Source organism: Festucalex cinctus, chromosome 18, assembly GCF_051991245.1.
Source record: "Festucalex cinctus isolate MCC-2025b chromosome 18, RoL_Fcin_1.0, whole genome shotgun sequence".
NCBI lineage: Eukaryota > Metazoa > Chordata > Actinopteri > Syngnathiformes > Syngnathidae > Festucalex > Festucalex cinctus.
In genome coordinates this window covers 4639965-4759084 of record NC_135428.1, presented here as the reverse complement: position 1 = coordinate 4759084, position 119120 = coordinate 4639965, and the positions used below count along the sequence as shown (strand labels likewise).

Sequence of the window (119120 nt, the reverse complement as noted above, 5' to 3'; positions counted from 1 at the left end):
GTAGGCAAAAAAAAACATTTGCAATTACATTTAAACCTGATCAATATACTTTTGATGTTTAGTCTACTTATTTATGTATTTATTTATCTCGTTATTCACTACTTCTTATTTATTTACTGATGTAAAATGCATTTACTTGTAAAAAAATAAAATAAAAAAAATAAAATAAAATTCGCCCTTGCATCCTTCTATTTTTCATTACGTGGCCCTCGGAGGACAAAATTTGAACACCCCTGATGTAGGATTCTGTCGGGAATTTGGGCTATTCAAATACAAAAAGTAGAGACAGCAAACGAAGAAAAACAACACTGTAGATCTATGTTAATACCGTGTGTACCATGGATACCACAAGTGCAAGCCTATAAATGCTTGCCTTCTAGCCCCGCCTCCAAAGGGATGCTCTGATGAGTTGCGTCAGGGCAAAGAATAAAAAAATAAAAAAATAAAATCTTGGTCCACCGTTTGGCTTGAATAACTCTTGAGATTTACTTTACTAGGTCCCTCACTTTGTGCCCCGGGTGCCCCTGTCAGCGGCCCGCACAATTTAGCTCCTCCAATCATTGGGACTCGCAACCGCTCCACTATGATAAGGTGACGGCTCAACGTGCAGCGGCCAAGATTTATTGTTGCCTGATTTATAAAAAAAAAAAAAAAAAAAAAAAATACTTCAGCTCATTTCCGTTTCCATTTTGGACTTTGCAGTACCCTGAGGTCCCAACCCAGCAGATACGGAGCTGCGGGCTAGAATATAAAGGATTACAAGGCTTTAAATATACACTGTCTTAAAAACCAGTAAAGTGAGGCTTAATGTGGTCAAAATGAGATCTGAACTTCTTTTCTTTTTTTTTTTGAGTTTGTTAAAAGTGCACTCGCTGGCTGTGTAATTGCAGAAGTTGATTGGGAGTTAAAGTGGTCTTAACAAAAGGAGATGAAAGCAAGGATACAAACTGCTCAGAAAGGGATAATGAAATGGGAAGAGAAAGACTGAGGCACCTTCTTCACATGATCATTAAAACGAAAAAGAGATTGCTATGGTGTCCTGGTGGGTTAGCCCATTTATCTACTGTGCAAGCACAGCTCAGGGCGAAAGTCCCACTTCTTCTATACTTGTCATTTTAGATACAAATATACGATTTGATGAGATTCTTCCCAATATTCTTAGATTAAAGTTGAAATACAGTCTGCCCATATTTGCAGGCAATACACACTACTGAGTCACATTATGAGTTATCTTGAGGAAATCTACATCAGTTAGATCAGTCTGTGAGCTAATGTTTCCTATTTGCGGTCCAAAATGATTTTCCATTGATCACTGTTTACATGATTTTGTTCTCAAGTAATTATTCAAAAACAATACAGCTTTCCAGTATAATTTAATACAGTGGTGTCTAGGGATCTAACGATATCCAATACTTGGCACAACATGAACCTAACAATGCAATATTTATGAACAACAGCAGCTGCTGACGATTTGAGATATGAATATTTGAAGATCGAGCATGGCTATGGAACAAGTTGAACTTGTATCTCAAGGCATCACGAGGGATATGTAACTTGAACGGCAATATTGCAATATTCCATTTGTGCCGTTCCAGCACCCTCTGGTGGTTAGTTTATTAGTGCAGTTTAATTTTAATGAGGCATGTTTTGGCCACCTATGTTTAAGATGGGGCGGCACGGTGGTTGACTGGTTAGCGCGTTATCTTGATTGATTGAATTTTTATTTTATTTTTCTTCTTCTTCTTCTTCTTCTTCTTCTTCTTCTTCTTCTTCTTCTTCTTCTTCTTCTTCTTCTTCTTATTATTATTATTATTATTATTATTATTATTATTATTAATTCAATCTATGGTGTAATAACCTTATTTATTGATTGATTTTTTTAAATTATTATTATTATTATTATTATTATTATTATTAATTCAATCTCTGGTTTAATAACCTTATTTGATTGATTGAATTATTTTTTATTGCTAACCAGTCAACCACCGTGCCGCCCCATCTTAAACATAGGTGGCCAAAACATGCCTAATTAAAATTAAACTGCACTAATAAACTAACCACCGGAGGGTGCTGGAACTGCACAAATGAAATATTGCAATGTTGCCGTTAATGTTACATATACCTCGTGATGTCTTGAGATACAAGTTGAACTTGTTCCATAACCATGCTCGAGCTTTAAATATTCATATCGCAAATCATCTTCTTTCTCCATTGAAATAAATCGGAGTACAATGAATGTTTCCTAGTCACCCCCCAAAAAAAACAAGCAAAAATATTTTTAAACATGCTTTTTATAAGAAAAAATATGCATTCACCTGTTTTGTACTGCATATAACGGTCACATTTTATTGTCAATGCATCATCATAACCCGCAAGGTTAGCGCACTTGTAATTGAAAGTCACCTCATCTTGTAAAGCTCCGCCTAAGAAACAAGACAACATTTCTATTGAGTGCAAATAATGATCCAAATCTATTATGGGCACTTGTGCAAGTGGCCGTGTCAGAGTAAAGATTTAACTTGCGTCCAGTCTGACAGAAGTGGAGGCTGACCTTGCCTGCGGGAAGGAAGTCATTCTTTTTGTGTAACTGCATATGGACATCACGCAGATGACTCGGGCTCATTTACTCATCTTGCATTCTGCCAGGCTGTGGCTAAGTGCACCCAGACCAAGGTATAACTTCGTCATAAAATCATAGAACAAATTTAAAATAGCAAATGGTTCACTGATATAGGAGGTTTCAGCTTTATGTTAAATTCTTAGGAAGATAACCGACTTTCTGTCAACATAAATAGTGCAAAAGGTTGTCAAGGGCATGTCCTAAAAACACAGGCACCTACTATTATTTGAAAGGAAAACAGAAAGTTTACTTGCATATAATTAAGGCAGAAATCTTAAAGAGGAGGCCAACACATTTTTTTTTTTTTTACAATATATATTATGATATATTATATATGATATTCTGTTAGTGGATGAGTTAAGCAACAAAATCCAGCCCATTTTATCCATCTCATGGGACGGCCATTTTGCCACCTGTTGTCGATTAAAGATGACATCAATGTTGCTCAGGGCTCAGGCAACGACCAATCACAGCTCACTAGTTATCTGAAGCTGAGCTGTGATTGGTTATTGCTGGATTTTGCTTTCATGACTCTTATTCAACAAATGTAATATTACCGTAGTTTCCGCACTATAAGGCGCACCTTCAATGAATGACATATTTTACAAATTTTTCCATATATAAGGCGCTACAGTAGAGGCTGGGGTTACATTATGTATCCATTAGATGGTGCTGCGCTAAAGGGAACGTCAACAAAACAGTCAGATAGGTCAGTCAAACTTTATTAATAGATTACAAACCAGCTTTCTGACAACCCCATTCACTCCCAAAATGAAGTATGAGGTGAAGTATTTGTATTAGCTAGCGATCCAAGATGGCGAGATCTTCTGCGCATGCGCGTCACCGATCGTGCAGGGTCATCGAATAGCGTCTTGACAGCGAGACCTGTTGCGGCTCAATGTTGATCCATATATAAGGCGCACTGGATTATAAGGCGCATGGTCAACTTTTCAAAAAATTGAAGGCTTTTAGGTGCGCCTTATAGTGCGGAAAATACGTAAATAAATAAAAGATGAACTGACACGTGCATATCACACGAGATGGCGAGTCTTCTATGTTGTTGTGGAACTTTCGATTGCAAGCCCAATCACAACTGAATCATGAGCATCACGAGGACACTTCCGCATTGTGACACCTTTAGGCCAAACCGTGTTAGTCACCTCCCTCCTCTTGCAATCATTTCCAAGCAATACTGATCATTAGTATTGGATGTCTTCCAGCATCATGTCTGCCTTTCTCACCTTGACATCACAGCTCCATGCAAGGCAGATCCAATTTAGACCAAAGCTGCTTGCTCTCCACATTCTGGGCCCAGAGCCAAAAGGCAATTATTTTGTCCAATCCGAAATGTTATTTAAAATAGGGTCCTGCAGGGTGATCATGTAGTCACCTCATTATCGAAATACTCATTTGCGGTATGTGTAAGGACAGGCAGTCTATTTTTATTAAATGCCAGGCCATGTGGACGGCATCAGCTGTGAAAACATGACAATGTTGCCTTCAAGTGATTCCAGTCGGCTTTGTTGCTTGCAATATGTGATAATAGATCTCCGTGTTGTGAAACACGAAAAAAAAAATCAATTTTCATTTCAACAAATTAAATGGATTCTGAAGAAAAGGCCACCGTTGGTATCAAAAATAAACGGAACCCCTCTGGTGTTTTGCTTTAAAACGCACACTTTATTATAAAATACATCAAACAAATAAGTAGACAATGTATCAACACGAAATCCTGAAAATATGACAGCATATTAGGGCCACGTCTAAATATTGATTTATTTATTTTTAGAGAAGGGGGTAATATTTTTAGAAAAAATCAAAAAAAATTTACAAGACAAAAACTTGAATATTTGCGACAATTTAAATCGGCAAATTTGCAAGTAAAAACTCGCAAATCTTCGAGAAAAAAAATCAAATATTTGCAATATAAAAATGTGGCAAATTTGCGAGAAAAAAGTCACACTTACTAGAAAAAAACTTGATTGAATATTTGCGACATTATAAAGTGAGAAATTTACGAGAAAAACGAGTAATTGCGACATTATAAAATGGCAAATTTGCAAGGAAAAAACGAAATATTTGCAACATAAAGTGGCAAATTTGTGAGGAAAAAAAACTTGAATATTTGCGACATTATAAAGTGGCAAGTTTGCGAAACAACCCCCACAAATTTATTAGAAAAAAACTTGAATATTTGCGACATTATAAAATGGCAAATTTGCAAGAAAAAAAACTCGAATATTTGCAACAAATTATAAAGTGACAAATTTGTGAGGAAAAAAAACTCGAATATTTGTGACATTATAAAGTGGCAAGTTTGCAAAGAAAAACTTGCAAATCTCAAATATAAAAAACAACTCAAATATTTGCAAAAATAAAAAATAAATGAATTGCGACATTACAAAATGACAAATTTGCAATAAAAAAAAACTCAAATATTTGCGACATTATAAAGTGGCAAATTTGTGAGAAAAAACACACAATTTTACTTACTTAAAAAAATTGAATATTTGCAACATTAGAAAATAGCAAATTTGCAAGAAAAACGAAAATATTTGCCACGTAAAGTGACAATTTTGCGAGAAAAAAATCAAATATTTGCGACATTATAAAGTGGCAAGTTTGTGAGAAAACACTCACAAATTTACTAGAAACAGAACTTGAATATTTGCAAAATTATAAAATGGCAAATTTATGAGGAAAAAAAAAAAAAAAAAAACTCGGAAACTTGCCAGAAATACAAGTAGCCTACTCGGATGTTTGTGCCAAGTTAGGTATGTTTTCGAATTAGGAGTAATTTCTTTAGCAGAGACTAATCATCATATTACGCATTCGCCAATGACGGCATAGGCAGTCGTATCATCATCTCGCAAATTTGCCATTTTCTAATGTTGCAAATATTCTGGTTCACCATCCGGCGTCTCAGGAGAGGAAAGCAAATATTCAAGTTTTTTCTTGAGAAATTTTAGTTTTTTCTAACCCTCTGTCTAAATATATATATATGTTCATATGTGTCCCTTATACGCCGTCGTATGAAAAATGATGTTTTATCCTTCAATCCATTTTCTACCGCGCTCGTCACCATTACAATCACGGATGAGTTCAAGTGCATCCGAGCTGACGTTACGTGGGCGGCGGGGTGCACCTCGGACTGGCAGCCAGAGAACTGCGGGGCACATAATCGCTGATGGATGACCACGTTTTTAGCGAGTGCCCACATTTGGGGAAATGCAAATGCTTTATGATGCAAAGCCTCAAAAAATGACTGAGCGCCGACTGAAGCAGGTTTTCATCCTTTGGTGAACTCCATGCCCAAAACAGTTAAATTGCTGTAAAATAATGGTGGCCACACTTTGGGAAATTTCACTTAGGGGTGTACTCGCTTTTGTTGCCAGGGGTTAATTATAATAATATCTGTTGATGTTAAAATTCAGAGAATAGCATGCAGCGAGACTACTTATTTTGACCACCAGCTGAGGCTTTCTTGGAAGCCTCGCTATGACCTCAACTGCACATAATCATTTGCCCAACAATCTTTTGCTTATTCTGACGTGTTGACGGCACTAAAATAACAACAACCTTTTTATGTATGCTGGAGCTGTACTGACGTACTTTGACTTTTGACATTTAAAAGTGGGCTTGAAGTCACGCATACTCCTAAATTCTGATTATTTGCTCTGACAGCAGGAACACTTTCGTCTCTCCGCAAAGGACTTTGGGTCACATTGGTACATTGATCATGCATTCAACCCGAGAGCTGACAAGATAATTGCTCTGAAGCTTTTTATTATCATACTGTACATCCTCTGCTGATCATAAAACGTCACGAGCCCTCTTGTCACCCTCTTTCTTCCATCATGCCTGTTCATTTCATATTCCATTCATAGTGTAAAAAAAAAAAAAAGAGATGTGAGCAATAATTTGCAGCGATTAAATGTCCACTAGTGATTTGTGCTAATCTTAAAGGCGCAGTCAAATGCAATTTTTAAATACAGGATTTAAACAAACTTCTCAATTTACAGAGCTGGGCTTTTCATAACGTGTGGTGGTGATTTTGTCCTAAACCCCCACACCCCCAGCCTGTATTTTGCCATTTTGTGTTTGTTTTGTAAACAGCGGGACGTTTCTGTGGAAAGACAGTGTTTGCACCCCTCCAGCCAATCGCAGAGCGGGGGTGTGGCGTGTCGCAAACGGGGCCGGGCGAACGTGTCGGCTGCGTGACGTCACTTCCGCAGCAATTTGAAAGCACGCATGGATTTTTTTTTCCTTCACTCACTCATTCACACATGTAAGCTTCTGTGAGTGAGTGAGTGAGTGAGTGAGTGAGTGAGTGAGTGAGTGAGTGAGTGAGTGAGTGAGTGAGTGAGTGAGTGAGTGAGTGAGTGAGTGAAAAAATAATAATAATAAACACAAAATGACAAAATACAGGCGGTATTGGGGGGATTTAGGACAAAATCACCACCTAAGATTAACATAAACCCAGATGTGTAGACTGAGAGAAAGTTAAAGTGTGTACATCCTGTATTTAAAAAGTGCATTTTCCTGAGTGAAACCGGCATACTGGGCCTTTAATGGACGGTGTGATTGTGATTGAAATAGCTTATACATTCCGTAAATAGGTCGAAATTTGAAGAAGCTCAACCTGCCCCTATATCATAAATTACCACGAGCAGCTTTCCCGGTGAGATTAATGGTCAGACTTTGCGCCCCAGATACAAAGAAAGTTTTTTTCTCTTCTATCACAGCCAGACATGTTCTTTTCTTTTCTTCATCTTCTTTTCAAGATTCTACCTTTTGCTGTTCTATGCAACCCTGCTCACATTTTTCAAGCTATAAGTGGCTGGGCCCGAGCTCAAAGCTGAGTATTTCCTCTGTTTACGCGTTTTGCCTCCATATGGCTGATCTAAAGCGTTCGACACCTTCCCGCGGCACCGTAAGCCCCCCCCCAGAGTAAACACAAAGCTGAATGTGGGGCCTTTCTGTAAAAAGGCGGCCGTTTGTTTTCTTTGGCAAGAGAGCCGGTCGCTTTCTCTCGCGCTCGCATTTCCCCGTAGGCGTACTGAGGCTGACCTAACTTGTGCCTACTCAATAATTCTTATTTCCTTTCCACCTAAATGCCATAATGATGAATGGTTGTCTCTCATCACGCATCTATTATTCATATCTGTTGGCTTACTCTGAGTTACTACTTCAATGTACTGCGGCAAACGGTTTGCTTTTGCTACTGCCAAATGGCATCTCAAGAGAGGGTCTTCAAGAATGTACTGTAGCGATAAGACTTCGAGGATTTTTCTTCATACGGTGTGCATTCTTTTCCTCGTCAATTTCTCAAGCAAATGTTGAAAAGATGGCCAGTTGGCCACATTTACATGAAAAGATGATTTTTTTTTAAATTATGTATTTATTTATTTATTTATTTATAATTATTTATTTATTTAAAATTTTAATATATATATATATTTATTATGAAGTTTTTAATATCTTTAACCTTATCTTACCTTGCATGCATATCAATGTTTTGTCTTTCCATCTATCAAAAAATTGCCCTGGCATTTTGTCTTACACCTTCAGATGATGAGTCTGAAAAGCGAGGAAATTCATTTGCTAGGTTTTGTTTCATTGTTTAAAAATGGATTTTCAAGTTGTTGGAACTTCAGTCTGCCAACATGTCAGGGGTGTCCAAATTTTTTCCTCTGAGGGCCACATACAGAAAAATAGAAAGCTGCAAGGGCCACTTTGATTTTTTATTTTATTTTTTTAAGTTATTTATTAACACATTCATTGCCAGACCAGCAAAAAATGCATCATTTGACGTCTTTTTCCGTCAATGGCAGTGAATGAGTTAAACATGGTAAAAATCAATGAAGCAATTATAAATTGTTGATATAATGTGCAGTTACTTCTTGAAAACTGCTAACAGTCACAAGGCAAATAGTGACCCCTGTGTGCCACAATAATAGATACGCCTCTCCACTGAGCAGCAGCTGATCCCAACTTGACATTCTGAACCACAACAAGAAAAATCCGTCGTCAACTGACCACACTTAAGAACCATTAATCTAATGTGATGTTTTCACAAATTGGACCTTGACACTAAGCAACAAGTGGATGAAACTATTTTTATTTCTGAAACTGAATTATTAGCGGCAAATTTGTGTCTTTGGGTAGCTAGAAATGTTTAATCCACCCTCTTTTTTTTTTTTTTTTTTTTTTTAAACAGCATTGAGAAATTATTTTTAGTATTTGCCGCGGGCCGCCAAAAAATGTATGGCGGGCCGCAAATGGCCCCCGGGCCGTAGTTTGGACTCAGCTGATCTATTGTGTCCATATCATTATGTAAATCACTGGATATTGGCAAAACTAATCTTACTGATAACAGCCCCTTTCATGATCTATATGAGTGCTGTAGGGGAAAATAAATCTCGTGAGGATTTATGATTTTGGGCAGTTTTCCATCCCCCGCCACATAAATGCTGAGAATATAGTTCCTTCTTCTTAAAATCCACATCACAACCGCTACCGCTTTGAAGACTCCACACTGAGCTAGCCGGCGGGCAGGCAGGCGGGGTTCCTCAATGCTATTGATGCTACATGTATCTCAAAGCTGCAGGATCCGTCGGAGGATGAACATCTAAGAAATTGATACTAGGCGTCCTTTTTTCCTTCATGAAAAATCAAATGTTATGATAAAGAATAATGTGAATGAAACGTGGTAGAGATGCATTCACAGTTGCCTCACAGCAAGATGTTCTGTGTAGTTTTGCATGTTTGGTGCACAGCGTCTAAAAATCAAGCAAGCCTCTAAATTGCATATACCGTAGTTCTGAATGGGAGTTTTTATTTTATTTTTTTTATTTTTTTCTTTCTTTTCTAAACAAGTCATTCAAGTGTATAATGTACTACTGATGTAACGATACGGGCAATATCGTGATATTAAAACTGCCGCAATATCATCGTCGTCATGTTCACAATATTTAAAAGGAACACATCAGTTTAAAAAGTCAGGTTGATTTCCATTTATGCCGTTCTAGCACCCTCTGGTGGCTAGTTTATTAGAGCAATTTAATTTTCATTAGGGATGTTTTGGCCTTCTATGTTTAAAATCTATGCTAATGGTCAGACGAAGGTGAACGTAACCTGCTTGTGAACCGAGTCAATATGTGGAGGAACTCAATATGTGCGTGCATTAGCAAGTAAGTGCCTCAATATTAAGTCTTATTAGAGATTGCTTATGTGCATTGCTGTAATTTACAATTACAAAAAAAAAAATTTTTATTTTTTTTTACAATATTGTGACCTTTATTAGTATCGCCAACAACCCCACAATATTGTTATAATTATCGTATCGTGACCTTTATATCGTGATAATATCGTATCATTACATCCTACAAAGTACATAACATCAAGTAGCACCTGACCACTTATACTTGCAATATAATATGTAATAAATAGAAAGAATTAGATACATTGATGCTTCTATTTGTATATTTTATATAACTTGAAAAACATGTAAAAAAAATTAAAATAAATTTTATAAATATATTATATTATTAATATAATTAATAATAAATATTATAGATAAACTTTTGTATTTTATAGTTCTTTCTACACTTTAATTAGAATAGAATAGATGTGATTAGACCTAGGGAGGGGCGAGTACCCATACAAGGTATCAGTAGGAAATGAGAAGAATAGAAAATTGTCACTGGTTTCATGAAATTGTAAGGAAAAAAAAAAGATAATTTGGAGATATATATATATATATATATATATATATATATATATGTGTATATATGTCTTTTTTTTTTTAAGTATTTGTCAGTAATTATTTATTTATTATTTATATTATGGATCAAAAGTAGTAGTGGTATCAGTACTTGGTATCAGTGACTATTCAAGAGTGGAGTCAAATACTGTACGTAGCAACACATTTCTGGGACAGGCAGTAGCCATCTATTCTCCAGAGGATGGCTGTATAATTTTATTACGCGACAAGTGGGGAGGCTTTTAGCTAAAATATGTTATTGGCCTTCATTTCAGCCATCTAAGGGAAGACTGATTAAAGAGGGTGACACTAACAGGATGGACGAGCTACTATTAACAAGGTGATGAGATGGAAACGTGTTGAGAGTCCTTGCAAAAAAATAAAAAATAAAAAAATAAAAGAAGCCAATGGCCGTGACCATCTGAGTGCGTGTCTGTTATCAGAGGAGGCTCGAGACTATTTCAAGCCGCTGCCGTCTCTCTCAAGGTTCCTCATTAGTGTACATAAAATCATGTGGTCAGCATGGTCATGCTGCGTATCATCATCACCTCTAAAAATTATGTTTCGTTTAACTACGACGCGTTTCTCGTATGTAGCATTCAATCTCCCGGGATTTACAGGTCATCATATCTGGAACATCTGCAAATTTGTAAATCTGCTCAGCACTACATCTGGACATCTATTTTAGCATAAAAGACACCAATGTTATTGTGCAAGGACTTGTTAACAACCATCAATATTTTTCAAAAGCAATTAGCATCAAGCGTCATGAAATTAATGTACCAATAACCTAAAACAGTTGGGGATGAATTAAGATTACAACGCCCCCCTCTTGAAGTGGCTGCAGTTCTCTCAAGATTGCAAAAGTCTCGACTCACCGTTCTTCTAGTTGGAATACGGAGTGAATAAGGGGCACAGTGAAAAGAAAAGAAAAAAAAACACTGACAAACGACATGGAAGAAAAGTCACACTGTTACAAGAATAAAATCGAAATGGTACAATAGTAAAGTTGTAATGCTACGAGAATAGAATAAAAAAAAAAATAGGGCTGGGCAAGTACCAATACAGCAGATCAGATGACGTGATCTGAATCACGTTTTGTTGAAGTAAATAACCTCAATTACCATTAGGGATGCGCGAGCACCGATACCAGGTATCGGTATCGGGCCGATACCAGCCTTTTTTCAAGTACTCGAGTACTCGTGACGCAGACGAGTACAAGCGTCCGATGGCAGAGGGGAAAGACGTTAAGTGAGTCCTCCTTGCCTGTAAGTGGCGCTAGCTAGCTTGTAGCAGTTTTTCACCAAAGCTTCACCGGTTTGGAAATACTTCAAAATTGTGAATCTTAAAATAAAAGAGCATTTTTGTGTTTTACTTTGAGCGTTAAGACTATTGAAGAGTGACTGTGCTGTTTTTTTTGTTTTTTTTTGGTCAAAATTAACTCATTTACTCCCAAAAACGTATAAATACGTCCTATTTTAAATATTACCATGCTCCCAAAGATGTAATTATACGTTTTGGCTTTGATGCAACCTCTGAACTGAAGAGAATGCTTGAAGCAATGGTAGTTATTACAAAAACGGCCAGCAGATGGCAGCAGAGTATAAGAGATCAAAAACACTTTTCCCCACTATTTTAAACAGATTTGTGAATAATGATGAAACTTAGCCATGTTCTAATGCTAATTGATGAAATACACTTTTTTTTCCTGATGAAAGAAGAGACTTTAATCTTTCTTTTGGTAGGTTCCATGTTTTTTATAGCAATAGGACACAATATGCTATGGGCCTTGCAAAATCGGTCACAATCCAGTAAAACAGCGAAAATGTCCTGGGAGTGAGTTAAAGGAAATATATTTGTTTAAAAATATCTTTTAGTGACTTTTTTTATTTGTCAAAATGTACTACTGGTCTGAGTATCGGTATCGGTCTGAAAAAAAGTGGTATCGAACATCCCTAATTACAATCAACCAATGTGTTGAATGCAGTTTTGCCTACCTTGCACTGGTTGCAAAAGCCTCGTCTCTCATTCATCCCATAACGATCATGACATTATTGACGTAATTAATTGTTCATTCAACAGCGACTTAGCAGCTACTTAGCGTACCCTAATCATAGCATGTTGGGGGCGGGCTTTGCACTGGGCAGTTATCCTGTGATTGATCTCATCTGACAACCTCTTGGCCATCTGCACGTACAGGTGGCAAATTAAAAGGGAAAAGGCATCAGTGGAACAATTGCACCTTGACATGTCCCTGGCAGCGAGGGTCATTCCCTTATATGGTGTTGGAAGCAGCTTATCAGCAAGTTTAATTAGCTCAATTGCCGTTTGAGTCTTGGTCACGTGAAGGCCAACGCCTTCATACCATCTTTTTGTAATTTTCCATACTTCCTTTTTCATACACTTTTAGAAATTTCTGACATTGTTGACAATTTTATGGACAAATGGTAATTCTCTGCCTCTCTGCTTTTTTATTGTACATTTTATGGCTTTTTTTTTGTTTGTTTGTTTTTTTTTACTTTTTTTTCTGCTGTATTTGCTAACAAATACTGACGAGATCTATATTCAAAGCTTTTACACCGAGACATTTAAGTTAACTAATGCACAGCCCAATTTGAACTCAGTTGCTAACCAAAACAGCAGCACCTACTCATGTACACACACTATTCTCGTGTCCTGACATGTTTGGCAATTTTGTTGACATTTTACGGTAATTGTTGGGAATTCTTCTTTTGTTTTTGGACATTTTATAGTCACTTTTTGAACATTTTCTTTTCTTTTCTTTTTTTCTCTGACATTTTTTTTTTACAATTTCATGGGCATTTTATTGTAATTTTCTGCTTTTCTGCTTCCTTTTTGGACATTTTATGGTCACTTTTTGGCCACACTAAATGAACACTTCCTTAACTCATTCACTCCCAGCTGTTTTCACATTTCGCAATCCCGTTCGCTCCCGGCTGTTTTACTGGATTTTGACTGATTTTGCAAGGCCCACAGAATATTGTGTTCAATTGCTATAAAAGCATGGAACCTACCAAAATAAAGATTAAAGTCTCTTCTTTCATCAGGAAAAAAAAGTACGTTTCTATCTGTTTCCGTTTTGCAGCAATTAGCATTAGAAGAGAGCTAAGTTTCATCAATTTTCACAAATCTATTTAAAATTGGAAGTAATTTAACTTTTTTTCTACATGGCCCTGGTTGATCTCCTTTGCTCTGCTTCCACCTGCTGGCCGTTTGTGTAATAATTACCATTTCTGCAACCGTTCTTTGCAGTTGAGAGGCTGCATCAAAGCCTTCTGTATGCTCTACCATAAAAAAAAAAAAACACAACATAAAAAAAAACGTATTTACACGTTATTGGGGGCAAATGAGTTAAGGAGAACACAAGAACACAGCGCCTTCTGAATTCAAGCTGAAGAGAGCCAGATTCGATGAAAAGGCTACTCTCCCTGTTCAACTTGTTCACCAGTAAACCTTATACCTTCAATTTGAAAAAAATAAAATACATTTATATTTTATGATTCAATAAAGAAGGGTTCAGTGAATGCGCACAGGGAACTGGCGGGGCTCTATATCTCCAACAAGGTTAAGAACCACCGTCTTAATCTAATAGAATTTCCATGGCGTTTCCCTTTGTTCCCTTTATGGGTCTTAGGTTGGGGGTTCCATTTCAGTACAATGTTTCACCGAAATCCTTTGAGACGCTGAAAGTAATTAGCGGTTGTAATAAATTAGCTATGAGCTACGGTTCACAAGTAGAATGGGCCGAGCCTAATGGTTCAGCTGGGGAGATTTTAAGCAGGCTTTGATTGTTTGCTTGAAGGTAAAATTCCCGAAAGCAAGAGCAAGGTGTCCAGTGGCTGCCAACATCAATTGCCACCTGCTCCGCAAACACAAAATATGATGAATCGTTTTCTGCTTTCAAGTGTAAGCCACTCCGAGGACCTGTGTATGGCTGAAAGCAGTAACGTTTTTTTTTGTTTTTTTTTTTACATCCATTTCATGTGACGGCAATGGTAAACTGAATCAAGCATAATGTTCCATTTTCATGCTTTTCAACAGTTAGCAAGCGCCCTACAGTTAGCTTCCTTTCATTAATTCCTTAAGCCGACGTAATCATGTCCTCCAGCTAACAATTATACTGTAAGCTCTTGGAAAACTGACACTGAGATACGTGCAAGTCTCGGCTGCTGTTGCTAATTACTCCCTGCTTGTGGACAAGAAGTGCATGACTGAATGTTCGTCAAAATTTGGCGACATTGAACCCTGTGGAACACCGTACATGTGAATTCGTATCGCACAGATTCGACCGCTTTCTTTTCTTTTTTTTGCTCGACACAGTATGACAGGATTACAAAAAAATTAAGAAATTACACAATGTACCATCACAACAGTCACAAGTCGATTACTGGGCGCACCAAATTCCCTGTGACCTCCGCCAAACCCCTGAGACTCACTCACCAAACACCGATCTTACGAACCACTGGATTAAGCACTATAAAGTTAAGTCGAAGTACAGATACTTGGTAAAGTTTTTTTTTTTTTTTTTTTTTTTTCAGATTTTGTGATATACTTAAATATGCAGGTTTGAGAAAAAAAATAAAAACTGTTATGTTGTCAGTTGGTTTTTATGGAGGTAAATATGGCGCAAAAGTAACTTATAAAAAAAAATATTGTGCCTGTAGGAGAAAAAAGAAGTATAAATTTGGATCTGTAAAAGTCATGATTTGTACCTGTAAAAAAAAATTGTACGTGAAAAAAATTCCCTGTAAAAAAAATTGTACCTGTAAAAAAAGAAAAGGTGTACTAAAAAAAAATGTACGTTAAAAAAATGTACCTGTTAAAAAAAAAAAAAAAGTACTTCTAGAAAGAAGTGTAAATTTGTATCTGTAAAAGTCATGATTTGTACCTGTAGAAATGACAACTTGTAGTCCAAGAAGTCGCCACTAGAAGTCACAAGTGGTTTTTCTGCTGCTGTCCTGTCATGTGACTTTTGCACCAAATTTCGCACTACAGATGGGGCCGAATGATTCGTACTCGTAGAGGTTTCTCAAAGGTAATTCCAGTGAACGTATTTGCATATTTATTTCCATACATTTTGATAACCTGAATTTATGAAATTAAAGAAACATACAGCTCTCTACACACAGTACTGTACTTTCCCTTTTTTCCCACTTTTTCATCGCACTCAAACTGAAACGAAAGACATCCTGCTAGTGCTGGCTCAGACTTTGATGCGATCAAAACAACATGTTCCCAAAGCTTTGCTAATGATTTGAGATGACTAACAAACAAATGTTAAATTGAAAATTAGCATTTTCACAGAACTCTGGTTTTGTTTTTGTTTTTTTGTTTTTTTCAGCTGGCACAAGATACAACACATTTGCAACAAAGCTTTCCTATTGGCAACATCAAATAATTCCCTTGAAACTTCATCTCGGGAAACGTTTTTTTTTTTTTTTTTTTTTTTTTTTATGGCATAGTATTACTGTACTGAAATGTTTAGGCTAATATGACATGAAATGTGAATATAAACTAAATGGTTTTCTTTAAGTTGTTCTTAGGAACATCTTAGCTTTAGACATCTAATAAGATTGATGTGAATCATAATAATAATAATAATAATAATAATAATGGATCAGATTTCTATAGCACTTTTTTGGACACGTGTACACTGAGCTAACAGCTACTGCCATTTTACTATAGACAATTTTTGCTAATCTGAGCTATGATACTGCAAGTTAAAAACATCCCTGAAGGTCAGGCAGCAATAATTGCTTATTTATAAGTCATGAATTTAAATTAGAGCATTTTTTTTTTATTATTGTTATTGTTTAAGAGGCAAGTTCTCCCTTAAATTTAAAGTAGACTGGGGAATCTTTACTCAAAATATAGTTGAGTACTTCAAGTAAAAAAAGAAAAAAAAATGTTTCAAATAAGATAAATGTCATTTCAGAATTAAATATTTGAGCCGTTTGCAAATGTGTGGAGGTGAAAGTTTGAAAAAGGTACCAGTTGTATTTTGTTGCTGGGTTTTAGTGCACAGAAAAGAAAGTAAAGTAAAAGTAAAAAAAACAAAAAAAACTAAAGTATATGGCAGCTTTAGCACCAGCAATGTTCGGTTTAAATGTATAGTTAAAAAAAAATTAGTTGAACATATTTTGGTATACTGTAGCTCTTAAAGGGAATTAATGACACGAGCTGCTTCGATTGGTAGCAAATCCAGGCTAGCTCGCCTCCATGCAGATTAAGACCACATCTCACATTGGACTTGCGCTGGGCATAAAAACGTGTTTTATGCTAAGGCTAACAAATGTTGCCATGCTCATATTTACTTTTCACGTAATTGACCCTTTAAAAAATGCACGTTGAACATATTTTAATCACCTCCGTATTATTTTCTCTAAAAATGTTTGAGACAGGAGATAACCCTCTAAAGGTGCAGGGAGCAAGTAAATGGGCCTGGTCATGTGACCATTCACGCTAGTTACATAATATGAATATAATTCATAGGGGATAAGACATTCTTTCATTTTAAAACTTTAATTAGTTATCCAAGGTCAAACCAACACTGTTCCAGGAGTGAAATAAAGAAGTGTAGCCTGGGGGGATTAAACGGATATTGCAGTATTCTTGTTTGTCCAATTTAAATAACATAAATCTGTAATATAAATGCAATCGTGGCTTCCTAAGTTCCTCAGTATGAGCAGTTGTTCTCTGCTTCTTCTTTTTTATGATTTTGAGTGGATTGTGCACAGTGGAAAAAAATAGCCTACGGATTTAAATAAAATATATAAATAAGTCTTGACAAATTTAGAATGCTGAACGGAAAAATGCATGTGTAGACATTTAATTTAGCGTGGATGGAGTTGGCCTGTTGCTGCAATACATCAACATGTCCGCCAGCGGCCATGCTGGATGTGGACAAGATGTCTGTGAACTATCCATCCATCCATCCATCCATCCATCCATCCATTTTCTGAACCGCTTGCTCCTCACAAGGGTCGCGCGGGGGTTGCTGGAGCCTATCTCAGCTGGCTATGGGCAGTCGGTAATGCAAGTAAATAGACTGAACTTCATCAAGTGAGAACCAAACATGTTGAGGGGCATTCATATTTATTTTATGAACATTTCTTGGGTCTGTTAGAGTGGTTGTTTTATGTTTCATTTCGGTGGGGTTGGGATTTTGTTTCGTTTTTGGCTGTTTATGTTGTCCGGTTTTGTCTCCCTTAGTCTCGTTATCGTTAACCTGGTCCACCTGCGTGTGTCTTCCCTCCCCGTTTTTTTTGTTGTTGTTGACCTAATTAGTGTCTTCTGCCTGCTGTGTCTCTCAGGTGTGTCCTGTTAGTGCATCTCATTAGTGTTGGTATAAGGGAGTGGTTTTCTCTCACGTCGGTATTGCAGCATTGTTGTGGCGTCTTTGCGTGTCCTGTCCAAGTGTGCTGCAAGTTTCTCTTGGTTTGTTCCAGTTTCCTTATGTCTAGTTAAGTTTATTTACGTTTGGTCAAGTTTTGGTTACGTCTAGTTTTGCTATGTCTGGTTAAGTTTATTTACGTCTGGTCAAGTTTCACTACGTCACAGTTCTGTTTAGTTTTCTTCACGCTATGCCAAGTCTGTCTACCTTCAGTCCAGTCATCATGCCAAGTCTTCTCACGGTTTGTCCAGTCCTTTTATTCAGCAAATAAAGCTCCATATATTGTCCTTCCTGTTTGCCTTTGTCCACCTTTGGGTCCCTCCACATCGTAACAGGTTGCACATCTTTGTTGGTTTTCTTTTTAATGAGCGATAGTAGCAAAAAGAAGCTAGATGGGGATACAGGAGAGCGACAGACAAAAAGTTATTATGACTGTTTCCCTCAAAGAGTGAGAGCAAACTCTTCTGTTCACCCTAATTCAAGTGCACTTGCCAATTCATCATATTACCTTCTTATTTGATTCACTCAACTGTGCTCGACATCTGTATGGAAATTATAATTACATATCATAGATTTAATGTATATTGATTATATTATAACTTCAAGTGGAAATTATGAGGGGGGGCAGTTCGACAATACTCGCAACTAGTTTTGTTGTATTGAATGCCAGTATGTGAGCTTCAATCCTTACAAATGAGCTACATCAATCCGTTTTCTTGACCGCTTATTCCTCACAAGGGTCGCGGGGGGTGCTGGAGCCTATTTCAGCTGGCTATGGGCAGTAGGCAGGGTACGCCCTGGACTGGTTGCCAGCCAATCGCAGGGCACACATCGACCAAGTACTCACAAGCACACCTAGGGACAATTCGGAGTGCCCAATTAACTCATTTTCTCCCAATAACGTGTAAATAAGTTTTTTTTTTTTTAAATGTAAGTGTCCCAAAGACGTATTTATACGTTTTTTTTTAATGCTAGAGCATACAGAAGGTTTTGATGCAGCCTCTCAACTGCAAAGAACGGTTGCAGAAATGGTAGTTATTACACAAACGGCCAGCAGGTGGCAGCAGAACAAAGATCAACCAGGGCCATCTAGAAAAAAAGCTCAATTACTTAGAATTTTAAATAGATTTGTGAAAACTGATGAAACTTAGCTCTCTTCTAATGCTAATTGCTGCAAAACGGAAACAGATAGAAACATTTTATTTTTTTCCTGATGAAAGAAGAGACTTTAATCTTTCTTTTGATAGGTTCCATGCCTTTATAGCAATTGAACACAATATTCTGTGAGCCTTGCAAAATCAGTCAAAACCCAGTAAAACAGCCGGGAGCGAACGGCATTGCTTCTGTGAAAATGGCTGGGAGTCAATGAGTTAACCTGCCATGCATGTCTTTTTGGAATGTGGGAGGAGACCGGAGTACCCGGAGAAGACCCACGCAGGCACGGGGAGAACATGCAAACTCCACCCAGGAAGGCCGGAGCCCTGTCTCGTTTATTTATTCATTTTTCTGTTGTGAAATATTTTCTGTACAAATGCTGCTTGGGTGTCTTAATTTGTGATCTGATATAATCTAACCTTGACCTCCTCATCTATACAGCATGCAGCACAAAAAAAATCCGGTCAGTGAGTCATAGTGTGCACGTAGTAGGACTTGGCATAGTCTCATAATGTTTGCTACAAGAACAGACATAAGATACATGGCACCCTTCAGTCCAGCCTGGAATGAAGATGAATCTCATTCTCCTTTTTTTTTTTTTCTTTCTTCACAGCTCGTCTCTCTGATTAGACCAAAAACATTCCCCAAGGTCACACATGGGAGTAATCTTCTTCCATCCCCCCCCTGCACCGACTCAAATGAGATTTCTAAATGACTTTCAGCTGGGCATCTTTGTCATAACTGGACCTTGGACACCTGCCTTTTGAACCGAGCGGAACAAGTTCGGGTCCATCCTCTGCGGTGTTTTCATCTTTACGGGCGCAGGAAGGAGCACATATACACACACAGAAAAAAAAGGGGGGAGTACTTGTAACGTTTAGTTGATGGGGTCCATGGGGGGGTCCCTTCCAGTTGTCGAGCTCGCTACAAGGCAACGAGGCAAGCTCTCCCGCAAGCAAGCAAGCATGCGATGCGATGCGATGCGCGTCCACGTGGCCCAGCGGAGCGCGTGACAGATCAGCGCCGCTAACGCAGCCCCCCGCGGCTTCAAGGGTTTGCCCCTCCTGAAGAGCACCAATCTGAGATGGGCACACGGAGGGGGCGGGAAGGATAGTTTGAGAAGAGCTGAGTTTTTTTTTTTTTTTTTTTTTTTTTTTTTTTGCGAGAGGACGCCAATTTCTCTGTTATTTCGCCGCTGACAACAACTACCCCAGAAGAAAAGAAAAGAAAAGAAAAATCCCAAAAGGCAACCGAGACATCATCCGGACCACGCGTCACATTAACTCCTGGAGGGGGGCAAGAAAGAAGAAACAACAGCAAAGGCGAGCTTGATTTCCAAGTGGTGAGTGTTTATTCATTTGATTCCTTGTGTTGCTGTCGCACGTGAGCGTGCACACGCGTTTTCATTCACATGCAACAACTGCGGCTTGTAGCGCGACTGCAGTGTTACACGGTTTAACAGGTCTCCTGCATGCATGCATGCGGCTGTGTTTGTCTGTCCGCATGTGTGGGGGGGGGGCGCGTTTATTAATTGGCAGGATCGGCGTTTCACGGCACTGACTGGCCGTGTTTTGCGGCGGTGTCCAGCTTGAGCCCAATGCGACACTAAAAGAAGGTGGCGATCATTATGACATGTCCTTAATGGGCAATTAAAAACAACGTGACCAGCTGTGACGTCATTTAGACGTTGGCGCAAATACGAGAAATTATGCACACGCGCGATCGTGTTTTTGTTTGGACAGCTGTCAAGACACAACCTGCCGCAACCAGTGACAAGACTGTTGAGCAAAACGCTAACTTAACCTTGGAACCAAAGCTCCAGCTCAACCTTCGACACATCTTTTCAGGCAACACAGCTGATGACAACATGAACACTAATGTTTTTTGTGAAAGAGGCAAAAGGTACTTTGACAAGGATCAGTGGGCAGTCACGGTGCAGCAACCCGGGAATCAGATAGAGAGATTGAGTCATAAGGGAACTGGCTGGAAATTATATTTGGGTTCATAGACAAAAAAAAACCAAGGCAGACAAGGGAGAACAACTTCACAGTGAAAGGCCTAAAAGACGAGATTTGAACCAGCGACCTTCTTGCTTGGCATCTTCTTCGTCAATGACCACATCACTTTACCACATCAAAATGAAAGGATGTGTGCCGTACTTGAAAGTGCAATAAAACCATACATAAAAGAACTTTTTGAAGATGCCACACAATCAATCAATCGATCAATGAAATGTTGATAATGTAAAAAGTAGCCTATAGTCACTGACTATTTAGTTGGCCAGTGAAGTACTGTTGGTGGCACCAATGTTGTGCAAACCGGTAACCAATTGTCAAACAAATTATGAAGGAGCCCATTTCCCTAACTGCAAACCACTTAAACAAGACTTAAAGGAGAAATATTGTATTATGATTTTATTTTTTATTTTTTTATTTTTTTCACTAATTAAACCAGACCACGATCGACTGTGGAGTGTGCCAATGATGAGGGGTGGCGCGTTTTGATCTCCGAATCATGCTGATACAAACATATTGCAGTAACAACATAATTGTATTTTTATTCATTTCATGTGGCCACTGCAGTGGACAATTTGTCAAACACAAATAAAAATAATACAGTACATTAGGGCGAGAGCTATTGAATTTGTTATTCATATATCCTACTGAAAATTCTATCAAATCATTTAGTACTCGGATAAAACAAATTCATTTCTTTGTTTGGTTAAAGAACAGTTGTGAATACACAACAGAAGGAAAAACAAACTTTTTTTTTTTTCTTAAGTTTAAAACATGCATAGCAGGAAACTGTATTTTCGACTCTAGAAATATGATTTTGCCGGCTAACACAGCACATCACACTGGAAAAATAAATAAAATAAAATCAGTAAGACTTTCAATTGCGTCAGGCTGCCAAAATTAAAGTGTGTGAGTGCATTTTCTCCGATTAAACTGCCTATGAAAAGGGTCATACCAGCCTATATCGGGCACTTGCTTAGCGGATATAGCTGCTAGCTGTTAGCCGCTAACGCTGGCAACGGTGCCGTATAAAACATCCATCCAGCCATCCATCCATTTTCTTGACCGCTTATTCCTCACAAGGGTCGCGGGGGCTGCTGGCGCCTATCTCAGCTGGCTCTGGGCAGTAGGCGGGGGACACCCTGGACTGGTTGCCAACCAATCGCAGGGCACACAGAGACGAACAACCATCCACACTCACAAGCACACCTAGGGACAATTCGGAGCGCCCAATTAACCCGCCATGCATGTCTTTGGAATGTGGGAGGAGACCGGAGTACCCGGAGAAGACCCACGCGGGCACGGGGAGAACATGCAAACTCCACCCAGGAAGGTCCGAGCCTGGACTCGAACCGGAGACCTCAGAACTGGGAAGCGGACCGACTACCGTGCCGCAAAACAATGTCAGCATAATTAATTCAAGTTTTTCAGCGTCCTTGTTGAAAATTATTTCAGGATGATGTGTTGATATGTGTGAAGTTTTTATGTTCTTATGTGTAATGTATGAGCCTTTGGGGATGATTTTAAATGTGATTTTTAGTACATTTATTTTGATATAAACCGGGATAATGACGTCGCGCCCATGCCGCACAATTCTACACATTAAAAAAACTAATACTGAAACTAACTAAACTAAAACTAAGCATTTATTAAAGAACTAAAACTAGTAAAAAAAAAAAAAAAAAAACTAACAGAACGACCCTGAAAACTAATTAAAACTAACTAAATTTAAAAAAACAAAACTCAAAACGAAATAAAAACTATAATGAAAAATTCAAAAACGATAATAACTCTACTGCCATATTACAAATAAATTGGTTTATATACTGTAGCATTTTTCTAAATATGCAAAAGCACAAATCAATTATTTGTACAATTTTTAGGACGAAACACAATTTCTCTTCATAACATTATGTGGCCCTTGCGTCCTTCGGATTTTCTGTATGTGGCCCTCAAATGAAAAAGTTTGGACACACCTGCATTACATGATGGAGATATAACTTCCGCCTGGCTTTGCACACTTGTGTTATTCAACAACAGAACCTATTTTATTTTATTTTTATTTATTTTATTTTTTTTAAGTTTGTCGTCTAAATGTGGACTCATAACTAGTGGCGCTCTTCTAGAAAAGATTATGCTCACAAAGCAGTTGTGTGCTGGATTTAAGTGGTGCAAGTGTTTTTTTGTTTTTTTTTTCACATTCTACAAAGTACAGCCGATGCGGAGTGCAGACATTTTCATATTCACAAGTGTATTCATGTGTATGCTTTGTTCGTATTCACACGTTTGCGAGCGCCTGCGCGCTGCTTTTATTTAACGGCCGTCTTCCTAAATCAAGACTATAAGACGTCAACTCGAGAATCATCTTTCATTCCTGCAAGAGTCGCCACATTCGAAACCCCTCCGGGCCCCCCCGGGCCCCCTCCCGCCCCCGTGCCACATATTCGTGTTTTACCACCGCGCTAATTTGATGTAGTGCGCACTCATATCATATGTCCCCCCCCCCCCAAGCCATCCCTTCTCAAGTTTGCACACTTCAGAACTCAAAAAGCGACGACTGCCTGGGCTCATAAGTGTGACCGCGAGTAAATGACTTTTTTTTTTTTTTTTTTTTTTTTCCCCAGCCAGTTTCTTCAGCTGTCTTCTCGCTGGAAATATCAGTGGCGGCGGGAAGCTAGCAAGCTGATTTATTGTCCGGCATGCAGCAAATGTGTCAAAGGGAGCAGATTTGTTTAGAGGGGGGGGGCAGGTGATATTTTTCCGTGAGACTTAGAGATGGATGTGCTTTGTTTCAGTGATTTAGTGCATCTGAGGGGGGGGGGGGCTAACTGCAATAGAAGATGGGTTTGCAATTACGTCAGGCTCTGCAGATGTACTCCAATACAACATGTAAAGAAAAACGCCGCATTTGTTGACAGGATTAACACTGCTATATTGTTCCTTGAGGCATGTAAGGAATGATGCAGTAAAATGCAGAGCCCCTCCAATGATTAGAAGATAAATATGTCCGCAAGAGAGTTGAGGAAAAGCGTCATCTTTGCTCAAAGGGAGAGAGGCAAATATAAATGTTTACAACATGTTTTAAAATACTTTCTGAGAGCGAAGCCACCCAGCTCGAGTCGAAGGGTCGGACTAAATGCATAACTCACGTCTGATGACGACTAGGCTGATGCTGGCTGACAAGAGAGAATCACAAGAGCCCTCCGAGTGTATTGAAACCTCCACCGTGATCATGTCAGTCATGACCAAGAGGCTTAGCAGCGGGGGGGGGCTCCACCAGGCGAGAGATGACAAGAAATGGTACGAAGCAAAACAACGAGTGAGCCAAGATGCGTTTCTACAAATGACAAGCAGAGATTTGTTCTGATGTGAAGTCTTAAGTGAAGAATTTTATGTCAGAGTCCACTAATTGGATTTAAATTGAAAGATTTGTTTGTTTTTTTGTTTTGGTATATTAAAAAATAAAAAAATAAAAAATAAATATATATATATATATATATATATATATATATATATATATATATATTAGGGGTGTTAAAAAATCGATTCGGCGATATATCGCGATACTACATCGCGCGATTCTCGAATCGATTCAATAAGCGGCAGAATCTTTTTTTTTTTTTTTTATTTTTTTTTTATTTTTTATTTTTTTTTTTTTTTTTTTAGGATTCACACCTTGAGCATGGAAGAATGTTATATGAACGGAACATTAAGCCTTAATATTTTATTTTAATGCTGTTCAAACATGAAACGGATTACAACCTCTATAAGACTGAAATTTCAGATAAATAAATAATACATTTTCATATAAATCTTACACTCTACAAGCTTACTGATTAGTATTTTCTAAATTTGAATGAAAAAAAATCGCAACAATCGACTTATAAATTCGTATCGGGATTAATCGGTATCGAATCGAATCGTGACCTGTGAATCGTGATACGAATCGAATCGTCAGGTACTAGGCAATTCACACCCCTAAAATATATATATATATATATATATATATATATATATATATATATATATATATATATATATATCAATAAAATAAAAATACGGGACTCTCCTATAGTAATTTTCATACATAAAAATAAAAAAAAAAGACTTAGAAATTTTCCTTAAAATTGCATGAAATTAATGGCAATTTTCTATTCTTCTAATCTCTAATTATTGATCATAAAACGGCAACAAAAGGGCGGCCGATACTGGTGTCAACTAGGGCTGTCGCTATCAAGTATTTTTTTAGAATCAGTTATTTTATTGATTACCGTAAAATCCCGTGTATAGTGTCCCCCAAAATCACCGTTAAAAAAACTGTTTTTTCTTTGTACCTGTGTATAATACAGTGCCCTGATATGCTGTCATCAATTACCGGTATTCCATTTATTAATCATATAAAATTAGGGTTGCTCGATTATGAAGAAAATATTAATCATGATTATTTTGGTGATAATTGAGATCACGATTAGGATGACCATTTATTTATTTTTGTTACAAAACAAGACAACGATTAAACGTAAAACACATTAAGACAAAATTCTTTGAAACACTAATTATGCAAGTTCCTTTTGGATTAAACGATATTTATTAAATTAGTTATTTAAACATTTTTAAAAGTTGCAAATGTATACATTTAAATCATTCAAACAATTCAAAAATTCATTCATTCATTCATCCATTCATTTTCTTGACCACTTATTCATCACAAGGGTCGCGGGGGGTTGCTGGAGCCTATCTCAGCTGGCTTTGGGCGGTAGGTGGGGTACAGCCTGGACCGGTTGCCAGCCAATCGCAGAACTAAAAAATTAGTATTAATAATGTATTTTTTTAATTATTATTCTGAATTTGTAATTGTGGAATGTAATAATTGAAATAGTAATTGAATTCCGATTAATTGCACAGCCTTCTATCAAATTTTCTTTTCCATTAAAGTGTGTTACAAAATAATTCTCTCCAGTAATTATTGTTGTTTATATGGTATTGTTTAATGATAAAAAAAAAATAAACAACTAAACAACAATTAGGTACTTACCGATAATCAATAACTAATAACTAATCAATTCATTCTGACACCATTAGTATTGACCCATGGCCTTGAACAAAGGTCTGGTATCAGTACCTATTGTTACTCTTCCATCACAAAATAATAATAATAATAATAATTCAAAATAAACTGTAATAATTAGAACCTTCAATATACCAATTCTTTGGTCAGCTGTCAGCACCTGTCAATTAGTTTCTAATCTGCTGTGAAAGAAGAAAATGGTATTCTAGTATTTTGGCAGCGGCACAGGACTCCTGCCAAGATTAATCTCATGTGAATGCGCATCTCAGCAATTTAGGGAATAAAAGTACTCACCAAAACTCCGCGAAACATCTTCAACAAGAGCATAATGAGCAGAGGAAATCAATGACTATTGATTGACGAGCCGCTGTTGGAGTTTTTGCGATAGCTGCTCACTAACTCCATTTGAATTTGTGATGGGATTCATTCAAAAGTGTTTTTTTTTTCTTTCTTTTTTTCTTTTTTCCCCAGATTTGAAAGACTAAAACAAAAATAATGGACACAAATAATACTCAATTAAATGAATTCATGCGGAACAAAAGCACTCTCGGGATATATGGTCGACTCAAGATGTCACCGCAGATGTCCTTTTGTTTATCACAATCACTGGCGCTTGTTTTGAAGTGCATAGCAGCAAGAGGAGGTACTGGGGGGTGGGGGGGGGGGGGGGACACACATACACTCGTTAGCAAAAGTATTGGAACGGTGAGGCCAATAACTTTATTTTTTTACTGTGGATTGAAAACATTTGATATTTACATCAAAAAGATGAGCACGAGCCAAGAGATCAATATTTCAGCTTTTATTTTCAGCTATTTAGTCCCAGAACTGATCCACAAAGGTAGATTTTTGACGTCAAGCACGAATGTTTTCCGTGCACAGAAAAAAATAATACTTGCAATACTTTTTTTGATAAGAAGAGGCTACAGAAAATATAATACAGCCTCGCCCTTATTTTCCCCAGATCATAAACAGCAAGAGTCTTCCTTTCGACCTTTAAGGTTACAAGTTCAAGCTATAAAGCCGAAAGCTGCGTATATCTGGGAAGCTCTACTGCAGAGCCAAAACATCCTCGGGTCCTGCGAAAAGTCGGATCCCAGACTTGGAAGCATGTGGGAAGAATATAAATGGTGTTCTTTGCCTGAGTCACTCAATTCACTTCATATATTTTACCTGCGAGTAGAGTCATCAAACTTTCAATATATATATATACAAAGGTGTGTTGAACTTTCAGAAAAGTGGAAAATTACAGGCCTCATAAAAATAAATAAAATGGAATACCACTTCAAATGGAGTTTCAACTTTCAAATACAAGTCCTGATTTCTGTAAGATGCAGTTACAAAATAATAAGAGTGCCCAAAGAGACATGTTAAAATACTACATCTGCCTTTTGTTGCTTATACTGGAGATCACGACTGTTCTGCGTAATAGGTCTGAAAATATATTGCTACTTTTATGTTTCATCGAGCAAAACAAGCAAATGATTAAAGTTGCGGTTATTATAAAGACTAACAACAATTTAATTGTCTCTGTCAAACACTACCTCGAATAGAGATATACAGTAGATAGTTAATTTTTCTCCTGTGGGAAATGAAATCCCTTTTCATTTATGTTGCATTATTGCAGCTTTTAAACTGCCGTCCTAATTTTAAATTCAGAGCCTATATTTATACTTAAGGCCACGTGGAGAGCAGAAATGGCGTCTTGATGTTTGCGCGACGTAAGTCAGATGTATTATTGCTGCTTGGTTAGCGTTTCGCTGATGGCAGAATCTTGTTACTAGCCTTGTTAGTGCGTGCAGTGCTCAGCTTTCCCAGGTTGAAATCCCCAATGAGCACATTGCAGCCGACTGCCTGTTGATCTCCAACTATCATCATGCCGGAAAGCTCCCGCAGCAGATAGAGGAGGGGAGGGGGGATATTACTTTTGTTCTAAACTCCATTTGTAGTAAGCAGTGACAAGATGCATCATCGTGGTTTCACAGGAAGGATGCTCAGCTAGTTATTTCATTTCACATCATCCAGGCTTAAAATAAAGTAACATCATCTGCAAAGAAGATAGTTTTTTAACAATTTTGAAACAGTTATTATGATGTTCACATAACAAATGAAATGTACTGGTCCCAGGACTGATCCTTGAGGTACACCACATTATAGTATTTGGATTGTTTGCTGTTGATTTCATCAAACTGTCTTCTCTCAAACTTGTGACCAATTGATGTGCAACACCTCTTAAGACCGTATTTATATAAGTTATGCAATATTATTTCATGGTCTAAAACCACTTACTAAATATGTTTCTTATCAGTGATTGTGATAATTTCTTCTTTTTGGTTCCAAAAAGTCAAGAAATTTGTGTTTGGTATATTATTTCTCTGTAACAATTGGTTCTTGACAAAAACAACTGTCTGTTTTCTTTTTGAACAGTGCCCCACATTTTGGGCAGGAGCAGCAGTGCATTAATGCGCCCATGTAAAATGTGCCAAATGTTCACTGCATATGCCAAAGAATTTAATTGGATGCTGTGTTTGACTCTTTGGTGGATTGGATGATTGAGGTTTTATCAACAAACAAACAAGACGAGCCATAGTTGCATTGGCAACTTCACAATTTACACTTTTAACAAATTGTCAACACTCAGTAGTGAGTAGACGTTTATTATACACAGACAATAGTCTTGCGGAGCTGCCTGATGCTACATATTGTCCGTATTTTGGTACTGAAATCACTGAATGGCAACTTGTCGCGGCTATCCTTGGCGAGTTAGCAAATAGCTAGCGGCTAGCTAAAAACATGAGGCAGAGCCGCAATTTCATTTCATCTCCGGTGTCAACACAGCACAAGTCATTAATCATCGCCTCCAAGGCAGCGAATAAGCGACACTTCTGATTAGGATCGTTATGACGGGGAGACATGATGAGAAACCATGCTAATTTTTAAGCTAGCATGACGGACATGTAGCCGTAATATGTAGGTGATACAGTACACTTGTCACATTGTCTTTTGGGGAACATTTTTGTGGGATTTTGGCTATAAAATATCTGGCCGATTTCAAATTAACATTGTTATTGCTTAACTCATTCACTCTCAGTCATTTTCATGTTCTATTGCTATAAAAACATGGAACTTACCAATAGAAAAATGTCTCTTCTTTCATCAGGGAAAAAAAGAACACGGTATATATTTTTATCTGTTAGAATTAGCGTTAGAATTAGCAAAGTTTCATCATTATTCACAACCCTGTTGAAAATACTTGGAAAAAGAGCTTGTTGCAACATGGACCGGGTTGATCTCTTATACTTGGCTGCCACCTGCTGGCCTTTTTTTTTTTTTTTTTTTTTTTTTTTTTTTGGTAATAACTACCATCGCTTTAAGAGACCACTTCAAAAACGTATAAATACGTTTTTGGGAGTGAATGAGTTAACGTATCTCCTCAACATGTTCACCTTTTACTCGGGGAGCCCCTTCTCTGATTGGTTGACAAGTCCCAGCTGCAAATATCTACCAATAAGCTCGTACTGTATGGGCCAAAATTCCGAGTGGTTCTCCAAGTTGATGTTCAAAGTTAAAATGACATTGTTCAAACTCGTGCCACGTTTTCTTTTGATTCACTTTTGCTGCTGGAAGCTAGCAAGCGCCATTTGTGGGAGTGTAACTGACCATTTCCTGACTTCCAAGCGGATCTGAAAATGCGACAGCCACAGTGAAGTACACAGGTGCTGCAATAGTCGTGCTCGCGGCTGAAATGTTTTGTTTTTTTAGCAAGAAAACAATTCTGCCTCATGCGCGCGTGTGCGGTCTGACTCTGTGCAATGAATCTTTACATCAAAATGAGATTGCGATCTTGCTATATGGCCCTTCTGAGTCAGCAGCTGCTCCCACCGTGCCGCAAAACAATACAAGCCTTGTGTACTGTATAAGGTGGCTGTGCTGTTAACCGAGTTTTATGACCTCAATCAAAAAATGTGTATTGTTTGCTTTAAAGCAAGCCTGATTGTGTCCTGAAAGTAATTCACAGGCATATTAGACCTTTAGGACCGGTCGGGCAGATACCGTAGGTGCCTCGTTATTTGCTGTTATTTGTTCATACGTCGATTTTCTTATGCAAATGACTGCAATGCCTTGCATGTAATTTAAAGTACATGCTGGTTTCAATACAGAAATAATCCCCCCCCCTGTTTTCCCAACTAAGACCGTATTATTATTTTTAATCATAGCCTGCCAGATAACTGCAGGCATTTTAATTGTGCAGAATTTGGCCACAGTCACACTGTTTCAGCCTACACTCGATCACAGTAGGTAAATAGACAAGAGATTTAGTTTACATCACTATTGCATTGCCATGTTCGAATACGGCAATGCAGATGGGACGCAATTACAACAGGAAAAAAAAAGGAATGTCGAAAGAAGTTGCCAAGCTAATATAAAACAATTGGCATATTTGGGACTATTGCACTCGTTGATACTGCATCTAAACATCTCGTAGAAATCCCCGGACAGAATAGGGTGTGACGTCTGGCCATCGTACATTGCTGCTAATGCCGCATGACATGCAATCTTTTAAAAAGTCAGCTTGGGTTGGCTCACCTGCGGCCCGAACGAGGACAAATGGTATAGAAAATGGATGAACGGATGCGTGGTTAAGACCTTTAAGACCTTCCCCCTGATGCCTAACGCTTTAGTTATGTCTTCTACCAGCCCTTTGCCAATATTATCAACTCCATGCAAACCATAACTACCCGCCCATCTCAGTTAATAGCGAAAGGAGGCGATCCTGGCTAAGTGACACTATTCTCCCTATTATTCAGACAGATGCCAGTATGAGTACTCAACTCTTGAGTAATAACCAAGAAGATACCAGGTACCGATACCACTCGTACTGCACATAAAATTTACCCCCCAAAAAAACAATGACAGATAATTTCGAAGAAAGACCTATACATTGTTCTCTCAATTTTTGCGAAGGAGAGTTTCACGTTATTTATTTATTTATTTATTTATTTAACTTGTTTTTATTTTATATATTTTTTTATTTTATTTTGGGGGGGATTTACACCTCTATTAAATCTTTACGAACACAAATGTAGAATCAAAACGTAGACTAAATCCCGAGCTGCTGATTATCGGCTAATGCAAGTGGATGTGTCAAAATGGCTTCCCTGATCCAGAAACTAGTTTAGAAATGGTCACAAATGAAAACCCGTGATGGAGTGAATTCGTAATAACAGAACCGTGAATAGCAAGGGAACACTATAGTTCCCAAAAAGGCATTTTTGCTTTAAACTGTATGAATTTTGAAACAAATTTCCATTCTTCTAATTCTGAATTTCTAATTCCCGATCGTAATATAGCTTCCTATATGTCCCATATATCACACCGACTAAATTTGTCCGTAAATACCGTGACGAGATCATCATTGTTTTAGCATTCATACTTTTAGTGGCATTTTTGGTTGGCTGTGTTCCGTGAGATTTTTCTAAACTAAAACAGCTGCCTTGTAGGGCTGGACAAAAAAAAACAACAACAACAAAAAACATAATAATTAAAAAATATCATAAAATACATAACATAAATAAATATCAATATGCAGCACTTTATTCCTACAAATATCTGCACGAAGTTTCCACACCATTCCCCGGAAATCACAATGTCCCATCACTTGGAGAAGATTAGCTGAGTATTTGATGGTATAATTGAGAGTTTAATCAATCCTTTAAAGATCCGTTGGTGACGGCCCCAATGTTTTGGCTCACCAAAGGTTTGGAAACGCTCATGTTAAAATGCGTACAACTTAACTCTGTTGGAAGCTTGTTGGAATCACAACAAGCGCAGTATGCTCACATCCAGTCTGTCAACAACCCACTAAATGAGAACATCAACATGTTTGGAATGTGCTCAAAGAAAATTTAGATGAGTGTCAGATTAGTGCTAAAACGAAAAAAGAAAGAAAAACAACAACTAAAGAAATAAATATGTTAGAAGGTGGCCTGGTGCTTTATTTTTAATCGGAAGCTGTGTTGAATTGATTGAAGACAGTGTCCTCAGTGACACCAGCAAAATGTTAACATCAACACAATGTTACACAGCAGAATGAGGGCAGACAAAAGGGGGGCGTAATGGCTAACAATCTTTTGCAATCAGCACGGTTGCCATCTTCTCGTTACTAGGCTGCTGATCGTCTCTCAGCGAAGGCCACAAACAGGCTGGACGGAAATGGTAGTAAGACTCCCGCTCCCACTTTGATGACTTTGACGTCATGCCAAGAATGTATTCAGCATCGTTCTTAGCAAGGACGAGAGGACCACAAGCAGCAACTCAGAATTTGTCCCTTGCGGAAAATGAGGAAATTGGGGAGGGACGCTCAATATATTTGCTTAAATATGCTTGAATATTGGACTTTGCATGATCTTGATTTTGTCAGACGATTTTTAAGTATGATCTGTTTAAACCAGGAATCAAATTTGCTTTTTAAAAAAAAATTTTAAAAAAAGCACGCTGTAAAAAAATGTATATCAACTGTACTTTGTATTCAAGGTATCGGTACTCGGTATCGGTGAGTACTGATAATGATCTAAAAAAAAAAAAAAAAAAGCGTTATTGAAAATCCCTATTCAAAATATTTCGTCTTATTTGATTTCAAATGTAGGGAAGCGTATTGCATTCACTTGAAAAAAAAAATAAAAAATAAAAAAAATCTCCTGTTTTTCTGACTGTTTTTGGGAGCTTTGTTTTATTGAGTAGTTTTTTTTTTTTTTTTTTTTTCTGAATATTTCTTCTGTCATAAGAAAATGATTCCAAAAAACAGAAAAAAAAAATATTCCGAAAAACAGGGCAGAAAAAATTACTCCGAAAAACCAGGGGAAAAAACATTATTTAAAAAAAAAAATATATATATATATATATATATATATATATATTCCAAAAAACAGGAAAAAAAATTATTTTGTAATTTGTTTTGGACCTCTGAACTCCATTTTTTATTTTTTCTGTTTTTTTTGTTTGTTTTTTTTTTTTTTTTTTATAATTCCCCCCCCCCCCCCGTTTTTCGGAGTAATTTTTTTTTCTGGTTTTTTTTTTATAGTTTTTTTTATGACAGAAAAAAATATTCAGTAAAACAAAGAAAAAAATATTCAGAAAAACAAAAAATATTACTCAAAAAAACAAAAACAAAGCTCCCCCAAAAAATTTGTCAGAAAAACATTTTTTATTTATTTATTTTTTTATTTTACAAGTGAATGCAATACGCTTCCATACAAATGTGCAAAAAATTTTGAAGAAAAATGAAACGCAGGGTGACTACTTTTGGATGGTCTGCACATTGTCATCGCTGCTTCCTTGCTGGCCTTCGTGTGCTGCTGGTGATTGAAGGTGTGCTTGTCTTTCGGTAAAAAAAAAAAAAAGAAAAAAGTGTGCATTTGTGCAGAAGCAATAGAAAGTGCCAGGAGCAACCTCACGCACCATAGTTTAACAAGACCAACTCATTTTCGGACGACTGGAGCGAAGCAGCCACACCCAAAATGTCCTTTTTTTCCCCTCTACAGCCTCTGTCGGACACACTAGCAGTGTTTATCATAGCTTCAACCCAACCAGCAAACTTCTCCAGAGTGATACTTGCTGCAAAGCCGCTTTTATCACGAGTCGCTCTTGCCAGCTGCTCCGGCAGCAGCCCACGCGGAGCATCCAGAATGACATTCATGGCGCATTTCAATAGTTGGGACCGATGGCAGTCCGAGGAATGCATTGAGCTGTTTCATGCCATCGTCTGCCAAAGTCTTTGCCTCGCCCGCGCGGCATCCGGCATCATGCTTTCTGCTGCGGTCCGTAATCGGTCACGCTGGCTGGAGTGCTCGGCAGCCTGAACATCTGGCGCTGTATGAGACCAACATGAGACCAAGCGGCCGTAGCTGGAGTCACAAAGCAAAAACAGCTCCTCACACCAAAGTTTAAAGCTGATCACAGCCCACAGGTTCCCTCCCCCTCCAGAGAGAAAGATGATTATTATCCAGCAGGTGACATACATTACAACAGGGGGCCATTTGCGGCCCGCCGTCCCTTTTTTTTTTTTTTTTTTTTTTTTTTTTTTTTTTTTTTTTTTTTTTTTTTTTTTGTGGCCCGCGACATATGCTAAAAATGGCATTTGACTCAGTTCAAATAAAATAAAAACAAAAATGTTTGGAGATGCTCAAAGTAAGAAGGGAGGATGTCGAAAAACACAGGTGCTATTAAAGGTTGTTTTAGTTCACTAAAACTAACGAAAAAACTCAAATAAAATAAAAACAATTAACGAAATAAAACTAACCTAAACTAAAGATGCTTCTTAAAAAAAGAAAACTAACTGAAACTACATTTTATGTTTACAAAACTAACTAAAATAAAACTATAATTATAGCAAAATTGTCCTTCGTTTTAGTCTTTGGTAATAAATTTAATACATGAGCCTTTGGGGATGATTTTAAATGTGACTTTTAGTAGATTTATTTTGATATAAACCGGAATAATAACGTCACGCCCATGGTGTTTTTTTGTTTTTGTTTTTTTTAATGTTGCGCACGAGTAATACACATTAAAAAAATAAACAAATAAAAATCTAAACTAATACTGAAACTAATTAAACTAAAACTAAGCATTTATTAAAGAACTAAAACTAATAACAAAAACTAACAGAACCACCCTGAAAACTAATTAAAACTAACTAAATGAAAAGAAAACAACTCAAAATGAAATAAAAACTAAAATGAAAAATTCCAAAACTATAATAACCCTACTGCCATATTACAAATAAATTGGTTTATATACTTTAGTATTTTTCTAAATATGCAAAAGCACAAATAAATTATTTGTACAATTTTTAGGACTAAACACAATTTCTCTTCATAACATTATGTGGCCCTTGCGTCCTTCTGATTTTCTGGATGTGGCCCTCAAACGAAAAAGTTTGGACACCCCTTGCATTACAAGATACCATTGATGTGCGGATCTGCGTGAGCCGCATCAGGTTCCGTGCGTCAAAATTTCAATATGTTTTCTACTCACGTAGCGTAATGTGATGGTAATGGAACGTGATGCGTGTTTGGGAATTTGCAGCAGAGGCTTATTTTTTTATACACAACATCAGTTCTTGGGATAAGAGGTCCTATTTGCTACAACTCGGCTTTCAACTTTGAGGTATGAAGCCCATCAATAATAACCCACTCTATGGTGAAGAAACGGGTGGGAAACTCGACTAAATTGGTTTTCAAAGTGTTGTTTGAGTGACGGGATGATAAACCTCAGGATGCTATATCATCCATTTGAAGTGTGGTCGAACGTATTTATTTACTCAATATTTTAAGCTCAACTCCGTTTCAAGTTTAAAACTGCATTAAAAACAGATAAATACGTTCTCCCGTTTTATTTACGGTACTTTCACATATATGTACATTCGTGTCTCATTGCAAATCGAAATGTGGAGCACCACGAACGTGATTTCAAAGCGCATCAAGCTGCATCACCGCTTGGATTTTTGATTCATCGTCGAAATTATTTTGTTGGGTCAGTCAGACCTCAAAGCACTTTGTAAGGCTATTAGCAAGACGCAAACGCTTGCATACTAATTCCTGCTCGGCTATATAGCTGTCATTCATGTTAGTAATGGCCGTAATATCTTTATATTGACTATAGACCTCACTTGCCCTTGAATGCCTTAACAACTAGTAAGATCAATATTCTCATCAAGCCATTTCAAAGGTGTGTTGTAGAGATAAACAAATCGGGATGGGGATCTTGAATATTATGCTTGATGATTTTTTTTTTCTTCGTGATATTTGTAGTTGCTATGCAGCCACTATGTCCTTTATGATCAGGATTTATTTATGACTCTTGTTTTGTCTCGTCTAGTTATGTCATAGTTTCTATGCAGTTGCTATGTCCCTTATGATGATGATGTCAGTTGGTATGCAGTTGCTATATCCCTTGTGATATTTGTAGTTGTTATGCAGTCGCTATGTCCTTTATGATCATGATATATTTATGACTCTTGTTTTGTCTCGTCTAGTTATTTCATAGTTTCTATGCAGTTGCTATGTCCCTTATGATGATGTCAGTTGTTATGCAGTCGGTATGTCCCTTGTGATATTTGTAGTTGCTATGCAGTCGCTCTGTCCTTTATGATCATGATATATTTATGACTTGTTTTGTCTCATCTAGTTATTTAATAGTTTCTATGCAGTTGCTATGTCCCTTATGATGATGTTGTCAGTTGTTATGCAGTTGGTATATCCCTTGTGATATTTGTAGTTGCTATGCAGTCGCTATGTCCTTTATGATCATGATATATTTATGACTCTTGTTTTGTCTCGTCTAGTTATTTCATAGTTTCTATGCAGTTGCTATGTCCCTTATGATGATGTCAGTTGTTATGCAGTCGGTATGTCCCTTGTGATATTTGTAGTTGCTATGCAGTCGCTCTGTCCTTTATGATCATGATATATTTATGACTTGTTTTGTCTCATCTAGTTATTTAATAGTTTCTATGCAGTTGCTATGTCCCTTATGATGATGTTGTCAGTTGTTATGCAGTTGGTATATCCCTTGTGATATTTGTAGTTGCTATGCAGTTTCTATGTCCTTTATGATCATGATATATTTATGACTCTTGATTTGTCTCGTCTAATTATGTCATAGTTTCTATGAAGTCGCTATGTCCCTTGTGATGATGTTGTCAGTTGTTATGCAATTTCTATGGTACTACATTAGCCTCTCTTGTTTGTCTACTCACACTTATGTTGTCGTTGGCCTTTTATTCTGTCAGATTTGTGCCTTAGCGAGAGTTACTGAATGACACTTTTATTAGTACATACAGGCAGAGGTTCCTTCGCCAAGGTTTCTCTCAGCAAATCGAACTTTATTTGAATGTCTTCCATGTGTTTTGCATCCAGCACTGCTCACTGTGGTTACTTTGTACCTTTGAGGTCTGCATCCAGCGCGCTCAAGGTTCTTAGTCAAGGATTCTGCGTCGTTTTCTTTGAGGCCAACTTTACCACGATCAGTCTGTAGGATGCTCACTGCAGGCTGTTCTTGCAAGAATTTGCATATTCTTGCAAAAACCTCGAACAATGGCCAAGTCAATCAACTGACTGAATTTGACTGAACATCCATTTCACTTATTGTTAATTTGTCCCATTAATTTTTGGTCCCTCCAAAAGTGGGAGGCAAGTAAACAAAGTTTTTTAATTCCTTCACCGTTCACCTTATTTTGATATAAATACCTATCTACCTACCTAACAACATTCTTGTGTTTGTACATGGTGGATCTCTAATAGCATGACAAAAAAACGAACAAACGCATAAATCAATTATGTAGACTGATAAAATGTCTGGCAAGCACCTGACATGTTCGTCCACAGACTGAAGTTACATCCGTAATGGAAGGGGGACATTTGGAGTGCCGTGATTGATGGAAATGACACGGAAATCCCATCTGAGAATTACCAGCCCATCTCATCGTCTTGCACTATTGACTCCTAACTCCCAATGCAATCACGAAATGAAGCTTAATGTGTTTCACGGGAAAAAAAAAAAAAAAAATGCCATATGTGTATGTTATATATTTCTATTTTTATGGACCCAACTCAAGCCCCACTCGCCTCCAAACACATTTTTGCGAAACTGGTCGACCTGAGATCGAACAGAAATACGACTACAACAACTCTCGAGCTTATTCACTTCATCGAATTAACGTTTCATTAGTAGGAGATTTAGACGGGGTGGTTTTGACAAACTAATCTTTTTGTTTGACATCGATGGTTCATTAACAAACCTAAATAGTGTGAACGCTTTTAATAGCAGAACTGCTGTTGCTTCTGGACTCATCTCAAAATGTGTGGTTAGTGATTTTATTGGATAATAAAAAGTATCCAACCTCTCTGTGCTCGAGTGATTTTCTTCTCATTAATTTATTGCTACCTGGCTATCAGCCAGCGTTCTTGTAGAGAGAGACTTCTTAATAAGGTTACAACATAAGAACAGTTGGGTAGCTTTTTTGCTCCCATGGTTACCCTTCATCAGTAATATATAGGATTGGACACAATACTTGGTTTAGTCAGAATTTTTTTAGATATATGATTTGATTATGATCCCTCCAAGGAAATTAAGTTTACACTCGACCACAGAGCATCCATAGTAACTGACTAGCCCTCGCAAATGTGGTGCTTTTTAATCTGAAAGTGGGCAGCGCAAGCAAGTAAGAGCAACGACTTGTGTTCAGTGCTTGTTGCCAAATCGGTGACATTCTTGGCGTCCTTAGCGACATTTATAGCCCTCGAGAGACCACTTTGCAAAAAAAAAAAAAAAAGCGACGACAGTGATGGTGCCAACAAAATAATGGTAGCAAGATTCTTATTTTGTGCACAGTGAAGGGAGGAGGAGAAGTTTGCCCTGATTATGACACAGCTAGCAATATACCGTATGAGTTAGCGGTCAGTCCTCATGATAGCACACTTTTAAAAATGTAAACAAAAACAATGACTGCTCTTGACAGTTTATGTTAATATTTAATATGACTCCTAATACTTTCTAAATGCTTCACATTAGTTTAGCTTTTTTTTTTTTTTTTAAGTTTAGTATTATTATTATTATTATTGTAATTAGCCTACAATGGATGTACGCTTTGATGTTAGCATGTTGACGTGCCCCTTCCAGTTTTATCTGATGGCCACTTTGAAAAATGTCCCGCCCCCTCCTCTACTGTTCCATTTTTTGTTGCAAACGAGAGAAGTTAGAGTGATGAGGCGCACTAACAGCTGGGGCGGGCGATTGGCGCATTGCTCAAGGTCACCTCGACAGGAGTCAAGAAGCAGACCCAACATCTCTCCAACTTGCCAATTATTTTTGACTGAATCCACACTCAGACGAGTTACGACAGCCCCAAATGTACACTTTGGTGGGGAAGCTTTTCAAGCACAAGACAACACAACAGTGCTGTGTTGTGTCATTGAGAAGACATTTCAAACATTACACATTTTCCATCACAATGCTGCATACCGTGCAGATTAGTACCATCTTGACTGTCTTATTTTGACTCGACATGTAATCGTTGAGCAACTTAACTCACTTGCTCCCAAAAACGTATGAACACATTGTATTTTAAATATCGCCATGGTCCCAAAAACGTATTTATACGTTGTTGTTGTTTTGTTTGTTTTTGTTTGTTTTTTAATGCTAGAGCATACAGAAAGCTTTGATGGAGCTTCTGACCTGAAGAGGTCGCTTAAATCAATGGTAGTTATTACAAAAAAAACGGCCAGCAGGCGGCAGCAGAGTATAAGAGATCAACCAGGGTCATGTTGCAACAAGCTCTTTTCCCCAGTGTTTTCAACAGGCTTGTGAATAATTATAAAACTTAGCTATACTCTAATGCTAATTGCTGCAAAATCTTTCTCTTTTTTTTCCTGATGAAAGAAGAGACTAACATTTCCTTTGGTAGTTTCCATGTTTTTATAGCAATATAAGACAATATTGTGTGGGCCTTGCAAAATTAGTCATAATTCAGTGAAAGAGCGGGAGCGAAGGGGGTTGCTTCAGTGAAAACGGCTGCGAGTGAATGAGTTAATCGACAAACCATTTTAATAATCGATTAATGGTTTAGGGCCAGTTTTTAACTTAAAAATTGGACAATTCGTCCCAATGTCAGCCTCTCAACAGTAATTATTCTGATTTATGTAGTCCTTCATCAAAGTAGAATAAATATTTTTTTGTAATTACGGTAATTAAAGGCCATTTGTAGATTAAAATTTTCTTTAATGGTCGGTCACTACAATATCAATTCATATCATTGATGTTGCTGAATTGAGGTTTTTATCACTAAACAATACTAAATAAACAACCATAACTGGTTAATAAACTGTTATTGAGGGATACAAAAAAATGACAATATCAATAATATCAATAGGGACAGCCCTAGTCTTATTATGAGGTTAAGATTAAGAAGTTGCATTTTCAGATGACAATATTCACAAGGATCTAACTTCAAGATTTGAAAGTACTTTTTTGTTGACTGGAGCCCTTTATCCAGGTGTTATCCATTCCTGCTTGAAGCTTCGGCTCCTAGGGGAACTCTGTCTGCTACTCAGTGAGATTTGACCTTCAGGGTTAATTTCCTATTCCTCAATTTCGTCTGCACTGCGGGAATAACATGGACTCTGACTGTTGTTTTCTCCAAGGATCCACCTTCTTTATTGTTTCTGTGCACACAGTTAAACTTTTGACTGAAGCCAAGTTGTCTAGTTGCTGGATAGTTCTAAACCAAAAAGCCACTCAATTCAACAATGAAGATTTATGGGGGCCAGCTCATCACCAAACATTTCCAAAAATCCAATTCCGGAAATGAATAAAAAAAAATAAATGAATCAAGAGGGCCATCAGCAGGTTGATCATAAAACAATTACTGCCTTGAAAACAAGCGGCACATGCTGTGAGTCATGAATAATGTCAGCAAGCTCACACTTAACTCTTTGACCGCCAAAAATGTGTAATAACAATTAGTAAAATCACAATGTGTGCCGCCATAAACATTAAATGATGTCAACGACATATTTTTTTTTTTTTAAATCAATGGGCAGTTCACCGTCTAAGTGCAGCACGCGCTGCCTGGTCAATGAGTTGTGGAATCCAAAACCCTCACTATCTATAGCCAGCAGATGGCAGCATTGTATCTCTTTTCAATGGTCTCCATGTGTATGAAATTTGATGAAACAGAATGTTTTCAAGGATGATGTAAATGATCAAAGCCTTTGTCATATTAAAGTTTTTTGTTTTTTTTGTTTTTTTGTTTTTTTAAATAACGTGTGGCAGTAAAAGAGTTAAACGCACCAACGCAAAATGGGAGACATTTGTGGCCTGGTGTTTGACAAAAACTTGAAGAGGCGCAGGATTCAAGAGTTGACCCTGATTTGAAGTGTTTCCGTCCATTTCGAAGCTCTTACCTTTTCTTCCACTGGCCGGGTATTGCGTTCTGAATTGATTGCACGTGATCATTTGTATTCCCATAGCAACGTCACGGCGCCGGATTTACTGCAAAATCATTCCCTGCACGCATCGCTTGGATTGCTTAAGCATTTGCAACATTTGGTTCAGACAGTAAATGCATGGAATATAATAAGACTATTTGAAGTACTACTAGACACATTCTAGGTTATACAGTTGCCTATTGAATTTAAAAAAAAAAAAAAAAATGAGGAGACACCTGCATCTCGCATCCATCCGCGCATTCTTCGAGGTGCCGACATGGAACATTTCATCCAGTCTGGTCAACCATCCAAAAGTGCAATCGCTCCGCTTCACGCTTTAGTAAGAATCCGGCGAGGACAAACAAGTCAACAGTGATATTCATTTATCCTTCATGTGGGGTCCCACTCAGTCGGCCATGTAACGCCGCCGGCTTTGAAAGAATCTGCTCTGGTTAAGCCTTTCACAAATATTCTGTTTGACATGTTCAAGTGAAAGTTGACGCTTCAGAATAAAATCTGGGCGTATACAGTATACGGACTAAAAATGTGTAAACGTAAGCAAAAACAAATGCGCAATGAATGAAAAATTTAGTTTACTTTTTGTAAAGTTTTTTTAGGTTGCTTGTAACTCATTTCTTTACTCTTAACTCATTTGCTCCCAATAACGTGTAAATGTTTTTTTTAATGCAAGTGTCCCAAAGACGTATTTATACGGTTTTTTTTGGGTTTGTTTTTTTATGCAAGAGCAAACAGAAGGCTTTCATGCAGCCTCTCAACTGCAAAGAACGGTTGTAGAAATGGTAGTTATTACACAAACGGCCAGCAGGTGGCAGCAGAGCAAAGGAGATCAACCAGGGCCATCTAGAAAAAAAGCTAAATTACTTACAATTTTAAGTCGATTGGTGAAAACTGATGAAACTTAGCTCTCTTCTAATGCTAATTGCTGCAAAACGGAAACAGAAACATACTTTTTTTCCCTGATGAAAGAAGATACTTTAATCTTTCTTTTGATAGCAATAGAACACAATATTTTGTGGGCCTTGCAAAATCAGTCAAAATTCAGTAAAACAGCCGGGAGTGAACGGGATTGTTTCTGTGAAAATGGCTGGGAGTGAATGAGGTAAGTATCGGTATGGTATCGATATCGGCCGATACTGCAAAGCTGGGTGTAAGGCCCAGTATGAGCCCAATGCCTCGCATCGATACTCTCCCATCCCTAGTTTTTTTAAACAAGGGGAAGGCTTCTGATGCTGCTTCTGCCCGCTTTTTTTTTTTTTTTTTAATCAGTAAAATGCTGGCAACCAATTGAGTCTCTTAACCAAGCAGATAATTGCTTGCTTTTCCTCTTATCAGTACAAAAACACAAATGCAATTCTTGACTCGAGATCAGAATGAATAGTGGGCATAATCATTCACTGCTCATTTTGTTTTCTTCTATTATTTTAATAGATGCATTATCATGATGGGATTCGTATTTAGTATGTCCAATTTATGAAATTAATTGATAAGGGATTGAGCATAACTATAACAAGGTATGATGGGAATGCAAGCACTGGTCACTTTTTGTTATCTCAGACTTGATTCGGACTCCTTGGCATCGGACTCTCCACATATTTTTCTTGACTCGACTGAGTCAAGCTATGTTGTTATTCCTGCAAATTAACATCCACCTTCTTCAAAAGAAACTTGAAATAAAGTTTTTCAGATTATCAAAATAGGTCTGCAAAGGCCAGCCAGTAAACATAATGAAATTTAATTTTGTGGTTATGAACTTAATATTTTTATATCTTACGATTTACTCTTGATCTCATCTGGACTTGGACTCGTATCTTTTTGGCTCTATCTTTTTGATAGCTTTGTGAATTGACTTGACTTGGACTCGTACCGTTATGACTCCAACTTGACTTGTGCTTGTGCGTTTGTAACTCCAACTTTATTTGGTCTTGTACCTTTGTGACTCCAAATGGACTTGGACTCATACCTTTGTGAATTGACTTGACTTGGACTCATACCTTTCGGACTCGAACTTTACTTGGACTCGTAACTTTGTGACTCGAACTTGACTTGTACTTGTGCGTTTGTAACTCCAACTTTATTTGGACTTGTACCTTTATGACTCCAACTGGACTTGGACTCATACCGTTGTGACTCCAACTTGACTTGGACTCATAACTTTGTGACTCCAACTGGACTTGGACTCATACCGTTGTGACTCCAACTTGACTTGGACTCATAACTTTGTGACTCCAACTGGACTTGGACTCATACCTTTGTGAATTGACTTGACTTGGACTCGTATCTTTATGACTCCAACTTGACTTGGACTCATAACTTTGTGACTCCAACTGGACTTGGACTCATACCTTTGTGAATTGACTTGACTTGGACTCGTACCTTTTGGACTCCTATTTGACTTGGACTCATATATTTGTGACTTAAACTTGACTTGGACTCATACCTTTGTGCCTCAAACTTGACTTGTACTTGTGCATTTGTAGCTCTGACTTTATTTGGACTTGTACCTTTGTGACTCCAACTGGACTTGGACTCATACCTTTGTGAATTGACTTGACTTGGACTCGTACCTTTTGGACTCCTATTTGACTTGGACTCATATATTTGTGACTTAAACTTGACTTGGACTCATACCTTTGTGCCTCAAACTTGACTTGTACTTGTGCATTTGTAGCTCCGACTTTATTTGGACTTGTACCTTTGTGACTCCAACTGGACTTGGACTCATACCTTTGTGAATTGACTTGACTTGGACTCGTACCTTCCAACTTGACTTGGACTCATATCTTTGTGAACTTTGACTTGGACTCAGTAAAAGTGGACTTGACTACAGCCCTGCTTCATGAACGGCAACAGAGTTCTACAAAGCTCGCACCTCTCTCTTAGTTTAATAGCTTCTTTCCTTTCTTTTTAATTAAGTATAAAGTGATTTGTATGCAGATTTGCAGTGCGTTGGTGTTGCCGCCGAGTCTAATTGCAAAAGTCATACTGATTTAGCTTATTATTCCATTTATCTGATCAAGTCTCTTACTCCCAACAGCGCCGGGTTGGGAGTCGGGGTTGTTGTAGGGACACTTGCCTTACAACAGTATGTTTATTGTCAAGTGTGAGTCAAGCAGAAAATGTACAACATGAAGGTAAAGACCTCTTCCAGTTATTCCAGCCCGTCAATGAATAATTGAAAATGTTCAGTAAACAAAAGCACGCTGCGTTGGGGAAAATGTTTTTGGATTAATATGGTTCATTGAACTCTGTCGCGACATGTATCAAGGGACACATGCTGGTCACTTGTATAGTGTATACTTTGTAGATTTGATAAATAGGCAAGAAATGTTTGCATAGCAGATTCAGCAGGAGGTCAAGAGTGTTGTTTTGTTTGTGTGTGTGAAAACTCCGGAAGGAATATAGCTTGAGTATATTTTGTACCTTGGAAGTTGCAAAAGAATAAGAGCCAATAAAAATCAACGGGGGTTACCCGAGGTGATAAAACTCCTCACAGCAGCAGCAAAATCTTCCTGATGGCTTGCCAGGTACTCCAGTTGATTTCTCAGTCCAAAACCTCTCGAATTCGATCACACGTTGGAATCGCAAAACGGACTTCTAGGAATCCACAATTTTCATGCAGCCGTGAGGCACATCTGCAGTACCACTTACTACACCTTCATCATAAAAGTTCAGAGAATGCTTAAAGGGTGAGACAGAAGCAACCCCGCCCCCCAAAAAATGCAACAAAACTGATCCTTCATCTTTCAGAAAGATATTGACCCAAAACGCACTTGCCAAAACAACAAAGGAGTTCATCAGGGGCAAGAAGTGGAACGCCTGTCGATTGACTTTGGCAGTCTAATACTGGAAAAAATCAATCCGCAGCTTTAAACCCCTCGCGCATGCATTTTACCTGCTAAGGTGGGAAACTACCCAAAACATCTCATGGAGGTTGTGGTGAAACCCTATGTGTCTTCTAAGCATTATAGTACATCTCATAGAGATGTACGGTGAATAATATAAAAAGTGTACACACCCCTATTCAAATGCCAGGTTGGAAATTTAAAAAAAATGAGAGGAAAAAAATAATTGTTTAAAAGAAGTGAAATATTGTGGCTGAAACTGTGCACACCCTTTTATGGTGTGGCTGAGTTCAGAATTGACAAATGTCACACACCTGCCATAATTTAGTGCCCCTGATACACCAAATAAACTTCAGATGTTGTCAAAGGCCTTTTATGACATAGTCGTCATATTTTACGGCGCACGCCGTGGTCCGCGGAGAGCTTCCGCCGCGTCAAAGGCATCTGTTTGTTCAAAGGCATCAGCCGGGAGAAGGGTAGCAAAGAATTTGGAAGGCATTAAATCGACCGTGGAACACAGTGACAACAGTCATCGTCAAGTGAGATGATGTGACATTAGCAAGAAATATAAAACATCTATATTTGGTGCAAACACAACACTGCTCATTTAAAAAAAAAAAAAACTATAGGGTGGCAGTGTCTTTGTTTGGTCCTGTTTTTCTTCAGCAGGAATTGGTGACTTAACTAAGGGGGAGGAATTATGAACAGTTCCACAAAAAAAATATTACAGAAAGCCAACTACATCATCTGAGGTTCATCAGAGACACTTCCTGCTTACTCTTATTTGACAATAATGTGAATGTAAATATTTCTGAATACAGCCACATCCCCAATCTTAAGAGGGTGTGCAAACTTTTGCAACTTTTATTTCCTCTCTACTTTTCTACTCAATTTGACTTGTGCAGACTATTGCTCATATAAATGGTGGAAAAGGTTGGATTACGATGTAGCTGGTGTCATTTTTGATATCACAACACCCTAGATTGAGCCGGGGGGTGTGTAGACTTTTTATATATACGAGCTGAAAATACCTAGACCCAAATTGTTTTCATTCTACCATGATAATAAAGAATCTAACGTTATTTTTCAAATAAAATTCCAAACCTGTCCATAAAAGTTACTTTTTCTTTCTTTAAACATTATTTTCTCTTCACTACCCAAGTCTATCTACATTATTTTTATTTGTTTTGTGTTTAAATGTGAGGATTTATTACTTTCCTGACAGATTTAGGCCCAATAAAATAATTTGGCAAGTCCCCCAAAATTCAGAGGAGATTAAATATCTTCATATTTGATTAAGCAGACTTTTGGGGGCATTTGTTTCATTCTTGTATTATTGTTTCTTCCATCAACTGTCAACAGTATATTAACCAGAACATTACCCCGGCAGCTTTAGCAAGGGGGAGTTGAAAATTACATTTGACTTATTTTGTTTCTGTCCTAAATTGTTAACAGAAGCTTATTGTCAGGTGGCTCTGAGCTCATATTACACGTCTGTGAGGAATCCTAACAAAATACCGGCAGGCTAACATAACAAGCAAATAGACCACCAGGGAAAGAATGCAATAAATTGATCATTTGGCTGCCAATAATTATATCTTGCATACTGGCAATTTAAAAAAAAAAAAAAGGGGCAGATAAAATTGGAAAAACAACACTAAGACTAACAAATGAATGTTAATTAATTTGGAAACATGTCCCAAATGTAAATTACTTGATAGCAAGGTTTGAGCTTGTGTCTAATAACAACAACAATCTAATGAGATCCAAGGGATGTATCATCAACAAAGATATTAACGTTCAATTCTAATTGACACTTTCAAATTATTTACAGTACTAATATTATTGTTGGTGTAGTTTGCAGTTGTGTTAGAGTGGATCTTAACCTGGGTTCAATCAAGCCCCAGGTGAGTCAGTCTCAGGGGTTCGGCCAAGGGCAATATCGTGATATCGTGATATTAAAACTGCCACAATATCGTCGTCGTCATGTTCACAATATTCAAAAGGAACACATCTGTTAAAAAAAAAAAGTAAGGTTGATTTCCATTTGTGCAGTTCTAGCACCCTCTAGTGGCTAGTTTATTGGTACAATTTAATTTTCATTAGGGATGTTTTAGCCTTCTATTTGTAAAATCTATGCTAATTGGCAGATAAAAGGGGAACCTAATTTGCTTGTGAAGCGATCAATGCGCTTTTTCAAAACTTGAGTTCGTAACCGTTTGCCCAAACCCGAAGGGAGGAAATGGGATTGCGCTTGCTGCCACTTTCCCTCAGGAACAAACTCACAAACATTTCTTGTCACTTACCTTTAATGCAGAGATCTCTTCGCAAACACATCCAGTTCACAAAATGCAGAAAATTCAATCAAAAACGCTTCTCCGGCCTTTTGATTCTGTCAAATAAGATTACATTACTCATTGGATTTGCGCCTTTTTAGTCTGTGAGAAGAAATGACGGTAGAAAAGAATGTAATTGTTAAGAGTGTGAAATGTTTACTGTCACCTGAGGCAAGCTATTTTTAATTTGCCAACAAAAGCGCTGTTTCTTTTCTTTTTTTTTTTCTTTTTTTCTTTCCGTCTTCCTTTCTTCGTCTGTTGCCAGAACAGTCTGAGCCCCAGGAACTGAGCCCTTCATTTGCATGACAGGTATTGGTAGATCAGGTGCACAATTGTCGACGGCAGGGCGGCAGCACGCTTTCTCTTTGTTATTGTCGTGTTGAAAGGATTTGCAAGACTTTGCAATGTTGCCGTCGAACACATTTTTCTTTGCGATTTCTCTAATTGGTGTTTGTGTTGGAGAATAAAAACAAAAGAATTTGTGTAACATGCAGTTAGAATTATTACAATTCTCCTTTTTCTCTCCACTTTTTCCACTGTATCATGTTTGTTTATTGATCATATCATTAGTCTACCAGTAGCTGTGCATCCTAATGACTTTTTTTTTTTTTTTTTTTAAACAGTTTAACTCAGGGGTGTCCAAACTTTTTCATTTGAGGGCCACATACAGAAAATCAGAAGGACGCAAGGGCCACATCATGTTATGAAGAGAAATTGTGTTTAGTCCTAAAAATTGTACAAATAATTTATTTGTGCTTTTGCATATTTAGAAAAATGCTACAGTATATAAACCAATTTATTCCGATTTATTTGTAATATGGCAGTAGTAAAATGCATAGTTTTAGTTTAGTTTGTTAGTTTCAGTATTAGTATTACTTTTTTTTTAAGAAATGTGTATTACTTGTGCGCAATATTTAAAAAAACACCATTGGAGCGACGTCATCTGAAGGTGCTTTTCTATTGGCTGCTGCTAGATGATGTCACTTCTGTGTGACATACTTTCAAACTTCATTATTCTGGTTTATGTCAAAATAAATCTACTAAAAATCACATTTAAAATCATCTCCAAAGGCTCATGCATTAAATTAATTACCAAAGACTAAAACGAAGAACATGTTTGCTATAATTATAGTTAGTTTTAGCTAGTTTTGTAAACATAAAATGTAGTTTCAGTTAGTTTTCGTTTTTTCAAAAAGCATTTTTGGTAACAATATTGTTTTTTGAATTTTAGTTTTAGTTTTTTTATTAGTTTTATTTAACTAAAATAACACCTTCCCTTTCTTACTTTGACCATCTCCAAACATTTTTGTTTTTGTTCATTTATTTTAACTGTATCAAATGCCATTTTTAGCATACGCCGCGGGCCACCGAAAAATGGACGGCGGGCCGCAAATGGCCCCCGGGCCGTAATTTGGATACCACTGCTTTAACTAGTACTGCGAACATCCGTGTTTTAGTGGGGCCTTAAGAGAGCATACTGCTGAGGGATCTAAGTATATTTTTAAATATTTATGTATCCCGGACATTAAGAGTGTCAAGGATGTCACGTATAATGAGCACGGTCACGTGTGTGCATGAGAAGAAATGAAATGTGGCCTTTTCCTGTCAGACATGACAAGACAGGGAAATGACGTCCAGGAGGCATCATTTGGTTTTTATTACGGAACATAAAACCTTTCATGGTTAATGATGCAGTATTAGCTTTAACAAAAAGCATAAAGAAAAGAAAAAAAAGAGTGTTTGGATTTAGACGCGTTGCAATTCTTCTGGTTTAATCGGCACCTTGTACTGTATGTCGTTGTTGCATTAAGGATATTTAATGTTTTGCCATTTTTCATTTGCCATTGCTTGTGAAGCGATCAACGTGTGCTTGCATTAGCAAGTAAGTGCCTCAATATGGTTATTAGAGAATGTAGGTGGTTTATATGCATTTCTGTTATGGTCACGACTAGTGTTGTTCCGATACCGATACTGGTATCGGCAGTGGTATCGGTATCGGTGACTACTCACAAGTAACATGCCGATACCATTAATTCCAACGTTAATATAGGATTTTGGATGCAGCATCTTGTGTCTTGCTTATGCACAACGTTCACTGATATATGACATGTTCACTGCATTGGCCCTTGAATGCTCTGAACCAATGGCAGGACAGCTTTTTCATGTTGAGGGAAAAAAAAAGTTTAAGTATTGGTATTGTATCGGTATCGGCCGATACTGCAACTTTGGGTATCGGTATCGGCCGATACTGTAACTTTGGGTATCTGTATCAGGATCGGGAGCCAAAAATTGGTATCGGAACAACACTAGTCAAGACCTTTATATCGTGATATCGCATCGTGATGTTTGGATATCGTTACATCCCTACTGGCGCGTTCCATCATTTTAGCTCATAGCACAAAGCAAAAAATAAAAATAAAAAATTAAAAAAAATCATGCACGAAAGTAGTCATTTTTAAACCAACAGAGTTTGCTTGGACTGAGGGATTCTTTTTGGCAACAAGGACAGTCACTCGCATAATAAAGTGCATTCGTTGAAATTGTCAACATGCATTATATTTCAAAAGGGAAGAGAATCAGTGAAGTCAGTGAAGGTCAAGTCAGTCTTTTACCATATGAGGCTTCTTCTGAGTCATCAGTGAATAGTGAATGGCCCTCCATTAGGTGGCATTATTCATATTTTTTCTTCCGCCTGAACCTTTGTGAAAAGTAATCACATATTGACTTGGAGGATGCTGACTTTTGAACTTGTGTTCTAAAATGCAATGTCAACCTACTGTATGTTTCTCGGGACATATCCATCCATCCATCCATTTTTTTAACCGCTTGCTCCTCACAAGGGCTGCGGGGGGTGCTGGAGCCTATCCCAGCTGGCTTCGGGCAGTACTAGGCGGGGTGCACCCTGAACTGGCTGCCAGCCAATCGCAGTCTCTGGACATATAGCTTCAATAAGTCCTAAATGTCTGCTTCTAATGCAGGGGTGTCCAAACTTTTTCCTCTGAGAGCCACATACAGAAAAACAGAAAGCTGCAAGGGCCACTTTGATTTTTTTATTTTTTTACGTTATTTATGAACACATTCATTGCCAGACCAGCAAAAAAAATGCATCATTTGACGTCTTTTTCCGTCAATGGCAGTGAATGAGTCAAACATGGTAAAAATCAATGAAGCAATTCGAAATTGTTGATATAATGTACAGATACTTATTGAAAACTGTCACAAGGCAAATAGTGACCCCTGTGTGCCACTATAATAGATACGCCTCTCCACTGAGCAGCAGCTGAATCCCAACTTGACATTCTGAACCACAACAAGAACAATCGGTAGTAAACTGACCACACTTAAGAACCATTAATTTAATGTGGTTTTCACAAATTGGACCTTGACACTAAGCAACAAGTGGATGAAAGTATTTTTTATTTCTGAAACTGAATTATGAGCTGAAAATTTGTCTTTGCATAGCTAGAAATGTTTAATCCACCCTCTTTTTTTCTCTCTCTCTCTCTCTCTTTTTTTTTTTATAAACAGCAATGAAAAATTATTTTTAGTATTGGCCGCGGGCCGCCAAAAAATGTATGGCGGGCCGCAAATGGCCCCCGGGCCGTAGTTTGGACACCCCTGTTCTAATTGTTCACACAAATGAAGAGTAGGAGGCCTTTGACAAAGCAGTAAAGCCTTCTATCCTTATATCCAATCATTTGTTTGCTCTTCATGCAATGAGAAGTGCTCTTAGGAACACAGAGAGAGAACGTTGATTCCCCTGAGGGGACTGTTTGATCCTGCTGGCCGTAAAGGGGACACAATCTCACAAAAGCACAATAAAAGCCTTTAAAGTACAAAACAGCTGCTCCACGTGCGCTCCAGTGACCGTGCATCTGCTCCGCCGAGGTTGTTTTGGCTTCTTCCCCCATATTAATGGAGGTTTTAGGTCGCCTTCAGTAGCGAATCTGCCAATTTCGGAGCGCAGTCATGAGAAGAGGTGATTTCATCAGGCTGTAAAGCGGAACTTGACTGCTGTAATACGGGGTTCCGAATTCAGTCACGATGCCGCATCTGCAGCTGTGGGTGACACAGCATACGCTCACTGGTTTCATTTGGTATGTTTACCCCGGTGCTCTGATCAGATTCAATAACACGTTTATTTTTATTTTACCCTATTTGTTGTACAGATTGTAGTATGATAATGTGATATCTGATACTGTCATGATATAGGAACAAAATCAATATGTGGTATGTTTTATTCTTGTATTATAAATTACAGCTAAAATGAAGCTTGTGTTTGAAATTACATTAGACAATTTTTAAATGTACAAATTCACTTCAAATTCTCACGGAAAAAAAAATTGAGTTTATGTGTGGTGAAATCAATCATTAATGGACTGATTGTGTGAAATCTATCTGTAGAGAGAGCCACCGTCACTACATCAAATATATAGTTTATAAAAAATAAAAAAAAAACAGCTGTTCAACATTCCGTTTTATGTTTTCCATGCAAAACAGGGGGGGATGGGGATAAAATATCTTGAGACATACTAGAAAAATTCAAAATTTCGGGGTAAAAAATCCTATGAAGTAGTTCTTAAAATCCCCGAATATGCAGAAGTGAAAATATGCACGGGGTTGGCTGTAGTTTTAAGTTGTAATATCACTACTCACCACTCGATGGGAGACATGCTTTCGTTGCATTTACAGTGGCCCTTATGTTTCCCTATATTATAAAATGTGAAAGGCATAATAAAAAAAAATAATAAAAAAATAAAAAATGCTGCTTTGGACTGATGTGCAGGACAAACAGTACCACAAAATTAAAATCTTGAGTTTTTTTTTTTTTTTTTGTGTGTGTATGTGTGTGGAAAAAAAAATCTTAAAAATGAGATCTTGTACCTGATGCTGGTTTCTTGTTCAGCAGTTTTATGTCATATATATATATATATATATATATATATATATATATAATATATATATATATAATATATAAAATTAATGTTTTATACCCAAATTGAAAAATGTATAATCAAAAACAAATAAAAAAATTTTTGCATGTATACACATAATTTGTCTATTTAAAATTTGTCATCATCTAGTTTGGAAGTGGCCCCATTTAATTTGCCCATCCCCATATTAAATAATAATTTAGATCTACTCTCTTGACTGGTGATTACTATTAAATAGTTCTTAAAATCACCTTCATTTAACAGTTTCTGCACCAAGAGAACATCTTATTAAAACAAGCGCCCCAGACCGAACAATTCACACTTCGAGGACTCCTTCCCCCAAGCAAAGGTGTGCGCGACAGGTGCAGCACGCATTATTTATAGCGCAAACTAATTATCTCATGACAATGAGCGTCCACTGTCATACAGCCATAGAGGCAGATTCACCCTTGGAGTGCTCTCACGACCACTCGCAAGGTGATTTACTTGCAGATGCTCATTGGCACATATAAAATATGTTTTATGTGTCTTGGTTATGTTTTAATTAAGCGGGGAAGTATGCTGCGGCGCTGTGTATGTGCGTGTTGCCCCGAAGTAAAGAAAACATGTGAGCAGTGAGGCGTATATTCATAAAACGGCAAGCATCCACACATATTCCGTCAGCGATGACAATTGTGCATTTATTCCTCCGTGTCATCTGTTGTTGTATTTCACAAAACATGAAACGTATTTGTCAAAAATATTTTTTAACTCTTTTACTGACATGCGTTATCAAAAAAAAACAAAAAACTTTGATATGACAAAGGCTTTGATCATTCACGAAAAGAGATACAATGCTTGCATCTGCTGGCCATAGTTGGAGTGTTTTTGATTCCACAACCCATTGACCAGGCAGTGCTGCACTTAAGACGTTGCACTGAGTAAAAATAATAATAATAATAAAAATAAAAAACTTAGTTGACGTCATTTACCGTTTATGGCGGCATACGTCGTGATTTTACTAATCGTTATTAAACGTTTTTGGTGGTCAAAGAGTTTTAAACACCTGAGTCACAGAATTTTGCAAAACGACACCTTAATATTAAAAGTCAACATGTCTGTCATTTCCCTTAGGAGCCCCCCTGTTTAAACTGCTATGGCTGCTGCATTTTGGAAGCTCGAACCTCCGCACTCGGCCTTGTGGATCTCCCTTCTATGCCTCAGCATCATTCCGCAAGCCAGGTAGGACCGAAAAACCATCCCCGTTTCTCTCTGCTCCGCCATATGTGATTTACCAGCTTCCATTCTCTCTGCCAGCTTTTGTTTACGTGAGGCCTTTTGCATCATGCCTCATTAATCAAGCTGACTGCTAACCTTGTAATCGAGCCAATATCTTTAGAAGCAAATATAAACTCACCCTACACTTCATTAGGTACACCTGTACAACCTCATCAGATGCACCAAAGAGAAATGGATTGTGATCCCTGATGGTACTGAAAAGTAAAATCAGACACAACCCTATTTGTAAACAGATGTTGATAAGTATTTATGATTATTTTTGCATCATTTTCTAAGATTTTGCCCATCTCAAGTCACACTAGTCACCCTTGATGACACACAACACTGCATATTGGTTGCACTCTATACTCATCCAGGCCACCCCCTTTTCACCCTTCTGCCCTCTGTCTCAAACAACTAATGAACAACCACCTTTTAGCCCAGATCTATTCTTACGGTCATTGAGCCAATATGTGGGCAGAGTACCGTATTTTCCGCACTATAAGGCGCACCTAAAAGCCTTCAATTTTTTGAAAAGTTGACCATGCGCCTTTTAATCCAGCGCGCCTTATATATGGATCAATATTGAGCCGCAACAGGTCTCGCTGTCAAGACGCTATCGGTGAACCTGCACGATCGGTGACGCGCATGCGCAGAAGATCCCGCCATCTTGGATCGCGAGCTAATACTAATACTTTACCTCAGAGAAAATAATAAAACAGCTGTTTATTCATTTTGGGTGAATGGAGTTGTCAGAAATGTGGTTTGTAACCTATTAATAAAGTTTGACTGACCTATCTGTTTTGTTGACGTTCCCTTTAGCGCAGCACCATCTAATGGATGCATAACGTAACCCCAGCCTCTACTGTAGCGCCTTATATATGGAAAAATGTGTAAAATATGTCATTCATTGAAGGTGCGCCTTATAGTGCGGAAAATGCGGTAGATGATAATTGTAATCAAATAAAAGTATTGTTACTTATTGTTACATTTCTCTTCATTGCTCAAGTATTTTTTTGCCCAGCTTATCGTTTACTAAAAACATTGAGAACTTTCGATGCGGATCAAAACAGAATTCGCAAGCCTGTCCTCCCGTCTCAATTGTACACAGATGTACAGTACATTTTACTGACTGCTGAATTAATTTGCATTGTGCAGCACACCACGACCGTGATTGTCCATTCACAGCGTTTTCTCTCCTGCTTCTTGTGCACATTTTTTGAACGTGTGTTGTTAAGTCAGCTAAAAAGGCCACCTAGAGCTTTGTGTCGAGGTGTCATTCTAATTATTCCCCTTGTAATTTCAAGTCGAGCGAACGTGCGCTGGTTGCCATGTTAGCACTGTTGATAAGGCAGGATATTATAGTAGGGGGGAAAAAGCGAATTCTAATTCACTTTTAAGATAGAAGGAGAAGAAGAGATATTAGCCTAGTTTGCTTTGTCCTTGTGCCACATGGTTTATATATATATATATATATATATATATATATATATATATATATATACATTAGGGCTGCACGATATTGAAATATCATGCAATATAGTTGCTGAATATAGCGATATCGATATTGTGATATTTAACAGGTACTTAAAGAAATTACATTTTTATGTTATAATGAAAGAATTACATTTTTCACGCAGCAAAATAAGCTAACTCAATATATTCTTAGTTAATTAATTGTACTTACATCTCGATAATGTTCAACTATTGGATGGTGATGCACATTTCAGTTAGCGGCTGACTGGTCAAATTCAGATAAAAGCATAAAATTCCATATGAAACTCAATGCATGTCTTTGCGATATACATATATCACGACATCGATTTTTTTTTTAAATATTTTGCAGCCCATATATATATATATATATATACATATATACATACGCAGATAGATATTCATATAAGTTTTTTTTACTTCTTTTACAGAATCCAAGGATCCTCATTTTCAGCTTTTCTTGTTTCAAAGACGATGTGAGGTTGCAGCAAACGATAGGCAGTAGCCATTACGTAAATTATAGATAACCGTTTCAATTTTCATGAGAGCGGTATATTAATAATAACATACTGTATATGAAATGTTGAAATCCTCAGGGGGGGGAAAAAAAAAAATGTCACACTCTTTCCAGCGGGATCCAAGCAGGCAGTGGAATTTATTATTCGTGGCCAGAGTACAGCACTTGACAAAGACTTTCACAAATGTTAATTTTCCAATAATTACCTAAACCATAATCGAGTCCACGTAGTCTGTGTCCTTTCCCACAAATGTCAACTTTAAAAAATGGTAATTAACTGGCTCCTCAAGAAATAATGACTTGCACTACTTGGCTGCAGCCAGCCGGGGTGCTATTGATCCAGTCTTAACTACTTTGCAGTCGAAATGGGAAAACGATGAGACATCCACTTGCAACTGCTCGATGTGATACCGGGTCAAAAGAGAGGTCGGATCATTCAAAAAGACACTCTCGGCTCATTAAAAATATTTAGTGGTCAACAATCAAGTTGTTAATTATTAACTCTGACTGCCAAACGTTATCCAAAAAAACAACCCCGACAGTGCCAGCTGATTTTTCGCATTTCCACTCATCTTTCGAGGCAAACTAAATATTGTGCGCTACGACTACATAGCTATAAAAAGTATGTTTCTACCTTATTCCGTTCTTTAATAATCACCATTTGAAAATCGGTCATTTGAGTGACATAAGCGAAAATAGAAAAAAAAATAAAAATAGAGAAAACATGCTTTTTGTGAAGATACGTTTTTTGCACAACATTGACTTTGACACTATTTTTTTAGTGACACTGTGAATTAGTTTTAACGTGACAAAGACTTTGATCATTCACGTCATCGTTGACAACGTTCGATTTCCTCAGATTGAAAAGAGATACAATGCTGCCATCTGCTGGCCATAGTTAGTGGGTATTTTGGGATTCCACAACCCATTGGCCATGCAGCACTCCACTGCCAATTGATTTTTAAAAAAAAAACTTAGTCATTTACGTCATTACGTCATTAAACGTTTTTGGCGGTCAAAGAGTTAAGTTTCCCAATATTCCATCAATAAAACATCAAATTCCCATTCCTAGTAATGCTGAATGTACATCATAATAGTCGTATATATTCACATCATTATCCTTTTGTAACTTTAGAATGTCAGCACATCAGCATAGAAAAATGTCTCTGCATCAGCGAGATTCGTCTGTCAGAGAGCCGCCACTTCTTCCCCGGTCGCCTTCTGATTCTATCATCAGAATCCAAATCGGCTTTAGTACAGTTGAGGAAGAAGACGTTCCTGATGAATTAGCATGTAACTGACAAAACCCCTTTGGGGATCTGGCATTCTGCAACTTGGCACGTTTCTTGCACATTCCCAAAAAAAAAAGGAACCTGACGTGCCAGATGGCGTGTTTCGCAGATCCACCTGGGACAGAATTGATAAAAAATCGTTTTGCAAACCGATAGGCACGCTGCGAGCCAACTTTGAAGGTAATTGGACGAATGCTCCAACTGTCAAATGGGTCAATCAGATCGACATTAGGAGTGTGACGATATGTCGATATCGAGATAAATCGTGATACTTTGTCTCCCAATAGATTACCGATACGCCGACGCAAGTATTGCGACATTTGTAGTTGATATACAGCCACTATAGCGGCTCCATTGTTCATTACTTATTGAGCAATTACTTGGCAGGCCACTAGGGGGAGCGCCTCATAAGAGTGGCGGGGAAATGTACAGAAGTTTTCAGGTGAAGAAGACTCGAGCATACTTTTACTCGTGTAAGAAATTTATCTGTCCAGCAACTGACTCAGTTTTGCATACGTTTCTATGAAAAATTTGTATTAGATCTTCAATTTTAAAGTTTTAAAACATTATTATGAGCCTTGTATCGGATATCGCATCATATCGTGAGGTACCCAGAAGTTCGACATGAGGAACTATAAACTACAGCGTGTTAGCTTAGCCAGTCAGGAAGAGTCAAAACAGACTTATATAGTTCAGGCTTTTGCTTTTGGTTCAACAATAAAACTGTTTGTTTTCACGGGCCACCGTTGTTTACAACCACATCAAAAGCAAATTTAAGCCCGTAGCAGCTGTCTTGACTGCAATCACATCTGTTCTAAGCTTGGAAAGACACATTTGAGAGATTGCATCTGCATTATCCATCTGCCATGCAAACTTTCCGCAATAATCTCAACAATTTATGCATTAAAAATCCTAAAAAAAATAAAAAAAAATGGTCGCCTTTCTGAATTGTCTGGAAATCAGGGGTGTCCAAACTACGGCCCGGGTGCCATTTGCGGCCCGCCATACATTTTTTGCTACTAAAAAATACTAAAAAATAATTTTTCAATGCTGTTTAAAAATAAAAAATAAAAGATGGTGGATTAAACATTTCTAGCTATGCAAAGACACAAATTTGAAATAAAAATAGTTTCATCCACTTGTTGCTTAGTGTCACGGTCCAATTTGTGAAAACATCACATTAGATTAATGGTTCTTAAGTGTGGTCAGGTGACGACCGATTGTTCTTGTTGTGGTTCAGAATGTCAAGTTGGGATCAGCTGCTGCTCAGTGGAGAGGCGTATCTATTATAGTGGTACACGGGGGTCACTATTTGTCTTGTGACTGTTAGCAGTTTTCAATAAGTAACTGCACATTATATCAACAATTTATAATTGCTTCATTGATTTTTACCATGTTTAACTCATTCACAGCCATTGACGGAAAAAGACGTCAAATGATGCATTTTTTTGCTGGTCTGGCAATGAATGTGTTAATAAATAACTTTAAAAAAAAAAAAATCAAAGTGGCCCTTGCACTTTCTAATTTTCTGTATGTGGCCCTCAGAGGAAAAAGTTTGGACACCCCTGCTGTAAATCCTTCAGCTTGCTCGTTTCCACCCTGATTTCCCCTTGATAGTCGACTCTTTTAAGTTAGACGATCTTGCTTTTGTGTTTTGTTTGTAATATGTAGCTACGTGGCCGACTAATGTGGCATTTAATCAATAAGCTATAAGGACGAGAGTGCAACGTGTACACTTTCCCCCCATGGATTGGTTGTAACATTGGCCAGACTTGTCAACAGGTCTCCCATGAATTATTCACCGGGCGGTAGCGAGGGGCTTCACTTTGAGAGGTGACCTGGTCAACAGATAACATTCTGTTTCGGCAAGCGCTGTCAAGGTTAATGTGTCACAGGTCTTGGGAAGGGTAATGGATTCTCATGGCCAAGCCACTTTGCTGATTGAATTATCAGGGAAACGGGGGCTACTTTGCACGATGGGGTTGGGGCGATGTGGGGAGTCTGGGTGAAAGTAATGGCAATCACAGATAATCAGTGAATATTTACGCCCCGCTGTAACCAGATGGAAATAGCTCGACGACGCTATGCAGCCGATTATACGTAGATGTGTCACAATGTATTGTGCGACATGACATTTTGTGCTTATAACTGGCAGTGTTTGGAGAATAAAATTGATTTGTTTTTCAGCACATTATACATGTTCATTAGGTCATGACTAAAACTAACAAGTACGTAATTCTGGATTGTGGAGGTTTTGGGTTGAACGGTTTCACTTTTAGCTCGCCTCGCACTTTTTGACGCCACCACCATTATCATTATCACGCGCTTGATCAGCATTGCTGAAGAAAGTAGAGTTGTCAAAATTAATCGATTCATCAAAAAAATAATCTTTTATCAACTATTTTAATAATTGAGTAATCATTTGGAGCCATTTTTTTTTATTTAAAATTGTCCAAATCCTCTGATTTCAGCATATCAGCAGATTGAATTTTTTTTGGAAAATTGTGTTCTATTGCTATAAAAGCATGGAATCTATCAAAAGAAAGATTAAAGTCTCTTCTTTCATCAGGAAAAAAAAGTATGATTCTATCTGTTTCCGTTTTGCAGCAATTAGCATTAGAAGAGAGCTAAGTTTCTTCAGTTTTCACAAATCTATTTAAAAAAAATTGTAAGTAATTGAGCTTTTTTTTTCTACATGGCCCTGGTTGATCTCCTTTGCTCTGCTGCCACCTGCTGGCCGTTTGTGTAATAACTACCATTTCTGCAACCGTTCTTTGCAGTTGAGAGGCTGCAAAAAAAAGCCTTATGTATGCTCTAGCATAACAAAAAAACAAAAAAAAACGCATAAATACGTCTTTGGGACACTTAAAACATAAAAAAAAAACGTATTTACACGTGATTGGGAGCAAATTAGTTAATAGACAATAGCGACAGCACTAAAATAAACTTTATTTGCATGGAAACGTGTATTTTCGGGGGGGGGGGGGCATGATATGGCATGATATGGTGCGTACTGGTAAATATGAACTTACTCAACTCAAGTTTATTTATATAGCGCTGTCAAACAGCCTGAGCTGTCACGAAGCGCTTTACAGGAACACAAACACAATACGCCATTGAAGAGGTTCGGATGGATGGACGGACGGACGGACGGACGGGTGGCGGACGGACGGTTCCAGTCTGCTCGTGCTCTGCCATTTCTGCTGATAAACAAGCAGCTGGAAAATCTGTTGATCTAATTAACATCATCTGTGCTATGTCGTAAAAATCTCGGCCTGCGATTTGGTGGCAACTAGTCAGCTGGCTCCAAGATCAGAATCCAACTACTAATAAGAAAATTGATGTTATTTTAGAACTACTAGTGCTTCATAGCGGACTTTCACAAAGTTTTTGTTGTCTGTATAATTTATAGCAATGATGCTAAAAGAAAAAAATAGAATGGAAAAACCACTTTACGATGGATGAGTACTTCCTGGTAAGTGGTTTGTGCAGCACCATGTTTTTGTTTTTTTTTCTTCATATAAAAAGCACCATTTGTTCTCAGTGTAGTAACACTGCATGAATTCACTCCTATCAGAGGTAACAAAGAGGTCCAAACTTTAGACCAAGAAACATCAGGTTTTCAGAAACATTGACATATATTTGTCACTGGACCCCCCACGAGTCTGCGAAAGAGAACATACTTTTTATATAACATACACGATTTCCAGTCTCTTTTGCACACAGCCCTCTTCCTAATGCACTTATTTGGTTCCGTCTTGGCAAAACTACAATGTTTCAAGGCTACGCATTATAGTGCCAACGTTTCAAATGACATCACACTCGGGCGGATAGATAACTCTGTTGTTGTAGTCAGATAAATTGAAATCTTCCTTCTCCAGAGAAATTGGTGAAGACGGGAGGGCAAGAGGAAACTAATGAATCAACAATTGTGCCAGCAATCCAGTCACAAACTATCGCACAAACAAAGTGCATTGGAATTGTTATTTAATGAGATTGCTTCACCGCTGGAGAAGCCATTCTTCTACATCGGGAGACAGCTCAATGAATTTAATTGGAATCAACTTTTAGGAACAGTTTCTCCATCCTGCGTTAAAAAAAAAGAAAAAAAAATGCGTTGATTTGTTTTTAGGGGTTCAGGCGATTAAAATTTTTGATCGTAATTAAAACTCGTTTGCTCCCAATAACATGTAAAAATACTTTTTTTATGTTTTAAGTGTCCCAAAGACGTATTTATACGTTTTTTGTTTTTTGTTTTTTTTATGCTAAAGCATACAGAAGGCTTTGATGCAGCCTCTCAACTGCAAAGAACTCTTGAGGAAATTGTAGTTATTACACAAACGGCCAGCAGGTGGCAGAGCGCAAAGGAGATCAACCAGGGCCATGTAGGTAAAAAGCTAAATTACTTACAATTTTAAATAGATTTGTGAAAACTGATGAAACTTAGCTCTCTTCTAATGCTAATTGCTGCAAAACGGAAACAGATAGAGACATACTTTTTTTCCTGATGAAAGTAAAGACTTTAATCTTACTTTTGATAGGTTCCATGCTTTTATAGAAATTTAACACAATATTCTGTGGGCCTTGCAAAATCAGTCAAAAGCCAGTAAAACAGCCGGGAGCGAACGGGATTGCGAAATGTGAAAATGTCTGGGAGCGAATAAGTTAATCACATGGCTTCTCAAGATTAATCACAAATCTGTTCTAAATGTACAAAGTTTTCATACTCTTAACATAAAAGTGGAAAAATGTTTAATGGAAATATGGCTGCATCTTTTTAGTCATTGATACAGTAATTTCAGAATAATTCATTAAATTGAGTTAAAATTAAAAAGACACTCTACTGTAAAAAAATGAGTGTAATATTGATTTGTTTTGAGGTCATTTTTCTGCCACTAGATGGCATAATTGCATTTGTAAGACAGTGACTTCTCAGTGCATTTTTTTTCTTTTCATATTAAGAGTCTATTAATCTTTAACCTGAAGTAACTTGTGAAATTCTGCACAACTTGACCCCAGTCAGGGGTGTGCTTAGAACAATTTTATAGACAAATGATACTATTTATAGTCGGGGGGGGGGGGGATGTTTTCTTCTTACTGGGGGGGGGGCATGACAGAAAATAATAAAATAATTGAGAAGCACTGCGTTAAAGGAACTTTAAATTAAGTTCAATTTAACTCAAAATTAACGCACTAATTTTGACACACCTAGCTTTTTTTTTTTTAAGTCATTGCTACAACAAGCATGATAGAGACTTTCCATATGTTTTTTTTGTTTTCTTTATAAACACGTGCCATATATTGGCAAAAATAGCACATAGTTCTAGTTGAATGTACTTGTGGCTTCACAGGAAATGAAATCAAAACATGCTACCGTTTACACATTGTGCTATCCTGCATGAAAACTAAAGACATCTCTACAAAAGTCAGGTTTTGTGTCGCTTCATAGCAAAGAGTATTCCGAAGCTCGCTCACACTCATAAATGATCCCTTCATTGCTGCTGATGCGGTTGATGGCATCTGTGAAATCCCTGCAGATATGAGCGCTGCGTGTTGCTGCTAAAAGTGCATCCGAGACGAGATTGATGTCACCTGCAATGATAGCACACATCTCAGATCCTATCTCGCTGTTTGATCATTTCCCTGCTGTCATACCAGCGGCGTCTCCGGCTCCTCGCTTGATTTGTGGCGCTGCATTCGGAAATTGCTATCCAGCTGTTGGGGTTAAACCCACTGGTTTTAGCGAGTTAACACGAGGATTTGACAACAACATAAAAATATAATGATTATGTGATAACTCAGATACGTAGACTCTTTCGCACAATTTAAATCATAACTCAAAAACACTTGTTTAAAACTGCCTACCCAGCTTAAGTTGTTTAACCCAAAATGTGTCAAATGGATTTCATAACCCACAAAGCAATCAAAATGTTTTGGGTTGTTTTGTGGTTTATTCATTTGACCCAATTTTTTGGGGTTAATTAACCGAATTTTATTGGGTCAAAAATGAACTGAGCCAACTTTTTGAGTGACAATTTGGGTCAAATTACACGAATGACCCACAAAGCAACCCAATTTGTTGGGCTCTTTGTGGCTTATTCATGTGACCCTTTTTTTTTTTTTTAGGTTAATTGAATAAACCAATAGAATTGGGTCAAAAATGAACTGACTCAACTTTTTGATTTGTTCCACCCAAAAAGTTGGGTCAAATAAAATTAATAACTCACAATGCAACCCAGTTACATGGCTATTTTGTGGGTTATTCATTTCACCCAAACTTGTGGGTTAATTAAATAATAATTTAATAATAATAATAATTTAATTGGGTCAAAATTGAACTGAGGCAACTTTTTGAGATATTTAACCCAAAATTTGGGTCAAATTGCACTTTAACCCAAAATTTGGTTCCATTTTTTATTTTTATTTTTTTAGGTTAATTGAATAAACCAATAGAATTGGGTCAAAAATGAACGGACCCAACTTTTTGATTTGCTCAACCCAAAAAGTTGGGTCAAATAAAATTAATAACTCACAATGCCACCCAGTTATATGGTTATTTTGTGGGTTAAAAAATGATTAACTCACAAAGCAACCCAGTGATATGGTTATTTATTTGACCCATCCTTGTGGGTTAATTAATTAACCTCATTTAATTGTGTCAAAAAATGAACTGAGGCAACTTTTTGAGTTATTTAACCCAAAATTTGGGTCAAAATACACTAATAACCTACAAAGCAACCCAATTTGTTGGGTTGTTTGTGAATTATTCATGTGACCCAATTTTTTTATTTTTTTTTTATTTATTTTTTTAGGTTAATTGAATAAACCAATTGAATTTGGTCAAAAATGAACTGACCCAACTTGTTGATTTGTTCAACCCAAAAAGTTGGGTCAAATTAAATGACTAACTCACAATGCCACTCAGTTATATGGTTATTTTGTGGGTTAAAAAATGACCCAGTGATAGGGTTATTTATTTGACCCATCTTGTGGGTTAATTAATTAACCTAATTTAATTGGGTCAAAAATGAACTGAGCCAACTTTTTGAGTTATTTAACCCAAAATTTGGGTCAAAATACACTAATAACCCACAAAGCAACCCAATTTGTTGGGCTGTTTGTGGCTTATTCATGTGACCCATTTTTTCATTTTATTTTATTTTATTTTATTTTAGGTTAATTGAATAAACCAATAGAATTGGGTCAAAAATGAACTGGCCCAACTTTTTTATTTGTTCAACCCAAAAGGTTGGGTCAAATTAAATGACTAACTCACAATGCCACCCAGTTATATGGCTATTTTGTGGGTTATTCATTTGACCCAACTTTGAGGGTTCATTAAATAACGCACCGGTAATTTAATTGGATCAAAAATGAACTGAGCCAACTTTTTTAGTTATTTAACCCAATATTTTGGTCAAATTACACTAATAACCCACAATGCAACCCATTTTTTTTTTTTTTTTTTTTTTTTTATACGATTCAATAGAAGGTAATGATATTCATGTATATGTATTCATTTATTCATTTGGCATGGCTCAGGTAGTAGAATAGTCATCTCCCAACCCCGAAGGTTGTGAGTTTGATCCTCAACCCTTGTGACCTGTCCATATTGAAGTGCCCTTGAGCAAGTGAATCTCCCAGTTGCTCCTGATGCTGCGTCAGCAGTCGGTAAAAATGAAGAGACAGAGTGAAAGCGCTTTGAGTACATTAAGGAAGAAAAGCAAAACCCATTTACAATCAGAGGCTTTGCTTTTATTTGGGAAAGGTCTGGAGATTCTCATTAATTCCTCAAATGACATTACATTCGCTTGAAGGAGGTCTCCAAATGGCCTCCGTCTTGTTGTTGTGTCAGTGTTTGATCCCGGAGTGGCAGTGTGACAGCTTGCACAGATAAGAAGGAAGCCGAATAGGCTTCGAGGAGCAGCGAGTACGCTCTTCAGTCAGCTCCTCTTGAAGTGCCACTTTTCTTTTACCGGCCATCTTTGAGCACGCCATTCAAGATTGATTATAGTCTAGGCCGTGGAAATTAGCATACCAGTGCTGTCAACTCTGAGTCAAAAAAAAAAAAAAAAAAAAAATTGAATGACAAAGCGCTTTATTCGTTTTGGGAGCTGCATTTAGCAAAGACCTGTCCTACTCTGCAGAGTATTTATAGTGAAAAGACTGAGGAATGGAGAGTGTATATGAGAGACGTAGGCAGTTTCTAGTGAATTAACTTCAAGAGGAGCGCAGTGCCAAAAAGGCTGGTCCACAGCTGCGTGACTACCAATTAAAATCACTATAGATAATGTGTTCTGTAAATGATTAGTGTCACATAAACATTTGTCTAACTTTGCCAAACAAACATTACTTGTAGGGATAATAATGTCAAGTTTAACAAGCAATGCTACTTTAAGCCCTCTTCTTCAGGCAGTCATAGATAGCAGGTAACATTGATCCAAAATAATATTGAGTCAAGGTATGCCACCAGAAGAGATTTAAAGTGCATCTGAAATTCAAAAATAAAATTAAATCCTTCATTAAACTACAAAAAATTTTTTGACTGACCATGTCAAACCATATGATACGGAAGAATAAAATGAATGCATTCAAACTGATCACCAACATTAACTCAGGAGCACAATATTTAAAAAAAAAAAAAAAAAAAAAAAAAAAAACTTTAACCTGCAAAACAAAAATATAAAATAATTTGTGCTGATTTATTTGTATTTTTTACTGTGTGCATAGCGCGCATGCTCAGCGCAAACAAAACCCCTACACCACCGAGCGAATGCTCCCTGCGCGCACTCTGTGCTAATCAATAATGAGAGCGCCACTGCCCCCTAATGTAGTGGAGGTGCAATTGCACTTCATTCTCGGACAGTAAAAAAATAAATACAAAAAATAAAAAAGCATGTTCCCCGAGGTCAAACCTCACGCCCCCCTGGGGGGGGCCCCGCCCCACTATTTGAGAAGCACTGCTTTAAATGAAGGCAATGGCAAATATGTTGAGGTCGATAGACTACAGCAGCATTACCCCTAGAGTGTCGAAAAAGTGCTGTGTTCGCAATGGTTATACAGTAAGTCCTCCATCAGTTGTTCTCCAGTGCATATAATCTTCCTAAACAGGCAAGTGGACAACAGAAGAACCAAGCAAAGACAAATCCTTCACATTGTTAAGGCTTGAAAAAGCAACACGGCACCCATTGATAAGAGACAACGTGCTATATAATGCGCTGCTGCATAACTATCAAAAATATTGTTGATGGGAGGATCTGGTTTGAGAGATTAGCCTATGTTGGAAAGGGTAACCCATGCATCATTTTCGCCATGGAATTTATTTATCGTGACTGTGCTAATTAGAACACCCCCACATTTTCGCAGCTTTAGATGATTAGGTGTTTTGGAGTTAACTATTTATAATATCCAAACTAGGTCTCCCAAAGCCCCAGCCAGGAAAGTTATCAGGTTTCAATATTCTTTCTGCAACGCTTCAAGCAGCCTCGCTAATTAACGTCATTTGATTTCACTCGCCCCTGGTGCTCGACAGTAAAACTCTTCAATAAGCGCATCAGCTGGCACTTGAGTGTTGGAATGGCGGGATTTTTACTTGTCATCTGTGGCTCGTGTATCACTTCAGACAGGGTGATAGAAATTTAAAAAAAAAAAAGATGAAAGAGATGCATCCTAAAGTGCCCACTGTGAAATATTTCAGAATTTAATTGAACAATGAAACCATGTCATTGTTAGCAGGTTGAAACTATAATCCAATCTTCGGAGGTGACATCACGCCGCAACCAACGGGAGCGAGCGTCACAATCGATACCATAAATTAATCACGCGTATTTCAGCAATCCCACCTTTCTAGCGGTATTAAACTACATGAACTTATTAGCGAGCACGGAGCATTGATCTGGTCACTGTCGACTCTGCTGCTCCAATGGAAAGCAGGGCTACTATTTCACAGGACCTTAAAGTTGCTTTCATGCCATGTGGGGAGTGAGGAAGATGCGAATTACTTGGGTGAAGGCATCAAAATTGGCAAATAATGTCTTATGCGTCATACTGCATTAATTATAGCGGAACATCATAATTTCGGAGCCTGGGGCTTTATAATAGGGATGTTCGATTTATTTTTTTATTTATTTTTTTCCCCCTGACCGATACCAGTATGAGTATGGTACTTTTTTTTTTTTTTTTTTTTCCCCCATTTTAAATTATGTAAGTAATTTAACTGATTAGAAAAAGAGGAAAATGAGTGTGTGCAGTGGATATATGTGTGTAAATATATATATATATATATATATATATATATATATATATATATATATATATATATATATATATATATATATATATATATATATATATATTTTAAGATGTCCTGATAACATTAAATGTCGAAAAAATTAATACACAACAGGTGCGCTTTAAATTTGACGGACAAAATTGTTGATAAAAAAAAAACATTTTTAATGAAGCGATTAATCGTGATTAATCGTGATTAATCAAAATTCTAAAATGTGATTAATCTGATTTAAAAAAAAAATTACTAATTTATTTATTTATAATATAATAAAATTATTTATAATTAATTTATTTATTTATTAAACGGCTCTAAGTTATTGTTTATTAGCATTTTTGTTACACCTAATTTTATAGTTTATTTTTTTCCTTCAATGCATTGGGTGTAAATTAGACGTGTATTATGCGCTATGGCAGGGGTTGTTTAACTAAATATTGTTCTCCATCTTCTCATTGAATAAGAGGATGAGTATCTTGGTGCGTGGTTCGCTCCCAAATTCGCTAACGGACTAAAAAAAAAAATCCTGAATGCGTTAAAGCCATTACCCCCCAAAATAAACTGTAACTAAACAAGTTATTTAAATTGACATATTGCACCATCTTATGATGGGCTCAGTGAAGTCGTGTTTGTTTTTTTTAAACTTGCCGATTGGCAATCGTGATCAGGCCCAAAAATCCTGATTGTGTAAATCTAATATAGTTAGATCGGATTGTGCCCAACCTGAGTGATTCCGATGCCCAATGTTATATAATGACTCCTTGAGTACACAATTGCTGGTTGGCAAACAAGTGAACTTGAACGCATCCTCACCCAAGTTGCTCCTCCAGAGGCCCTTACATCAATTATGCTCACATACCTCCGAGCTGGCAGCAGCATCACTCTGCCCTGGAAAACAACCTCAAACACGAAACATCTTATCTGGAGCCAAGTCTGCTATCTTGAAACTGTCTGACTGCTCCGGTGTGCCAACACGAGACAAAATTGTTAAACGTGTACGCTTTAAAACACTTTTGATTATGCAAATATCGAGATATTTCTTATGGGACGAACCAAGTATCGGTTAATTACTGAGAGATGACTATATATGTATATTAGGGGTGGGAGAAAAAAATCGATATCGCAATATATCGTTGCGCTCTCTGTGGCAATAAATTATCGATACATGACATGATACATTTATGTTATAAATGTTTATGCACTTTAATTTGTCTCACTTCACAATGTTTACAGGGAAAAGACAAAGAGGCAGTGAGGCACGATGCAGAACTTTGTACATTGTCCAAAGTTTTGGCATTTGAATAAATGCATAATTAGACATTTTCCTTTTTATGGGCATTTGTTGGCTTTTTCAGTCACATATCGTGATATATTGCGGGAATTTTTTTTTTTGACAATATATAAAAAATCGTAGATATCGTGTATCGTGATATCGATATTGTGAGTCAAATATCGTCACAGTATCGTCCCACCCCTAATATATATGTATATATATATATATATATATATATATATATATATATATATATATATATATATATATATATATATATATATATATATATTAGGGGTGTGAATTGCCTAGTACCTGACGATTCGATTCGTATCACGATTCACAGGTCACGATTCGATTCGATACCGATTAATCCCGATACGAATTTATAAGTCGATTGTTGCGATTTTTTTTCCATTCAAATTTAGAAAATACTAATCAGTAAGCTTGTAGAGTGTAAGATTTATATGGAAAATGTATTATTTATTTATCTGAAATTTCAGTCTTATAGAGGTTGTAATCTGTTTCATGTTTGAACAGCATTAAAATAAAATATTAAGGCTTAATGTTCCGTTCATAACATTCTTCCATGCTCAAGGTGTGAATCCTAACCCGAAGTCCGACGTTTTGTTGAATATTTTTCCATTAAAAATGGACGTTTAAAAATCGATTCACACACACACACACACACAAAAAAAAAAAGGCAATGATGATAAGACGTTGAATCGGTAAGACTACCGAATGAACAATTCTGAGCTCTTAAAAAAAAAAAAAAAAAAAAAAAAAAAAAAAAAAATCGATTTTTTTTTAATTGAATCGATTCGAGAATCGCGCGATGTAGTATCGCGATATATCGCCGAATCGATTTTTTTAAACACCCCTAATATATATATATATATATATATATATATATATAATCTTGGTTATTCCTAGATTTTTGTTCCATACAAAAGGAATAATTTTGGTATATTGAGGCCTCGAGCCAGCACCGTGTCAGAGAGGTGCTTCACACAGCATTTATTAATTTCTCTCACGCAATGATCAAATAGCCAGAATTCACTTTTAACCGTCACACTTCCACTTCACGTTGACTATGAAATGCAGTCAGATCGGTTGACAGTCAGAAGTTCAAAATGAACTATTTATAAGACAAAGTTGTACAAATATGCAAAGGCAGAACCTCTCAGAAACGTACGAGGTGTCAAACAGAGTGACGTTAAGCAACAGAAACGGGGATGATGAAACATTCTGCATGCTCGTTTTTCAATATGAGACGAAATTGAATCTTCGGGGTAAATTATATATGTCTGCTCTATCTGTAATCATTTGCATGGATAGTTGAAGAACCAATCACAGCATTAGGTACTCCTGCTGTTCTAATGTCTGTTTCATATTTATCTACATGTGTGAGATGTGTTCCCCTACAACTCAGTAATACACATTTTTGTTTATATTGACTGTACCATTAAAAACATTTTTTTTTTTAATAGATTTTATAGAGTATGCAGGGCCCTAATGAAGTTACTGTTGAGTGTATATTGCGATATTGAGGCAATAACAAAGGGCAGGTTGTGGATATTTCAGCATGGAGCAGAATTATGTCTCAGACTTAAGGCTTTTCAATATTTTAAAATATTCACTCGTAATTTTTGGAGATACCGCAAAAACTGAAATGTAATGAGAATTTTTGTGATTTCGTCACATTTCAGCTTCTGATTGTATTATTGCACTAACTGGTAGATGTTGTTATCATGACTTAAAGAGGTATGCTGAACCCAATTGCAACATCGACATGTTTCGGATTTATTCAGCAAGTGCTTTAAAGGCTGCGGCTGTAGCTCTGTTGGACTCTGATGGATGTCGGGGGGGGGGGGGTGTTATTGCCAGGAAGATTAAACTATAGATGGTTTTTCTAAGACAGATTTGCAAGGTTTCCCTTTAGACCAATCACACGTTTTTTGTTAAGATCTAAATTTCTTAAAACAATGTCCATTGCCACTGGAACATTGTTGTTATCTGTGCGTAGAGTGTTTGCTGATTGGATTTTTTGTTGTTTTTTTTGTTTATCCCTTCAGGGGATTCTATCTTAATTAAACACTGCACTCATTAAATCATCAGCGCTCTAACAATATCATAATGGCCGTTCTATATTCCCGCAATGGGCCCGCCATACATTTTTTGGCGGCCCGCGGCAAATAGCAAAAATAATTTTTTAAATGCTGTTTAAAAAAAAAAAAGGGTGGATTAAACATTTCTAGCTATGCAAAGACACAAATTTGCAGCTAATAATTCAGTCTCATAAATAAAAATAGTTTCATCCAGTTGCTTAGTGTCAAGGTCCAATTTGTGAAAACCTCACATTAAATTAATGGTTCTTAAGTGTGGTCAGTTGACGACCGATTGTTCTTGTTGTGGTTCAGAATGTCAAGTTGGGATTCAGCTGCTGCTCAGTGGAGAGGCGTATCTATTATAGTGGCACACAGGGGTCACTATTTGCCTTGTGACTGTTAGCAGTTTTCAATAAGTAACTGCACATTATATCAACAATTTATAATTGCTTCATTGATTTTTACCATGTTTAACTCATTCACTGCCATTGACGGAAAAAGACGTCAAATGATGCATTTTTTGCTGCTCTGGCAATGAATGTGTTAATAAATAACTTTTTTTTTCTTTTTTTTTTTAATCAGTGGCCCTTGCAGCTTTCTATTTTTCTGTATTTGGCCCTCAGAGGAAAAAGTTTGGACACCCCTGACTTAGAACCACCTGTTGGTATGATACTATGCAGTTTTACACCAACCAACTATTAACTGTCATGTTGTTTTGACAATGCACAAGAATCGCTGCCAGTGTTATGAAAAAAGACTCAAACTCACCCAAGAGAAATATACATCTAACTTCATATCTAACTTCTGTCCAATCTTTCCAAAGTGCCGTCGTTGGACACAGAGAGCCGCTGCCTGATGACAGTAATAATATCACCATTTTCACCCGCATCTTAGACCGACTGTTGGATGGTTATGACAACAGACTACGTCCAGGGCTGGGAGGTAAGAACCCTAATATACTGTCAGCATTGTCTACTGGTAGCCGTGCCGAATGTTTTGATGCGGGCGACCCTGTGAAGTGCAGATAAATGTCCATTGAAAGACTTCCGACGCGAGTAGCCCACATATGTCAGGAGGAAGCGCGAGGCCATTTCAACCAAATCTTCCTCAAAGTAAGGCCACATGCTTGAGCAGACTTTTCTCAGTCATCCAGCTGGAATGGTCGTTTCCGCTTCACTGCGTGCTGTTAGGGCCACAAGCGTCGCTACCAGGCTGCAGACCACCAAGCTACAAGACTTTGAAGCTGCAACCAGGCAGAGGAATCTGGCACAATACATTCAGTGGCTTATTTGTCTTATTCAGAGAACGTGAGGTTGGTTCTTGGTTGAAATGCTGCGGTTTGAGATTTATCTATGTTTACTTTTTGACTGCCAAACTATCCCTAAAAAATTTTTTTTTTTTTAAACCTCAACAGTGCCAGCCAATTTAGAGCATTTTAACGCATTGATTACACAAGCCCAATAACAAGCAGTGCTGCACAACACGTTGCACTGCCCATTGAGGGGGGAAGAAAGAAAAAAAACGTCAATTAACGTTTATGGCGGCATTAATTAGGATTTTAGCATACGTCATTAAACGTCTTTGGCGGTCAAAGAGTTAAAAATTGTTTAGTAATTATTAGGGATGGGCGAGTACCGATACCAGCCTTTTTTCGAGTACTCGTGACGCAGACGATCTTAAACTAAAAGAGCATTTTTGTGTTTTATTTTGAGCGTTAAGACTATTGAAGAGTTACTGTGCTGTTTTTTTTTGTCAAAATTAAAGGAAATATATTTGTTTAAAAATATCTTTTAGTGATTTTTTTTATTTTTTATTTGTCAAAATGTACTACTGGTATCGGCAGTTGGTATCGGTATCGGTGAGTACTGAGGGTCTGAGTATCGGTATCGGTCTGAAAAAAAAGTGGTATCGAACATCCCTAGTAATTATGTCCCATTCAGACTTAAATGAGAGATCATCATGTGCCAACTGTGTAGAAGTGAAAGACTCAGTTCAGTTTAAATTTTAGCAGCATCTTTTCACTTTACCGTTAATGCCCTGACGCATTGTTGTAAACAGAAAAAAGGGCAGAGTCATTCTTCCTCCGCCGATGCGTGCCATGCAAACTGCTGACGCGGCGTGGTGATAATCACGTACTTTGCGAGAACTATTTGTGTCGTCAGGATGATTCATGTGGAAGTGGATCGCTTCTCTCGTGGGGGTTCTTCGCCGGAGGAGAGGAGACTTCACCTGCGGGTGGTCTCATAGGTCTGGGACATAGTTAGCACAAAGCATCTCCTTCGCTTTTGGATAAAAGCCTCATCACTCTCTGGTTGTTGTGCTACAAGGGAGAAGCTATTTGTCTCGCCGAGAGCCCAAAAGCCTGCTTCACATATCCGCCCCCAGAGGAGCTGATTCAACCCACAAAGAGGCGGACAAATTTTGGTCTTTCTCTACTCTTGCTTCCTGTCCTACTTAATGCATTCAAATTGAGAGGTGTTTCTCCCCTGCTAATTAACACAGCCGCTCTTCAAATTGCTGCATGATGATCATTTGATCATTTTTGGCGTTTCAAAAGGTTCTCTAATATATTGTGCAACGATACGTGTGACTATTCCGGAATATGAGCAGAAAATTCATTGGAGAGTCATAATGGAAGATCATATTAGTCTTCATATATTGAGATGATGTGTATACAACTATGTAATAGCATCTAATTGTACACATAATAAAGGACAGAGCGCCATAACCTTAGATGCGAAGCTGCTCCAGTACAGTGTAGTCCTTCCTGAGCCAGACAAAAAAAAAAAAAACATTATTTTGGGTCAAAGCGGCTGCCTTAGATAAAGGTTTTTAGTTGTTGTTGTTTTTAGCTTAAAGATTTTTGAAGTTTGTTAGTTTTAGCAAGACAAATGTTAGAATCCATGAGTAATTTGTGTATGTTTTGACCCTACACCTATTTGCACCAATTAATCCATGTCTCGTGTACAGTTCAGCTCACCAGTGTTAATGGGAAAGTCGACCCGCCAAAATTTTTTGACAATAATATCTTCTATGCAGCCCCACTATAAATATGATATTCTGGTTAATATTGTGTTAGTGGACTATGAGTTACCCAGCACAATCCAGACGTTTTTATGACTATTAAAAGGCAGCTATTTTGCCGCTTGCTGTCGAGTGAAAATGACATCACAGTGTCTCAGATCCAATCACAGCTTAGCTTCAGAAAACAGGTGAACCGTGATCAGTCATTGCCTGATCACTGAGCAACTGTGATGTCATCTTCAGTTGACAAAATGGCCGCCCGCTGAGATGCTGCATAACTCATATATCACAAATGTAAGATTAATCAGAATGTCTTGTTTAGACTCGTGAGGTCACATATAATTGTCAAGAAATGTTTAGGCTTTATTAAATTGATTGTTTAATGTTAAAATCATCGAGGCAAAACTGAGTACAATTCCTTACCACACCATCAGTAGCTTGGATACAACTCGTTTGCAGTCTAAAGCACTTGAAATCGTGGAAAAATGCCATGGGGGGTTCCACAAGGATCAATCCTTGTACCCCTTTTGTTCAGCCTGTATAATGCTACACTTGGGGCAAATTTTTCAGAACATCAATTTTGGCTATCATAGCTATAAAGTTGATACACAGATGTTGTATCTTGTGTTACATGAAGCACTGCCTTGCCTAAAAAACAGCATCACATCAGATCAAAAGATCATCCGATAAAAAATCAAATTTTCTGTAATGCATCCTTATTATCCACCTTTCGCTTGTCGGCGAGTATTATTGCATTATCAGTGTTAACAAGCAAACCAAATTTGCTCAGTAGTGCCTCTGCAACATTTTACGCAGTGGCATGAAATTTTGTTAACACCGTCTACAATTGGAGAGCTTAGTTAAATGCTAGTTTTCAGCCATGCTGTGCATATGAATAATCAGTTTCACAAGATTGACTCACTGCTCTGAATTCTGCTCCTTTCTGTTGGTTTTTTACAGAGAGTGTCACTGAAGTGACGACAAACATTTACGTGACAAGTTTTGGACCGGTGTCAGACACTGACATGGTGAGTATTTCTCCCTCCATCTTCATCTCTGGAGGTTTTTTTTTTTTTTTTTTTAATATATATATACTCAAAGAATGTGATGAAACAATGAGATCAATAATATCATTCAGGCAAGTCAACAATGGAGTCATTTTTTTATCAACAGCAGATCCATATTATACAAACTTTTTATTTGTGAAATTCCTTTACACGGCAGACAAAAGCGATGAGCTCATTTTTTTTTTTTGTCTCTGAACGTTATGCAGCATTTGACATATTTGATCATGCAGCTATAATTGACCGCCTTGGGGTAAGAACGTTTTTTTTTTTTTTTTTTTTTTTTTTTTTTTTTTTTTTTAACTTTAGCTCGGAGATGGCTCGACATCTTGTATTATGTAGCTGGATTATTGAGCTTTGGAGTTCTTTGGTCTCGCAAGAGGTCCGCACAAAGTGCTCTGGTGCAGTTCCGGGGCTGTCAAAGTCAAATTCTACACAAGTCCACAAGGATCTTTTCAAATAGATATATCACGAAAGATAATTACAGCAGCTGAGTAGGTCCAATAAGTCTTTAGAGAGTATTCCCTTTCTTTCATTAAAGGGGTATTTGCAGATTATGTAAAAGTCTGTTCTTGCTAGGATATGTCAAGTCAAGCAGGACTTCAAAGTCTCTGGCCTTGTTTAAAATTCTAGGAAGTCATCTCACTTTCTCCTCAGCTCGTCACAGAGTAATTCTTATTCAATTCATGTATTTAAAATTTTAAAAACAATGTCATTATAGACATTTATTCTATCGTACACATATTTTGTGTGCATTTTATTATTTATTTTTTATATAATTATTTATTTATTTATTTTTAGAAAAATTGAGGTGCGGGTTCGATCCCCATTCATCCATTAAATGTATTCATTTTAAAGTAAGACTTCTAAAGAGAGCTATGTTTTGTTTTCTTTTGTTTTCTTTTGTTTTCTTTTGTTTTATACCCATGCAGCTTGTATGGCATCTTTGAGTATCACAGGCCGATTGTCCTCGTTTTTGGAAATCAAAATATGGTCGACCTATACCAGGGGTGTCCAAACTTTTTCATTTGAGGGCCACATACAGAAAATCAGAAGGACGCAAGGGCCACATCATGTTATGAAGAGAAATTGTGTTTAGTCCTAAAAATTGTACAAATAATTTATTTGTGCTTTTGCATATTTAGAAAAATGCTACGGTATATAAACCAATTTATTTGTAATATTGCAGTAGGTTTATTATATGTAGTTTTGGAATTTTTCATTTTAGTTTTTATTTTGTTTTGAGTTTTGTTTTTTAAAATTTAGTTAGTTTTAATTATTTTTCAGGGTGGTTCTGTTAGTTTTTTTTTTTTTAATTAGTTTTAATTCTTTAATAAATGCTTACTTTGAATTTAGTTAGTTTCAGTATTAGTTTTAGTTTTTTTATGTGTATTACTTGTGCGCAATATTTAAAAAACACCATGGGCGTGACGTCATTATTCCGGTTTATATCAAAATAAATCTACTAAAAATCACGTTTAAAATCATCCCCAAAGGCTCCTGCATTAAATTAATTACCAAAGACTGAAACGAAGGACATTTTTGCTATAATTATAGTTAGTTTTATTTTAGTTAGTTTTGTAAACATAAAATGTAGTTTCAGTTAGTTTTTAAAAAGCATCTTCATTTTTATTTTATTTCGTAAACAAAATTGTTTTTTGAATTTGAATTTTTTCGTTAGTTTTAGTTAACTAAAATAACCTTTAATAGCACCTGTGTTTTTCGACACCTTCCCTTCTTACTTTGACCATCTCCAAACATTTTTGTTTTTATTTTATTTGAACTGAGTCAAATGCCATTTTTAGCATATGTCGCGGGCCACTAAAAAATGGACGGCGGGCCGCAAATGGCCCCCGGGCCGTAGTTTGGACACCCCTGCCCTATACCTAAAGAATTCGGTATATAGCGACATTGTCTTGTAAACTGTTCATAAAACAGAATGTGCACACATCCATGCTATCTGGGTGACGACTCTGGGTCATGCGCATGTTCTTATCACAATAGAGAGCACTTTATCTTTTGCAACAGATAACACCTTTGAAGTTTTCTCGGCTCACTTTTAGCCCCAGTCTTCTATTGTACTCACATGCCCCCCTCACTTGGAAACACCATGAATCAGTGGCACATTGCAAGGGCTTACGGTTGTCATCTAGGGTAGTTAGAGGACATAGAATCAGGACTAGGGATACATGTGGTTGTTTGTGGGCTCATTTGTAGGATGGCTGTAGCTTCTTTTCTTTTTTTTCTTTTTTTATATTATTATAAGTCATTTTCATTTCCCGATCTCAGTCTGCATATTTTTAGTAACAAAACTTCACCCAAAAAAAAAGTACAGAACAAGTACCAGATAAATAACAAACATGTGCTCCAGGGGTTCCTTCACTCACAGTGCGGCATGCAACCCTCCTTAGAGAGGACATATTTTGCTTTTTAGCAATTTTAAAACAGTTCCCAGGTGTATTAATAACAACTGTGGACTGATATGCTTTTCAAAATACCCAAAAGAACAGGAATGACAGAACACTTCACACCCTCTATTTCTGTCTGCTGTTTTTCCTTATCCTGTTTTGACTCGGCTGGCCTGACTCAGGCAAGTGAGCAACTGCCCCATATACAGCTGGGCCAATGGCGAGCACAGAGTTTGTTACTATGGCGACTTGCAGCAATGCTAGTTATGGCGTGTACATGGACCGAGTCTAAAACAGCCCGTGTGTTTCTGTGGCACATGCAAAACATCGCCTAGCCAAGCTGCCAAGTTATGGGTGGAGAATTTGCCAAAATTAAAAATAAATACATCAAATAAAATCAAACTTTATTTATAGATTACCTTTCATATATTCAAATGCAACTCAAAGTGCTGAACAATTAAAACATCCATAATACAATAAAAAGAAAAAGCGCGGTGCAAAGGCGACGCAAACCTTTAGCGAATAGGCCCTTGGTGTGGTGGTGGTTATGAAAATTTGCCACACTGTTATGTCACAGTCTGGCTAAATTGACATCACAGAAAAAAATAAAATAGTTTTAACTGTTTATTTTAACATTTGTTGGTTGGTCAAAGTTGGATAATTTTTGTTCAGTAACCTGCCAAATTTAAAACAAGCAAGCTAGCTAGCTGGCTAGTTGCTAGCTGGCTAGTTGCTAGCTAGCTAGTTGCTAGCTGCTAGCTGTCTGGCTGGTAGTTAGAGAGCTGCTGAAACAATAAACAAACAAACAAACAGTATGACCAATTAAAATATTATCTTTCACTTAACAACGCAGGTTATGATACTTTGAAATTTTAAAATATTTATCCATTTGATGTATAAAACGGTAAAGAAAAGTATCCTAGCTACACTGATATGTACAGTGGTGTACTTTTGTTTTGTTGGAGAGTTGTTATGCACTATTTTTCTTTCCAAGGAAGACTTAGAATCACCTTTTTAAAAAGAAAGCCAGCACCGCACTGTTAGATGTGAATGTATTCGATATTACTGATCACTACACTGTTTGTATCATCCTTGAGCACATAAACATTACATCAAGGCTTCGAGCATTCCGTTTCAACATCATCCACTGTCTCAGCACAAAAGTTGCACCACAAGTACGCAGGGGAAAATGTAGCTTGGCACGTCGTACTTTTGATGATGAACAAAAGAGTGTGGCAGCGTTTTGTACACATTATAGTGAATTTCAAAATTATTCCAAAACAAATGTTACACAATTTACAAATGATTTGAAACTGGTCATTGAGCACAGAAGAAAATGAAAGTAATGTGATACACTAAAATGAGGACAAATTGGGATAGTGGACCAACTCTTAGAGCTTGATCCCAGATTTCAATAATGTGCAGTATAAATTGCTAGAATTGGTACCCATTCCAAGAAAGGAGGGCATCTGCTATGTGGATGGGCGGCGCAATGTTTAACATGAGTTCAAATCCAAACGAGCACTACCGCATCAAACGGGCAAAGTGGTTGGCCACATTTACAGAGCTCGTAAATGTATGATAATGGCCGCGGCGAGTTATTTTTAGCTTTTTTCATTTGATTGAAGCGAATTTGGCTTTGAAGACAATGAGCCTTCAGGCGCTCACAAGCAACTAAAATGTAACTCCAGTGTGGATCGTCATTTCTTTTCAAAATCATGCGTAGAAATGAAACAAATTGTTGGCTCCAGCACTCAAACTTAATTGTCAATTTGAAAAGTATTCGGGAGTTTTTAGTTTATTTTTTAATATATATTTATAAAAGTTCATTAAAAAGCATTGAAAGTCATTAAATGGATTTTGCCAAATTAAATCTTTAAATGGCATTAAATAAGATGTGCAGTCATTGAAAGTTTTAATTTAATTGATGTAAACTTTGTTGTTCATGCTTTATTTTACATAAAATGTTGTGCAAATGAGTCACTATGGCGCAATTTAGCAATAATAAATGTGATTTAAAAAATACCCGTATATACTTATTTGCGTAGACTGGTTATTAGTTGTAATATAACTTCAAATAACTTTATGAATTATAAAAATTACTGTATCAATGGTATAATTGTCCGTTTTTATGTTCATTAACAAGAGGATGAAAAACTTGAAAAAATATTTGTATATTTAGAACAGATATAATGTGTGATTAATTTGCGATTAATCATGAGTTAACTATGGAAACGATTTGATTAATTACAATTAAAAATTGTTATCAACTGACAGCCATAATATGTATTAGTTATTATATTATATTATATTATATTATATTATATTATATTATATTATATTATATTATATTATATTATATTATATTATATTATATTATATGCATGTATCTGTATGCGTATATGTATACAGTTATATACAGTGTGACATGGGCATTAAATTTGTTGCATTAAAAACAGCATTAAAAGGCAATACATTAAAATTGCTGATGCATGCAGAAATCCTGAAGTTCCTCTGCCACTTTAAAAACAAGTGTGGACGTTGGCTGCCATTTCCTAACTGTACACTCGAGGCCTTCGATATCTGAAAATCTGTGCAGGCTTTTTGCTGATGCAGTGAATTTCAAGCATATAACTCATATTCCACTGCGTGTTTCTATTCCATTCCTATTTGCTTTATTACTACAATCCTTCCTCCCGACGCGAACAACAATATCCCAGTTTCATGGCAACCAACCCACAAGGTTTTTATTTATTTATTATTTGTGGCAATTTTAGGAATACTGAGGGTATCAAAAAAAAAAAAAAAACGGCCCTGTAAACAATCTTTTAGAGACACAAACGTTTTTCTGGCTAAGCAAAAATGTCAACTTGTTCATAGCGCTATATTCAAGGATTCATCCTCAAGTGCACTATGAAGCGGTTGTACTAAATGGCACAATCAAATCCAATAACTGGCCCTTCCCTCCCTCAAGCTACACAATGCCAGGCATCAAACGCTTGGAGGAATTGTTAAGAATGAGTTGTTCCCCAAACTGAACACTTTATAACCCGCAGATCTCTTTATTGAAGCACAGTATATCCGCTGGTCCAATTACCCGTCTCCAACCTCAAATGCACTTGAAAAGCTTCACTTCTCACCCGTAGCCTTCACTGAAAGCCCAATATGCCACGTGTCTCCAAAACAAGTGGAATTCTCTGCAAATAACCGACGTTGTTGAAAGTCGGCGCCATGAGCTGTGAGCGCGCGAGCATGTCAAATCTCTGCACTGTGTCAGCGCAAGGCCCACGATGTAGGTTACGGTCTTGACACTGATCTCCCCTAAGTAGGGAGGGGCGTGCTCTTGCATCTCGACAATCGTCTTACTCACTTCCTCTGTCTATGTTTCCCTGAAATTAGATGCAGCTCATACCCAAGTAAGTGTGTTTGTTGATGCATGCTGAGTCGTAGTAGCAATGGCAATCTGTTCATCTGGATAGATAGATAGATAGATAGATAGATAGATAGATAGATAGATACATAGATCTTAATCTATTTGATCAAATCTATTTTATTGAATCTATTTTATCTAATCTACCTATCTATCCATCCAGATGAACAGATTGTCATTGGTACTACGACTCAGCATGCATCAAGCTAGCTAGCTAGCTAGCTAGAATACTCTTATTTGTGTATGAGATGCATATAAGCTAGCTTGATAGATAGATAGATAGATAGATCTTAATCTATTTTATCAAATCTATTTTATTGAATCTATTTTATCGAATTTACCTATCTATCCATCCAGACGAACAGATTGTCATTGTTACTACGACTCGGCATGCATCAAGCTAGCTAGCTAGCTAGAATACTCTTACTTGTGTATGAGATGCATATAAGCTAGCTAGTTAGATAGATAGATAGATAGATAGATAGATAGATATATAAAATTCAAAGTCTCCAGTAGCAACAGTACTTCCATACATTCTGCAAAAAGTCAACAACTCAAAAGACTTAAAACATAATATAACTTAAGGTTACTACAATAACACACTTTAAAATGATACCTTTATCTGAAATGAGCTAAATAACGGGGCACAAAAAAAAAAAAAAAACAGAGGCGAAGCGGCAGTAAAACAGGCCAAAATCCAGATGTGTCAGGAGAAATGGCTTTTTTTCTAAACATGGTTTGCAACCAGAAAAAGACTACTTGCAAAACATTTGTTGTTGAACCAAATGTGAGTGTAGAAATAAGCCAAGTCGAAATTTAACATTCTTATAGACGGTGCCGTGTTGTAATTCCTAATTTCAACATCTTGGAGCCCTAATCGAGAATGTTCTAAAACCAACTTTCTGACTTTAACTGAAAATGTTTAAATATAATTCTTACGTTTTACTGCTGGTCCCAAATGATGTTTAACTGTGTTTTACTAAAATAAAATACAAATGTTTTTAACATTGTTTAGTCCTTGGCAGAGGTCTGTAGCCCATGTGCAGGAATAATAAATATTTAGTCCGTACTGACCTTTTTTTTTTTCTTTTTTTTCTTTTTTTCAGTGGCACAGAAAATGTTGCTCACTTTTATGATGAAACTCCACTGCAGAAGTGAAAGACATTTGTGTTCATAAACATTGAATTAATCACGGTCTTCAAGGTTTACCGTAATATAGTATGTTTTTCCTCTAAAAAAAATAAATAAATATATATATATATATATATATATATATATATATATATATATATATATTGGTGTAAAGTGCGCTATAATTCTTGTTTTTTTTTGTGTTTTTTTTTGGGGGGGGGGTTTAAATAAGATGCCATTAAGACACCAGGGCCTTTTGTTTTCAGTCATAAGTCCTCATTCTAGTGCATATAACCTAATTTAGGTTATACAATTATATACTGCAATGCAATCATGACTAAGTAGGACCAACTGTGGAAGTCATAAAAGAGAAATAAAACCAAAAGAGGATGTTTGTTTTTATGGTTATTAATGACAAGAAGTTTTAGGAGATGCAGTTATGGACATTGTCCTTCATTTGTTTACTGCAATGTGATTATATTTGTGGAACAAGATGTGCCTTGGGCTGAACACAGTGAAGTGCTAAATGTGTTTACGCCTCAGAGGAGGAAGATGAACACTGAAGATAATTGCAGTTTGCAGGAGTTTCACAGTTGGTTGCGAATCTCACACAGGTTACACTCTCAGCAAAGGAAAGGTGAATTCACACACACACACACACACACACATACACACAAAAAAGGACGCTGAGAGAATTATTTACAGCACAGAATCAAGAATGACCAGTAATTAGTTTACAGTCCATCAATCAAATCTTTGACTAATCATTACAATGCTCAGTGAAGCTCACAAGAATGGAGATAATGGATGTGCTGCCTGAAGGAAGTGGCGTGTGTCATTATCACACTGGTGAATGTCATGTCTGGCCAGCTGTGTATTGTCAAAAAAAAAAAAAAAGACATCTTCACATATTTCACGAATAACATTAGTTCTAGAGACAACCGATCTTTCCTGAGCAGTAAATCACAACTGTCACATGAGTTAGCTAACGTTTAGCTAACAATGCTAAGGTCAAGTTGTCGACTCAAACGAAATATTGACATTGTTTTCCTTTATCTGAAGCTTGCATCATCTGTCAACAAAGACATTCAAATGCAACGCAAAGTTCCTATTGAGAAATTAATGAAGGTATTCTATTCATCAATATTCCATTATGTAGTTCCATGCCATCTCATTAGCCGCCCATCATTTTTGTTGCTAATGCTTTTTCCACACGATCTCATCTAACAAGAAGGCACTGTTAGACATCAGAAGACATACCTTGTTCATTTTATTTCAAATCTATTGCGCTGGTTTACAGCCAAAAAGATGAGAATTGTGTCAATATCACAATATTTACAGACCTGACTGTACACTGACTAACACTTGCAGGTTTTAATGCAGGACGTTTATTATAATTTTGCTTTTACAAAAAAATAATGCTCCGATTTAATAAAAAAAAAAAAGTATATTAGAAACTCCTCTAAGCATGAGGCAGTGCAGTCGTGTAAAATCATAATGTATACGAAAAATATCTCAATTAAAGGGATGCTTAACTCGTTGAACAATTTTCAGCAATGTAAAGTTAATATTTTGTCCAGAATGAATTTGATAGCATCATTATCATCATGTACAATTAATACCTTTAAAAAGTATTTTTTTTCTATTTGCTGTCGACTGATGATGACATCATCTGTGCTGAGGAAGTAGGTAAGGACCAATCATGGCTCACCTGTTTGGTGGGTTTGGTCAGTAATTGGAGCCATGGTTGGTCGTTACCTACTTCCTCAGCACAGAAAATGACGTTACCACGTTAATTATAGACAAAATGTTAACTTTTTACTGCTGAAAATTGCTAAGTGAGTCAAGTATTCCTTAAATATTTATTGAAAAAAAAATGTGGAGGTCATTAAAAAAGGCTTCAAACCTGGAATATTGAAATTCAAACAGAATTCGCCTCTCCCTCCCACTGCTCCCTGAATCGGTGGATGCTGGTGTCTGTGGATCTCACTCTGCTTCCTCTCTTTAGTTTTTCCTCTGGTCTCTTGAGATCTCCCTTATCTGTTGGAATTTAGAGGTTTCTGGGGTTGGTGTAAAATTTCTGGTTTTGTATCCATGTGGGTGGCCAGTGGTGTCTCGTTGGTGCTGGATTTCGCTTTGATTCATCTTTCTTTCCTTTGAGCTTTTCTCTGGTCTCCCGACCTTCTGAACTTCACAATTTTGGCGAGACTCTGAAGTATCCGGCTAAGGTGAAGGGTAATGGGATTTTTATTAGGTTTTCGGTGAACTAATGAGTACAAATTTACACTAATTCACATGCACATACATGCACACACATTCATTACCCTAACCTCAACCATAACCCAATTCAAACCTAAACTGTAATACCAAGTCTTTACCCTCAAAAAATGGCAAAATGGCCCCACAAGGACGGGTGGGCCCCGCAAGTCTGTGAAATCCCGAAATATTGGCCCCAGCATGTAACAAAAACAAGACCAGACCAATCTCGTGTAAAGACAAAATGTCCTGTTTATTGTTTAAAGGGGTAAAACTGTAATTGGAGAAGTTCCATCCTATCACTACCGGGACATAAAATTAATAATCCTAATTAATCCTTTGAGAACAGAAGCAAGGACAAAATGTCTCCGCGGTAATACCTTGCAGTGTGAGGCTTTGTTTTATTCTTCCTCACGTCACTCATTAACGTGACGCTTTGGCTTTTTGGACCGAGCACGCAGGGAATACAGATAAATGAACTCAAATATCGAGGGCTGAGCCAGGTGCATTTTGGAGATTTTTTTTTTTTAGAGAAACACCAGACAGGCGAGCGTTACTACTAGAAAAGGTAGCCCAAGCTGCAAAACAAGTCTGACAACAAGCAAGCAATAATCAAAAATCCAATAAATGCGGGTATTGGTTGTTTGGTAGCGGAGGTGCAGGATATGGAGGATGGAGAGCAAGTTGTAGGGAGGATGTTACTTGGATGTAAAACGTGGCTAGCAGGTCCACACATTGAAAAGAACAAAAAAAAAAAAAAAGCAATTTCATTAGGGCAATCTGCCAAAAACAATATACTGGCTCTGTTAATCCTCCGTGTTTATTGGCGATTTCTGTCCAAAACAAGCAAACCAATAAAAGATATCGCCCTTTACACGGTGATCATTTTTAGCTGAATTTAACCGTCACAACTGTGGTTAACAAGCACAGGTGAGGCTTTGCGTGGGAAATGGTCTAATAAGCTCAAAAAGCATATTTTCTGAAAAGAAAGTTTACCCTCACGACTTCAATCATTTCTTCAGAGAGCCACGGCGCTAAATAACTTCCCCTCTTTGATAGAACATGCGCTATTATGTAAAAATATGTATAAACGCACAGACTAAAAGCTCACATTGACAGGCAGGCGAAAGGGAATGTGTTTTACGTGGTTGTCCTAGTTCTTGAATCACATCTAAATTGAATAGAATGAGAGAGAAAAAATGGAAAAACTGGCAGATTATCAACCTCTGTGAGACGGGTCAAAGGGCGCGTCAACTTATACAAAGACAAGTGTTAACTTTATAAGATACTCGAATAACTGCAAGTCAGTTCGAGTGCAATGCTGCACATTCTGAATTCAAATCTACTTCAACCTATGATGTTTAAAAAAAAAAAAAAAAATGCACAAGGAAAAGTCATTCATAATTCATTAGTCATTCTGCAGAAAATATTTCAGTCTAATAGATTCAGATTTGAGCACGTCCGCCTCCCAGTTCTGAGGACTCGGGTTCGAGTCCAGGCTCCGGCCTTCCTGGGTGGAGTTTGCATGTTCTCCCCGTGCCCGCGTGGGTTTCCTCCCACATTCCAAAGACATGCATGGCAGGTTAATTGGGCGCTCCCAATTGTCCCGAGGTGTGCTTGTGAGTGTGGATGGTTGTTCGTCTCTGTGTGCCCTGTGATTGGCTGGCGACCAGAGATAGGCTCCAGCACCCCCCGTGACCCTTGTGAGGAACAAGCGGTCAAGAAAATGGATGGATTCGTGGAGATTCAGATTTGCACAAGAATGCCAGCATTTTTTTTCTTTCAAGTTCCTTGCAACATGATTTTCAGAAGATGTAAAAAAAAAAAAAAAATAAATGTAATTATTAAGAATTAAAACTAGCACCCAAGGAACCTTTTGGAGCTGATGTGGTGCCATTTGATTACTTTTTTCCCCTCCATTATACCCCATTAATCTAGTACTGTCACTATCGAATATTTTTAGATTAATCAATTAACGATTATTTAATCGGCAAATCCGATTCATTTAAATTTTGCATTTAAGTGTATTACAAAAGCTTCTTTCAGTCTTTAAGATTCTTACAGTCAATAAAATAATGATTAATAACCTTATTTATTGATTGATTGAATTCTTATTTTTCATTTTATTATTATCATTATTATTATTGTTATTATTAATTCAATATCTGGTGCAATAACCTTATTTATTGATTGATTCAATTATTTTTTTTAATTTTATTATCTGTTCTCATTGCTGCTGGACATGTAAATTTCCCAGAGGGAGCCATCCCAAAGGGATCAATAAAGTCAAGTCTAAAGTCTAAGTCAAAAATTCTATCCATTATTTTCACACAAGCATAGCAAGCAAACAACATTGCTGAGACATCGACATGTGCGCACAAGGCCACTAATGATCTGCATGTTAAATTGTGTGTAATAAAAAAAGACATGAAAATAAAAAGCTCTGCCAAAATGCCAATTCTGTTTTATAGTCAATTGTTTGTTTCTTTCAAACGTGCATTCATGGTCTTAAGCCTTGGGTGCAAACTGCTAGATTGTCTTTTGGAATGCGTTTTTGTATTTTGAGGGAAGGAATCATTAATACAACTGCCCTCTGGTGTCCATGTGATTTCATCTGTTTCTGCTGGCCTGCAGCCATCACTTGTTTGCACTGGGCAAACAACCCGTATCCGATCTGATGTGATTAGTCGCTTGTGATTGCAAATAAAAAAAAAAGATGATTTTACTTGGTTTGTAACACCAAATGAATGTATGTTATTTTCAGGGCTGCGTTTACGATAAAGCAGAGTAATTGTTTCAATTTGGTTAGCAGTGCAGCGCAAGGTCAGGAACATCAATTAACATCCAGTCGGCACTGTTTGGAGAGGCCATTTTGATGTGTTGAGTAGAGACGTTACAAATCCCCCCCCGCTGAGGATGATGGCCTTGTTTTGAAGCCACTTGGAAATGATCACCAGTTTTTTGATTTTCACCCACGGTGCAGTCAGTTCCACATCACTGCTCACCAAGAAGCCTTTGAATGTACCAGAAAGGAAAAAAAAAAAAGCGAAATTATCGATCACTCAAGTCTGCACAGCTGCTATACACAGCTAATGAGGAGCTCTGTTGCCAGGACACCAACTCCTTCAGATCGAACATGAAATACATTCCCGTTTGAATGGATACGACTTACTTTGTTCTTATTTTATTTGGAAAGTTAACACGTTCAAGTTTTTGCCGTTTGACAAAAAAATGTGAAATGTAGATGTAATAACTATTACTAACGTAAGGGCGACATTGGAAATGTCAAATTAGTGACGTTTCTGACCCCTCTAGTGACTATTTTTGCAAAAAAATGAAGACTGACAAAATTAAATTTTAATCAGGGGTGCACATAAGTGGTGCGCTGGTGCGCATGAGGACTGGAAATTGAATATTGCGCTCCATTTCAATTCTGTCACCACACTTTTGCACACTAAGAAGTCAAGTCAGCCGCCATGACGTTTACTTCTGAGATTAGCTGGCCGATTTATCGGCCCCGATTTCTTTCATTTTCCACCGATTTCATCAGCCTCCTCTGAGGCCTGAACAAGTCAGACACTGTCCTCTTCTGCTGAGATGACTAATAGGCTTTTCATCTTTATTGGAGAGAACTACTTCATGTGCAGTGAAAACAACCTGTTTGTATTATTTAACAGGTACTGTTCAATAAAACAACATTGGAGCACTGAAGGTGTATGCTGCTTGTTATGGGGGGGAAAAAAATCTGGATCGGCAAAAATCAGGATCGGCAGGATCAGACATTTTAAAAGACCGGGTATCGGCAGAAAAATTTGTGATTGGTGCACCCCTAGTATTACTTATGTTTTGACCCTCACAGCACATTACATAGTAGTCTATGAACAACAATTGCTAGTAAGCTAGCTACCGAGCTAGCTGAGCACAGGTCCCATACTACAATTTGTTTTTCAAACAGGGCCATGTAACTTAATTGTGTCAAATATGAAAATGACTCCTTTAAAATCATTTTCAAATTTCTTGAACTAAGCAAAATGGTGTCTCTGACTACAAACTGTGTCAGTGGACTTGTGCGACTTGGTTGTTCAAACATTGCTGCACTCTAAAATCATGATCAGGGATCGACTGGAAATGTGATATCTTACGTTTTTATTTTGAAGTTGACCCTCACGTTCAGCGCATTGCAAAGTAGGCTACTTGTAGCCTATGGTCAACCATTGTGGCGTCTAGCTTAAATATGCTGGCACCCCGCTAACAGCTAATGCTAACATTTGCCGTGTGACAGTGGCTGAACATGCTGCAGCGGGCCGCCAGCGAGAGGGTTATATTTATACGTGAAAGTGGTCCTTGGAGTAAAAAAAAAATATATAATAATAAAAAAGATTAGGCACTGTACTACTGTGATAGAGAACTGTGATCGTCAGCTCGCTAGCTAGCTAGCTAACTAGCTGAGCACAGATGGGCAAATTTGTTTTTCAAACAGTGCCATGAAACTCAATTGTATTAAATATGAAAATTACTGTTTCAAAATCGTTTTCAACTGGTTTGCAAGAAGGAAAATGGTGCCTGTCATTGCTATGGTAACAACCTACTGTTTCAGCGGAGTTACGTGACGAGGTTGTTCAAACATTGCTGCATGCTAAAATCATGAATCAATGTTTAAATCAGGATATTTAGAATGAAAATTAATTGTGTACACGCCGACTGTAGTAGGAAACCTGTGTGACACTATATCTTTCTGTTTTCTCTAAAGAATAAATGCCATACACTTGAGCGCTTCGTATGATTACAACTTTCCACTCCACTCCCCACAGGAGTACACCATCGATGTATTTTTCCGCCAGAGTTGGAGAGATGAGAGGCTGAAATTTGATGGGCCCATGCAGGTGTTGCCCCTCAACAACCTCCTTGCCAGTAAGATCTGGACACCTGACACATTTTTCCACAATGGGAAGAAGTCTGTGGCCCACAACATGACAACTCCAAACAAACTTCTGCGACTAGTTGACAATGGCACACTTCTATACACTATGAGGTAAGACGGAACAACAACAACTCTAATAGACCGAACATTGACAATTTAGACAGTATGAGCATGTGAGGTTTAAGTAATTATTTTCATCCACTTGGAATTTCCATCCACACATTCTACACTACAGTAACAAATACGTGAATGTGTGTATGCCTTTAAAAGGCGGGTCTACACTTTATGACGTACAATTTGCAGGCTATTCCAAAGTGGCTAATACAGGTGACGGTGCCAGTTGAGGCTCCCTTTTGATTACTTTATTGTATTATCGTTATTGTTTCATATAAGAGCAATATTGGCTGTTATGGATTGCAGTTTTTTTATAACGAGCAGTGATAGGCCATATTCAATTAGCTAACAATCATGTTTACATGCAGTTGAGTAACTGTATTGTACTGTGCAATAAAAAATGATGCACTGAAAAAGTGAACCACAAGGGACGACTATTTACTGTTAATCAAATGTGTTTAATACAAACTACATTCAGGCCAACACAGATTATAAAAACTAAAATATAAAAATGAAATAGTAATATTTACCCATCCCAAATAAGAAACGGTAAATTTCAAATTATATTCCATTATATCATTTTATTAGTACATTACACTTCAAGGTTTTGACCTTACTTTTGAATAAAGTGCTATATTTTATTAGGATTGTTTGTGTGTAAATTGTTCCATAAACGGATTCTTTTTACCCTGACACAACGTTCCAACCAAAGAATTGCCAGTGTGTATAATCAGTAAATAGCTCATTGACTCGCTTATATTGATTCCCCATTAAACTTCAGGTTCAGAAATAAAAGTGACTATAAAAGATGCACAGTGGGTGTTGCGTCTTGGCTTGTGTTTTGACTTGTGTCGTATTTCCTATGTCTTCAACCCCACGTGACCTCACCCCTGCCTGCCCCCCCATCCTTCGCCCGTCAAGGTTGACCATTCATGCCGAATGTCCAATGCACCTGGAGGATTTCCCCATGGATGCGCACGCCTGTCCCCTGAAATTTGGAAGCTGTGAGTCACAGTAACAGCAAAAGTTTAGCACTACAGTCAGTATACAAAATCGCAAGCAAACTAAACTTAAATATTGGTCCCAGATATCACTGCGTTTCATATGCTTCAAAGTGGAAGTCAACCTGAAATATTTCTTGACAATAATATGTTACATGTGACCTCACTAGTCTAGACGTTCTGATTAATATTACATTTGTGAAATAAGAGTTAAGAAGCAAAATCCAGCCATTTTTATCCATCTCAAGGGTGCAGCCATTTTGCCACTTGCTGTCGACTGAAGATGACATCATAGTTGCTCAGGGCTCAGGCAACGACCAATCACAGCTCACCTGTTTTCTCAAGCTGAACTGTGATTGGTCGTTACCTGAGCCCTGAGCAACTGTGATGTCATTTTCAGTTCACAGTGAGTGGCAAAATGGCCGCCTTCTGATAACGCAATATTAACCAAAATATTGCATTTAGACAACTGGGGCTGCAGAGAACATATTATTGTCAAGAATTCTTGGGAGGTTAAAAAAAAAAAAAAAAAATTCTAAATATTATTATTTTTTGTTACATTTACATTATTTTAATTTATTATTATTTTATTATATTTTTATTTTTGTACAATTAATTCAAATCATGCCCAAACATACATATGACATATTACGTCATCTTCAGTCGACAGCAAGTGGCAAAATGGCCGCCCTCTGAGATGGGAGGGGAAAAAAATGGCTGGATTTTGCTGCTTCACTCATATTCCAACTAATGCAATATTAACCAGAATGCCCATATTACGACCAGTGGGGCTGCATAGAACATATTAGAGTAAAAAAAATAAAAAATTGGGTTGACTTCCTCATTAAAAGAACACGTAAATAAAACAAACAAATGAAGATTTCCCTTATTCTTGGACTTTCAATAAAAGAATTATCACCATCGACATGAAATAAAGCCGCCTCTAATCCGTGTTTGCCGCCTTCTGCTTCCTAGATGCATACACCAACAATGAGGTGATTTACCTCTGGACTCATGACGACGAGCGTTCTGTTTCTGTGGCTGGCGATGGTTCCAGGCTCAACCAGTATGACCTACTGGGACACGTTATTGGCAAAGAAACCATAAGTTCCAGTACAGGTACAGTTCATAGAGAATACAAAGAATATACTGGCCAGCATGGTGCTACTCTGTGGGTTGGCACAAAAAAAAAAAAAGCTTGTGGATTGTATTTAAAAAATCAAAAGGCTTCTGCTGGTTGGTGTTTATTTCTGCGTGTCAGCATGGGGACTGGTTGGCGAAATCCGAGGTGTGCCCCATCCTAAGCCGCTGAGCATACTCTTGACACTTTAAAGATGAATTGCACTGATGGAAAATAAATTTCACTTTCTTCGGATTTTCCTCCCTGATCCAAAAATCAATCCGTATTTCCGTCCAAAGCCGTGTGCAATTTTTCTCAGCCCTTTGACAGGTGCTGCAGAAGGGCAAAATTATTTTTATCATATGGGTCATTGCAGGCAGTGTGAAACAGTTTTTCAATGGAATCGGGGTCCTGCCTCAGAACTGGTCATCACAATGATGGGATGACCATAAAATTGAGTCTATTGAGTGCGTCGGTGTATAATTATAATAAATATATAAAAAATATAATAAATAAATAAAACACAATCAAACAATTTGCTGTGGCATGCATGAGTTAGCCTGATACAGGTAGAGTCGATTAATAATAAAGAAGAACATCAACTAAAATGTTTCCATGGAGAATATATACCTGTGAGTATTGGTGGAAGTCGTCTTTGCTTATGTTACTTTTGCATAAATACAGAACAGTTATTTGATGGTTGAAATGACCACACTACTGATACAAATTTCTTTTAGTCCGTCTATGGCATCTCCTATTTAAGTTAGCATCAAGCAAGGGGACTTGTTTTCGCATAATAATAATAGCAGTAACGACGTGTTGAACGTATGTCCTGTTTATCTTTGAATGAATATTTTGGGGCCTAGTGTTGTAGTCAAGACCAAATCAAGCGAGATCAACACATTATCGAGACCGAGACAAGACCAAGATTGAAGGTTGAGACTGAGACAAGACCAAAGACCTTTAGAGTTTGAGTCCAAGACTTTTGGAGGTTGCGACCAAGACATGACCAAGAATTTTGGAAGTCTTGACCGAGACAAGACTCAGTAAAAATGCATTCGATTCCGAGACGAGACCCTTAACTCTTTGACCGCCAAAAACATTTAATGGCGTATTCTAAAATCCAAATGAATGCTGCCAAAAACGGTAATTTACGTTTATTACATTTTTGTTTTTTCTTTCTCTCTCAATGGGCAGCGCAACGCCTTGTGCTGCGCTGCCTTGTCACGAAACAAAAAATATTAGTGTCTGTTGTGCAAAAAAATGTATCTTTTTCACTAAAAGCTTGTTTTTCTCTTAATATTTTTGTATTTTCGCTTATGTCACTCCAATGACCTAATTTCAAATGGTGATTACTAAAGAACGAAATAAGGTAGAAACATACTTTTTTTTTTCTCATGAAAGAATGTAATCCAATCTTTCATATGGTATCCACCATATTTATGTCATCTTACCACCATATTTATGTCATCACAATATTCTGTTTGCTTTAAAAGATGAGTTAAAAATGCTCCAAAACGGCTGGCACCGTTGGAGTTTTTTAGATAACGTTTGGCAGTCAAAGTGGTCGCGAAACCTGTCACGAGACCAAGAACAATGTTAAGAACTGCAACACTAATGGTCCCAAATAAACAACTTGGAGCAACAAAACTTTGCATCTCATTTGGAGAAGGAAACCCTGGCACAAGAAAAAACAACTGCCAACCTTACTGTAGAAAATAAACAGCAACATTAAACACAGAAGTGGACAAACTGGAATGCATATCTGATTATAATACAGTGCATTGCTTTATTTACAACTGTTGAACTGTCAACCAAGATAGATTTAGCATTAGCCAAAATAAAAACACAACCAGACTGACTTAGCTCAAATGGAAGTACATTCCACAATTTCAGGAGAATGCACTGCAATGCTCGATCACCTTTTGTTCATATTATCATGTGAGGAACATTTAGTTAAATGTGGTCAGCAGACTGCAGTCACCTAACACGACAATAAAACGACACCGGATCCACCAAGTGTGGAGGTGCCCGATGATTGGGGCTCTGTATTGAACTGTAGCCTAAAAATAACATGGGAAAATTGCCAGGACAACAGAATTAGCAGGATGTGGCTGAATCAATGTGATCTAGATAAAAAGCGTAGCAGCAGCATGTTTATTTCTAGTTCAGAATGAAGTTCAGAAACAACTTTTAGGTGGGAAAAATCACGAGCGGATTACAGGTTTATGTATTCATCAAAAAGCACGGATGGATCGACTATGGCCTCAAGGATTCTCAAGCTGGGGCCAACAATAAGTCAGATAAGCGGAATAGAAATCGGAGGGATGGATGAGCGGCAACAAAAAAGTAACAGAAGACTGTAAGAGAGGTGAAAAGTTTTCCTCTTTAAAAGCTTTTTGCTCCTTGCGACTCTCGGGAGGGAAGCCACTGGGTCACAGAGCTGTGGCAGGTTTCACTTGCGCTTTGAGACCTAACTAACAATGAAACCACTTTTTGCAGTGCCCTCTGGCCTGTTTTCCTTGAAGTAAAAGGTGTGCTGTATGTGGTCAGAAACTCTACTGAGAACACTTTGTTTGAGATAATCATTATTGTTTTGCTGTTTGGTGGTTTCACACAAAGTCTTGCTACTAAACGCCGACTTGAAGGTGGATGTTAAATGATTCCTTTAATAAGCTTTGCACAGGCCAAGTAACATTTTGTTCTTTCAAGGCTCTAAAACAGGGGTGTCCAAACTACGGGCCAGGGGCCATTTGCGGCCCCGCCATACATGTTTTGGCGGCCCGCGGCAAATACTAAAAATAATTTTTCAATGCTGTTTTAAAAAAAAAAAAAAAAAAAAAAGAGGGTGGATTAAACATTTCTAGCTATGCAAAGACACAAATTTGCAGATAATAATTCAGTTTCAGAAATAAAAATAGTTTCATCCACTTGTTGGTTAGTGTCAAGGTCCAATTTGTGAAAAAAATCACATTAGATTAATGGTTCTTAATTAAGTGTGGTCAGTTGACGACCGATTGTTCTTGTTGTGGTTCAGAATGTCAAGTTGGGATTCAGCTGCTGCTCAGTGGAGAGGCGTATCTATTATAGTGGCACACAGGGGTCACTATTTGCCTTGTGTCTGTTAGCAGTTTTCAATAAGTAACTGCACATTATATCAACAATTTATAATTGCTTCATTGATTTTTTACCATGTTTAACTCATTCACTGCCATTGACGGAAAAAGACGTCAAATGATGTATTTTTTGCTGGTCTGGCAAGGAATATCTTAATAAATAACTTTTTGAAAAAAAAAAAGTCAAAGTGGCCCTTGCAGCTTTCTATTTTTCTGTATGTGGCCCTCAGAGGAAAAAATTCGGACACCCCTGGTCTAAAAGAAACGTGTGCCTGATTTTTTCGCTTAAGGACTAAACAGGGAAATAGTGAGAACGCTATGGCAACCTTGGCATTAATATACTTAATTGAATATGTCTAAATGTTACAGCATGTCGGCTTGTGTTGTCTACTTGATCTGCTATGTCTCCATTTCTCTTTTTTTTCTGCTCTCTCTCTTCAGGAGAATATGTAGTGATGACAACATACTTCCATCTGAAACGGAAAATTGGCTATTTTGTGATCCAAACCTACCTTCCTTGCATCATGACAGTCATACTGTCACAGGTGTCCTTCTGGTTAAACAGAGAATCAGTTCCCGCACGCACCGTATTTGGTGAGTTCCAGCTTGTGTTTTGATGCAACCCTGAATGCACTAAATAATAACTGAAGTCTGAGAGACTGATGGCCGGGTGAGTATGTGGGGCTTTTAAAGGGCGAGGTAAGAGCAAAAGCAACGTGCAGAGATGATTTAATTCAATAGGCAGCATTGATCTCATTTGATTGTGCAGGCATATCCAGCTAATCAATCTAATCTCATCCAAACATTGTCATCACTGTGCCAGACTCCAAGATGAGATGCAATTTGCTAGTCCGAGTTCCTTTCTGTTGCTATAGTGCTGCTACCAAGGGCTGGACTGGCTCCTAAAATTGCACGATATATACAGTTAGGCCCAAAAATATTTGGACAGTGGCACAAGTTTTGTTATTTTAGCTGTTGACAAAGACATATACAGTACAGGATGCAATCATATAATCAATATAGAATTAATGTGCATTGGCCCGTCCCTCATTAACCGTCATCAAATGTGCAGTTAAAAGGTCTGGAGTTGATTCTAGGTGTGGCGTTTGCATTTGGAAGCTGTTGCTGTGAACACACAACATGCTGTCAAAGTAGCTCTCAATTGGGGTGAAACAGCCCATTCTGAGGCTGACAAAAAAAAAAAAAAAAAGAGCAAAACCATCAAAGAGTAAACAGTAAACAAATAAACAGTTTGGTACATTGTGAGAAAAACTAAATGCACTGGTGAGCTTGTGAATCTTCTTACAAAAAGGTAAAGGCACAAAATCACCACAAATCTCAACTCAAGAAACAGGCTGGTCTTTAACATGAAGTAACTTGTGAAATTCACATTTTTAAAATTGTAAGGAACTTTAAGTTAACTCAAAATTAACGCACTAATTTTGACACCATTAATATATATCTTTTTTGAAACATATAGTCATGTATTCAGAACGATTTTGATGCCTTTTTGATCCAAGTCCATAAATTATGATTTGATTTTTTAATTTGAATGTCCGAATTACCACCCATTCGTGCACAGCGCTAGCTGCTACTATGTATGTCCCCTAACCTGTTTTACAACATTGTATATTGATTTCCAAAAAGCCAAACAAAGGAACAAGGTAGCACGAGCAAAAAATACTAAATTAAAGCCGAAAAACCAGAGTGATGTGATCAAATAAACAGGGCAGATGGCACGCAACAGGACATGAGACATTGTACAATAGTCAGAGAACAACTGAAAGAAAAACAGGCAACTAAATACAAACGGAACGACAGGAAAACAAGCTACTGGAGTGAGAGGACAGTTTTGGACAAGTAATTCTGGAGGTTGTCCACTACTAAAGGAAGCGTTTCACCGGGGCCATTTTGGAGGGCGTCTGGGGTGTCAGATACAATGGATGGATAATAGTTCACGTTTTCTATATTGTTTTTGAATGTGCTTCTATTCCAAATGTCTTCTCTTTGCTTCATGTATTCTCTTTGTGGGACTAATAACGTTTATGTTATCTTAAATGGCCAAGTGGAGGTCAAAGCGAAGAGTCAGAGGTGAGGGCACACGCAGCTCAGACAAAGGAAAACCGATCAAAAACTGACTGAGTAGAACGGCTAAAAGGGAAAGAACCAGCCATATCTAAATCTGAATCACAGTCAGATTGGGAACGCAGAAGTGGCTGGGGAGGGGGACGTCTGGGCTTCCTTGCTAAAGCTGCTGCCCCCGTGACCGGCGGTAGAAAATGGATGGATGGAGTCAGAGTCCGTATTAAATTGGAATCTATAAATCTGAATCATTTTGTGTCAGCAAAATGGTAGGGCCAAATGAAAACAAGAATAGCTTTGGAGAGCTGATTGGTTGACATTCAAAGCCTATTCTATTGAACAATTGTCTTGTATTAAGAAAGGACACTTTCATTTTAAGGTGACTGCACTGTGGCATGTAGTAATGAGGGACACATTTCCTCGCATTGTTTCCCATCTTGGTCATCTTTCTTCTTTTGGTTGTATGCTGAAAATTTTTTGTAGGTTTCAGTTTCAAAACGTTTTAAAAAGAAGAACCCGAAGACAGGTGATTTATTTTGAGCAGAGAAAATATTTATACTTAGACTTTAAACTGATCTGGATCGGATGATATTTTGTATTTTAGGCAGAATCGGTGATTGGCTGTAATGTCTTAATTTGCTCGATCAATCAATGTTGTCATTGGTCAGCTCCACAAAATAAGACATTTTTTTTTCAAACAAGACCATTTTTTGAACATTTTTGGGGGATTTTCGTTATTCGTTGGCCGGGCTTTGCCTTTGCCCTTCAAATGGCGGCGGTCAGCTGTCGAGTTTTTTTTTTTTTGTTTATTAAGTATATTGCTCCATTTTCTGATATCAGTTATCAGTTATCTTTTTTCTTTTTCTTTTTTTAAAGTTTGTTGATCAGCCGAAAAATCCTAAAGTCACCCTCTACCTGACCTCTTCAACTTCTACCACAGAATCTAATTTTTAAATCATCTCTTCTTTGCAGAGAGGATGGAGAAGTTAAAATACTGGATTTAAAAAACAAAAACAAAACAAAAAAAAAACATTTAACTCATTCACCTCCTTCCACTGAAGCAAGCCCCTTCGCTCCCGGTTTTACTGGATTTTGACTGATGATGCAAATCCAACAGAATATTGTGTTCTATTCCTATAAAATCATGGAACCTACCAAAAAAAGTGCCTTCTTTCATCAGGAAAAAAAATAAAAATACAATCGTATCTGTTTCCGTTTTGCAGCAATTAGCATTAGGACAGCTTAGTTTCCTCAATATTTACATTCCTGGTGAAAACACTGGCAAAAAGAGCTTGTTGCAACATGGCCTTGGCTGATCTATTTACTCTACTGCCACCTACTAGTCGTTTTTTGTAATGACTACCACTGCTTTGAGCCACCTATTCTGCATCAAAGCCTTCTGTATGCTCTTGCATAAAAACAAACAAACAGGAAAAAAAAAACGGAAAAAAAAAAACGTATAAATGTGTTTTTTGGGTTTGAATTAGTTCAATTAATATAGGTAGTTAAGAATTGCTTTTGTGTTAGAGGTCTCCTTAAAATATTCACAAAAATACATAATAATAATATGTAAAGTGATGGTTATTAAAATTAGGCAGGTTTGCAAAAGGTAACTGTTATTTATAAATAAAATATTACTAAACTGCACTGGGTTGGAACCTCACGTCTGACCTTTTCTTGTCCTAATAATCTGAGACACACTAACAAAAATTCAATAACTTGCCAATTCAAAAAGTACATTTTCCAATGGCAACATTATTTTTAATTGAATAAAATGTCGATGGGAAAAACATTGCACAAACCAATGTGTAATAAATAAAACACTTTACTTCACTGTTTCCTCAAGATATTTTTTATTCTCTCCTCAGGGGTCACTACCGTCCTCACCATGACGACCCTAAGCATCAGTGCCCGCAACTCCCTCCCTAAGGTTGCCTATGCCACCGCCATGGACTGGTTCATGGCGGTGTGCTACGCCTTTGTCTTCTCTGCCTTGATTGAGTTTGCCACAGTCAACTACTTCACCAAGCGCAGCTGGGCGTGGGATGGGAAAAAAGAGGGCATGGAAGTCAGGGTGAGTGATTCCTGTATGAAAATTGCACATAGATGTGATGATGATGATGATGATGATGATGAAAGTGTCAAGCAAAATGACAGAATTTAGTTCCCTCTCTCCTCTCTACGCTTCAACTGCTCCCATCTTTTACCGTTATATTTTTTTTGTTGAAAACGCTAAGAGCTGCTGAGAATGTTGTAAATTTACACTGGCGAATGAACAAGGGTTAAACTGGAAACTCGGAGTTACCCCTTAAAGTAACCCTGACTACTCGGTAAAGGGGCTTTTATTTATTCATTAACAGCCAAATGGAACAAGGACAGCGGGGCGGAACAGGGAGAGCAGAAACCGAGGTAAAATCCCAAAGACGCTAGCCCCAATTTAGGGTGGCAGCATATGTTCAAGCCCCATTTTAGTCAGTGTAAACCCATTCTGTCAAGATGAGACAGCATCCTGCAGTACAGCCTGCTCATTAAAAAAAATGGTACACTGACTTAAAAAAAAAAAAGAAAAAAAGTGAGACTGCATTTAAATGAATCCCCTGAGGCCCTATATTACTTTCACGCACAGATTTGTCAATAGTTTTGCATTCTTTTGTGTGTTTATGAGCAGCGAAGAGGGTAGACGTAATTGGATCAGATCAAGAAAGTTGAAATATAGATGAGTGTGGACCATTTTGCTGGAAATATTTAGCTGGGGAATGCGTTTGCGCTTCAGTCAATTTAGGATTATTGACTCTGGAGCCATAATGTTGAGGCAAAAAAGAATAATAATTGAAATGGGTTTCATAAATTGCTTTGTACCCGAAACTCAATGCCCTTTTTTTTTTTTCTTCAATCATCTGGTTCAGGAAATTTACATACAGGCCTCACCTATGTTGAGATGAATGTAATTTATTAACGTCATGAACAAGAGGGGGGGGGGAAACTAACAGGGGTGCCACCAGGTGGCTGTAATCACCTCTAACATGATTGACACCAAAGTGCAGCGCATCACCTGCAGTGCAGAAATGACATTTGCAACAACTGAGCAGATGTTAGTAGATGCCGGTTATTCACTGCAGTTGAACAAATAAAAGCATGCAAGCCATTATTTTAGAAAACAATACACCAGACCAATATGGAAGACCAAAAGTGTCAAAATTCAATACATAAAAAGGCCTTTTTGAAATAAATATCCTTCTTGATAAATAACAGACAATTATGTAATATGGTCATTAAATTGTAAAATAAGGCGTTAGTATTGTTATGAAAAGTGTTCATACTGTTCTTTAATATGTAAAAAATATTTTATTTTGATTAAATATTTCATAATGATTATTTTAACAATGTCATACTTTTTAAAAAATAATGACATTTAATTTATTTTTTATTTTTATTTGTTTTATTTTTTTATTTATTTTTTTATTTGTTACATATTAAAGGATAGCATAACACTTTTCATAGCAATACTAATACCTCGTTTTAAAATTTAATGGCCATATTACATAATTGTCTAAAATGACCTTTTTTTATTTATTGAATTTTGACACTTTTGGGCTTCCATAGACCAAAACTTTACGAGCTGTACATTGTGCAGAACAAGCATCAAGACAAAACAAATATACACTCGCCTCCAAAAGTCTTTTGTTGTTGATGTAAGATTGGATAGCGTTTAGTTGTTTGTTTTGGGAGATTACGCCCTTCACTGTCATCTAAGTCTTGGTTTTACGTCACGACTTCGACTTAGCCCATCTCAAATCTTCTGTTTTTTTTCTCCTGATAACACTTTTTGTTGTTTTGGGTCATTATCTTGCAGTACAACGGAGGCTCTCCCACTCAATTTGGTTGCATCTTGCCGTAGATTACCGAGCTCATTTTGCTGCTGCCATCGTGTCTTGCATCAATAAAGATTAATGACCTCCTGAGTCTCATAGATAAACTCGTGTGTTTGGTGATAATGAACGGATGCTTTCTTTCGGGAAGCTTCAGCCTTTCCATCACTATTCCAGCCTGGCCTTCCTATTCTTGCTAATGAGAGGTTTGCATCTTCTGGAGAACCTTTGTATTTTTGTTCATGACAGCTGGTGCAAACAGTAGATTGTAGTAACTTTTGGGAGGTTGTTGCTGACATCTTTAGTACTTTTTTTTTTTTTTTTTTACAGCCCTCACAATGCTTCTGAGATCACCACTGGTGATTTTCTTTAACTACCTTTGCACAGCTGGTACTTAACTCATTCAAACCCAAAGACGTATAAATATGCTTTTTTAATACTTTGACCTGCACTCCCAAAAACGTATTTATACGTTTCTTTTAATTCTTATTTTATTGTATTTTTTATTTTTTTTATGCAAGAGCATACAGAAGGCTTTGATGCAGCTTCTGACCTGAAGAGGTCGCTTAAAGCAATAGTAGTCATTACAAAAAATGGCCATGCAGGTGGCAGCAGAGTATAAGAGATCAGCCGGGGCCATGTTGCAACAAGTTCTTTTTCCTCGTGCGACACTGGGGCGGCGTGGCTCAGTGGTAGAGCGGTCTTCTCACAGCTCAGAGGTTGTAGGTTCGATCCCCATGCCATTGTGGCCACGTCAACGTATCCTTGAGCAAGATACTGAACCCCCCAGTTGCTCCTGATGCTGCGTCATTCATAAGCTAGTTCTAGTTATAATTATGTTTACATCTCTAACTTCAGTTATACTAGTCAGCAAATCTAGTCAACGATTTATAGTAGTTGGACAAATGTAGACAACAAATCTTGTGCTGGGCCCGTCACATTCTTTGTTTTCTCATATTTAAAACGGATGCTGCAATTTTCTAAATTCTTTATCAGATTAAGATGTAAATACTTGGAAACAATATTGAGCCGTTATCTCATATTCATTTTTAGGTCAAACCAACATACAGTATTTTCAGTGCTAATACTTTTGGAGGGCAGTGTAATACACAAACTTCATTTTTCTCACCCAGTCAGTTTAGACGTTCTCAGTATTTGTTATGGGTTGTCATTTAGTGCTCTAAGAAGGAGGCAATATGGTGGTAAAATACATTTTAGTTTTCGAATATGAAGCAAAGATAAAGTCTTGTTTTTGTTTTCTGTTTCTTTCCAGATGCTTTGTCTTAATGGCACAAGTCTGCGCTGTCCGTGACTATGCTGAGAATGTAGTTGTCATGATAGATAAACAAGAACCGTGTCACAATGGTAGACATTACACACTCGCACTTAATGCCCCACAAGAATAAACTACTGGAAAGCAAAATGCTCAGACGACTGTTTTTCCCACTGTTTAGAAAAGAAAAAAAACAGTAGGGGGGGATGGGGATGCAAAGGGAAAAACACTGTCCTCAGTCATCAGAAGCAGAGTTCCAGCCAACGGAACCACATGATGACTTCATTTCCCGCAGGCGCTTTTCTTTTTTAGGTCTGATATGGTGAGCTGTAGCCGAGTCAGCGTGTACTCATTTACTTTAGAGGTTACACAGCTTCAGTGGCACGTAATTCCCTCTGGGTCGCTAAACAATCTGTTTAACCAACGGGCTAATTAGCTCACCTCAAGCCAGCTGACGGTGTAATATGGCGGGATGGAAGTCTCGTGTTTTCTTTGATAAACCAAAAAGCAGCGTGGGATTCGTCAGAGTTGATTACGAGCATTTGGCTGTTGCGCAACGGGGATGTCAGCTTGAAGCTAGTTTCACAAGAGAAGAGGGAAGAAGACATTGACGCTCGTGACGCGATTAATGGCCGCCCCTTACTTGGAAAGCCTGTACAGGGGAAATTCCAGTCGCAACACAGTCGACACTTCGACATCAAAATTTAGCAGTAATAAATTAATAAGAATGCATATATTTGTGGAGACTGGGGTTAAATTGTATTTCATAATTTAAAAAAAAATGTGCAGAATTTACATAGCTCTTCATATGAAACGAAAAATGCACTGTCCCCATCTTACAAATGCAATTATGCCACCTAGTGGCAGAAAAATGACAACACAAATCAATATCACTCGTTTATTTTACAGTTAACTCATTTTTATGATTCTGAAATGACTCTATCAATGACGAATAGATGCAGCCATATTTATATTTAACATTTCCCCCTTTTATGCTAACACGAGCATAAAACTTGGAAAAGTAATTTGTTGTACATTTTCGAACAGATATAAAATTTGCGATTAATCGTGAGTTAACTATTGAAGTCATGCGATTAATTACGATTAAAAAAATTTAATCGCCTGACACCCGCAAATACATTTGAACGTACTAGCAAATGCATTCAAACATACTCGCAAGTACAGTACATTCAAACGTACTCGCAAATACGTTCGAACGTACTCGCAAATACGTCTGAACGTACTTGTAGGCTAAATGCTACAAACATAGCATAGTTTAATTGGACCTGAATTATTATTTGTCCATTAATTAATTGAAATGTAAAATATAATCACAGATAATGAAATTACTTGTGTAACTATTATTTATTAACTATTTATTTATTTCATGAAATCACCATTCACTTTTGGTGATAAAGTGAAACAATCTCAAACGTATGTCTACTATACAGCTATACATTCCAATAGCCTAAAATACACCAAATTAATGACTCAACCCACACTTGCATACAAATACTTGAGGTTATCAAATATGTCAACACGTCATCTCCAATCATAAAGAAGGTCAGACTATCGCAAGGCTCAGTCAAACACGTCCACTTCACACAAAGAGTTCCCAAACAACACTTGACATTAAGTGGCACAATCAGCCTCGGGATGCTTAATCACGCCCCAAAAAAAAAAAAAAAAAAAAATCTGACATTTGCGGATGCGCTGTTGTTACGTTATGTGCCAGACAACAACCAATTTACAAATACATAACAGAATCTTTGGCTGAACTAAATGCATAAGAGTTGAAAAATATTGAATTTGATATAAATGACGGCAGAGGACTGCTTGCCTGCTAGTTTATTGAGCAAAGAACATTCGTACTGCCATAGAATTTCAGTTATAGTGTACTATATTACTGTAGCCATTAGTTTTTGCTGCTGAGTAAGCTATCTATGCGTGACAAAAAAAAAAAAAAAAAAAAGACTCTGCGGTCCTTTTAAGGGGTAGCGGAGTCAATGTCCTGGAAAAGACATTGGTTATCTAGAGGGCACTGGTGTGACTTTTGTCTTTCTTGTCCAAATGGACTTGAGTTAGAACGCTTTAGGCCTCCTCACTTTTTTTTTTTTTTTATTGTAGTCACTGTTCTCCAGTTTGGCGGAGGAGCGTGAAAACAATGGAAGTCGGAAGGGAAAACAACAATTTAAAGTCATTGTGGTGTCTTACTGCTGATAGCATTGTCACAACTACCATTCCGAAACTCTATTTCTCATCTCTCCCCCCCCCCCCCCCCCCCCCAAGTGGATTTCAGTTGCCACAGTACAATTTTATGATGGTAAACAAACCCCATAGTGTGGCTGTCAATAGCTGTGTCAACATAACATAACATGACCTCATCCCAGTGGGATAGTAATTAATTCAACAATAAAGAAAAAGATGTCACAGTAAGCAGAGGACAACAATAAAGGACTTCCAGCATTGTTAATTGCATCACGCAATTCTCTATTGACCAATAAAGTAGCTGTATTGTGTTAAGCGCCACGCTTTACCTTACTGTGAGATTAATGCCGGGATATGGCGATGAAAATGCAAACGTGGACAGAACTGCTTGGTAGAAACGGGACTTCAATTTTATACATGACGAGCAAAACAGTGGCATACTGGAGCTCAGCGGCTGCATTGTGGCTAGTTCTCAGATGACATTTTTTTTTTTAGTGTATGCCAGAAGTGTCCAAACTACGGCCCGGGGGCCATTTGCGGCCTGACAATAAATTTTTTGGTGGCCCGCGGCAAATACTAAAAATAATTTTTCAATGCCTTGTGACTGTTAGTAGTTTTCAATAAGTAACTGCACATTATATCAACAATTTATAATTGCTTCATTGATTTTTACCATGTTTAACTCATTCACTGCCATTGACGGAAAATGACGTCAAATGATGCATTTTTTTTTTTTTTTTTTTTGCTGGTCTGGCAATGAATGTGTTAATAAATAACTTTTTTTTTTTTTTTATATAAAAGTGGCCCTTGCAGCTTTCTATTTTTCTGTATGTGGCCCTCAGAGGAAAAAGTTTGGACACCCCTGCTGTACGCCAATATTAAGCATAAAGTCTTGACAAAACATTCACTGATGAGAAGTGCATAAAGAGATCCGCCATGAAGCAATCGGCAACGGAAACAGGGGACATTAGTTATGCTAATTAAAAAGATGGAGTGAAGGGAGGAGGAAGGAAGGACAGTCAAATGAAGCTGAAAAAGTGGAGCAAAAATTAAAGCTGTGGCCTGAAAGTAGACATAAAAATAGGGAGCACTGAAACGTCAACGTACCGTAGACTTTCTTTACAAACGTGGGGGAGGAAAGGTGGGAATTTAATAACCACCTTGTTTTATGGTACTTGAGTTTCTCTCTTTTGGATGCCATCTGTTATGATTACCACACGACACACTATACTGACAAATTTAATATATGTAGTTAACATCATGTAGTTGCATATGAATCAACTGTAATCAGACACAACAGTAGCAATGTATTACGGACTGTTCCACACCTGCCATGTTGTAAATATTTCATATTTAATACATGGTCATCAAGAAAGTTGAAAATATTCATATGACATTGCATAATTCTTACAACAGTACAGTGGAACTATGGTAGATCACAATCCAATTCTGGGTGGCTGTTTGAGCTCCAATTAAATTCTATGCATCCCATCCAAGGCCAACTTGTCTCCATTGTAGCATGTATTAACTGTTCGGGATGTAACGATAAGGGCAATATTGTAATATCGTGATATTAGAAACTGTCACAATATAGTCGTCGTCATGTTCACAATTTTTAAAGGGAACACATCTGTTAAAAAAGTCAGGTTGATTTCCATTTGTGCAGTTCTAGCACCTTCTGGTGGCTAGTTTATTAGTGCAATTTAATTTTCATTAGGGATGTTTTGGCCTTCTATGTTTAAAATCTGTGCTAATTGTCAGGTGAAGGGGCCCTCCAGGTTTTGCAAGCAGGTTTTGCAGCATTTTGACTTAGCAGTCAGGCCCAAAACTGCCAAAATTCAAAACAAATAAATTACTAAATAAATAAGTGACTAAGTAAATAAATAAATAAATAAATAAATAAATAAATAAATAAATAAATAAATGACTAAATAAAAAAAATAAATGACTAAATATATAAATAAATGACTAAAAGTGAAAATAAAAACGGATTTATTTTCATTTTTATTTTTTCATATTTTCGAATTATATATTTTTTTATATTCATTTTTATTTTCACTTTTAGTCATAAATATATAATTCGAAAATGATGTAAAAAAATATAAATGGAAATAAATCCGTTTTTATTTTTATTTTAAGTCATTTATATATTTATTCATTTATTTATTTTGAATTTTGGCAGTTTTGTTTTTTGGGGATTTTTTTTTCCCACTCACTCATTCACATATGTAAGCCTCTGTGAGTGAGTGAGTGAGTGAGTGAGTGAGTGAGTGAGTGAGTGAGTGAGTGGAAAAAAAAAAAAATCCGTGCATGCTCTCAAATTGCCGCGGGAGTTACGTCACGCAGCCGACAAATTCGCCCGGCCCCGTTTGCGACACGCCACCCCCCGCTCTGCGATTGGCTGGAGGGGTGTAAACAAAATGGGGTTTAGGACAAAATCACCACCAGACATTAAGAGAAGCCCAGATCTGTAAATTGAGAAGAAGTTTGTTTGTTTAAATCCTGTATTTAAAAAGTGCCTTTTCCTGAGTGAAAACGTCAGACCGGGCCTTTAATGTTAAGGCACAAAAAATAAAATAAAAAAAATCTTTAATTGAAATTCTCATGGGTGTGAGAGGCGTGAGGACATCTTGACTCAGTTACAGCCTCGCACACATACACACACACACACACACACTGTATCCACTCCAGAAAAGTAAAACTTGCGGTGTGATCAATCTTGCTGCCCTACTTGTTCTCCCACACTGACTGTGCAGCGCAGCGCGTTCTGCGGCTGCCAGGATTATGAAATCATCCTATGCTAAGGTTTGGTAAATAAGTGGATCCCTGTGCAAATTCACTCTGACAGTCTGAAGCTTTCTTTCAGCAGAGACAGTCTAATGGTTTCTCCGTAGGAGTACGAAGGAAGTCAGCTTTTCTATCCTGTAGCCTGTGCCATGTTTGTTTTATCGCGAGTTATTTGCCTGAAGAGGCCTAGCTGCTTTCATTGATTTGTCAGACATGACTAAAGGCATTGTTGTTTTCTCTTTTTTTTTTTTTTCCATTCATGCTCTATGCTGCAGCTGACAGCAATATCACAAGCCAGCCAACCCAGTTGAAGTGATGCAAATGTGATTCTTTTTTTTCAGCACTTTTTAAAACATTTCACAGCTGAACATTATGGATATGACCTCTTTTTTTTTTTTTCTGCAATCAAACCTTGTATGTTGCAGATTTAATTGACAGTGGTGTGAAATGTACAAAGCTAGACACTGATGACTAGAGCATGTTGGGTAATTTTTCCCTATAATTGGTAAACTTTTTTTCTTTTCTACTTTTCTTTTCAGGAACCGTTTCAGGCTAACATGGCCAGGATTAACGATATGGTTAGGCTTTTGTTTTGCTCTTGTGTGTGTCGTGTCTCGTGGTGTTGCTTCTATTTCCTCTTTATGAGTTCAAATGGAAGTATTGTGGAGTCCGCTGCGTTTTCTCCTGACAACTGTCGCTGCTTTCTCTTCTTTTCAGAGAAGAGAATCTGCAACGCTCTCCAAAAAAGCAAACAACACTTTCAACATTGTTGGAACAACCTACGCCATCAACGTAGCAAAGGACCAAGGTTTAACAACCATTTCTAAGAGCGCCGCTTCGGGGGCGTCGGCCAAACACTCCTATCTCCATAAAATGGACGATCCCTACACAGAAGCCAAGAAGTCTTACAACCGAGTCAGCAAAGTGGACAAGATCTCGCGCATCATTTTCCCCGTCCTTTTCTTCATCTTCAACTTGGGTTACTGGGCCACATATGTCAACAGAAAGCCCGCCATCATCGAGGGCAACAACCTCAACTGAGATTGGATTAAAAAAGTCCATCTTGAATGGGTTCAACAATGAAGGGTAGACAGGTTTGCTGGAAGCCATGAACATCTTAATGTGTAGCCTACGTGTGTGCGTGTGCACGCGTGTGTATGCGTACAGTGGTACCGAACTTCAGTTCCAAATGTTGCTTGGGTGATTTACTTATTTATGTTGCATTATGTACCAAGGCAAAATTTCAGTTAAGAGCGAGTTTAATTAAAGTACACCCCCACACAAGTGAAGTACAATACAGTGTTGTTTTAAACTGTATTAAAATCATGTTAATGATTTAATATACGAGTTAATTGAGTTAGTTTGGTCACGGAACAGATTGAACTTGTACGTCAAGGTACCACTATACATATATACACATAAATAAATATAGACACAGATACATATACATAATATATGTATACGTATGTACTCTATGTACTGTATGTATACCAATACATACGGGGCCGAAACCTTGTACCTCCAAAATCCTCAATTATCGGCATGTTTATTCAACCATTAACATCGCATCATCAAAGAGAGCAAGACATTTTCAACACTAAATAAATAACACCCACACATGTGGACTGACCAATGGTATAGATTTTTGAAAATATATCTTTACCAAACTGTGATTTATGAGGTTTCGGCCCGATGCCACCGATATATACATATGTGTATATATACACATATGTTTAGATATATATGTGTATACGTGTGTGCGTGTAATCACATTAAATCCAGTCAAAGAGCTGCCTTTACAAAGATAATGTTGCACCAGAAATGGTGGTTATTATTATTCCGTTTTCACTCAGGAAAATGCACTATATAAATACAGGATGTATACCCATGAACTCCTTCTCAAGCTACACCTCTGGGCTTCTGTTGATGTGTGGTGGTGATTTTTTTCCTAAACTCCCACCCCACCCCCAGCCTTTATTTTGCCATTTTGTGTTTGTTTTGTCAACAGCGGGACGTTTCTGTGGACAAACAGTTGTTTACCCCTCCAGCCAATCGCAGAGCGGGTGGCGGGGGGCGTGTCTGCGAATTTGTCGGCTGCATGACGTCACTCCCGCGGCAACTTGACAGCACGCACGGATTTCTCACAAGTGTGAGTGCATGAGTGGGGGGAAAAAAATCTAATAAATCACCACCACATATTAACAGAAGCCCAGAGGTGTAGATTGAGAACGAGTTCATGGGTATACATCCTGTATTTATATAGTGCATTTTACTGAGTGAAATAGGAAGACCCCGCCTTTAAAGTAATTGTACAATAGATTATCGTGGTGTCAGTCTACAATGCAACATACTCAAATTGTTTTAATAGCTTCTCTCTCATGTATCTTAAGGTAACTAAAATATTAGAAATGTGTGGCAGTATGATGCAGCGCTATTTTGCATCACAGCACACTACAATTCCCAACATGTTGGTGTGTGCGCCAAACCTCTCTTACAGCGACAATTAAAACTGACCCAATTATCTCCAACAAGCATGAAGGCTTCGAGTATTATTTTGATTGTCATTTGTTGATCAATTTGTTAGCACCATTATGCAAAAATGCTGGCCAGTTTTATTTTAAATCAGTGTGTCATCAAAGGGAACTAGCAAGGGAGTCCAGGGGGAAAAACTACTAGGAATTAGCATGCTAACTAATCCTGTATATGGACATACTTGTAGTTATCTTTGTAAAGGCAGAATTTTTGAGTGCGTTAAATGATACTTCTGTGAGTTTACTGTATATTGTGAGCGTGTTTGTGTTATATTTCGCTCATCCATAAAAACGGAGGGCAAATGCTCACCTATAGGCTACCTTTTGCGGGAGTATGTTATCACAATACCGCTTTTTACGCAGCTCGCCAATTCGCTGTCACTGTTAGATCTTTTGTTTCCAATTAGAGAAAGGCAACAAAAACGGTCGTAACAGCATCTGTAGGCCTGTGTAAAATGGTACAAGTTGGATATAGCGGAAAACTCAGTAAGCTAGCTTAAGTCCCTGACTGGCGTGGCGTCAAGCTAGCTTTGTTCTGTTCAATGTAAACAAGCAACGCGGCAAAACGCCAGACTCACTTCTACTGTGATGTTACGCAATCTATGCGTCAAATTTGTTTTCTTTTCTCATTTACAGTAGCTCTGGCCCTGTCTCCTGTTGTAACAAAAGTAGTCCATTGCTGTATCTTGACTGCTTGTCATTTTGTAAAATAGTGAAAATGTGTTTTCTCTGTTTCGCAAGCATGCGGTTGAAGTTGTCATTGTTGCTAACCAATGAAGACAAGAATTAATGACATGCATGCACACACTCAGATTATGCAGGGATGCAATAGAAGACACCCAAGGAGCTGTTCTATGGTTGCTTAACTGTGGTCAGGTAGCGGCGGTGGGGGGGCAGCCTATATGGTTCCATAGGAACATCATTAATAATCTTCAGTGTCTGGCCTTCAGCTCAAGCTGAATCTCATCCGAGCCAACGCGGTATCATCTGGAATTGCTTTCGCATCCCGTGGGGCGGCCTGTGCGTTTTCAAGTTCCAGCGGCTCAAGCTGACTGACTGCGTTTGGTTAAAAAAGGAGCCAAGTGCCTTTGGTGAACATACAGACGGCATAAACGGAGCAAAAAGGTATCGTCACACATTTGCAGCACGCGTGTACAAAATCATAAGAGGTGGTCGCACTTTGTGGCTGTACTCAACCCGATGATTAGGGGCACGTTGTAAAATTGCCCACTAGAGTGAAGGCGGACCGACGACTTACTGTGACAAGATGACACAAAAGTGATTATAGGACTCCACATTTTCTTTGGAGCTTTTCATACAGTCGTAACAAAATGCCATTATTACCTCTGATTGAAGCTCAGTTCCACATCTGCTTAGTTATTTTGTTTTGTTTTGTTTTTTTACACTATGTTCAATGCAGCTCCAGTAGTCTAAACGCTATATTCTGATAAATATTGTGTTTGTGGAATATGAGTTAAGCAGCAAAAGCCACCATTTTATCCACCTCGGGCGGCGGCCATTTTGACACTTGCTGTTTTCGGAAGCCGAAGCCATGATTGGTTGTTACCTGAGTAAGTGTAGTGCCATTTTCAGTCGATAGCAAATGGCAAAATGGCCGCCCCCTGAGGTGGATTACAAAATGGTGGGCTGTGCAGGTTAACGCATATTCCATGAACGCAATATTAATTAGAATGTCTTGTTGAGGCTAGTGGGGGCACATGTAACATTGTAAAGAACAATTTTTGGGTTAACTTCCTCTTTAAATAAACACAAACTGATTATTTTTATACATTCAATATAAGAAAAAAGAGGGGTTGATTTTTAGTGCCCGAGCAGCTACCGCTGCAAGGTCCCTCTTGTTTTTAATTTGTTTTTGTTTTTAAAAAAAGCACTGTTTTTATTCGTGTTATACTTTTGCCTTTTTAATACAGTACTTTGTGCACTGGTTGTACAACTTTTCTGTTTTGCGGTGTTGTTCGTCTATTATACAAATTAGGACTATTAATCATAAATCTATAGTAGTGATGGTGGGGGAACCTAGTTTGATCACAAAGTACACATTTTTTTTTTTTTAACAATTTAAACCAGTGATGGTGGTGGGGTGGGGGGGGTTATATTTTAAATCTTCAAATGACCATTATTTTCCCTTGGGAGAAAGTTTACTTTCAACACCTATTTAAGATCCACCATCATCCACCAATGTTGCACCGTGCTAATTGTTAAAACACATTTTGAAATCATCTTCAGGGGTAAATGAAAGAATAATTAGTAGTCGGTGTTATGGCCGCTCTTGAAGTGGTCTTCGTTCACACAATGGTATATGCAGTATTATGCTCAAGTAGCTGTTCGTGTCTGTGTTCTTGTGGTTCAGCCAATTTACTCGTCGGTGACCCACTCACAGCCCCAGAGACACCTTCATAAATTATGAATGCATATTTATGTGATGTTCATTTACACCGACAAGGTTATGAAAGTGCTTTTACCCTCATTTGCCAGCATGCACATTTCATGAGTCTGCTTTACCTGCAGTTCAGTAACAAATATGCCGTTTAATGAAGTTCCTTCCTCGGTAGCGTCACTCGGAGCATATTTTAATAGCGACTACAAGGTCAAAGTTGGAGGATGTTCGCCAGACTGCAGCGATCAATAGATAACTTGCAGCATTTATTTGACTATTTTTTTGGTCACGTCATGTTGTGACAGGTGGTCTCAGCGACTCTACCCCTGCAGGGATTTTAAATTATTTGACTGCATTGTTAATTATGCATTGAGGAGGACTGAAATGAACCGTTCCATCTCTCAGAGCAAGTGTCAAAAGTCTCTTGTCCTCCAAGTGGATCTCAGAAGCCTTGTGAGTAGTAACGCTTGTATTCATTTCAAAACGCACTGAGTCAAATGGAATAGTGTGAAAATCATTGTAAAACCAATTTTTTTGACATTTTATACAGTATTATTTTCGATGATAAGTGGTATATCAAGAAAATTATTCAGTTTGTTCAATTACACGAGCCGGACAGGAAATCGAGCGTCTCGCATTAAGGCAGTGCTTCTCAAATAGTGGGGCGGCCGATTCTGAGATTAATTTTGCCGCACCTTTTGTTTGTCCATTTATGGGCGGCAACAACAGTCACCCAACATTTGCCTTCTACGTCTTATTTTTATGCAGTATACATTTGCGTTTCAGCCATGAACATGTTTAGCCCCAAAATCATCGTATCGATCAACGTTGAAATGTCCAAACTGAAATGAGAGTCAATGTTTTCGATCAACTGGATTTCAACTGTACTACTTTTTCATTTTTTTTGTGTGTTTTGCCAGTTATGTTCCCACAGGGCCAGAGTTAACTATAATGGAACTATGTCATTGCACCAAGACACATTATATTAAAAGTATATTTAAAAAATATATATATATACAAATATTTATGCTATTTAGTGCCGCTTATGGTTTATACCAGATAACCTCTAAAATGTCGATGCAATTTTTGTTGACGGGTAGCGCACCATATACAGCAGATATTAAATAACACGTGATAGCTGAGGAAAATGTTACAAAGTTGTGAATTTGTAGATATTGTGGAATCAATTCCGATAGTTTGTGAATATGGAATATGTCGCGTCAATTTATTTTCAAACCTGATAACGTAGCGCCGTCTTAACATTCAGCTCTGTAACACTGCGTGTTATAGTCTCTTGACAACGTGCGGTAGATACTATTCATGAGTCTACTTACAAGATCAGTACCTTGTGTGCACTTTTTTTGTTTTTGTTTTGGTTCGAAACTTAACTGTGAATTAGCAGATGTTTGCAAGCAGAGTTGTACATGCTGTGTTCTCTCTCCTGCAATTCCACTGCATGTCTCTACGCGTTGAGCGATAAAAGACCCCCCCCCCCCCCCCGCCCCCCTCAAAGACAGCTCCAGGAACATACCGTAGTGGACTCTGTATTGTTATTGGGAAGTGGCTCTCTATGTGCTCAGTGACTGGACTCTTGTGTTGACTTCTCTCGTTTCATGTGCTTACTGTAATGAGATGTAGCAAACGGAAATTGAAATAAAAGGATGTTGTATTTTGTCTTGGAGTTCCCCATGAACATGTTTGAGTCATCTGAAACGATTTACTGCTCTGCATAACGAGCATTTTCCAACTGGACATCGATTCGATTCAACAATATGCATCTTAAAATGTTTATGGCCATTTCACATTACACTTGTAAAATAGGAATAAGGGGAAGACAATATTAATCATGTTTTGCTATTAAAAAAAAAAAAATAGAAGCAGCAAATAAAGATGGAACAGGATTTGCTTTTAATGATTTCAAGCAATAAAAGTATCAGAAGTTGCTGCTGTAATCAAATAATTAATCGACACATTCTTGACACATAATTCTCTGACAAATATGGATGAAGTAGAGTGAAATTAAGAAAATGCACTTAATTAGCACCGTGTAATTCAATTAGCCACCAGGAGGCAAAGAGCAGAAAGACGGTAACATCAGAGAAATCTAATAAAGCGACACCATGACATCACTGTCATTGACAGAACAAGTTGATCGTGATTCAATCTCACGAGCTGAGACAATTTGGGCCCAAAATACTAATTAATCTAATTTACAGGTTCTTCGTGTGTTGAGTATCCTCCAAAATTGAGTATGTCAGCCCTCGTCATCTGTGGAGTCCCTCAAGGTTCTCTCCCGGGACCCCTCTTTTTTCTTTTTTTTAACGCTTACTTGCTGCCACAAGGTTGTGTCATCAGGCAGGCATGGACTCTCTTTCCGTTGCTATGCTGACGAACCTCAGCTGTTTCTAAAACTGAATGATCATCGGCACATCACATTCACTAGATTCTAATCACATTTTTGGGGAAAATGACAAAATGGATGGATGGATGGATGGATGGATAATTGAGGAGCACTGGGTTGCCAGTTGCCCATCCCCAAAACCCAGCTGACCCGTATAGAATTAGTAACAAAATAAATAATAGAAGTAACAAAAATCCATCCATTTTTGAACTGCTTGCACTGCCCCTGGTTATGGGTTCAATGGCATGTGACTTCGAAGGAGAAGAAACAAATTGTAGCATTTCAGTTAGCCAATGGGATTGATGTATTCAGAACGTACATGGTTGACATTTACCTTGTAATTTCCTGCAAGTAAGGCACACCAGGGGGAAAAAAAATATCAGAGAAACACAAATCACATTACACACATCAACGGCACATACTGCACCAAACAAGAGCAGATGTGCTACAAGCGCACAGACAAAATTGAATTGAAAGAAAAGTAATGAAATTACAGGGGAAGCCAACCCCAAAGTATTATTTATAATATTACGTATTTTCTATGCAGCCCCACTAGTCTAAACACACTTTTCTGATGAATATTGCCTTTATGAAATATGAATTATGCATCAGTTTTTATTAGGGCTGGGTATTGGCGCCAACCAGGGTCACGATACGATATAGGGATGTCCGATACCACTTTTTTTTTCAGACCGATTTTTAGATGTGAGTCATTGTTCCAAGAGTGGCTAGCAACAACTTTCTGGAGCAGCTAACAGTGGCTAGCAACAACTTTCTGGAGCGGCTAACAAGAGCGCCTAGCGGCAAAAGCTAGCACAGGCTAGCTAGCAAAAGCAAAGCTGTGGAAGGTAAGTTGCGGTCGACTCATTTGGTGTGACACTAGCTGCAAGAACGACCACAAGCTAACTACGTTCTGGAAGTTCTTCTCCTTCGGGTAGCTGTAAGGTAGCATGTTAGCCTCTTGTAATATGCAGCGCGACTTCAGTGCACTGTTATCCGTAAAATGTCTTCTTGTAAATATTCTTCACTTGATTTTGATTGTATGCCTATGTGTCACCGATGTAAAGGAGACAACAAAGTCACACAGTGCAAGAAATTATTACATTATTGTTCGTAGTAGCAGTAGCATAGCAATAGTTTTGTCCTGCTGGCACTTGTTTACCATAAAGCTTCTCTTTTCTCCATGACTTCTCTCTGAACTGCTACTTTTTTTTTGTTTGTTCCATGCCATATTGCCACGTACCTCCCTCAAATGAAGCAACTGTCTAAATTATCATTAAAATTAAAATAATTGTCTCACTGAAATGATTTCATTCTCTCAGACCTACTCGAACGTGTGTTTGATGGCTTCCCATTATGTCTGCCTGGAATTGCCTCATAATGTCATAACCATAAACCAGGGAAATAACTGGAGTGCAGGGATCATGCAGGAGATGACAAGTTCACAATAAAAGTAATTGCTTGAAAATAATTACTTCGCACAGAAGGCTGTAAGCAGTGGCAAAGAGTTCAGAGAAGAGAAGAAGAGAAGAGGAAGAGAAGAGCTACATTGGTAAACCCTACATAGAGGAAGTCAAAACAAATAATAAATGTTAAAACAAATGAGACAAAACGTTGCTTTGTCTCATGAAATACATGCACAAATGTGTATACAGTACTTGGCACCTGCCAACCGCCAAATGCGGCTGCTTTTCAGCAGTCGCGGGTAACACAGCTCCACCCACTGGCCACTTTGGTTGGTTGAATTGTATCTTATATTTAATTCTAGTGTAAAAGCCCGAATACTCATTAAAATAAGCAATAGTAATCGATTCTTGGCGATAATATACAGCTCGGCATTTTTGTTACATTTTTAGCTTCAAAGAAGGGCAAAAAAATACGCCTCTTAAATTGATAAACCCCATAAAAACTACAACACCACAAATTAACTAAAGGTGTTAAAAAAAATAGCAAAAAAAAATATGCATCACCAAATGTCTACTGTATGCTGCAATGGCTCATTTATGCTGCTGATATGTAATATTATATACAATCATGATCATTTTAAATGTCATTACAAAATATAAGTTATATAGTGGAATTTAAATTCAAGAGTGACTTAGTACTTTGTACAACACTAATATAGCAGTGCTCTCAAAATTGGGATACTTGACTCAGTGAACCATTTTCAGCAGTGAAAAGTTCATATTTTGTCCAGAATGAATTTGTACAATTAATACCTAAAAACTATTTTTTCCTCTTTTTTTTTTTTTTTTTTTTTTTTTTTTTCCTCTTGCTGTCGACTGATAATGACATCACCTGTGCTGAGGAAGTAGGCAACAACCAATCGATTGCTCACCTGTTTTCTGGGGTTGGTCAGCAAACTGAGCCATGATTGGTCGTTACCTACTTCCTCAGCACAGGTGATGTCATCATCAGTCGACAGCAAGTAGAAAAATGACTGTTTAAAGGTATTAATTGTATATGAAAATTATTAAATTACCACATTAATTATAGACAGTTGAGTTGTGATTGGTTGTTGCTTCATAAGTCATATACCACAAATGTAATCACAATGTCACGTTTTGACTAATGATGTCCCATATAACATATTATTGTCAAGAAATGTTTAATGTTGACTTCCACTTTAAAAAATAGTGGACTGTGAAAATTGGCAACTCCAAGTAGAGTACAACATTATGCTGATACAATGACATGCTTAGCCATTCAGTTCTCATCCTCAACTGTCTACCCACCTCCTTCCCCAGAGAGAAACACTTATGAGCATGTTTATGCTACTCTTGATCACTTGATGTGTTGACTGAGTCCTTGACTTGAGTCCTCCTCTGTGCTGATGAGGGGAGCGGGTCTATCGGTGTCGCCCCCTCAGGGTTAGGTTGATTTTCACACAATTCTAACAAACCTCATAGCACAAAATAACTCATTAGCTCCCATTTGGATGCCATCTCTTCAGGCCCAGCTGCCCACATATTGCGTTAACTGCTACTTATGTTCCTCCTTTCTGATGGAAAATGCTGTGATGCCAGGTATTCATTTGTGAAGGCAAAAAAATAAAAAATAAAATGTTATTTGACCGGCCCATCACCCACAGAAGTCCGTAATAAACAACTACATGCAGCATGCAACAGTGGAATGATGGATCCCAAAAAAAAAAAAAAGTGTTATCTTATAAAATGTACGGTGATCAAAATAAATTATTACGTTATGCACCCTTAAAATAGCAAGCGTTTCGATTGGAGTATTTCTTAAGTACAGTATAGTAAGATATTCAAACAAATTTGTTGAGATGTGCAACAGACAATGATTTCCGAAAATTATGTATATAGAATTCAAGTTAACTGCTGAAGCTTTTGCACATATGTTTTCTTCTATTTATATCATTAATATCAATCTCAAGCATGATTGATAATGACTTTCTCAGCAGGGACAAATTAAAGGCAAAATTGATACTTAGGAGGTTGTTTCACATCATTTGCATTTTTTACGTATAATTTAAGAACATAATTAATTACGGTAATATCGACTTGAGTTTAAAGACAAAGATGACCCAAAAATTGTCAATGCAATATGTTCTATGCAGCCCCACTAGTGTAAACATGGCATTATTATCAATACTGCATTCATGGAATATGAAATAAGAAGCAAAATCCACCCTGTTTTTATCCACCTCAGAGGGCGCCCATTTTGCCACTTGCTCTGGACTGAAACGGTTGTACAGGGTTCAGGTAATAACTGCTTAATCGTGTTTAATTAAATTTAACGTTATTGTTTGCAAGACAATAAAATTGTATTCAGATCAATCTGCTAACAAATAGCAAACTTATTTACATCTTGGATGTCCGGAAAATCCAAACGCAACACCCGTTGCGTTATGGATTTTACTAGCCTGTGATTATGCCCAAAGTTTGTCTTTCAGGCAAATATAGAAATAAAAACTATTCTCATGTCGACTGGAAGTCGGTTTTACAATTAACAATCACGTCAACAAATGTGTAACAAATTCAACCCGAAGCAGACATCAAACCGACGGCATGAAAATGGATTTAAAAAAAAAAGAAAATGAAGTTGCCTCGCGCTTCCGGTGTTCATGTTGCAAAGGGACATTGAACGCAGCATAGTTACGCCATAGCCAATGGAATCGCAGCTCAGTCTGAGAGTCAAAATTCAGGGTTAATATTGTATATGACACTGCTTGGTGGCTAAGCTAGCTAGCTAGCTAGCTAGCGCCCCGGCGCTGATGATGTTGCTAACTCGGGGTCAGACTTTCCGAGAGCGAATAAACATGTTTGCTCCAAGCAATGGAGACGCCAGTTAAGGGTGGGTGAATGAGGATGCGGGCTTCCCGGTCATCACTGCGGCACAACTATTAACCTTGATGCTACCGGCCGCTTCCTGCAGGCTGCAGCGAGCTGCAAGTTTGTCATCCGCCTCAAGAGGAGGAGGAGGAGGAGGAACTGGAGGTTTGGCTAATTTGCTAGCTGAGGCAGGGCAAGGCCCGTACATGTCTTCCTCTCCACTTACAGCCAAAGGCAAATCTAGCAGTTCATGTTTCGCCAAGAAGTCAGTGTGACGTCTTTCATTCCGTCTTGTTCGTATCTTTTCCACCACGAGAGGAGGAATATGTCAAGGTACAACATATACAGCCTGTTAGATTGGGTCTACGGCGGGGTGGACCCGAAGTTTGAGGGCAACGGGGGCCCAGAATGTGCCGCCTTCCTCGCGCCCCAGCAGCGCATCAGTGAAAGTCTGGTGGTGTTTCTCATCTCCGTGGTGGAGATCGGCGTGGCGTTGAAGAAAATCAACATCTCCAAAGAACTCAAAGTGGTGGGGAGAGAGTGCATCAGATCAAAAGAGGATAGTCTAGGCAAGAACTTGTTGCTCGTTGCACTGTGCATGACTTTTGGGGTGGAGGTGGGGTTCAAATTCGCCACCAAGACCGTGATCTACCTGCTGAATCCGTGCCATGTGGTAACCATGATCCAGGTAAGGATGACACTCGGTGACTCAAGTGGTTCAGCAAACAATACGAGAAGCAAACACTGCTCCATATAATGCAATGCGTCAGTCAGTAACATAACTAAATGTAGGGGTGTGAATTGCCTCGTACCTGACGATTCGTTTTCAAGGCCGATACCGATACAGATTATTTGTAGTCAAGTTGGCCGATAACCGATATTTCAAGCCGATATTCATTTGCAGTAAAATGGGGAGGGGGGGGGGGAATTCTTTCAAACTATATATAATTTCTCACTGAGTAACAAATTCATGTGAATGTAGCTCATTTGGGGTTTTTGTTAGGGTTCGTAAAAACGTTTCAAAAAGATTTTTGCGGTGAAAAATTGTGTGAATATGTTCCAAATGTGTTTACGACAAATAAAAACTGACTGCGAACATCTTACAAATCCTGATGAAAACCCCAAATTCGCTACGTTCGCAAGTATCCCCTGCTCAGTGAGCTTTATCGGCCTTCAGATTCAAAACATGGCCGATGCCGATATTTGTCAAAATGCCCCGGCCGATTATCGGTCTATCCCTAGTGTGAATTGCCTCGTACCTGACGATTCGATCCGTATCCCGATTCATAGGTCACGATTTGATTCGATACC

At 37.7% G+C, this 119120-nt stretch overlaps 2 protein-coding genes across 3 annotated transcripts in view; both read left to right on the top strand.

Moving 5' to 3' along the window:
* The first annotated feature begins 20088 nt into the window (after positions 1-20088).
* gabra3 (gamma-aminobutyric acid type A receptor subunit alpha3) lies at positions 20089-111804 on the top strand. Of its 2 annotated transcripts, XM_077504991.1 has the most exons (11): positions 20089-20296; positions 53268-53375; positions 71204-71322; positions 74365-74432; positions 88505-88725; positions 89650-89732; positions 90705-90848; positions 94407-94559; positions 97916-98121; positions 106724-106762; positions 106902-111803. In XM_077504991.1, exons 2-11 carry the CDS (start codon positions 53290-53292, stop codon positions 107223-107225), a joined length of 1443 nt encoding a protein of 480 aa, XP_077361117.1. In that variant the 5' UTR covers positions 20089-20296; positions 53268-53289; the 3' UTR covers positions 107226-111803. The 2 variants fall into 2 exon arrangements, with proteins under 2 accessions (XP_077361117.1, XP_077361118.1); XM_077504992.1 differs by lacking the exon at positions 106724-106762 and having other exon boundaries at positions 106902-111804.
* Positions 111805-117699: 5895 nt separating this feature from the next.
* tmem164 (transmembrane protein 164) overlaps positions 117700-119120 on the top strand; it is a 14800-nt gene continuing 13379 nt past the window's right edge. Inside the window, exon 1 of the mRNA XM_077505560.1 lies at positions 117700-118497. Coding sequence (XP_077361686.1) covers positions 118060-118497 — 438 coding nt within the window. The 5' untranslated portion in view covers positions 117700-118059. The remainder of the gene's footprint in view (positions 118498-119120) is intronic.

Bases quoted from the DNA above. Each gene is read 5' to 3' on its own strand.
- gabra3 (XM_077504991.1), top strand. From the start codon at position 53,290: ATGGCTGCTGCATTTTGGAAGCTCGAACCTCCGCACTCGGCCTTGTGG. The intron at 71,323-74,364 runs GTAAGAACCCTA...GGTTTTTTACAG, and splicing joins ACTACGTCCAGGGCTGGGAG to AGAGTGTCACTGAAGTGACG. The intron at 106,763-106,901 runs GTTAGGCTTTTG...TCTTCTTTTCAG, and splicing joins TGGCCAGGATTAACGATATG to AGAAGAGAATCTGCAACGCT.